The sequence below is a fragment of the Palaemon carinicauda genome, chromosome 37, assembly GCF_036898095.1.
Source record: "Palaemon carinicauda isolate YSFRI2023 chromosome 37, ASM3689809v2, whole genome shotgun sequence".
NCBI lineage: Eukaryota > Metazoa > Arthropoda > Malacostraca > Decapoda > Palaemonidae > Palaemon > Palaemon carinicauda.
Window position 1 is genome coordinate 37,318,551 of NC_090761.1, and position 144,179 is coordinate 37,462,729.

The following is a 144,179-nucleotide window of genomic DNA, read 5'->3' on the forward strand; positions in this document are numbered from 1 at the left end:
AAACAAGTTATCCGTACGTGTGACTGCTGGGTTATTTGCTTTTATGTTTCACGCTCTAACATAAAAAAAACCTATCATTTGCATTGTTAAAAATTCTTGGAACTGTTACTTCAAACCATTCCTTGATTATTATTATGCTTTAGTAGCTCCTCCCATTTAGACTTATCTTATAATTTATTTTAAAGTTTAGATGGATCTAATTTAATTTTGAGATTAGCTTATTTCTGTAATATTACTTTTATCACTTCTATTCCATAACTTTTAGTTGGCCTAACTAATGTTTGGAGAGTTCATGATGTCGAAGTTGGTTTCCATGTTGAAAGGCCTTCAAAATAGGCTGAAATCTGACTTCGTTTTAACTTGGAATATCTCTATCCCTGTACTTTAGTACAAGCATTGATCCCATAGCTACCTTTATTTAAGTAATTACTAAAGAGAATCTCGACAAAGTCGTCTACCTGACTCAAGAAATTGACAAGTTCTGCATGAATATTTGTCTTTAGTGTTTTTCATTGATAATTGTATAGTTTAAAACCTTCATCAGTAAGTAATATAACATTAAGATGGAGCGAGTTTCATATTTTGAGAAGTTTTGATATGCATTGCCGTAAGCCAGCGAGAATTAGTTGTTTTAAACCATCAAAGCAATTTTAAAATTCAGTAGACATGGTATCTGAAGGAGATCTGTTGAATTACTGATATTACCAGATAGAAATTGCTATCAAGCCCCTCCTCTCTCTCTCTCTCTCTCTCTCTCTCTCTCTCTCTCTCTCTCTCTCTCTCTCTCTCTCTCTCTCTCTCTCTCTCTCTCTCTCTCGTATACAATTCAGGTTTTCACTAAGCACCCGTTCTGTTGAAGAAAAAATTGATGTAAAATATTTTAATTTCAATAAAGTTAAGACGTCATTTTTATCAATCATTCTCCACTTTTTTCTTCTTATTAGTTACTTTTAATAGGAACGATGAAATTTTTAAAAGAAAAATCATTTGTGGAACATTACTGCAGTCACACGAAAGATCCTTGTTCAAAGTAGCTGAAAATTTGTCCTTTAACTTGATGTTCTTTGAGTTGTTAGTTTTGGATAGTAAGCCTTAAAATTACTACACTGTTTTGCGCAAAAATAACCGATTTTAAGCAATGTAATGACCTTATGTGATCTGCCTCACATCACTAGTTGCCTATTGTAGGTCAAGTGACTTGATGGAAAGACTTTAGAACATAAGGAAGATTAAACATTTATAAATTAATGGTAGAGTTATAAGATAAGATGATGTGTAAATAAAAAATTATCAGATTAATTATGGAGTTATGAGGATAGTTGTTGGATTTAAGGTCTAGGAAAAAATAATGTATTAGTTCTAAAGTCTTAAAGAACATATTGATTGAAAGGTAGAAGGAAAGCGTACAAGTTATAAAACTAAAAAACTATTAAAAAGGGGGTTAAGGGATGTTGAATGAATAGATAAGAGAAATGTCATGGCGTTAATGAAGTATGAAGAAAGGTAAAGTACAGAAATTTATTAGTCTAAATTAAAATAGTTAAGATATAGATATATTGAATGTTAGTATTTTTTAGGGTAATTAAGTTTGTTTAAATGGGACTCCATATGAATTATCAGAGACCAAATGAAGATGTTTATCAGGACAAGATTTTAAGAGGAAAAGTTCAGGGCAAGTTTTAAGGAATGTGTATTTATAAAAGACTTGATGATTAATTTGTTCTTGCATAACGAAAGTTATAGTGCTTGAAGTAGGTAAAGATTTTAAAGAGACTAATGGGGATAGTTTATAGAGTTATTCTAGAAAGGCAGTCTATAGAATGCATACCTCTTGGTAGTCTTTGTGAAAGTTTTAGAGAAATTATTTCTGTGATCAAATAGCTTAGATTTAAATTGAGGAAATTCTTATGAAATTACTTGAATTCCATCTTATTGAAGAGGGCAGCTTTCAAAGTGTTTCCTAAGGTGGTCAATGATCATAAAGTTTAATAACTGAAATAAATTTTCAAAGTAAATAGAAAAGTTGAATCTTTTCTTTAAACGTAGGAAGTCAGGGGATGAGTTTTTGTTTCTTGCTGGTTTGAAGTATTAGGTAACTTCTAAAAACATCGGTGCTTGAAACACTAGTGATTAACCTAGAATTCGTCCTGAAAACGCTCTTGTTTAAAACACGTCCATTTCTCTTGTGGTGGCAACCAAATCATGTAGACATTGCTTAAAATCAACATGATGAAAATTGAGAAATGTTTTAATTTGCACTTTCAGTTGTCATTCTAAGATGATTTAGATTCGAGAAAAGATCATTCAGGCAAAAGTGGTCGTTATATGGCTTTTGTAGTCTATATATAGCAAATTTCCTAATCAATTTTGAATAATATTCCAACTTGTGTAAATTGCTGACGGTAATGTGTTTTTTATATTGCAATTGTACTGTCGGCTTATGCATTGCTTCTGATTTCTGTTTACATATTGCTACTGTATTTTCTATCCATATATTACAATAATATCTAATATTTATCCATTATTACTTTATCTGTTATTTATACATTACTCTGTATCTACTATTTATACATTACTACAATATCTTCTATTTTATACATTATTACTGTACCTTCTATTTTATACATTATTACTCTACTTCTATATCATACATTATTACTGTATCATCTTTCTTATACATTACTCCTGAATCTATTCATTCATTGCTACTGTATCTTCTATTTGTATGTTACTACTGTATATTCCATTCATACATTACTACTGTATCTTTGATTATAAATTGCTACTGTATCTTGTAATTTTGATATGAAAATACAGCTGTTTTAACAATGAAAACACAAAAAACACATTAGGCATGTAAAGTGCAAGACATGTAATCGTAAAGTAAAATACATTATAGAAGAAAGACGTCTTAAGGCATTCAAGGCTGCTAAGCCATGGATGTTTTTTTATGTCTTCTATAACGTACTCTACTTTACCATTACAAATCTCTTGCACTTTACATGACTAATGTCTTTTTGTGTTTTCATTGTTAAAACAGCTTTATTTTCATATCAAAATTACAAGATACAGTAGCAATTTATAAACAAAGATACAGTAGTAATGTATGAATGGAATATACAGTAGTAATATACAAATAGAAGATACAGTAGCAATGTATGAATAGATTCAGGAGCAATGTATAAGAAAGAAGATACAGTAATAATGTATAAAATAGAAGTAGAGCAATAATGTATAAAATAGAAGGTACAGTAATAATGTATAAAATAGAAGATACAGGTTGTATAAAATAGAAGACATAGTAATGTGTAGGAAAGCAGTCAAACTTTGACTGATTTTGTAAACTATATGATTTATAGAACAAAAGTTGTGAATAAAAGAAATAAAAACTTTAACAAAATTTATTCAATTTCATTACAACCATATCAAATACAAAAATATATTGAACAAAATTAAAGAAAAAATGAAAATATCAGTAACATGGAGTATTCTCCCTATGCTAACGTTCATATGGCTGAGTGTTCTCCCCAGTCGCCCCCCTCCCCCTTCTGGTACCAGTAAATGCCTGCATTCTCTCTCCTCTGAAGGCCAGAGAGCTCATGAAGTATAAAACCTTGCTTTCGACTATGATAAACCACAAGTGTTCATTATTCAAGACTGGTTTATTTCCTTCCCATGTTCAGAGCTCGTTCACTCTTTCACTGGTTATATGAGAGAAATGTCTCTTGGTATGGGAGTATTATCAAAAGATGGACTATGTACTATGGTAATTCATGTTGAGTCCAATTCTTAAAGTAAATTCCTTCCTGACAAATCTAGTCTTATGATAATAATTCACCATAGCCTCAAATTCAGTTACCTTTAAATTAGATATCCAAGTTACTTAAACTCTGTGTTTAAGCATAGTCGACTAATAGGACACTATTAGTTTGTGTTAATTTTCAAGTTTATAAAATAATGAATTAAGAAAAATAAATTTCCATCAAATCTTTTATTGTAGAAGATTGGTTGCCATACACAATACAGGTTTCAATACACTCAATAGCAATATTAAGTATAAACATGAATACACTACAAAGCCAATGACAAACTATATCAAATTCTTTAACCCCGTTTTCTAACAACAAACTCAACTAATGACAGAATACCATAGAAAACGGAAATTTCAGATCTCATAACATGGGATACTGAGTTAACTAATTTCTTTGATTTTTTCTGAACATTGGAATGAGTTTGAAGTTCAACATTTGAGATTACAAGTGTCATGATTGTGTAAATTAGTTAGTTTTCAATAAAAAAAAAATAGAAGGAAATAGAAAGCCCACCAAGGCCCGCCCCTTCCCACCTGGTAACAAAAGACTAATTAGGCATTTAGTTTTTGAACGAACAAAGTCACCAGGCCCTTGAATGCTTTCCATTTCCTTCTCTTTTGAAATGTTTTATTGAAAATCTTACAGACATTAATGCAATGATTGTGAATTAAATATGCCAGGAATAGTATGATTTTTCCAAGATAATGTTATAGTATTGTAGTTAATTCTTGGTTAGATTTTAATGAAAATGGCAAGTCATAAATGAAAATTTCTAAATTTTAATTTTTTTGCATTTTGAATTATAAACAAATCAAGGGGATTTATTTTTACATTTATAGTTTCGTTTAGAAACAATCATCAAGTGAAAACATGGGTGGAGGGAGTGGAGACCTCATCAGACTTATAGTGCAATTCCACCACGATCGATTACTCCAGAAACCTTTTGCTCTCTCAAAAGCAGACAGGAACCACAACTTCCCAAAGACATCTCTCATCCGTCCCATTTCATGTGCATGATTGAGTCGGGTAAAGGAGAAGACACGTGCAAACCACTGCCCTGACTATCCTTACTACTCCTCCTAGCAGATAGGCAGATCGGACCGAAGTACACATTAACCTTGCACGTGGACCACAAAAGTCAGATCAGTTCCATGTGTAATACATTCTCAAATAAGACCCCCTTTAAAAGCTATGTAAAGAGAACCTTATTCAAGATTTTCTTAAATGCTAAATAACCCTTAACCTAACAGTGGGCCTACCTTCAAAGCTGAAAACCCTTAAACTAACAGTAGGCCTACATACAAAGCTAAACCATCCTTAAACTAACAGTAGGCCTATCTACAGAGCTGAAACCCCTTTAAACTAACAGTAGGCCTACCTACAAAACTGAATAACCCTTAAAAAAAACAGTAGGCCTACTTACAAAGCGGAAAAACCATTAAACTAACAGTAGCCCTAACTACAAAGCTGAACAACCCTTAAACTCACAGTAGGCCTACCTACAAAGCTGAACAGCCCTTAAACTAACAGTAGGCCTACCTATAAAGCTGAACAACCCTTAAACTAACAATAGGGCTACCTGCAAAGATGGACAACCCTTAAACTAACAATAGGGCTACCTACAAAGCCCAACACCCCTTAAACAGTAAGGCTACCTACTAAACAGTCTACAGAGATTTTACCTTAATTAAACTAACAGTAAGGTTACCTACCAATCAGAGATTTTACCTTAAACTAACAGTAAGGCTACCTACCAAACAGATTTTACCTTAAACTAACAGTAAGGCTACCTACCAAACAGAGATTTTACCTTAAACTAACAGTAAGGCTACCTACCAAACAGAGATTTTACCCAAGTATCACATTGCCTAGTACTTATTCCTATCATACAGGCACACCAAGTAATCGAATAGAAGGCCTACTTGATGAAAATTAGTCTATATTATGAAACACACGCACACACACACACACACCACCCGCTGCCCAGCACTGAATAAATTCTATTTATATTACCTGTTCATAAATATCTCTTACTAAAACAAAATATTGACAAGCTTAAGGATATTTTGAATTATTCGGAATTCTCTCTTTCTTATATGGATACTTTTAAGTCAGTCTACCTTTAGCAGAATATCTTTGGCATTATAAACTTCGGTTTTACGATCTTAACAGTTAGTAGATTTTTAATGATTTGGAAAATTAGTTACCTTAAACCATATGTAAAATAAATGTAATTCTGATTTGAGTTTAATTATCAGAAATTCATCATAAAATTAATGTCAAGGTTAAAACTTAGGAAACTGATTTATATTAGGCCATTATGTGGTTTGGAAAGGTTATTAGCAATGTAAAAACATCCATGAGTATGATAATATTACTCTGTTAAATTCTTCGTAATGTTAAGATTAGTGGACAATCTCCAGTTATCCTAGATATGGCCCAACTGGTTGGCTTCTAACCAAAATATCTGCATTTGGACTATCTCGAGTACTGAAGATCACTGAAATTTGATTTTAAAAGAATGAATCACAAGAGTTGCAAAGTGTCTATATCTCTTTCATCAAAAATTAATTAGTTATTAAAGGAAATTCATGAAAAAAAATCAGAATTATAAAGTATCTTATACGTTAGGAATCATTTGTAAATTTCATAGATTTTGGTATAAATGAAAAGTGCAAGGCTAAAACTTGTCTAGATATTGTTGAATTTCTTTTCCACTTGCCTAGTTGGGTGAAATAACTAAAACCGTATATTTTTGGAGCAATTAATTCACATAAATGAATCGTGCAAAAAACCTTAAGCTTGTCCTTCATATTAGAAACAGAATATTTTTATATCTGCATACCAACACTCACCACCTTGCCTATCGCCTCATCTTAATGTGGCTAATTGAAAAGTTAGTATAAAAGATTCATAAAATAACGTAATATAATCTTGACAATCTATAGATAAAAACAATTAGGATATACCAATCTGGTAAAGTGAGCAACCGATTATTTAGTGCTAAACTAGATTCCTTTGGCAGTACCGACTCTCCGTAGAATGTACTTTCGGGATATCATTGGTATGAATTGATTTGCTATCGAAAAACTGTTTAAATTTAATCTTGAAAGAATTATTACAAAGACATGTGAAATTACTTTAAATTGATGAACCAGTGGATTTGCTTTTTTCATATATGCTTGCAATTGTTCATTACGAAAATCTTTGATAATCTTCAAGTATGAAATAAATTTAGGCACCAGTATTATTTAAATTCTCAAAACCCCTCTATTTGAAACCCCCCTTTGGCCAATTATGCAAGGAAAGCAACTAATATTGTCCATCATGAAATCTAAATGTTTCGCTCAGGTAATCTTTACACAGGTCTATTAAAATCAGCAACCAATTAGACTAATTTTCACTAAAGACAAAACTAATATGAAGCTATAATTCCTTTCCATAGACTGGATCCTACTCATAACACCGACACCAGACATCATCCAAACCACTCGTTCATTGCTTATTACAAATTTACTGATGTACAAGGAATGTATTGTCCTGCATCAATTTATTCTTAGATTCAATACCAAGGTTTAATTTTAAGCGGTAGAGTACAACGTAAAAACTTGAGTAGCAACATAAGTGGCAGAGCAGTAACATAAGTGGTAGAGTAGCAACATAAGTGGTAGAGCAGTAACGTAAGTGGTAGAGTAGCAACATAAGTGGTAGAGTAGCAACATAAGTGGTAGAACAGTAACATAAGTGGTAGAGCAGTAACATAAGTAATGCACTCTCAGAGCTTACTGTCGTGAACCAATCATCAAAATTACATTTAAAAACTTTAGCGTATTTACTTAATGACAAACCGACCTTTTTTTCTTGTCCCATCGAGTTACTTAAAAATTACGGTAATATCTACATTAAAATCAATGCAAGCGGAGACATTTTTAAAGTGAACTGTACTCTATTAGGAGACCATTATAATTTCACTTAAATAATCTTCACTACAATTTGGTTAATGATAACTCTGCCGATTATTAACTCAATCTAGATCAACCAATTGGAATCCAAAGCTTTTCAACCAAATCAGTAAAGTTTTTCTGTACTTCACATCAATATGAAAATATTGAAATGCTCAACATAACTCGAAAAGTTGCAAGTTTCAATTAAAAATTTAGTGGCCAATTTGTATGTAATTTAAACGCTGGGTTCATGAAATATCAAGACATTATCATCTCTAAAAACTTATTTTTCAGGATTTTTCTTCTAGTACTTACATAAATTCTGGATAAGTGCTTTAAAGATTAATGGACTAACTTCAAGTTTTAGATAGCATCAAGTTACTACACATTTACTGAATATAGACGTAAGTTAACTAAAGTTTTAAATAGTTTTAATCAACAGTTTGTGACGTTAATCTTAAATATAATAGCATTCAAACGTAAGGGACTTTAGCATAAGCAGATCGGACTTTATAAAGCTTTCAGTTAATTTAACAGTTTTTGGCTTTAGTTGTCTAGAAAAAATAGCGTAGAACTTATGATCTTGTTACACGTGGACAAGCTAAATTGTAAATTCAAATCTCAAGTGTCAGTAAAAGTAAAAGAAATTTGCGAGTTATATAGTTTACTACAATATAACACCAATGCTCAGACTTGATATGTTTTACAAGCTTCAGAGGCTCATAAGATTACTGTATGTCTAAATTTTCTGAATTATAAAGGTTCCTTGCATAAAAAGACGAATATAACTTCATAGCAGGCAGTTTTTGTAAATTACTACTCAAGATACATTCCTGTACACCAGTATAACAGCATGTATACAAAATCTAACCTCAAAAAGTCAAACTTTAGTTTGAATCCTTTTCCTAATCATGCATAAATTTTAGAAATACATAAACCGAGAGCAGATTTAACTAAATTAAATTGAAGACATATAATTTAACCCTGTATAAACATCCCTTAAGCTAGATTACCTGATCCTTAATTGCACAAAAAAAAAAAAATCATTAATGCCTTAATTCCCCTAATCAACATTGGCAGTAACTCCCCACTAACAACAAACTATACCAACAACAATATATTCAAGAATGTATTACACATTTTTTTCTAAAATGACTACAGCAGTTCTCTATCCCTCCTTTATGTCATGAACAGAAACAGTAGAAATCAGATATCTTAGGGCATTTATAATCCCAGCTGGACCCCTTTTCAGAAAGCTCGGGTATCTTAGTGTAATGGAAAGCAATGGATTGCAAGTCTGACACTGTCACCACTTTTTAAGAAAATCATACAAAAGTTTAAATTTAGGTTAGAATTCATCTTTCCAACCTTTTTGATTTTCATTGACAGATGAAATTGAATAAAAAAAATACAATGCAGTTACTAATTTCACATTAACATTGAAAATTCACATATTCTTGGACAAATTTTGTATCACTCTCTTGACAAATTTTTTCACAACTCAATTTACACAATACATGACAAATTTGATTTAGTTTGATACTGAAATTATAGTGTATACATAACAGAAACCTGTTCAATTTGACATTACAATCTCCTACAATTCAATATTAAAGATTATTCAAGATTAAAGATTTTTCAAAATAAATTTTAAGCAATTTTGAAAATATTTAAAAGCATGAAACAAAAATTTTTTTTTGAAAATCATTTGAGGCTTTTAAGATCCTTTAACAAGACTGAATTATCATCATGACTAGAATTGACAATACAGAATCTACACTGACATGATTTCAGGGAAATCAAATTGGACTGAACATGTTCACCATAGCACACAGTCTAGCATTTTGACAATACAACATAACCAAGTTAACAATTTACTTCTCTCATTGAATCAGCAAAAGAATGAACGAGTTCCGTACATGGGAAGCTCATAAACAGCCCAAATGAACAGTGGTTCTAGTCAAAAGCAAGATATATACTTCGTGGTCCCTTTGGCCTTTCAGTGGTGAGGAATATGGCAAATACTGATACCAGAAGAGGGAGGGGGGCAAGATGGGGAGGGAGGCTCAGTCATATGAACGTTCCCTTCAATTCTTTTTAAAAATCTTTCCAAATTGGGAGGGGGAATGATCAAGGAGTGGGAATGGGAGTTCTGAAATTTTAGTTATGTATCACAGGGAACAATAATCTGATTCGAACCCGTTTGCAAGATTTTCGAAAATACTCCCCTGTGTCTTTCAAAAAAAATCAAAGTTAATTTCAAGGTATGTTCATGTAGCTTAAGAGAAGATGAGGAATAATACTAATACTAACCAAAGTCCTACTATTTCATACACTCACATACTAGTTCTCCCATTTCCTAGCCCTACTAGCCATTTCACACCAAAGCCTTCCTAACCATTTACACCAATGCCTGCCTAGCCATTTCACACCAAAGACTTCCTAGCCATTTCACACCACAGCCCGCCTAGTCATTTCACAACAAAGCTCTCCTAGCCATTTCACACCAAAGCTCTCCTAGCCATTTCACACAAGTGTCTTTCTAGTCACTTCACACCAAAGACCTTCTTGCCATTTCGCACCAAAGCCCTTCAAGCCATTTCACACCAAAGACCTCCTAGCCACTCCGCACCAAAGCCCTCCTAGCCATTTCACACCAAAGTCCCCTAGCCATTTCACACCAAAACCCTGCTAGCCATTTCACACCAAAACCCTGCTAGCCATTTCACACCAAAACCCTCCCAGTCATTTCACACTAAACCCCTCCTAGCCATTTTACACCAAAGCCCTCCAAGCCATTTCACACCAAAGCTCTCCTAGCCATTTCACACCAAAGCCCTCCTAGTCATTTCACACCAAAGTCCCCCCAGCCATTTCACACCAAAGACCTCCTAGCCATTTCACACCAAATTTCTCCTAACCATCTCGTCAGCCAATGATCACCTAAAATCATTCACTATTTTTTTTATTATCCAGCAATGTTCAAGTCCAACTTTAATTCTTAGTATTTAAATCTATACCAATCAACAGATCAGCCTTTAAACCTTTAAAAGCACAAAATTTTAAAACCATCTTTCCTAACCTTAAATTTAAGCTTCTCTAACAATATCTAATCAAAATCTGAAAAACATGTACAGTAACCTTTCTATATACCTATATTCTATAACTTTACTTTCATTCACAGTATACTCCTAGAAACCTCTCTATACACTAACTTCTTATTAAAGGGAGAGAGAGAGAGAGAGAGAGAGAGAGAGAGAGAGAGAGAGAGAGAGACTTGGGATTTTTAACTTGGGAACGGAGACTGGACTTTCCATCAAATACTAAATCTTACAAAATTAAGAATAAAAAGTGGGATAAGTTTGTATACAAATTACAGACGTTAAAATATATTCTTTAGATTTTGAAATATAGGACCATTAGTGTATTTAAACTTTAGATTGCTTCAAATACATTTGTTAGTTATTATTATTATTATTATTATTATTACTATCCAAGCTACAACCCTAATTGGAAAAGCAAGATGCTATAAGCCCAGGGGCTCCAATAGGGAAAAATAGCCCAGTGAGGAAAGGAAATAAGGAAATAAATAACTGAAGAGAACAAATTAACATTAAATCATTCTAAAAAAAAGTAACAACGTCATAACAGATATGTCATATATAAACTATTAACAACGTCAAAAACAAATATGTCATATATAAACTATAAAAAGACTCATGTCCGCCTGGTCAACAAAAAAGCATTTGCTCCAACTTTGAACTTTTGAAGTTCTACTGATTCAACAACCCGATTAGGAAGATCATTCCACAACTTGGTAACAGCTGGAATAAAACTTCTAGAGTACTGCGTAGTATTGAGTCTTATGATGGAAAAGGCCTGGCTATTAGAATTAACTGCCAGCCTTTATAAAATTTAAAATACAATGTGGAGGATCAACTACCCAAGTATATTACCGAAACTTGTAAGGGTTTTGTGTTAAGGAACCTTAAGCTTATAGGAAAGAAAGAAAAATTGAAAGGCTGAACATGAACATACCTTGACATAACATTTTTAGCATCTCAATTCAAATGCCACCTAGAAAAATAAACTATGTATACTTAAACTAAAACCTCATTTCCATCAACTGAAAGTTTTGGCACCAGATAATCCGTAATCTTATATAACCTATTCATTCCTAATACAATAATGCTACAGTTTGAAATTTTCCCAACTAATTTAAGAATTATATTACAAACTATAAACTGTTTTAATATTCATAAAGTTTTTCAAAATCTTATTAGAAATACTTAATTCTTGTTAAGTTGAAATTGACCAATTAAAAAAAAATAGGAAAACTTTGCTAATAGAATCTCATGATCTGAGTGTCCACTGGATTAAATAAATAAATCCTAAAGATATCATGGGGCAAATTTAAAGGATACAGCCCATTCTCTACCTGTAATGGCCCACCTCTACTCTACCTGGAACAGCTCACCTCTGCTCTACCTGAAGAATCCCAGCCTCTGCATAAAACAGCCCACCTCTGCTCTACCTGAAGCAGCCCAGCCTTTACCTGGAACAGCCCACCTCTACTCTACCTGAAACAACCCAGCATCTACCTGAAACAGCCCACCTCTACTCTACCTGAAACAGTCCAGCCTCTACCTAAAATAGCCCACCTCTACTCTACCTGAAACAGCTCAGCCTCTACCTAAAACAGCCCACCTCTACTCTACCAGAAATAGCTCAGCCTCTACCTGAAATAGCTCAACCTCTACATGAAACATACTAGCCCCTACCTGAAATAGCCCAGCATCTACTTGAAACAGCCCAGCATCTACTTGAAACAGCCCACCTCCACTATACCTGAAATAGCCCAGCCTCTACCTGAAATAACTCTTTCTTGAAATACCCCACCCTCTACCTGAAATAACTCTTTCTTGAAATGGCACAGCCTCTACATGGAACAGCCTAGCCCCTACCTGAAACAGCCCAGCATCTACCTGAAACAGCCAACTTCTCCCTGAAACAATCCACCCTCTACTGAAAGAACTCCTACTTGAAAGATCCCAGCCTCAACCTGAAAGAACTCCTCCCTGAAATAACGCCTACCTGAAATAACGCCTACCTGAAAGAACTCCTACCTGAAATAACGCCTACCTGAAATAACGCCTACCTGAAATAATGCCTACCTGAAAGAACTCCTACCTGAAAGAACTCCTACCTGAAATAACGCCTACTTGAAATATCTCAACCTCTACCTGAAATAGCCTGCCCTCTACCTAAAAGAACTCCTATCTGAAATGACTCATACCTAACATATCTTCTATCAGGACTACCAGAAATCTAATAACGAGGATTTCCACAATAATATTATTCACAGATGTTACCAGGTTGATGAGAATGAGTTATAATTTAGCTCTTAAGAAACTTCAGGGTAGCTTAAACAAGATTTCAATCTTAGTTATTGACACGGATTTAGATAGGCCTAAATTGATTTATAACTAAATTTTAGTCATGAACTATTCATTAAAGTAATTTCTAACGGAATTTTAAAGTATATAAACTAAATTCATGAAACTAAAAATCAAACAACTTAGGTAAATTAGAAATGTAGCAATATAACTTAGCACACCGTCCAAGACTTAAAACTTGAATTTGATGCCCCTTAACCAAAGGGGTGATGCACATTAAGGACTATCCTGGATTAGTCCTGTGGGATCTGGACTCTCCTAGTAAAGTCCTTCAGTGGGAGCAGAGCTAGTGGAACTTCTAGAACACCATGTTGGGCCATTGCATTTTGGGTGTAGGAAGTTGTCCCTATTTAAAAGTTTTTAACAATGAGTATTTAAAGGGTTTTAAGCATCCAAGGAGAAGGTCACATCAACCTGAAAGTAAAAAAGAAAGTGAATGGGAATTCTCAAAAAATTACTAATTAAGATTTATGAAGAACAAATTTAATACGGTTTTCAGTAATTTTTGAAGCAATAATATATGTTTGATATAGATCAGTTCAACCAAAAACAAATTAGTATATCTTAAGACCACAAAAGTAGCATACTTTAAGCCCGCAAAAGTAGGATATTTTAATCCCCCAAAAGTAGGATATTTTAAGCAAAACAAAGTAAGATATTTTAAGCACCCCAAAGTAAGATCTTTTAAGCACCCCAAAGTAAGATCTTTTAAGCACCCCAAAGTAAGATATTTAAGCCCAAAAAGTAAGATATTTAAGCCCAAAAAGTAAGATATTTAAGCCCAAAAAATAAGATATTTAAGCCCCAAAAGTAAGATATTTAAGCCCCAAAAGTAAGTTAACCCACAAAAAGTAATATAATCTAAGTCCCCAAAACGTAAGTTATTTGAGACCCCTAAAACAAGATATTTTAAGCACAAAAGTAGAATATTTCGAGCCCAAAAAGTAGGATATTGTATTCCTCATAAGTAAAATATGTTAAGCCCCCAAAATTAAGATATTTTAAGATCCAGAACGATTGGGATAATTTAAGCCACCAAAATTATGATTTTAAAGACCAGCAAATTATTTTGGCGAAGAAATTAGAATATTTCAGGACAAAAAATTTAGGATATCTCAAGAACTAATAAAAGGATGTACTCAAGCTCATATGTCAAGTTTTCAACAGTGAATTCACACAAATATGAGTAGAAAGGCCTTTGCTAAACAAAAATTAAACTAGGTTAAATGAATATCTACAATACACCACACGTACTGACATAACTACCCACCTACAACAACAATTTAACCTATTAAATTATTTACAGCTTCACACACACTAACCTGTGAACTTTTGTGAAAAAAAAAGGTTGATTCAAGTTTTTGTAATATAAAAGGTTATAAGTGTGTAACTTATAGAACTTAAGTCTAAAGCTTACTCGAGTTTAAAACATTTTAATGAATAGCATGAATTTAATCTGAGCTTTCCAACTTACGGGATTTACTAAAAAGAAAAAATAATTCAGAAAAAAAGTATGATTCTTTGATCAAATACAGTTTGAGCGAGTCCTATCACTTAAATTTTAATCTGAAGACTTTACTTCCTGAAAAGAATTCTCACAAAATGGAAAACCAATATCTACAGATAATAAATCTTCAATATCAGATGTCGGGCTGACATAAGTTTTTATAGTTTAGGAAATATCTGCTTTTATGTTACTGTTTTTTAAATATTTCATTTTAATTGTTCATCATTTCTCAGATCGTTTATTTATTTTCTTATATCCTTTCCTCACTGGGCTACTTTTCCCTGTTGGAGCCCTTGGTCTTAAAGCACCTTGCTTTTTCAACTAGGGTTGTAGCTTACTTAATAATAATAATAATAATAATAATAATAATAATAATAATAATAATAATAATAATAATAATAATAATAATAATAATAATAATATTTAGGCTACTCAGCCCAGTCTAAAATCCCTAGTCTGTACTCTTGTCACAAAATCTAACAAAGGTTCTAAAGAGCACACAACTTTCAAAATAATTTTCCCATACCAAAAAAAAAAAAAAAAAAAAAAAAAACACAAATCTAGAAGGAATTGAAAAGTTAATTACAACAGATTTTTTGCTTTGGCCTATTGTACATAACAAATTTTTCCTAACATAATTTTGCCTAAAGAGTAAACATGAGTTTTGTTGTCCAAAAAAATTAGATAACTATTATTTCATGGCTAAATGGAGATCTAGAATTTAACAATACTTCCATTTAAATTTTTCTGTTTACAAAAATTAACTGATTTAATCAAAGCTTACCAACTACAGAGAATTAGTAAGAAAAAAAATATACATTAAGTAAAAAAGAAAAAAATATATTTTGATCAAGCACAACTCAAGTGAATCCTGTGAGGCCTATTACTCCAGTTTCAAATTAAGAAAAAAACCTCACCGAATGGAAAACCAATTTCTAAAAACACAAAGATCTTAAATATCTGCTATTTACGCAGCATAACTCAATATATTTCTGTACGTGATTGAAGAACTTCATATCAGCACTAAATGCCCCAAATCTAACCTGTCTTCTAAAAAGCACAGAACCTTAAATCGAAGATTTCATTATTCAAGCAAAGTTTACACCATCAGTACAGCTTTGAGAATGTCATACTTAACTTAGTTCGTACAGAAGACAGAGGATTCAAGCTCTTCTTGAAATTTTTCAACTTGTTGCATGACAGCCTTTGAGTCCTCTTTCAGTCCTCAATGTCATATATATCGTAACAAAGCAAACTGGAACACAAATCTGAAAAGAATTGATAAGGTAATTTTAGCAACATTTTCACTTTTGCCTACTCCTGCTCTTGATAACATTTTCTTGAAAATAGTTTAAGATTCCTTCCAAGCTTATTACTAGTTAACTTTCTAATGACAACAGCTGAGTTTACTGCCAGGCATAAAAACTATTTAGTTACAAGATATCCATGATAGCACGAACAAATACAAGAGGTTTATTTGTTGAACAAATCAAAATTCATTGGTTACATAGTCAATTTGTAAAAAAAAAAAAAAAAAAATATACTATTGGCCGCAAATGCAGGGAGCTAGTACATTGAGGAACATACTTTCTGAAGCTTTTTTTACATAAAAATTTCAGTAGAATTTCACAAATCAAAAAGATTGTTGTATTACAGTTCCATAGTAATGTTGAATGTGACCATGGATGTGGTTAACCTCTAGAAAGGCTTCCATTTGTTTTCAGAGCATTGCAAACTACAACTATTAAACTATTCCAGAAAAAAAAAATCCTATGAGTTTTATAGATAGTGGTAACATTTTAGTATCCAGACCCTTTTCCAATCCCTCCTCAGCTCCACTCCATCACCCCCTCCTTGAGCAGAGATAGGTTGTTAAAACTTATAACTACTCCTGTATTCTCCAACTAAAGCTCTTTCACTTCCAAGACATTTGCTTGGCTGTGTTGGAGGCAAACTGGGCGTTAAAGAGCTCTGCATTTTGTGAGATGAATTGACATTGACAGCTATGCTCTGTGTGCTGAGCGGCTGCCTAGGGGGCTATAACTGATGCCTAAGAGACCAATCAACCAATAGATTTTTAAATAATGAAAAGTCTGCACATTAATGTTTTAGGAGGCTTCAAATGTGTTTGCCGAGAAAGATTCATTGGACATGAAACTATGTGTGTGTATATATATATATATATATATATATATATATATATATATATATATATATATATATATATATATATATATATATATATATATATACATAACTAATGTAGACAAATGAATTGAATTCATGTTTTATATACTGAAATTGTGGAGGCATCAGAGAATGAAATAGTTAAGGTAACTGTTCGCGAAAGTCTGGTAGAAGTTTTAAGTGAGGCACTAACAGATAGTGATCATTGAGTGAATGTGTGACTTTGCAATGCTTCTATGGAAATAGCGAAGCCTCACTACAGATAAAAAATAAAAAATTCAAAGTTTAAAACCGTAAAAAATATTAAAAAGTTACTATGGTTACATAAATAGTAAGTCTGGTAATACCTCTCCTTCGTGGTCATAATAATATAGACCTAGATTTCTGATGGTGAAGATTGTCTTCTGGGCACATGCCCTTTTTTTATTATCTATTCTGATATGCTTCTTTCGACAGCTGAAAATGAACAGCGTCACTCCGTGAACATCATTTACCAATACCTGCTCTTCGTATATATGAGAGAGACGGCCAAATTTTACTGTGTTAGATGGGGCCTGATAAGCAGGCAACAAACTAGAATGTACAACGCACCTGAACAGGATAACCCACACAGGGGTGGAGTGAAATAAATCCGATCTCTCTCTCTCTCTCTCTCTCTCTCTCTCTCTCTCTCTCTCTCTCTCTCTCTCTCTCTCTCTCTCTCTCTCTCTCTCTCTCTCTCTCTTGTCAAAATCCCAAAATTTCCCCATTAGCTTAAAAGCCATTTAATAGTCCAAACATTTTGTTGATTCAAAATGCTTTGCGTATATTTTCCAATAGTTCTTCTCCGGGAATTTCCCCTCCAATCTCGTCTTCTTCTGAATATATTATTACACCATTTCATTAACAACTTGACGACCAAAATAAGTGTTACGACCTCAAAAGCAGTACTGAGTAATATGATTTACGTATGTTTGTATGGATCTATTTATAGGGTGATCCAAAAGTAAGTGGTCAGTAAATAATTAAACTTATTTTGAGATTACAAATACATTTACAAGCACAATTATTTAATTGACATTTAAATTTTATTGTGAATGATAATACAAAAGCCCTTAAATTTTATTTTAAGCCAAAATACACTTGTAATAATATAACCGATACATAAACCTATTCCACATGCTGTCCATCTACTTTTGGACCACCCTGTATATATATATATATATATATATATATATATATATATATATATATATATATATATATATATATATATATTAATCCCTAATACCACGCAGAATAACTATTGGTAGCTTACTTGAGACTATATGTACTCATTTCCCGACCAATTTAAGACCTCACCATATTCAAGTTATGCCAGCAAGTTATACATGAAGCCTACAGTTTAATCATTGCCGCCACGTCTGGAAGTAAGAGTCATTTGGAAGTATACTGTGGGTGGCGGCTAACAATATAGCTTCCATCCCTCTCCTTTCTCTTACAATAACGTATAACTCCTTGTCCCCCTCCTTTCCACAAAGGAGAGGGGCTGCTGAAATATTGGCAAGTAAAAAATTGAGGAATGATCTTCCTATTCGTGTAGTTAAATCGTTAGAACTTCAAAAACCTCAAATTTGCAGCAAATGTTTTTATGTTAAACAGACTGACATTAGTCTTTTTATAGTTTATATATGACATGTCTGATTTGATGTTGTTACAGTGTTTTTTTTTTTTTTTTTAATATTCTATTTTAATTGTTCATTAGTTCTCAAATCGTTTTTCCTTATTTCCTTTCCTCGCTGGGCTTATAGCATCTTGCTTTTCCAACTAGGGTTGTAGCTTAGCTAGTAATAATAATAATAATAATAATAATAATAATAATAATAATAATAATAATAATACTAAAGTGTGTGTAACCATTCAAATAGGCCCCTAACCAACCAACACCGGTACTTCCCCCCACCCACCAATCCAAACAAATATGGACCAAGAAAATGCCGAAAATTTAAATCAATTATATCAATTACTTTATCATAAGTCTAATAAATCCTTACGCTTGTAATGCAATGAAAACCATTTAATCTTGTAGAGAACAATTAAAATCTCTTCATTTTGTAATTATGCAGGATTAGTTAGTTAATAATTTATGACCAAATCTTAATTATGATTATGAACAAAATGATTTGCTCCCTTTGTAATAACTGTTTATATAAGTTGCAAAATAACATTCCAAGTATAAACACTGCAAGAAAAAACTTAATTCCAATTAAGATAAAATATTCCATGGAATAATTGTTAAGCACCATTTTTATATATGAAAAGTTTTAATATACATGCTCTTCATAATGCTTGAATCAAAGTTTCATGAATCAATCAAGATACGTTACAAATATAAGAGGGCTAAACACTTGGGCTGAGATAATCTATAAATTATTGTTCGATAGATGTGGTTAAACTTGAACAAAATACAGTATCAACCCTGCCATTGCAAAAATGGATTAAAACGTTGCTATGCACAAGGCACTAGAAGAGTTGGAATACCCAAGCCTACATGGCTGAGGGCTACGAACCGTGAATTAGGAGATGATGAATGGAAAACTATTGAATTAAAAGCTCAAGATAGAGACGACTGGCGAAATCTAATCGAGGCCCTTTGCGTCAATAGGCTTAGGAGGACATGATGAGGATGATGCAAAGTGTATACCAGAATTCTACACCTTTACTTAGCAATGTACACCAGTTAGTACACCTAAGATAGATAGTATTAACAATTAATGGAATAGTGGCCCTTTTAAAGACCACCATATATTTTCATCACGGGATGTATACCCAGTCAGGCACAAACAAGAAGTGATGTCATTTTGAGCAAGAACAACTTTTCCTTGTTTGACTGGGAGTGAGTGAGTGAGTATTCCTCAGGAATACTCACTCACTCCCAGTAACACTGGAACAAGTGCGAATGTATTAGTGGACAGCAGCTGTCCACTAATACATTCGCACTTGTTTCAGTGTTACAACGTCACTATTACATCACAATAGTTAAATGGGGAAATTGTTCGTTGAAAATCAATGAAACTTCACTTTTAATAATAAAGAAATTACTATTTTCTGAGATATTTTTACGAACAAGATGCGTAATAATGTCGATAACGCGAGATTTTATATTCGGATCAGAATTTCACGGATAGACACACCTGGGTTGCTTGGAGGAGGTCCCCAAACTATCCCTCTAAATATGTACCCCTACAACCAGCACAGTCCAATAACACCTTGCATTAACCAACAAATATTCGAGGGTCATTTTATAGAATGACTATTTCCCAGTCTCTAAAAAGATTAATTTTCAATGTCATATCCAAGTGGGGATAATAATAATAATAATAATAATAATAATAATAATAATAATAATAATAATAATAATAATAATCATACCTGTAGGTCAAGTGAAGATGAGGTCGCCTACATTTATGTATTTTGTAAGAACTTTGATAAGCGTAAAATAAATGTCAGTTTAGGTAGGGGAGAAACTCAAAGACCTCACCAAGGCGACAGATATGCAAAGCTTCTTTATTAGTGAAAATCTCTGATTGAAATGATTAAGTAAAGACTTTTCACTGCTACCATTAAGGATCCGAGTTTGAATTTCCCAGCAAAATCTGTGTTTTCAAAATTTGGGTCTTGTAGCTGTGGTTACAATATTGAAACGTTTCAAGACACACACTCTCTCTCTCTCTCTCTCTCTCTCTCTCTCTCTCTCTCTCTCTCTCTCTCTCTCTCTCTCTCTCTCTCTCTCTCTCTCTCTCTCTCTCTCTCTCTCTCAAAGGCTCATTGGAATAATAGATCGCTATCATGATTGTCTTCGATCATCACCCGAGTTTCCTATATAAAATACACCAATCCCTATATCAGTTTCCCACCAGTGCCGATAAAACGAGTTACGTTGTCAGTGCAACTGAAAAAAACAATACCCTATTGTGATATAATTTTAGATATTTATTAACAACGCCAAATTAGTCATCACAGTGGGGTTCATGCCCTATCCCCCAAGCCCCCCCCCCCCCCAATACCCAGATGCATTGCATAACACTGAATTCAACACGAAATTTGTTCTAACCTTAATTAAACAAAATAATGGCTCTCGAGAAGACGACTTTCTTGTTTTCCCAGTGTTTCGATGATGTGGATGTAATAATTAATAAGGAATACTCTTTGTGACCCAAGACTGTATACGACAGAGAGATCTTGTAGGTCATGCAGGGCACAGGTCTCCCAGTCAGTTATTGATACAGCGTGGATAGAATACCAAAGCTGAATCGTTTCCCTGTTTTAAGACGAAAACATTAAAATTTTTCGGTTAGGCCAAACTAACTGATTTTGAGACTATTCTCATTTCCCTGCCAGACGAAGATTTTTAAGCACTACTATACACATGTCCATATCTTCTATGGTTCGGGAAAACCCACCATAGTTGCCAGATGAGACGTATGTCCAAGATTGCCATTGCCAACTATGTCACTGAGAAACAAAGGCATGATTAAAAACATCTACCTTTGAAGGTGCTGTTTTGGTATGCGATCTCAAAGTCGTGCTTTTGCTTTGGTATGCGATCTCACTTAATAGTAGCAATCTTTACTTCACTTCACGGTGAAGCAAGAACCACTATATTTTCTGATATATATATATATATATATATATATATATATATATATATATATATATATATATATGTGAGTGTATATATATATATATATATATATATATATATATATATATATATATATATATATGTGAGTGTATATATATATATATATATATATATATATATATATATATATATATATATACCGAGAATAATTATCTAAGAAATAATCAATCATTGATGTTGAGAGTGCGCAGCTCAACATTACAGCTTGCCAGTACTTACGGAGCTTGATTTTTTAATTTTTTTTTTATCGAGTGAAGCGAGCCCACGGCGAAGAACCATTAGATTTTCTATTTTTTTTTTACCCTTTAATAATAGAGATCGCATACCAAAGCGAAAGAATAAGTTCTGAGATCACACCGCAATTGAGATCGCATACTAAAAACAGCACTCTTTTAAATTCTGTTCCTAAACACTTCCACATAAAGATCACATACATTCCAAGCTGTGTAATTCCCTCAACGAAAACACTGGTCCTTTGATGCGTACTTAGAAAACTTCAACTGGTTGAATAGGTTATAACTGTAGTAGGTACTTATAAAGAGATATAGTCACACCTTTGACTAGTTGATTAGTCTACAAAGCATAAAGGCAGTATTGACGCTCTCCACAAGGAAAAATGCTTATAATAATTTAGTAATTGAAAATGAACTCCAACAAAACGAAATAATCTATTACCTTTAAAATGAATGAAGACTAAATGTTTATTTACCACTAGATAAAGCTTCATAATCTCATTAAAAACCGATTTCTTAACTCACTCACTCCAGAAAAACAGTTTTGTCCAACTGGTCGAAAAACAAACCAGGAATACCCTAACTACCAAATTATGGGAAGTGTTACGTCATAACTAACGAGATAATTATTACGCCCGTCCATTGGTGAAATATGAAGCAAAAACAAATATATTGATGGAAGTTTAATACAAAATAAATCTAATATTTTGTTTTACAAAAAGAACCTGTTTTTACTTGTTTTTTATTTTTTTTCAACCTTTACCTTTCACTGAATTTCACAAACATGTCTTCGTGGGTTTAAGTTAGTCCATGTTTCAGTACCTGTGCTGAAATAAGACCAACTCCATCCAATTCTATAAAATATTTGAAGATTTTTATTCTTGGATCCAGTTGGATTGTATGCTTGTTATCTCAAAGGAGAGAGAGAGAGAGAGAGAGAGAGAGAGAGAGAGAGAGAGAGAGAGAGAGAGAGAGAGAGAGAGAGAGAGAGAGAGCGCATCTAGTAGCTATGGGCGTACTTATCAAAACCCTATATGTACAGATATGTATATAGATTACTTCTATGTAGAAATGGGATTATATAAACAACAATGTGAGGAGTCTTCTGGTTAATCTGATCGAAGTGGTTCCCTAGTTTACGTTCGAGAATAGTAAAAAAAAAATGTTGCAATTATTAAAAAAAAATGTTTTAGTAGTTTTGCCCATCTTGCTGCATTAATTGGATGTTAGTGTTGAGTTTCAATGAGCTCAAAATATTGCAAAGTTGCCAACAATATTGCAAAAACATCGAAATCAAACAACCCTGAATTATTGGCAGTAGCCTACTTTGGTGAGGAGATTCACCATTGAACTAGGAATTTCCTAACAGGATATTCGTTATATAACTTAAATAAAATTAAATAAATTATGGAATGCTTCTATTCACAGAGAGAGAGAGAGAGAGAGAGAGAGAGAGAGAGAGAGAGAGAGAGAGAGAGAGAGAGAGAGAGAGAGAGACTTTTGGGCGTGGCTGATACTGCCATTAGCTGTCAAACTGGGCTGTAGACCTCGAGGAAAATGAATTTTGAACCAATTAATTTATTTAACTGAAAGATTCGGCGCTCTAAACGAATTCTGAAATTTCTAAGACTGCCGTTAATTGAGACCATAGGAAGATATCTAGAACATAATTGTTTTATATTTATCAGGGATTGTGTTTCCTTTCTCTCAAATGAATGATATCTGACAAGGGGTCGTGCAAGATGAGTTAGTTCTAAGGGTTAAATTTTAACAATAAGTGAAATGATCAATGAATTTGTTTATTATATACGCTGTGTATGTAAAGCTGTTCACCAATTGTATTTATAAGACAAAGACTGATTTGTGTTGTGTATGTATTCATACACAATAGCCCAATAACTATCCTACACCTCACCCAAAATTCACAAATCCTCCTTACACTTTCGCAGGACAAAACATATGCTCAATTAAACTTTTTTTTATACTATGTAGCATCACCACAACAGCTTAAAAGAGGAAAACGAAATTATCAATTTACCTTCACTTCTATAGGAAATGTGTCATCAAAACCTATTAGCCACTTTTTTTTGTTTTTGTTTTCTTCAAATAGAACATTGATAAGGCTTTACCAAGATAAGGCCCTTTAAATTCCTTTCTGGTGTCAATAGAGAATTTAGAACTGTGGCCAAGCACTGGTCCTAGTAATTACTCAATTTATTTTATTAACTGCGACTAAAACCGATTATAGTATTCCTATTTGGAACTCTAACCACACTAATGACGAACATAGCCACTTATAAGACCTCACACAATAACCTTTCACAAATTAGGACATTTACAAGACCTAAAAACGGTTTTGGTAAATGTCAGTATGAAATTGCTTTCGCCAGTCTAAAACGGTAATTTGAAATCTCTTACACTTAAATTGACATCAGCGAGAAAATAAGTAAACAAACCCAATAAGTGACCCCTTACCTTTTTCCTTAATTTTTCACAACACTCCGTCTCTGACCGTGTCTATGGCGGACTGAATCTTCTTCCACTTCTTTAAAAAACATCCCTAGACAAACACTAAAATATCCCTAGATAAGAGGTATTTTCCCCTAGTTTTTAATATTTTGCATTCTTTATGATAATAATACAAAGTATATACTATTGTCTCTTCTATAATAATAATATGATACATATTTACTTTTAGTCATTGGGTTTATGAAACCACAAACCTTGATATAAATTTTACAAACAAGAGCTAACTTGCGTTTCGATATATGTTATGAAAGATTTATTTTTACAGTTTTAACAGTATTGAGAGTCACACAAGCAATACTTAACAAAATTCAAACATCCCACTTGTGACTAAAAGCTAAAATGTCCCCGTTTGGGGGACAAATTCCCCAAAATTGGTACAAAAAGTCCAAGATTTGCTGCAGCCAATCAGGGGCGCCCACTACTTGTTTTGTTTCCCTGGTTCTCCCCATTAGACAGAAACCTTTCATTTTGATTACGATATATTTAGGCAATTCTTCGATAGACAACTTGGACTTGGAGTATAATAGACCTTCAAAGTGAGAACCCCATTTGATAGATGTATACAAGAGAAGTGTATGAGGTACATAACGCTGCACGAAGTTTCTTCTTCTTTGTCCTATCTGAATAGGGTTTTAGCTAAAAGTCTTTTCAGCAAATATTACGAATTAATGATGATATAAATATCATCCAACATAAATGAAACAGATGTAAGATAATAATTAATCAGGATTTGATAGTCTAAGAAAACCACTGATTATTCAAACATTTCTCATCTAGATCAAAAGCATATTTGCGAAAATATTTAACAAACCTTTTTATCATAATACCTTTCTTCTTCTATTGCACGTGTTTGCTGCATCTTTATCATCTTTGAAATTACAATGTTTCGACCAATCAAAGCATATTTTTCATCTCTTTCCATTAGTGTTTTGAGATAACAGTTTTAAAAACACTTCTGAGATTGGCTTTTTGGAGTAAATTGGCTCTTAAAAGACATTTTATATGACAATGATTCACCATTGAATGGATAAAAACATATAAAGCGTGAACGAACTCAGACTTACATTAGTTTACCAAAATTAGAATAGAAAACGAATGTAAAATTATATTCAAAGAAAACAATTGATGGATTACTATAGTAATTTATTAGACATGCAAAGCTCGCTTCAAATTCTATTCCTATTTTGAGGATATAGAAGAAATTTTAATGAAATAATGATTAGAAGTATATTTTCCTTTATGGTAAATTTACACGAGATATATTCTAACTTCAGGTTTAACAGAGAATGAAAATCACAACATTAACATTGAAAAAAGGAGGAAAGTTCAAGAGATTAAACGTCTACAGATAATTTATCATCATCGTTATTATTATCATTATTATTATTATTATTATCATTGTTGTTGTTATTATTATTATTATTATTATTAAAATCTAAGTTATTAACCCTGGTTAGAAAAGTAAGTCTTTATAAGCTCAAGCAAGGGATCCAACGGGGAAAAATGGTCTAGTGAGGGAAGAAAACAAGGAAATAAACTACAAGAGAAGAATAAACAATTAAAGCAAAACATTCCAAAAACAGTAACATTAAAACAGCTATTTCAAATCTAAACTATAAAAACTTAAAAATAGAGGAAGAAAAATAAGATAGAAGAGAGTGCTCGAGTGTACCCTCAAGCGAGAGAATTCCAACCTAAGACAGTGGGTGACCATGGTATAGAGGCTATGGCACTACCCAAGAATAGAGAAAATTGGTTTGATTTTGGAGTGTCAGTCTCCTAGAAGAGCTACCTACCATAGCTAAAGAGTCTCTCGTACCCATACCAAGAGGAAAATAACCACTGAACAATTACAGTGCAGTAGTTATATAACTCCTTGAGCAAAGAACAATTGTTCATGATCTCAGTGTTGTAGGAGTAGGAGATTTGTTTGACATTACTGGTGAGAATAAAGATTTATGACAGTAGTAGTATCTACAATATTGACAAATATTGAGGCATGGGGTGTGATAAAGGAAAAAGAAATTGAAGTACAGGATTATGAAAGGAATGTCATTATTATTATTATTTGATTATTATTTTTACTAGCTAAGCTACAACCATAGTGGGAAAAGCAAGATGCTATAAATAGCCCAGCGAGGAAAGGAAATAAGAAGTTTGAACAGGTTTCAACCACATTATTATTATTATTATTATCATTATTAGTTATATTATTATTATTGTTGTTGTTATCATTATTATTGTTGTTATTACTGGCTAAGATACAACCCTAGTTGGAAGTGTAAGATGCTATTGTAATGTTTGGCCTACATCACACTTACTTGAAATCAGCTCACTCACCTGGAATAATAAAATATTGTTATTGAGAATGAATCCTACCCCAGCATCTTCCCCGACTTGTCTTCTGGGTAGATGGAATATAATCAGAAACTTCATATCAAAATTTCTCTCAGGTCTACATCTCTGCACTTGCATCTCGAGTGAGAATATGTAAACAAAAAGCATACACAATACAAAAATAACAAATGAGCATCACTCTATAACAGGTTGGATCCTACTGCAATACAAAAGTAAGAAGAATCGCACCCTAACTTTAGGACAATTAATTAATGATTAAATCCTTCATAACATACGCTACTACACTTACACTTAATGTCTTAACATGTTCTATCAATGTAATACTGTGCAACATTACTCCTAATACTCATAGCACATATAGTATTACAGTACAAAATATATAACAGTCTCCTCCCCCTTAATTTGACATTGTATAATATTACAATTGTTTACTGTTACATTTATGCACTTTTTGGAAACAATAAAAGACTGCTGTTCCTTTTTGCGTTTCCTTTCATTGGACCTACTATACAAAATAAAAGTATTGTACCTAAATTTTTAACCCTCCTTTCATAGACTTCGGTCTTTTCATCTTCTGGAGACAAAGATTTTCTCCACAGTGAGTGGTACTGTGACATTGATTTCCTTTGCTTCTACTTTTTACAAACATATTGCTTGCTCCATAGCTTGGTACCATAGTTACAAATGCTACAATAAGTGTGATTATATCTATGGGGTGTAAAGGGTTAAAACTCTCCTGGCCACAACTGAGAATAATAATTCTTTGCTACACTTCCATCAGGACGACATGGCTCGAGCCCCAAAAAAACGGATTTTTACCTAGGAAAAATCTATTTTTGTGCGAGATAGCCATGTTGTCCTGATGGGCTACCCATTACTTTCCATCCCCTCACAATTCTCAGTGTGGGACCTTGTGTCAAACGATGGCTGTTCCTGGAATGGTTCAACAGGGAAAGTGTTAGTTGTAGCACATTGAGATTGGGAGTTGTAACGGCTCACTTGCCTAAGTCCTCTCCTCTACTTTTATCCTCCGAGACAAGGTTAACTCTATTCAGGGAAGGATAGCCATGGCTTGTTATTAACACGTCCCTGATTTATACACGATATCTCTCAGGATATTCGCTCTAGAGGTCAGAACTCTGTTGATACCTCCAAGGTAAAATTTCTCTGGCATATCACTCCCAGAAATATCCCAGTAGAAGCTGCCAATGAGGAACTTCCATCTAGACGACATGGCTCGAGCCCAAAAATTAATACGTTGTCTGGAGTGTTTGATAAATAGAACGTCGTCAAATTATATCAATAGCGAGTAAAGACGTCAGTAAGGTAGTCGTCCGATTAAATTTGGAACAGCGGACGAAAAATTGTAAGCCAGCTCTCTCGCGCGTGCCGGGAGACACAGCAGCGTATATATCGTATAGTTGACACTCATGAGGAGCGTGTACGCGTAGTGTACGTAGCGAGGCAAGACGTGCGTGAACTCGCGCTCTTTCTAACCCTATGATCTGTGCATGACGTTTGAATGGATAAGTTACCCCAAGAATGAAAACCGCAAAGGTAATGTGTCGAGTTTCTTAAAAAGGGTAAAAAAAGGTGTGATTGTCTATTACCAAGCGTGTTATTTTTGGATTTGGTAATGGATGTTGAGCTACCAGAAGCTGTGGATTCAACGTTACCTTGTAATCTCCACATAACCTAACCTGACCCTGAACACCCATCACATTCTCTATACTGTACCTTTATCATTCCTTCCAACTATAGCATTGAAGTCACCGATTAAAATTTTCATCTCTCTCTCTGGGATCTCATCTATTACACTACAGTTCTTCATGGTATTCATCTTCCTTTCTTTAGGGGAATTCATTTGTTGGTGCATAGCAAACTAAAATACTCATATTGCACTTCTTTGATTTAAACTTTGCAAGCAACAATATCACAAATTTTTAAGTAATTTGTATTTTTCCTAACATACTTACCTAGAACTACCTTCTTAGGAGTTACTGGTAACTCTACCCTAACCGACCAGCTTTTTGTGTAGTTTACCCTATTCCCATTTTCTAAGGGGCTAACCTCAGGCGGAGTGATACGCGCCATGAGGCGACCCGGGGTCGGAAAGCGTGCAAGCTCATGTTGTCTCCTCAGTAAGTTTCGTCGGCAAAGGTACTCCTCGGCCCTGCAGGTCCCTCAGGGAAGGTTGGGTGGGCCATAACCCGAAGGTAGTTCTAGGTAAGTATGTTAGGAAAAATAAAAATTACTTAAAAATTTGTGATTTGTTCCAACGCAGGGTACTTACCTAGAACTACCTTCTTAGGAGACTTAAACTTTAGGAGGAGGGAGAGTCCTGCAGGGACAAGAGGCCGAAGGCTGGAGGCACGCGAGGGAGGCACCTAGATAGGAGGCTAGGTTCTTACGATCACACGAAAAACTGAACGAGAAATAGGGGAAACTATCCAAAAAACTAACTTAGTGTCTAAAATGGCTTACCTTCGTCCAAACCAGTTCCGAGATGCATTCCTGTAGAGGACGTTTCTTCTAGTGGCTAAGGTCTTCTGAGTACTTCCACGCAGGGAATACCGGCCAGGGGAAGGATGAATAGGTGGGGGTAAAGGTAAGGAAGGAACAAGTGTCTCTTGGCTTTAACACCCCCGATTACCCTGGGGCCATGACCTTAGATCTCTTGAAGGGCCGAAATGACTGGACCAATGGAGAAACCGTCCAAGGATTTCCTTGAGCAATCCTTGAGGTAGTGTTCCGTGAAGGTGGATTGTTTGGACCAAGTACCCGCCTTCAGGATTTTGCCCACAGCCATGTTCTTTTCAAAGGCTAGAGAGGTACTAAGACCCCTAATATCATGAGGTCTTGGTTTACCTGAGAGAGGGGTTCCGGAGGCCTCGTAGGCTCTCTTTATCACTTGGCGAAGCCAGAAGGAGATTGAATTCTTAGAAACTGGTTTCTTTATCCGGCCAGCCGAGACGAATAAATTCTTGATCTCTGGGCGGAATTTGGCTGTCCTCTCCAGGTACTTTCTTACTGCTCTTACAGGGCATAAGAGTAAGTCCTTTGGGTTGTCTGACCGAGGGATGGCTGGTACTGAAAAGCCCTCGAACCGAGGATCCCAACAAGCCGGGTTCTGTGTTTTGGCCACAAAACTAGGGACGAATTTAAAGGAAGCCTCTCGCCATCCTTTCGAGTGTGAGACCTCGTAAGAGAGCCCGTGCAACTCACTAACTCTCTTTGCTGAGGCCAGGGCTAAGAGGAAGACTGTTTTGAGGGCGAGTTCCCTGTCTAAGGAGTCCTTGAGCGGTTCGAAGGGCGGCTCTGACAGGGCTTTGAGGACTCTAGCAAGGTCCCACTGCAGTACCCTCACTTCCTGGGGGGGACATGACAGCTCAAAACTTCGGATGAGCATCGAGATATGTCGGGAGGCTCCCAAGTCAATACCCTTAAGGAGGAAGACCTGTCCCAATGCTGCACGCACTCCTTTAATGGCCGGAATAGACGAGCCCACATCGTCCCTAAGGTATACCAGAAAGTCTGCCATGTCATGAATGGACGCCCTTAAAGGTCTGATATCTCTGGAAGCACACCATTTCGCGAAGACCGCCCATTTCGCTTGGTAGACTGCCGTCGAGGAACGCCTTAGGTAGCCTGACATCCTTGTCGCGGTCCTTGGTGAGTACCCATCCTTCTTCAGGAGCTTCTCGATAACCTCCACGCGTGAAGGCGGAGGGATCGAGGGTTTTCGTGCCACCTGCGAAAGTGAGGTTGACGGAGGAGATCTGGCCTGTCTGGGAGCGGCTAAGGAGGAAGGAGAGCTAATTCTTTTAGGTCTGCGAACCACTCTCTCTCCGGCCACCAAGGCGCTACCAAAGTCATCGTCATGTTGGTCGCCGACCTCACTCTGTTTAGTACTTGTCTGATCAACCCGAAGGGAGGGAAGGCGTAAAAATCGAGGTTGTCCCAAGGATGTTGGAAGGCGTCCTCGAACGCTGCTGACGGCTCTGGGACTGGAGAACAGAACACGGGAAGCTGGGCGTTCAGACGTGTGGCGAACATGTCTATCACTGGGGAGCCCCACTTCAGGATGACTGTCCGAGCTACCCCCGGCTGTAGGGTCCATTCTGAGCCTATCACTTGACCCACCCTTCTGAGGCTGTCTGCCAGCACGTTTCTCTTTCCTGGGATGAATCTTGCTGTCATTTCGATCCCTTCCTTTGCCGCCCATTCCAACAGTTCCGTTGCTAGGGCGCATAGCTCTTTTGATTTTAAGCCCCCTTGCTTCTTTACGTAGGCCACTACCGTGGCGTTGTCGCACATCAACGCCACGGTGTTTCCTCGGAGGAGATAAACGAATTCCCGACACGCTCTCAACACGGCCACCATCTCCAGAATGTTTATGTGTCGTGCCGCCTCCTTGCTGGACCATTTTCCTTTTGTCGATTTTCCCAGCAGGTGCGCTCCCCACCCTTCCTTCAATGCGTCCGTGAACAACAGCATCTCCGGAGGGTCGGGTGCGAAGGGCATTCCTTTCCCTGTATTCGACCTGTCGTTCCACCATTGCAGGACGTCCTTTGTTTCCGGGAAGACTGGCACTACTGTGTGGGGTTCCCTTCCCTGGGTCCACGCCTCCTTCAGGTTCCATTGAACCGCCCGGAGTTTGAGCCTCCCCTGCGGTACTAATTTCTCCAACGATACCAGGTGCCCTATCAGTTTCTGCCAATCCTTGGCCCTCCTGGGCTGGTCCGTCAGGAAGGGTTGCAGAATTCGTTCCAGATTCTCTAACCTCTCCACTGAGGGGAAGGCTCTCACTAACCGGGTGTCTAGGACCATCCCCAAGTAGGTCATCCTGGTGTTGGGATTTAACTGGGATTTCTCCAAATTGACCGTGATCCCCAATTCCTTGCAGAGCCCGAGCAACTTCACGCCTTTCTCCCTCAGTTCTTCCTTTGAGGCTGAAAGAAGCAACCAATCGTCCAGGTATCTGATCAGTCGGATGCCCTGCTCGTGCGCCCATACCGAGACCGTCGTGAATACCCTCGTGAACACCTGAGGAGCCGTCGACAGACCGAAGCAAGGGTTTTGAACTGAAGGACTTGGGACTCCCACTTTATCCTGAGGAACTTCCTGCTGGAGGGGTGCACGGGGATTTGAAAGTAAGCTTCCTTGAGGTCGAGGGACATTAGGAAATCTCCCTCCCTCAAGGCCGCCAGCACTGTCTTCGGCGTGTCCATCGTGAAGTCCGTCTTTGAGACAAACTTTTGAGGGCTGAGAGGTCTATGACCGGCCTCCACCCTCCTGTTGCTTTCTCCACAAGGAAGAGCCTGCTGTAGAACCCCGGGCCGGGGTTCTCCACTGATTCCAATGCTCCCTTGGAAATCATGGATGACACCTGTTCTCGCAGCGCCGCCCGTTTCAAGGGGTCTTTGGGAATTAACCACTCGGCCCTCTGAGCTGGGATGAGTGGGGGAGGTTCCGTCAGGAAGGGAAGCCTGTAGCCTTCCTTCAGGACCATCACTGTCCAGGGATCCGCACCGAAATCCCGCCATGCTTGCCAAGAGTGTCTGAGGCATCCCCCTACTTGAGGCTCCTGCAGGAGTAGGGGGCCTCGTCTCCTACCTCCTTCTGGAGGAGCAGCCGGACCGACCTCTCCTTGAGTTACTGTAGGAAGGTCTAAAGGATGACTGAGGTGCCGTGTTACCCCTACGGGGGGGCTGCGAGGCTTGGAACCAAGGTGCCGAAGGAGAGTCTCTTCGAGGTTGCGTAGGTGGTGCCTGGGAGGAGTGAGGGACGTCCACTGATGGTCTCCTATGCACTGGCCGCCTCATGGGGGGAGGCCTATGTTCTACGTCCTTCATCCTCCTTACCCTCTCCATGGTGTCTTCCACCATCTTGAGGGGAAAGATGGATTCATCCCATACTAAGGAATTCCTTAACTTCCTTGCCTCCCTGTCCGGCAACCTCCTTATAATCTTGCTGAGGACTGTCTCTCTCTCTTTCGCAGAACCCAGTTTGTGGCCATCGAGAGAAATTGGGAAGACAAAAACTTGAGGGCCTTGCCCCCTGAACTAATTAGATCTTTCAACAAGGACTGATTTTCAGGAAGGGAGAGATCGTGTGATGCTTGAAACCCTACCAAGGTGCAGGCCCACCAGTCTAACCAGGAGGATACGTATACCAGGTCTTGAGCCATGTCCTCCATCATGGAGGTCTCCGTCGGGGAAAAGCAAACAGGGGCCGTGGACGCCCTGTCCTCTGCGGCTCCTTGGTTCAAAGAGGTCACTGCTGCTTCCACTGCGCGGGGCCCTCCACGACGACCCTCTGGCACGTAAAACCTCTTCTGAGTCTTCAGTCCCGGCATCAACTTCGAGGAACTGTAAGTTTACTTGTGAACGAAGGTTCTGGAGTGGGAGGTGAGACCTTCCGGACTCACCAGTGGTAGCTTATACACCCCCCCCTGGAACCCCCCCAAGCGGTGGCGCGAGCCCCAAACCACGCCCCCTTGGGCGGAGTTACCAGGGACGAGCGGGTTGACTCGGCAATGGAAGTCACATTTTTGAAGTTGTAATAGAACAAAAAATAACACAGAAGTGGTTGAGCTTACCTTGGTAGTGCAAGTTATGAAGGAATTACTGTGAAGGTGCAAATTGTTGGACATAAAGGTCTTTTTACTAGTAAATTCAATCTTCTTGTGCTCTCTTGGTTGATATGAATATTGAAAGATTCCAGTTAGTTTGTTTTCTGTGGAATAATAGTGATTGTATGTGTGTGTTCTTGTATGTAGCCTACTCTGTTGAATTATGAAGTTGTTAAAATATTCCCTCCTAAGTACTGTACATGGTCTCCTCGGGTCACGGGGGAAGGGTTGGAGGGTGACCCAGACTTTGAGTCCGGAAGGTCTCACCTCCCACTTCAGAACCTTCGTTCACAAGTAAACTTACAGTTCTGGAGAGGGAGGTCTCAACCTTCCGGACTCACCAGTGGTAGCTAGGCAGATGCTTCAGGGGGCTTGAAGATGAAGTCCAGCGACCACAGCATCGAAAGCTCCCTGTAAGCCGAGGAGAGCATAGTAAGAGCTGAAGACAGAGTCGCTTCTCCAATTCATTCTGGACATGATTTCTTGTATAGATACTCCATTGTATAGCAGTCTTGATGAAGCTTGACCCCTTATAGAGTGAAAATTCGTTGACTGTTTAGTTGCATTTGGGTCGGCTCTGAAAATGCACTCCCTAAAAAGTTGTCTCATTTTTTGTAGAGACATTATCTTGAAGTGTTCATCTAGCCATATGTGGTCTTTCCTGTCTATGTTTCTTTCCATACAGACTTTGTTTGTGTATTCCAAATAGAAGTTCAATTGTCTGACTGGACATATTTTTGGTCTGTTAGGAAGCTTCCTAAAGCTGATCTCTATTGGCGTGTAGTTGTTCTTTTGGTTTTTGGCCATGAAGGAAGGGTGGTTCCGTAAGACAATGTGTTCTGGGGTGAAGGTGCTCCTGGAAATGCTGAGATTGTTAAATTGATTAGCTCTTAAAGGGCAAGCTAAGGCTACTAGGAACAAGGTTTTCTGTGTCAGTAGTAAGGTAGAGTTATCTCTCGTGGTGTTGAGAAACGAAATTACTTTGTCTAGATCCCAGCCAGGGAACTGGTGAGAATTTCTAGGTTTCCTTCTATTAACTCCCGATATCATTGCTTTGACATATTTGTCCTCTGCAAGACAGTAACCTGGGAAATAGCCTGACAAGATAGGACCTAAAGCTGCTCTGTAGCTCTTCAGGGTGTTGTAAGACAGACCCTTGTCTATAAGGTGATTGAAAAATAAAATAATTGCTAACAGGGGGAATTTGTTGTCTCTTCCATACTCCTTGTGAATGAAACTTTTAAAAATGTTGTATAGGTTTTCATACTTGTGCAAGGAGCTGTCCCTCAAGCTGACAGCAATTTTGGAGCAAACCTCAGGAGGAAAGACGTTAGGGAGCTGATCCTTTAAATTTTGAAGGCGATCAAAGTTGATTGGAGCTTTGCTGAGGGTGAGATACAATCCTTGAGAACTATCTGGTAGTCTTCGATCTTCACAATATATCGTTTGTGCTGCTTCGCGACTGACTTCACTAATGGAATCCATGGTTCCGTCCCCTGCGATATGGTGCAGAAAAGCATATTATTATTGCATTCTTTATTGATTTTAAAAGCTACTTTGTGTAGTAAGAATCCTGGTGGAAAGGCATAGAGAGGTGTTGATCCCTTCCAGCTAATCGTAAGTGCATTATTGCTGATGGCTTTTTGGTTTGGAAGAGATGAACAAAACTTTTTGCACTTAGTATTGAAGCCATTTGAGAACAGATCTATTTCCGGGGTGAAATTGAAGTCAGAGCAGATTAAGGAGAATAGACTGTCACTGAGTGAAGTTTCTGTGTGAATGGAACCCAGGTCCCTGGAAAGTGAGTCTGCGATGGTGTTACTTACTCCCCTGATCCATCTGGAATTTATCTGTATGTTGTGATCCTTCATGGTACTAAGTATTTTCCTGACTAGTTCATGGGCTAACTTGTTTCTGATACTACCCTGTTTCCTTAGCCAACAATTAGTAACCTTTGAATCAACATGTATTAAGACTACCTTGTTGTATAACCTTGTGATGAAGTGTTCCAAAGAATAGAAGCAAGCTAATAACTCTCTTACATTGATGTGAAGGGAGGATTCTTCATTTGTCCAAGTTCCATTTATTGAGAGCATATTACCTGCTATTACTAATGCACCTCCCCAACCCTGGTTGGAAGCGTCAGTGAAAAGTTCTGCATCTATCTGTGGTTTTGGAATGTTAATCTCTCTGTACATTTGTCTCTGTTCCCATGGCTTTAGGTATTTTTTGAAGGTGTGGGGGATGATTTTGTACCCTGAATTAAAATAACTGTGGTATCTGTGGAGATATTTAAGATGGAATCTTCCCAAGCTTGTATAGGATGCACTAAAATTTAAAGCTCCGATTAACATTTGATAGGAATGCAGGTCGGATTTAACAGAGTTGGAGAAAGCTTTGGCCAATTCGACACACTTCTCCATGTTTTTCCCACTGGGATTCATAGTTTTCTTAATCATATTGTAATGCACTCCTAAAAATTCAATTCTTTGAGTCGGTTCAATTGTAGATTTTTTAAGTGAGATATTCCATCCTAAGTCTGACAAGATCTTAATGACTAGCTGAATGTGATTTTTACATTTTACATAATCTTTTGCTAATATAAGAATGTCATCAAGATAATTGAATATTAAGATGTTATATGAAGTTCTAATATACTTGATCACTGTGTACATTATCTTTGAAAAAAATATAAGGTGCTGTCTTTAGTCCAAAGGGTATCACAGTCCATTTGAACTTCCTTTTACCTAGTTTGAAGGTTAGAAATTTCTGGCTACTTGCATGTAATGGAATGTGCCAATAAGCATCTTTTAAATCTAGTTTGCAGGCCCAAGAGTTTAGATGTAGATAGGGAAATATAGTATTGGCCTTGAGCATGGTAAAAGAAGGTTTTTTAATCATGGTGTTGAGCACCTTCATGTCAAAGATTAGTCGTACTGTTCCATCTGGTTTGAATTTATAAAATATGTGGTTGGAGTAGTAAAAGGAAGTTCTGGGGATCTGCTCTATGACACCTAGTTTTAGCAGTCTGTCACATTCACTTTCCAATATTTTACGCTTGTTAATTGAATAAAATCTATCTTTACCTGTTCTTTTTAATGACCTCTGGGCTTTAAGTTTATTATTAAACGGAATTCTCACCCCTTCATTGATAATTTTACAAGCAAAAGAGGCATTAGGAAGCTTTCTCCAACTATCAATATTCATCAATAATGACTTACCTATCCTATTCTCTGGGGGGCTCTGGGAGGAGTTATTCATTGGTTTTGAGGCCAAAGGCAAGGTCTCTTTACTTCTATCTTGATTTATAGCATTTGGCCCAATGTCATGATGGTCTGGTGCGGAGCAAAGCTCGTTATTATCTGGTGCTGAGCAAAGCTCATTAACCACTGGTGCTGAGCAAAGCTCGTTATTAACTGGTGCAGAGCAAAGCTCATTAACTGGTGCTGAGCAAAGCTCATTATTAACTGGTGCAGAGTAAACATCGTTATCAACTGGTGCATAGAATACTGGTGCTGAAAAAATCTCTTTGAACTGGTGCGGAGCATGGCTCAATTTCTAGGGTCTTTCTTTTCTCTGGCTCCTGAACTATTAGCTTGTCCATTTTGTGACCTCCCCCCCCTGTACCCACCTCGCCTATTACCTCTTCTAAGCGGCTGAGACTTGAATCTAAAGTTAGGGTTACCTTTGAGGAAACTGAACCTTCTTCCCTGAAATCTGCCCCCGAAGTTGAATTTCCTACCCCTGAAGTTTGCTGCCCCTCCTCTGAGGAGGGGACCCTTGTGAAAGCAGGCAGCAATGGCTGATTTTTGGTCTTCAGTTAAATTCCAAACTTCTTTAATGTCTGCTTTGATTATAAGATCTCTTATTTCTTCCTTGAGGTATCTAGGAAGTGCTCTGCTTCTGAAATTTCTTATCAAATTTTGTATGAGGTCTATGCTCCTCCTTAGGGGACCAATAATAATTTTGGACAAAAAATCAATGTCATTTACTTTGGAGGGGTATACAATGTGTGCCAGTGCTGCATGCCCTTGAAAGGCAGAAATACTCATTTTAATATTTTCAATGTCATAAAAAAATTTTCTCTTATAACTGTCATCAAATACCTTACCTTCAGGCCAGAAATTCAACTTTGGAGTATTAATTAATTTAAAAAAGTCTGAGAACTCCTTATTTTGACTACTAACAAAGAATTTATCCCGGTTATCACTATGGCCTTCACTGAAAGTTAATGCTACTAGTGTATTATTCAACTGAATTTTCGCTTCTCTATGAAAAGATGGTTCAGCTTTGAAATTGGTGGAAATATATGAAGGAATGGGTTTATTGAAGGTAAGAAGGTTGAAATCTTCGTAATCACTTTCATCTCCATTATTATAAAAGGAAAAGAGGTCTAAATTTGCACTTTCAGGTAATTCAGGTGATCGTCTTGAGCGCTTAGTAGGAGGGGGAGCCTCATTCTTCTTAGCAGGTGAACCACTTCTGCCGAGATGAATGTTTAATATCAGTGATTTATTTACCATAGATTAATTGAAATTTTGTTCAACAGGTATAGTAAATATGGACAGCAGCGGACCTAGAAGGCTGAAGTCAGGCAATGGGGTTCACGACTCAAATAGCCCTCTTAGGTTAATTCAGTGCCATATTTAAGTGAATAAGTTTAAATCTGTTATTATTAATAAACTAGACCTGCCTCATATGTAACCCTTATCAGATAGCCCCCCAGGGCCTAGGCTAGTGTCGATAGGTTTAAAGCGAGAAATGTAAGCTCGAACTTACCTGTGGTCTAGCCTACTGCCTATTAAGCTGCGTGCTTTTGATGTGTCAGGCAAGCAATTTGTTTTGTGTGCTTAATTATAATTTTGTAATATGTAAAAATTGGAGTATTTGGTTTGTTTATACCAATTAATCGTGTAGTAATCATGCACATGCTTTGCTTAAGCTACTTACGCTATGTTCGGAAGTGCCTGCTCTAAGCATTCAAATCATAACAACCTTACGTATGGGGGCCGCCATTTGCATTTGTGACGTCATTAGTCTAAATCAGCTGCTTTCCATATGACGTTTTCGTTGTAAAAAGAATTTAAAACCTTACCTTTTCTGGATAATTTGCATGAGAGTTTGATTCTGTTGTAGTAACATATTTACGATATCAGAATTAGAAGGCATATCACTATCTGCAGTCAATTGTGTTCGTTTTTCGTTACTGATTACGTTCTCCTCTCCGCTGGAGTCTTCGCTAAGCCGATGCACCTCCACGGAGGTAAGAATTTGCCTAGACATAATTAAGCCGTGGGCTGAGATATTACTCTGGTTGCTGAGTGCAGAATAATGAAAATCAGCAAATAATGTTGGGAGCAGCGGGAGGGAAAAAGAGGAGAACGTTCTGTGCCGAAGTCAACTTCAGAAATGTGACTTCCATTGCCGAGTCAACCCGCTCGTCCCTGGTAACTCCGCCCAAGGGGGCGTGGTTTGGGGCTCGCGCCGCCGCTTGGGGGGGTTCCAGGGGGGGGTGTATAAGCTACCACTGGTGAGTCCGGAAGGTTGAGACCTCCCTCTCCAGAACTCTGACTTCTAGGGGCATCAGCTAGACCTGCCAGATACCTATCTATGTGCTCCATCCCCAGCTTGACGTCAGGAGCTAGAGGGAGAGCTAAGGAAGGTTTCTGCTGTACTGGACTTTCCACCAACCTAGTCAGTCCGGAGAGCCAGGCCTGTTCCGCCGAGAGCTTGGGCTTGTCAAGACGGTGGTGGAGTCTTATCAGGGCCAGTACTTTTCGGTAAGAGGAGATGTCGTCAGACGAGCACTCCCCCCCCTTCCACCAGGGCCTCCGTCACCAGTTCCTCCGCACGGGTACCCTCCGTGGCGGTGGTAGGGGCATCGCTGGACGGGTCTGCCCGTGGCACGGGCTGCTCTGCGTGGGCAAGGGTATCCGTCATGGGATTACCTTGGCCTGCGGGAGACTCCGTGGCTGAGAGACTCAGGCGGACCGACGGGTGCCCTTGGTGCTTAAGGAAGTCCCCCAAGGTGCCTGTGGTCGACGCCATGCCTTCCGTCCGACGCAGTGTGTCCTTCCGTTGGGAAGAAGAAGCGGAGGCCTTCACTGGATTAGATTCGTCACGGGGGGCTTGGTTGGACCACCCCTGATGTAAATCTGGTCTGAAGGAGGAGGACGATGGGTGAGACAGAGGCGACGAGGCTCTAGGGAGCCACCCAGAAGCGGCCGCGGCTGTGGTAACCTTAAACAGCTCGCTCCGGGGTACCGTGATGCTCACCCACTCCTTCGACTTACTTCTTTTCGCCTTCTTCTTGGAGGACTTGGACTCCTTCTTTCTTTGTCTGGAACGGGAGCGGGACTTCTTCTTCTTCCGGGACTTCTCTCGCTTCCTCTTCGTAGATTTGCCGTTATCGTCCTCCGACGAAGAAGAGTCTGATGACGCGGATGACGATGAGGAGGAGAAGGAATCCACCGAACTGCCTGATACGTCCACCACCACAGGGTGGACTCCACGTCGCTTCTCTGGTGTCGGGGGTTGAAGAAACACGGGCGGGAGCGTAGATGGGGGTGCTGGGGGAGACCGAGTAAACCTCCTGTGGCCGAACCATTGCTCGAAGTCTTCATCCCTACTCAAGGGCGACCTGAAGGGAGTCCTTGGCACCTCCCACGCGGAGAAGTCTGAATTAGACGAGCTTCCTTTCTCGGCGTCTCCCCCGGCAGCTGAAGCACCTGAAACATACATCCACGACGCTGGGGAAGTATCAACACCTGACTTCCCCCACATAGGATCTTCAGTGGAGACGGGACCTGTAGGCACCAGGACCTCGTCTCCCATGCATACTCCCGCACTTCCCTCAGGCCCCACACATGCCTGCACAACACCAGAATCCCCGCCCACAGGTATATCAGACTCTTGGGGAAGGGCAATGGGCCTCTTCCCCGCAAAGGACTTACCTCGTCCCCTACTCTGGGTAGGGGAAGCAGGAAGGGAGCCCCGATCTGACGAGGCGCCTGGGGAAACCAAAGTAGAAGACACGTTGGCCTTCTTGGGAAACTTCTTAGCCGCTTTCTTCTTTTTGGTGCGGAAGAGCACCCACTTGATCTCACTCTAGGACTCGCACTCCGGACACGTGGAGGTAGGAGAACACACTTTGCCCCTACACATCGAACACAATGAGTGGGGATCCACTTCGGGCTTAGAAAGGAAAGCCCCACAAGATTTCCCGGCCACAGGCCCAGGGCAACGACGAGGCTGCTCCATAACACAACACTAAGTCACCAAGAGACACAGGGATAAAAGGAAAGGGTAAGGAAATGAACACGTGGGTAGCGCGTGGTAGACACAAAGGGTCGGGGGACACAAAGGGTCGTACAGGGTAAGAGAGAGCGCGGCGAGATGATAATCACGTCGCGACCAGAAACTTACTGAGGAGATGACCTGAGCTTGCACGCTTTCCGACCCCGGGTCGCCTCAGGGCGCATATCACTCCGCCTGAGGTTAGCCCCTTAGAAAACAGGAATAGGGTAAACTACACAAAAAGCTGGTCAGTTAGGGTAGAGTTGCCAATAACTCCTAAGAAGATAGTTCTAGGTAAGTATCCTGTGTTGGAACAACTACTATTTACAGCTCTCCCTTCTGCTAATGCCTTTTTGCTCTTGGTGCCATCATCATTCCTACCCATTCTCTTCCAACGCCATCTGTTTTTCCTGATTAGATATATATATTGCCTTAGTCTAATATTTCTTTACAAAATTTGGAAATTAATGGAAGTAAATATTCTTAAAGGATTATATTCACATATTTAATCATAATCACACATTTAAAATATTTTTTCGTAAAAGCCAAGAAGTGCATCTACATTTGCATCCTCTCTTAAAATATTAGCAACAAATTTACCTTTGTGGTAGTATCTCCACTAGAGATTAAAAAATTTAAATGCGAGGAAAGCACTGTATGCCTGAACCTTTCGGTTGTTATAAAAACTTGTAAGTCAGGGGCTAATTGTTTTGTTAGCTATGCCAAAAGAAAAAACAGCAACCTATTGAAAGTTTTCTTAATCATGTTATGCAACGACTCCCAGGGAATATTCATCTTATGTAAAGCATCTCGACTATTGTACATATTTACACTTTAACCAAGTACTTTACTAATTATCATTTTTTTATAACCTTGTTTTATTTAGTATTTAGTAATTGTAATCTTTTATAACTTGAGAACATTTGCTCAATTTGCCTTAGTGTTATTGTTAATTAAATTATCTTTCCTTTTGTAAATAATTCACTTTACAGTCTATACAGTCAAATTCTCCATTTTAAAAATCATTAAATTTACTGTAACTTGACTTCAATTGCTTTGTACCACGTGAAAATTAAATTTATCATCTTAAGTTTAAAATATTTTACTGAACTATTTTGTACAGCTTTTTGAAAATTGCATTGATTGTTGCATGTGTTATTTTACAGAAAATATAAGTAAAGTGCATTGATATAATGTATTAGGATTTTTATACAGTATATGGAAGAAAAGCTACAAAACTGCCAATCAGATGAGATAAAAATTAGAAATGCTAAAATTAACCTATGGGAAATATACAGTAAAGTATATATATATCTATACAATATATATTAAATTTTTCAAGTCCTTAAGATAGGGTAATCCACTACTTTACTTATAAATTCTCAAAATTAAATATTAGGCAGATATTATTTTCAAGTACAGCTTCCTTTTACTATGATTTTCTTTTGGGGTCACTTTTAAACCAATGATACTATAACATTCAAGTGACAGGCATAATGTTTTCTGACAATTATAAGACTTAATAATAGGTGAACCTATTCATTAATTTTAAAATCACAAGCTATTTGGAAGTAATTATGCCAATGGGAAAACATACCAAATCCTTATTTAATTGATAGAATATATAAAATTTTAGATAGCAGTACAGTTTTTGTTTAATTACACCCAAAACAGATTCCAGCCGTAACACTTTATAAAGCTTCCCACAGATTCAAGCCAGAAATAGCCCTGATTTTAGGTGATGGCTTTGAATGTACTGTACAGTAATGACACTTCTGTCTTGAAAGTACTGTAATGTATCTTTTATGTAATTCAAAGTATCTTATAACTTTTAGTTTTTCTTTCTGAATTTATGATACAATTATTTTTTAAGGGTGTATTTAAGCTATTACTGTACTGTACAGTTCATATTTTATGTTTATTTACATTAGTGGACAAAATAAAATAAATCTGGAATCCAGTAACTCAAGATACGCTTTTTAAAGCTAATTTATATTACAGAAGACCCATCTTGGCCCGGGCAAGATGCTCACGAGCAATGATAAGACGCTGAACTTGTGCTGTTCCTTCATAAATTTGGTAAATCTTAGCATCACGCATCAGTTTCTCCACTGGATACTCAGTATTGAATCCATTACCACCAAACACCTGTAACAAAAAAGAATTAGAGTTCATAATTTTTAAAATCCATATAAAATCTCTCCGTCAATAAGAATTAGAGTTCATAAATTTAAAATCCATATAAAATCTCTCCTTCAATTGATAAAATATTTGTAACCTGAAAATAAAAATACTTTTCGTTACATTGAGATGTGTACATCTTATTCCTTCACAATTTATATTACACATTGGTGGGCTACAAGCATTGGTTATGCTGGGAAACATTGAGGTTATTAACCCCCTTACAACAATAATGTTGCCATTAGCAAAACTAACTTGAGTCAAAAGGTGGGTACGCTATGTAAATTATAGTTGGCTATGCTATGTAAAATATAGTTGTTCCTATGTTAATAGAAACCATAGAATAGCCATCAAAAATTTAACATGGTAGTTATAATCAATGGCAGGTAAGCGCCACCCGCCCATCAGTCTGTTGAACACTCACTTATGACTTAAGCCACAAACAGTACATGTGCAGTACCCTCGTTGCTGCTCAATCTTGGCTATCTCAATCTTTTTATTTATCTTTGCAGTTTAACTGGAGAAGTTGATAAGCAGTTGTGTCCAGGGAAATCTTGTAAGTGTAACAAGGTTGTTTAAACCAGCCATAATCTGAGTTTGTTCCTGCACAAATATGAACCCTCGTCCTTTACTATAGGAGATAGATAACAGTGGAGCTTATTATACGAGATGGATAACAGTGAAGCTTGAAAAGGCAATTTCTGATGGTAGCAGGAAGGCAACCACTCCCTTGATTACTCACTGACAACTCGCTTGGATATCGGCCATCAGTGAAGAGATATGTTCTTTCTGGCTGGAGTTTTGCCATTTTTAATTTGGTTTCCTTTTCCAGCATTTTTGTGGATTGTGGATTGAAGGGCTTTTCGTGAATGTTCAGCATCTTCTTAGTTTGTGTTTATTCCCCAGGGTTCCTGCAAAGCTTCGTACGCATCCAAGGGCTTCCTGGAAAATATGTAAGAGTTTGTAGCCAGTTTTGTTCCTGCCTGGCATACATGGGGGGGGGGGGAAACTGGGACTTGGTTTTTCCCTGGTTGTCCTCTTTGAGGAAGCACTCTTCAGTGCCCTTAGATTCATCCTTGAGGTAGTTTCAACCACTTCCTCTCACCTGACGCTTACCTTAACAATTCTCAAGGCAGGGAGGCCTTCCTGTTTCCCTTTTGAAACGGGAGAGTACGGGAAATGGGAGAGTTTTCTCTCTGAGGAGAGTCTTTACTTCAGCATGAGTGGAACCCCTTAGGAACTTTGAGATGGATGTTCCCATGGGACCACACACCCCTCCCAGGAGCATCTCCTTCCTGTCTTCAGGTTTACCAGTTCTCCCCTCGCCTGTCCATAGATCTTCTGAGGAGAATTGTCTCCCCTGCAGAAGATCTTCCCCTTGCAAGGTGCTGTGGGTATCTTCTTCCACTTTGAATACATTCACTCTTCGGAGGTGGATCTTAGACACCTCTGGTGTCTCTCTTTAGTTTGTCTTGGAACTTCTAGATCTTCCTTCAACTGGTGACCTCAGAGTAGCTGCATTTTCACCAGTCTACCTGGTGAGTCTTTGCAGGGAGAGTCTTCCCTTTGGCACCTTCCTGGAAGAAGCACCCCTTGGTTCCTGTTTCCCTGGATCCTTATGGAACTTTTAAAACCCTCCTCCTGCCCCCCCGAAAACTTCAAATCATTCATATGCTCTGTCTCTCTCTGTAATAAATGAAATCTTTGTTTCTTTGCCAAGTATCTACTGAGGCTTTATAATCAAGCACCACACTGCTAAAAGCTATAAAATATTGTGCATCGGCAACACGAATGAAACTCTGGTTAACGTTATGCAATTCAACACACAGTACACGTAAATAAAATATGAGAGAAGCATTTCAAATAAAACTATTGGAATTAATATGCTAATTAGAAAATGATAGATCAAGTAATAATTATTTCTTTTAGTAAATATGAAATATCCTTCAGTAGCATGCCTTAATAATAAGGGAGTTATTTGATCAGAAAATTGAGGTTGACGACAGACTGGGCAGGGTTGATCAGCTGATTTGAATGTAAACAATGCATAAGATTAAAACTCGCTATGTTTTTAATTATAAATACGATACTAAAATGTGGATATTACATGAATTATTATTGGATACAGTTGAGTGAAACACCAGGGATAGAGAAGGACGAAACAATATGACAAAGAGACGAGACAGGGGGAGGCGGTAGCCAAATTCCTTCTACTTGCACATTCCAAATCTATGCTAATTCAAATAAATTAGCAAAATCAATGAATTTGGGAAATGCGAGAAGGAATGAAAACAAGGAATGGGAATACATGGAATGAGGGATAAGAAAGGGGTTTAGAATGATTAATACGGTGAAAATGACAAATGAATGCTAGAAAAAGAGAAGATGAATGGAATTGCGAAAAATTGAGAATCAAAAGAGTTGGAAAGATACATTGTAGATGTGTGTGGGCGAGCAAAGTAAATGTAAGAAATGGATTTGGGTAGGAATTTGGAAAAGGATTAAGGATATAATAATAATAAGTGAAGGACAATAATAATGTGAATGCATGATAGATTATATCAGTGAGGTAATTATGTGAAAGTGAATGGTCATATCCGTGGGATAACATCTTGAAATTGAATATAGGTTGACGATGGACTAAACAGATTTGATCAGCTGATTTGAATGTAAACAATGCTTGAGATTATTATTTACTATATTTTTAATTATAAACACGATATCAAAATATGAAGATTACATGCATTGCTATTGAATACAGTTAAGTGAAACACCAGTTTAATCCAAATCCAGTTTATTTAAAAATATAGCTGTATTTTTTTACCACATTAAATGGATATACACTGTACAGAGAGAGCTAGGACCAGCTGGGTGTAGAGATAGGTAGTGGCGCACAGCGCTCCCAGTGTAAAGGAGCACGGGCTATTTGAAATCGTCGCCCAGCTTGAATTTTATCGTAATTTTTATCAGAATTTTTATTTAATAAGTATTGCATTGTTCTCGGCCATCCCAATGCTGTTGCCAACTATTAGAAATAAAATTCTTCATGTTGGCTAAACACTCATCACAAAGAATATTTTTTTTTCTCCTTGGCTGCGAAAAACCGAAACCGCGAAGCAAGAAACCACAATTAACGAGGTCCGACTGTATTTGAATTGCACTAGAACCACAAGTCCTTGACAACAGCACCTTTTACTGAGTACAGGGAGAACCAAGAAGAGGATCTCCAGGAATATGATCTCACTCTGGTTAAGGGAAGTGATTTCTTGAACACAGAAAAGGATCATAAGTTAGAGCTCACAGAAATGAGAATTATAAGCACTTCTCTGTTATTCAAGAGGAATTTCTCTATACTCCAGGTTCTCCAAGCTAAGGTGAAGAAGCGTCAAACGACCTTCTCCACCCGCTACCTGCAGGATGTGACCCTCAGATTCCTAAGTGTTGTTACCCTAGGACCTGTTGTAGCTGCTCAGCAGGTGGTATAAGCTACCTTGGCACTTCTCAAGAGACTGGTACTGCCATTCGAGAGCTGAGGATACGGGCAAGACTGGGATGAAAGTGAAGAATACCTTTTCCTTTCAATCTTCCCTTTTCTTGGAGTACAGCATCAGAAGACCTCTCCAGCTTCACTCATTCTCTCCGACATGTAAGCCCAGACTGCTCGTAGTTATTCCGTGCTAAAGTACTGGAGTCTTTTTTCGCACACTCCTTAAGCGGGGGAGAGTGTGACGTAACCATGCAAACCCAATATCCAAGGAATTCAATACAGTATATCTAAAGGTTTCATTCAATAATTTAAAAGCTTGAGTCAATTGCTGGACACCAGCAAGAGAAATGTATTCTAAACACGACCAAATAAAAGACATGAGATTTCTCAAAAATTATTTTACAAAATGAAGAATGACACTTTGTATCTCTAATAAATACAGAAAATTGTCCATGAAAAGATCTGGGTGAGGAGGAACCAATGTTCTAGACCTACTAACTAGCATGCTATGAGCTTTATTAGAGTTCAAACTACAACCCCTATAATTTGCACCACATAGTATTATCAGAATAAAATTAATGCTAGATGGAGAAAGCTGGCCAGAAACATCGACCCCACATAGACGTGGGAAAAGATGCAGACAAAGAAGAAGAATAAGTATTATAGCTAGATATCTGCTAAACTGATTCAGCAACCCCAGATCTATTTCCAAGAAATTGGATTTATGCAAAGTGAAGTAGCAGTAGAAACATTGCATATGCAACAAGCTAGTTTTAAAAGACAAACCTTATACTGTATATACATTACAGGAAAAGTAAATGGCCAAGAAAATTACCATGAAGAACCCCAGAAATTATATTTACAGTATGTAGTCAGTATGGTGGTCAACAACAACCCATTAGTTAAAAATTCATAATAACAGTAAAGAATACCCCATCAACTACCATCTACAGTATTAATAACAGTAACTGTACTTCATTAACCACCATCTACTAAAGTATGAAAATAAGGGTTTTAAGCAGGTCTAAAAGGGAAACTAATCATATAAACTTCATGACCAGAATCAATGGATTTCTGTACAACACCAGAAATTGTAAGAAGAGCATCACCAACATCAAGATGTTTTGTCAACACATGTTAGTGCTTGCTTGTTGATACACTGGCCCTAGGACAAGGAAGACAATATTTCTGGAGGAACGTAGAGAGTAGAGGTCCCCTTTTTTTTGTTTTTGTTTCATTTGTTGATGTCGGCTACTCCCCTAAATTGGGGAAGTGCCTTGGTATATGTATGTATGTATATTCACTGTACCTCCATTCCTGCCTTGCAGTCCAAACTCTCTTAACTTTCCCTTCATAGAGCAACTGAGGGGTTTCTCAACATGTTGCAAATGGTTGAAGGGCCTTACCAGTCCAAGCATCAGGCTATATAAATTTATAGATCTCATGCAAAAATAACGATAAAAAAGAAAGGGAAAAGGCAATGTCTTGATAAACCACAAGGTATCCTTGGCCCTTCTATTAAGCCTGTTCAACACACTTTGGAAAAAAAAAAAAAAAATTAATGCCAACCAATAAAAAGTGTGCTTAAATGTATTCTCCATCAAGTCAGTGGCAGGTCACAGTGCAGGGGGTGTGGCACTATCGAAGACTAGGCCTATATATCAAAGCCTATATATAAAATGCAAGTACTGTACCTGTATATCATAATGAACAAATGGCAATTACTTAAAATTCCTAAAAGTCAAATCTGCCCTACCTGCACAGCATTAGTAGCTGCCCGATTTGCAGCATCACCGGCAAATCCCTTGGCAATGGAAGCATAATAGGTGTTACGTCGTCCCTGGTCTACTTCCCAAGCAGATTTCATCCACGCTAATCGGCCCAACTCTGTCTCCATTGCCATTTCTGCTAAGATAAAGGACACAGCCTGTGTGGAAGAAAAGTAATTAATTATCAAGTATTGTACTGCAACACTATATTAAAAAAGCTAAGATTGTCAGTACAACGCATGAAAAGATTAACTAAGCCAAAAAGGTTCTTGAATCGAAGCACAGTGGCTAAATAAATAATCAATCTCATTGCAGTGACATGGATTATAAAATTAATAAGCATCATTATATGTATTTGGCACTTCATAACAAAAACAAATATAAGAGATATACTGTAGAACTTTAAAAGAAAACACCACAAAAACATATTTCAAGCTTCCCAATTAAGCTGTCAGGAACATGTCCATGTGAATACTTGAATGATGTGAGAGAAGCACAAAAGTGCATTTAATACTGTGTTGAATTAAAAGATGGCATCACAAGAGATGTTCCTCCTTCTTTCCTACTGTTATCCCTAAATTAATCTCTTAGCTACTGCTCTGTTGCACTGCAACTCACACCAGCATACTGCCTGAGAACCCCCTTTGATCGCCAGTACTGTATATCAACATTCACTTGAGCCAGTAATAATGATATGATAATATTAGTATAAATAATATAGTAATAATATAAGTTACTATTATTACTGTCACTATAATCCTCATCTGAGCTATCTAGCAGATACTCAGATCCTAATTCAGAAGCACTATCATCATCCATGTACAAAACAAAATATGTGAAATAAGACAAAAAAATGAGAAAATCATTTAAAAATTTTAATTCACAATGTTTACTATAATCCTTCATAAATAACTGCCTGAAGAATACAGGTTAAATATTCAAGAAAGCCCTCCCCATGCCTAATATAAAGATGATGTCACAGCATCCCTCAGATATTTTTTGACAGAAATGAATAGTGGGTGGAGCTTCAGCAACTCTCAGGTAAACAATACCTTGCCTTAAACCCCTTCCAATGTATAAAAACTGCTTTGCTTGGTTAGGAACAAAAAATTATGTAGACGTATACGTTGCTTCTCTTTCTTACTGTATGGTAAAACACATAAACCTATACGTAACAGTGCTGAAGAGGCTAAGGTTGGTTGCCTGATGCGCCCTCTCCAATGCCTTCTATCAAAAGCCTCCTCTTCTCTCCATATCCTACACCTTATCTAGCCCTATAATTCTTGGCCTGCCTCTTGATCTTCTCCCTTAACAGGTTCCTCCCAAGCCCACTCACTACCTCCCCACCATCCCTCTGCAGTATGTGCCCACACCATCTCAGTCATGACACACTAATCATCTCTGTAATCTTTATGACCCTGCCACTCATCTTATTTCATCCTTTTCAAATCTTTCAAGAAGTGATATTCCCATAATCCACCTCAGTATTCTCATCTCAGTTCTCTCAAGCTTTGCTTCATCTTTTCATCTTAAAGACATACTAATAACTGCAAAACACAAATGGAGAGGATATTTCAATGCTCAAAATATATAAGGATCGTCAATTTTTGTTGAAGGAGCAGACTTTAGAATAGTTTGACCAGTTGTTACCATAGAGAGCAATGGAAATAAAAATGATAGCAATAGTATGGATGTAGTGGTAAATTATGGCTCAATATTCCATTAGTAAGCATAGAAGTTTATTATTATTTGTTTAACCAAACTAATTTAAAAGATGTAATTAAAAAAAATTAAAATTCAAGACATGAGTATTTTGGGAAGACCACATTGATAAATAAAGTTACAGAGAGGTATTGTCCAGAAGATGAAAAATAGACCAAGGTTTCAAATTCTCAGATTGTTTAGGCATGCAAGAGGAGCTACTAGTAGGAAAACCTTAAAACATGGAAGTAGTAAAAGAAAATTAAGGAGAAAGGTCACAGATGAAAACCCAGAACCAATTGGAATTCAATCTGAAATTGCAAAGTCAAAAAAAGCAGAAAAGATATTCTATGTCTAAGCTCGCAAAGGAAAAACAATCTTAATAATAAAATCAATTATTTCTATACAGTAAGCCATATATGAAGCAAATGCAATTATAAACCAGGCTGATGACAGATCATGAAAAAGGGACCAGGACCACAAATTGGAAAGAATCTCTTACAATACCGCCACTGATTCAATTATATAATTATAAAGGAAAGACACTAACATGAAGAAAGGATGAGTGTCATTCCCATAACAACATCAGTATCTGTAACAAATTTCAAAGTTGCTCTTGCCTAACTCATGTGGAAAAAAAAAAACATTGGAACAAGAGTGGAATCAATATTTCTTTACAAATAATAGTTACTACTGTACCTGGTGGTTAACAATTTGAGTACCAAACGTTTTTCTCTCCAGAGCATATTTGGTGGCTTCATCTAAAGCCCTCTGAGATAGACCTACAGCACCAGCAGCAACAGGTGGACGGGTACGATCAAAAGCCCCCATGGCAATTTTGAAACCAGCTCCTTCACCTGAAAATAGATAGAAATTATCTGTAATATTTTCTATTGAATATACTGTCAAACTGAATACTCAATTCAATATAAATACTATACATCCCTTGATGCTTACTCCATTACTATAATAAATAGCAAAGGGCTCAACCCTAACTCTTGTGGGTACCAACATTAATCACAAACTATTCTGATTCTCATGCCAATGCCTTAATTATAGATATAGTTTTATGGTGAAGTAACATCATTACTTTGAGTCTTTCTGAAATCCCCCTTCTTTTATAATCACTTGTGTGAGCACTCTGTCAAATACCTTTTCATGATCTATTAATGTGGTACACTTTCTTCTTTACAAGTTAATATTCTTTTAACTACCTCATTATAAACACTGCTTCTTTTGTGGATCTCTCTGGTATGAAGACAAGCTGTTAAATAAAACGTTTTTACTATTTTTATCAGCCTTTCTTTTAGCACCTTTTAAACAACTTTCATAGCATAACAAGTTTTCCTTTTTATAATTTCCACACTGCAAAAAATACCCTTTACACGTGTACACTATATCATAAGAGTACACATTTTTCCCATTCTTCTATCCCAACTCTTCCTTCATCTTGTTTTATATACAAATATATCAAGTCACTTGTTATTCCAGGTCGTCCTGAGGCTGTCCCATTTTTCCTCTTCCAGAGGGTCTTTCAGCTGTTATGTGCTCTGTTGGTCCTTCTATGCCTATATCATTCAGTTCATGTTCAAACTCTTCATTTAAGAGTTTTAAAAAATAATGTTCATTAATACCTCAGGATACAAAATTAATTCGTTCAGGAGTGGCTTTTGTAACATGTTTTTTTCCTATAATGAGTCACGTTTTACATATGATCCGCCTAATTTGTTCCAAGCCCCACAAAAATATCACATCAAATTTCATAATAAAGGTTAAACTAGAATGAAATAGAGCCAAATACATTTGAATCATTCAACATACCTAACCTAACCGTTAATACTTGAGAAAACGAACTGTGACCCTTTTTGGGGTGTTTCTTTTCTACAAAATCTGCCAATTTATGATACGAAGACACCATTTCCATAATTTCTGCTGTTGTTGTAGTCATATCTCTGTCCTCCTCCTCCTCATCGCCAGAGAACTGATCCTGAATGACTTTCAGTTGCATTATCTCAACTTCCTCAGGTCGTCTGTTGGAAGCTCCTTTTGGTGCTCTACGAGAAGCTCATTAATGTCATCCTCATTGACAACCAGATTCATGGACCTCCCAAGTGAAATGATTTCCTCAGCCTTAGGCTGTGGAGCAGGTTCAGAATTGTCAATGGTTTCGGCTTTGCCTTCAGCTAGGCCTACGTCGAATCCCTCGAAGTCTTGTGTGGAGATGGGATCAGGCGACAGCTACTTCCACAGAGTTCAAGGTGCACCTCAAAACCTCCTGCCAAGCTTGATTGATGAGTCTGAGGCACATCCCAATATCAAAATGCTCCTTCCAAAAGTCACAAAGGGTGGGAGATGTTTTGTATAGAGCTTCTTGAAATTTTTAAATGCTTGCTGGTCCATGGGCTAAAGAAAAGGGAAGGTGTTAGGTGGAAGGTAGAGAACCTTGATAAAGGAATATTCTAAGAGGATATCATCCTCGAGGTCAGGAGGGTGAGCGCAGGCCTTGTTCAACATCAGCAGACATTTCAGAGGGAAGTGGTTCTCTTCCAGACAATTTTCAATAGTCGGACCAAAACAGAGGTTTACACACTCAGGCTTTTGCATTAGCCCTCCACATCACCGGAAGCTTCTCCTTAAGGGGCCAGGCCGGTATGCCAATATATGAGGGTATAGGATGAAAAACACAAAATAATGCAAAAATTCACTGAGCTTCAAACCTCAGAGAGTACGAGTCTGACCTCTGTCATTCACTCAATCTTACGTCTGTTTTTCTCAAAAGAATTTCATCATGCCAAAGAGGAAAAGACAATTTTAACATCTCGCTAACATAAGGAAGAAGAAAATTTACTCTAATAAGAGTTCAGAAGTGGGTAATATCGGCGATATTAGCGGAGTTATTGAAGGAGAGAGATGATGAAGAAGCGACCGTCTCACCTAAAGAAGCAAGGTATTGAGCAAAGGGATCTTCATTTATGATTAAATTATGATAAATAACATTGTTTTGGTTTATTAATATCCAAAAAGGAAAATAAAATTAATAATAATCATGATTTATTAATATTGTCTTTGTAAAAACACAAAGAAAAACTTTGAATGCCCGTATCTCAAAAGTATACTTATTGACCTTCAATTCTTATCTTCTCCCTTAGTTTTAAAGATATAGCACTAAAATTTGGTATGTGACTTAGAAAGACATTATAAAGCAATAAAATAGAGCCCTTTCATCCAATATTTGTTTTATATTCTTTTTCTTAATTTTTCCCCTGATTTATAGGGTTTATTTTTTTACCATAATGAAAAAATTCACATCTCGCTAAAAAAATTGACTTTTAGAAAAAAAAAAAAACTTTTATTGGAGGTATTAGAGGTCTACATCAGGTCTCTATAGGGTAATAATCCCAGGTCTAATATTAAGTATCATGGGAGGAGATAGAATTTGAAAATCACTCATTTTCAGGATAAATCGCCCTGGTGTAACAAAACCGAAGGTCAGAGGCAAAAATCCTATACAGATTGGAGATGTCCTAAGTCACCTTAATAAGTGGTATGAATGTCAAAGTCCTGTCCTTAAAAAACGGCATTAGCCAGCCGGCCCCTTAAGTACCTTGTGGGACTTGAAGGCTTGAGGACTCTCCAAATGACACACCAGTAACGGCTAGACTTTACAACCTCAACTGGCATTGGCACAGAGTGAAAGGGTAAGCACGTCTTTCATAGTCTTATGCTTGGGCAGCTTCTTCTCTTCTGTCGTGATATCGGTCCGATGAGGCATTTTTTCCAAAAAAGATCAGTTTTGTCAATGTTGAACACTTACTGAGGAATGTAACCTTCTTGGAGAGTCAACTCGTCAAATTTCTTAACAAAGGCTTCGGTTGCTTTCATGTCCAAGCTGGGCAGCCTCTCCATACCACACCACAGAATGAACGCCAGTCTGTCTCCTGAATTTTTCAAACCGCATGAAGCCTTGACCTCTAAGGCTGCCTAATGCGATGTCCCTTCTTCATCGTTTTCAGTCTGAGCATGTACGAGATCACCGAAAATGGCGCTGGGCAGGTGGCAGATTACCATTTCGGTGATCGTGTCGCCAGCAATTTCCTTAGCCTTAATCTAGAGAAGTCTCTCTATCGCATCATGGACATGGCTCCTCTTACTTGAGAAGACAGTCATGCCCTACAAATCATTGCTGCTTTGATAGCTTCCTTCTGCTTAAGGATGGCGCCTCTCGTCGACGGATTTCGGCCATACTCCTTAGAAACAACACTCAACCCCATGCCACCCTCACACTTCTAACTCATCTCCTGCTTTGTCTCCATAGAAAGCATCCTCGTCTTTCCTTGAACATCAGCAACAATCTTGGGATCCATAGCTATAGAATTACGGGTTGAAAAAAGCAACACGAAAACTATAAGTACAAAATCGAAATCACCCATACGAATTCAACCTGAACGATAGTGAATGCCGAAAGGAAATAGTTGAAGGATGACGGCAGATTTATGACGGAAAAGATGCTGACCAATAGGAGAGCAGTATCTTGTTAGAATGGTAAAATATCGTCTATATAGCTGTCATGTTAACTATCATTTATACCTGTATAGTGTTGCCACCTGGCAATTATTTTTGTAAATAGTCTAAAGTATCTTTGGTTATCTTACAATCTTATAAGTATCAGTGTAAGCATAAATTTTGAACAATCAACATCTTGGAGTCTTTTCCCCACAAACACTTCGTACCAAGATTTACCTGATGACCATGGCCTCAAGAGGTTATGGGCCCAGAGTGAGCTTAATGTTTAACGGCAACGAGACGAAGAATGAACTTTGGGAGGTAAAATTTGCGGGATCTATGAGATTCCAAAAACTGTACAATGTTATCGTGCAGATGAGACCACTAAATCTGACGAGGAAGATAAAAGTGATGCATTTGCAGAACTTGTCCAATGTCTGAACGACCGCAGCATCTCATTAGTTATGAAAGATGCAAACAACGATGGAAGAAAAGCCTTGTTAATTCTCGGTGAACATTACCTTGGTAAGGGCAAACCGAGATTGATCATCTTATATGCAGAACTAAGCCTTGTTAATTCTCAGTGAACATTACCTTGGTAAGGGCAAACCGAGAGTGATCATATTATATGCAGAACTTATATAATTGAACTTGAATTCTAGTGAAGCAGTGACCGACTATATCATAAGGGGTGAAACTGATTCCAACTCGCAGAAGTCCACCGGTGAAACAATCAGTGACATTTTACTTGTTGCTATGTTACTTTAGGGGCCTTCACGATTCTTTCAAGACATTCGCTACAATTATCACACAGAAGGAAAAACAGATGAATTTTTCTGAATTTAAGGTAGGAACTTTGAAGAGATTGAACAATGCAAATCCACACGAACAGATGACTGCATCATGAATGTGAAGCTGAAACCTAACTGGGAAACAGGCCGTGGGTGACGGAAGTTTCAAATGCCTCTTGAAACCAGGCCACGGGGCAGCAGACTGCATAAAGAAAAATTGTCGGCATGACAAAAAAAGAGATGGTGTGAAAACTGCCGCAATGGGCACACATCACAAAAGGATGCCGCAGAAAGGACTACGCAAAATCGATGACTTCTGGTGTCAACGTTAAATATTCTTTTCATATAAGTTAATGTTGATCAAGTAAGTGGTTGTAGTGAAGTCAATGAAGGTGCAATGTTAGTAGATTGTGGTCCGACTACACATATTGTTCAAGATAAATCTAAATTTGCAAGATTTGATGATTCATTTAAGCCAGAGAATAATTTTATTGAGCATGCTGATGGCAGCAGAACAAATGGCATTGTGTCAGGCAAAGGTGAAGTTGAGATATTATTACATGATGTGAATGGTCAAAGTCATAAAATGACATTTAGACAATGCATCATATGTACCCACATACAAGCAAGCTATATTCTCTGTGCAAGCAGGTACTGAAAAAGGATTTTCTGTTAATTTTACTCCAAATAATGCTGAATTAAGGGCTCCTGATGCTACGACATTTGACATACAGAAAAGAGGTACATTGTATTTTGTGAACAGTAATTCTTCCACAAAATCAAGGAACCATACAGCAGAAGAGTGGCACAAAATACTTGGTCATTGCAATGTGAACAATGTTCTAAAATTAGAAAATGTTGTTAATGGCATTAAGTTAACAAAGAAAAACTATTTTCATTGTGAAACATGTGTCGCAGGCAAAATGTGTCAAACTGGAAGTAGAGAACCTGATAGTCGAACTAAAATGCCACTTCAATTTGTTCATTGTAATCTAGCTGGACCAATTCAACCAGCAACTAAATATGGATTCCTGTACCCAGTATCTTTTGTTGATGATTATTCTGGTGTAAATATGGTGTACTTTGTCAAAGAGAAAGTGATACTGTGAAAGCTACGCAAATATTTCTTGCAGACTCTGTGCTTAACAGACAATGGAGCAGAATTTACTTGTGAAAGCTTTAAAACTCTAATGGTAAACAACAAAATAAAACACGAGATGTCTGCACCGTATCCACCTCACCAAAGCAGTACAGAAGAGAGAGGATGGCAAACTCTTCTTGAAATAGAAAGATGTCTGCTGTTGGAATGAAACTTGGGAAAACAGTTGTGGACTTATGCAGTTATGGCATCAGCCTACACTGGCAACCTCTGCTATAATCCAAGAACTGATAAATCACCGATTGAATGTTTCTCAGGGCAGAAACCTGATTCATGTAACATGCATAGATTTGGAACTTTGAGCTACATATACGTTCAAAATAAAACAAAGTTAAGATGACAACAATGAGAAAAGTATTTTTGTTGGGTATGATAGGTGTAGCCCTGCATATCTTGTGTACTTCCCAAACAATGATGTTATCAAAAGAAAACGATGTGTAAAGTTCACTGAATCATATGATGTTGAAATCTAATTGGATAGCTATGGTGATGTAAATGTATCCAGGGAACAAGATCAACTTGTCGTTCCTGAGGAACCAGAGACCGTACGTAAAGATGATGGGCATGATGTGGGTGCTACTGTTGACCAAGCTATTGGTAACACTAGATATGTAAGAAGGCAATGTAACAACCAAAATATCTTGATTATGTCACAGATGACACTGCCATGTATAACATTGATTATTGTTGTAGAATGTTAGACGCTCCTCAAACTTGTCATGGGGCTATGTCTTCCACTGAGTCATGTAAATGGCAAAAGGCCATGGAAGAGGAATTCTGTGCAGTACAAGACAATAATACATTTGAACTTACTCTGCTACCAAAAGATAGAAGTATGGTAGGAGAGTGCTGGGTGCTGGGTGTATGTTGTTAAAATTGGTCCAAAAGGGGAAGAGTGTTACAAAGATTGGTATGTAGCTAAGGGTTATTCCCAAGTTCAACATATTGATTATACAGAAACTTTCTCACCCAGTGCTCGTTTTACATCAGTTCGAATGCTAATGAATGTAGCTGTTCAGAAAAATATGTTGATCCATCAAATGGACGTCGACAGCATACTGTACCCCAATCCTCCCATTGAGTTTGAGATATATATGGAGCAACCACAAGGTTTTGAAAAACAAGATGAAAATGGGCAAAACTTAGTTCTGAAATTGAACAAATCTTTGTATGGTTTAGAGCAAAGTGGTAGGACCTGGATTAACATGTTACATGAACATTTTGTGAAAGAAAATTATGTTCAATCATTGGCCAATTAAGTACAAAAATAATGATGAAACCTCAGAAGTTATTGTCATTGTATGGTTGAAGATAATGTCATTGCTGCAAGTGGTAAAGAATTGATGAATGGTGTCAAAAATTTAGTGTTGTAAATTCAAAATGAAAGACTTGGGATCTTCGCAACAGTTTCTGGGCATTGAGTTTAAATATGAGCCAGGTTGCATAGAAATAAATGAAAAATTGTACTTGAAGAAAATTTTAGAGTGTTTCAATGACATTGACTGAATGTAAACCAAAAGCCACATCATGCAAAATTAGTTCAACAAAGGTTCAAGCAGATGAATAGGGCAAGATTGAAAATCCAAATGTATGCATAGAGATTGTTGGTTCTTTAACTTATATCATGACTGGAACCAGACCAGATTTGTGTTATATTGTTACCAAACTCTCTCAAACATAAAGCTGATCCAAGAAAGATACAGTACATTTAAAAATTGACTAACACACTTTAAGGATACTGAATACTACGGGTTGAAATTCTTAAAATCAGATACTGTACTCCACTACAGGTGAAAATTTACAATCAGATTCCCCCTAACATGACGATGGGCGTAGTATAGGTGGTTACTGTACAAAATCATGAGATGAAAACTCATTGCTATCATGGAAGAGCAAGAAACAGTCCACTGTAGCTTTATCAAGTTGTGAAGCTGAATATGTTGCATTAGCATTTGCAGTCCAGGAAGCAAAGTTCTTGAAACAGTTATTAGCAGACATGGGATGTCCACAAATGTGTGTAGTGGAGTGCTAAACTAATGTTAATATATAAGCATGCTGAATAATAATAAATATACTGCATTGACTTCATTTTAAGGTGGTGTGTTAGAATAGTAAACTATTGTCTCTATAGTTCTTATGTTAACTATCGTTTATATAGTGCAGCAAACTGGTGATTATTTCTGTAAATGGTTTGAGGTATCTTTGGATATCTTACTGGCTTGTATGTATCAGTGTAAGAATAAATTTTGGACAATCAACATCTTGGAGTCTTTTCCCCAAAAACACTTTAAATCCAGATTTACCTGATCACGATGGCCTTAACAGATCTTATAGCGGTATCTACCATCAGGGTAGGTTTTCTCTAAAACCCTTCCCAAATGTTCTTTCCACATACAGAACTTCTGCAACCCTATTTTTTATAAAATGCATTACTTAACACTGCATGGTGTATACAAAAATACTCTAAAAGGAAATAAATCAAATTTACTAAATAAAGATACGAATTTGACAGTGAAATGCAAGCAGAGAGAGAGAGAAATTCCAAAAGTTCCACATGGGAGACACCAATAACACAAACTGTAGGTCTAAATAAATCTAGTGTTTCCTCTTATATATACACCACAAAATAGATTTGCTTTTTCCATCAAGTACATGCAGTTCAGCACTTACCCTCCCATCTTTTCAATTTTTCTTAATATGCTTGTATGCTTTCTTTTTCAATGGTGTATTACATTTATCGTATAACCCCAATAGCTGTGTTACTCGTCATCTTTGCTTTTGTATCATTAATTAAAATGCTGTCATTACTTTAATAAGAAAAGTCTAAAATAACCACAACTACTCTCTATTTAAAACAAATTAACCTTAGATATTCCATATACTGTATAAAGATTTTGTAGCCTAACAAAGCTATCAAATAAATGAATGAATCAGTAGTTCATACCAATCAGGACGTTTTCTTTAGGCACAACAACATCCTCCAGAGTAAAGCCACATGTGTTCGAGCATCGTTGTCCCATGTTGATTTCTTTTCGTCCTCTTGTCAAACCAGGAGAATCTCCATCAACAATAAATCCAGTGAAGGCTTTTGAAGCAGGACACTTAGGATCAGAACTAAAAAAAAAAAATTACTTGAGGATTGCTCTCCCCAATAATCAAATATTTGTAAGTGGGAACAGAGGGATAGTAGAAAGCTAAAACATTAGTGCAACTACTGTATGGGCTGAAGGATATTACGAAGACCTTCACGTAATGCCTACAGTGCACTGCTTGACGCAAGTACAAATTTCAAAGGAAATACTGTACATGCTTAGGGGCATTAAGAGTATGTAATAGCAACTAGTGTTCTCTAAGGGAATTTTCAGCAATAGCCAAAGATAGATTTTGGCTAACAGATAACTCCTTAAATAAATTTCTCTGACTAATTAAACATTTCCCAGAATGAATAAGGACTATACAAACATATTCATGTTGACAAAAAAACATTTTAGCATATACACTGTCCACCTAAATATATTTCCATCTAAATAGCTTTGATACTTTCAATTTCTTGCATTTCTTATTTAAACTATCTTATATCAACACTTATCATATTTCTAAGTAAAAGAATGAAAAAATTTTCTATATTATACAAATATAAAGGTTGAAGAACTGATAATTACATCGTTCAAATTATTTAAGACAAAATAAAAACTACTTTAGTGGAATAAGATTTATCCCAAAAGTCATACCATTGCAATAAATTTAGACATAAAACTTGTTTTTCACACAAATCAATAATGCTCAATACACAACCAATCTTCATCCTAAGTACTATTCTCAGGAGGCAATATTTACTTTCATGTGCATGTGAGAACAAATCATGCTTTAGAGGATATGCTTGACATTCAAGAAACATATCCAAACAGTTGATTAAAACAAAGGGTCCGATTTAAAGTCATAGCTGTAGAGATGTCAGCCCTAAGCATAATTTGCAATAAAAGGTTTACTACTGCAGGTCCCAGTTCAATAACTAAAGCTGTAGTGGACAATCGTATACCAATCCAGAGTTCTCATCTAAATCTGACAAATGTGTTACCAAAGAGAGCACGACTCCATGAAGGACTCAACACCCACTTACCTTAATTTACAGTAGATCAACTGTGTTACAGGGAGCATGTTTATAGGATCCAAATAGACAGAATGAGTAAAAGTATACGGTATGGTATTTGAATGTCACAAACTACCTGGAAGTCACAAAGAGAAATATTTTTGCATTGGGTCGAAAGATACATCATTAACCTTGGTTTTGGATGGAAACAAGATGAAAGAGTAGAGTTGTTAAACTGTGCATCAGTGCCAGTCAAAAGCACTCACTATCTTCCCAAACTTGTGATATGTAAACGGAAGCAATAGGGATGACTCTCAGAAAGGTAGACAATGCTTGCCACTTCAGTTGACTGCTAGTCCTTTGGAGGATCTCATAATGGCCAGAAAAAAAGTCATCTGTTGAATCCCATATCTATGAGGAACCCATTTAAAGCGAAGACATGATCCCAGACAGATCCAGCAGCATAGCAGCTAAAGGACCTAGGATTTATAAGTTAGCTGGGTTATACTGATTCAATAAAATTCAAAGGAGGAAAATGCATCCATAAAACAAAAATGTTAGGTCATGCTTCCTGGTGAGAATTGCAATTGCAGAAGCATCTTGGTAGAAGCCCTGGGCAATGTAATATAATCAAGAAGCAACTGACTGAGCTAGAGAAACCTGAAAAATAAAAAATTTGGGAATAATTTGTATTTTTCCCAGCTATAAAAACCTAGAACTCTTTACTTAGGAGTATTATTTCGGCAAAATTGAAACTAGTCGTTAAAGCTTTTGCGAGGTGTAACTACCCTTTGCTAGTTAGCGGGACGGGGTAGGCTAGCCACCTCCCTCACACCAGCACTAGCGACTGACCACCACTTTGAAATTATGGCAAGACTTCTTAGGGGTAGATGATGACGGGACCAGTACATGTAGAGAGCTCTAGGTTTGTACAGCTGAGAAAAATACATATTCCCAAATTTGCTATTTGTTCCAGCGCAGCATTCAAACCTCTCGCTCTTTACTTAAGAGACTCACCTTCAGGTGGGTGGAGGTCCTAAAACCAACTGGCTGGAAGACTGCCCTGGGGTGGCTCTCTCTGCTTCACACGAGCTGTTTAGAAGGCACCCTGACACCTCGTTATCCCTACGAAAATGGCCTGGGCAATCGGTACTAGCGTCGAATTTAGCAATGTGATTTATTTCACAAGGTAAGCGTAAATTGGAGCTAAACCCCTTACTTAACCTAGACATTGCCCAACTCCCCCGGACATGGAGGACGGGGACATAAATATAATAAAATGTAATATAACCAAGAAGCAACTGACTGAGCTAGAAATGCCTGAATAATAAAAAATTTAGGAATAATTTGTATGTTTCCCAGCTATACAAACCTAGAACACTTTACTTCGGGAAAGATGAAACAAGCCATTAAAGCTTTTGCGAGGAGTAACTACCCTCCGCTAGTTAGCAGGGTAGACTAGCTACCTCGCTCACACCAGCACTCGCTATTGACCGTCACTTTACAATTATGGCAGGACCAGTATATGTAAAGAGCTTCAGGTTTGTATAGCTGGAAAAATACAAAGCACCACATCAAATCTTATAACAAAGCTTCAGTATAACCACAATGAAATACTGTACAACCAAATACATTTGAACCATTCAATATACCTAAACTAACTGTTAATACCTATAAATTAAGTAGTTATTACAACATAATGTAAAAATAAATGGAAAATAATACAATACATACAATAAAATACTGTATATATAAAAATATACAGTACCTTATGTACTGTACTATTAGTTAACCGCACTATAGACTACAGCTACATTTTCTGTTGTGTGAACCCATTTTCTTCAACTTTTTTAATGGGTGACTTTTATTCTGGGCCTGGCTGGCCAATCTCTTTTCTTAACATGAAACATTTTTTGCAAAGTGAGTCATAAAAATATTCGCATTACGTTTCACAGCTTGAAAATTTCGTAAGCATGTTCTTGCTTGAAGAAAGATATGACTGCACTGTGATAGAAACCAAGTAAATTCTATAATAGGCAGTACTTAGTGGGTTAATTATCTGAGCCTAAGCAATGGCAGTGCGTTGTTAGGCTAGGAGTTATCCGACCCTAGGGCAACACGCTCTCGCGATTTATTCTTTATCACGCCTGTCTCTGTAACCTAGCCCTCGTGAAAAATGAGGGCTGGCAATCCTTAAGAATTAAAGCCTACGAGACTCATCAACGGAAGCTGGCGACCGCCAGCAGCCGTGCGGCAGCTAACGAGACTCATTTTATACCCTCAGAGTATGGAGGGAAGGCAGTTTCTCCTGTAGGCGGGAATGGCGACCAACCACTAATGTCTCTGTCGGCGATTCTCCCCACAAATAGGAAGACTGCTGGATAGTGGCTGAGGAGGGTAATTCTCCGTCAAAAGGGAAAATTGCCCAACACTTGGTGGAGGATAACTTTCCTCGGAAGGGGAAGTTGTCAAGCACCTGGAGGTGAACCCCCGGCCTTAAGAGTTAAGGCCTACAAGACTCGTTGATGGAAGCCAGCGACCACAAGCGGTCCCGCGGCAGCTAATGAAACTGAGATTTTAGTAATATTGATGTATCAGTGTTATATTCTTCTAAATTTGAGATTTAAATGCAATAGTGAGGAGTGAAACTCAGGCATCTCTTGTTCATGCCCTTATCAAACATGGGGTCATTATAAACTGTCAGACGTTGAATACTACGGACCACGTTTTGTAACCTCAGAGTACGGAGGAAAGATGGTCGGAGAGTGCTCCTGGACTCCTCAGCTCACGTGTTGTCATCAAAGTTGCGCTACTCGTCAGAACTCCCGGAGGAGTTTGGCGAGCAATGCTATGTGATCCCGCAACAGATATTAGACGAGTCATACTAGAAGGACTAGTCGTACTGGATTCACTAGTCATGCTGGAAGGACTAGTCAACCTGGATGGACGAGACATGTAGACTGGACGAGTCAAGCTGGTCGGACGAGTAGAGGTCAAAGATCGCCGAGTACATAGAACTCACTGGAAAGGTATCACAGCTTCACCCATCCTACGTGATACCTAGTCATTTCAATCCGACGAACCATGCTCCAAGGTGTTAGAGAAGGGCATAGACGAATCCAAAATCCTTCTTGTCATCCCACACAGAGGAGACCAGTCAGGGGAAGACTAAACCTACAAAGGGGAAAGGTGTCCCTTGAGAGGAGCAGAAACAAGTTTCAGGCTTTGCTCTCCCCCTGCCGGCTGCAATAATTGAGAAGCAAGACCGAAGGTTAAGCTTTGAGTCAGCCGCAAGCGGCCTTCTCGAAGAAGACAGTGACAAAGAATTCCTTAGCAGGGAGATCCGAAAGCCATAAGGAAGGCAGGAGTTGCCATAAGTGGCAACCAGATAGACTCCTCTGGTGTTAGACGCCACTGCTTCTAAAGGAAAGCGACGATGTCCATACCTGGGGTTGTCCACGGGTCGGGGGCTCTATCGTTGCATTAGCTTTAGGGTAGCCATCACTCTTACTAGACCGTTCTCCGGAGGAGAACGAGTGAGCAGAATAAAAAAGGAGGGATCACCGACGGTGAAGAAAGAAACCTTCTAGGAAAACCCCAAAGGAAAAGAATACTTTAGACCTCCTCTTTGTCACCTACTAATCTCCCCAGACACTTGATACCAAGAGAGTTCTACACACAGAGAGACTGCATGCAGGATGACTCCCGAACAAGAAAAGTCATAAGGCCAGTCTGGTAATGGGGGAGAGAGGACAGGACGTCCTCACTCTGAACCAAAAGCAAAAGTGGCAATAGAACACAGGTGCGAGTGTGAGCAGGGAAGCCGGTATTACCCCCTTAACCCACCTAATTAGTAGTGGGGTAGTTATACTTCGCTACAAGTCTTATATATAGTCTTCCAGCTTCGCCGAAAGTATATTGCCCAATAAAGAGCAAAAGAGTTTGTATTAGTGACAGAACAATTAAGTAGAAAAACAATTCTAATGTAAAATGCTCAGTATGACTGGTATTGAAAAAAGGAATGTAAACTGAAGTCTTTTGAACCTCAAAGGTTCTACCCTACAAAGTAATTTTACTTTTAAATGTTAATAATAGAGAACTAGTAATGTACTAGATCCAAATTATACTTTGATCCACTAGAGATGAAGCAGTTTTTTCTTGTATATAGCATTTCCAAAACTAACAGTATTAAATCCTTTAAATTACACAAGAAACTTGGAACTATTAAAATTTCCTACTATTTTACAAGGGTTCTGGTACCAATTTTTCTATAGTCTTTTGTTTCGCTCCCCTAATCTTGATCCATGTCTCAAGTATAATAAAGGGATTTTGACGTAGGAAAAATCTATTTCTGGGCGAAGGACCTGTGCCGCCCAGTGAATAAGCTCCATTTAGCACTTATTCTTAGGTAATTTACTGCTAAATATACCAGAGAAAAAATGTAAAGGAGTGCTAGGTTAACTAGCTCGCTCACCTATTGGTGTCGGTATAAAATTGGGCGTATATTCCAGAGGTCCCGCACTATTTAGATTAATCCACGACAGAGAACCCCAATAGAGGAGAGCCGTTCAACCTCACTCGGTACTACTACAATGCATCCGCTCAGAACCCAACTCCTTAGCACCCAAAGTTTGGGGACTCCAAGGGAGAGGAGCTGGGAGGGTTCACTGGGCGGCACAGGTCCTTCGCCCAGAAATAGATTTTTCCTACGTCAAAATCCCTTTTCTGGGCTCGAACCTGTGCCGCCCAGTGAATCTATACAAGAGAAAAATGTCACCAAACTTGCAAAATAAAGGAAAAAACATAAGCGTAAGAGAAATACAGGATGCTTTAATCAGAGATGAGTACCAAAAAACAATTATAAGGGTATCTTAAATATGAACATAAATCCAATAAGGTAGGTATAATAATGCCGTGAGTGATAATATATACAGATACTCAGGAGCATAAAATTTACAAATATAATAACAGTATTCAGGTGCGAGACCAACGAATACAATAGGGTATAAATGAGGCAGGTAAGAGGGAGAGATAAAGAGTCAAGGCATTAACCTGTGAGTTACTCGGGAGTAACTACGCTCCCTGCGGCTACTGTAGAAAATTTTAGGGCTTCCAAATGTTTAAGGTAGTGTTTCTTGAACACTGACGGTGATTTCCACCCTGTATACCTGGAAAGGTCTGTAAAATTCATGTGGTGAAAGAAGTTCACCGAGGTGGCAACCGCCCTGATATCATGTGCAAGAGGAAAAGAGTCAGGGTTAGCTTGTTTAATAAAATACAAAATTTGTTGCCTGATCCCTTTAATAGTAATGGTACCGCCTTGTTCTCTAACGAATAGAGGCCCCGAGGAGTTAGAGGAGGTCCGGGATAGATAAGACCTAAGAGTAGTGACAGGGCACAGCGACGGATCTTGCGTGAGGGGAACAATTTTCCAGGAGGTCCATCTGTTTTGAGGGTCTTCATTCTTAGCCAAAAAGAATTTGTTAGGAGAAAGAAGGACCTCTCCTGAAGGCAGAAAGTCAATATGACCCGGGTCTCTCGACAAGGCTGCCAATTCAGAAATTCTTGCCCCGGAAGCCAAGCTCACTAGGAAAAGTGTTTTCCTGAGAAGGGGCATGTAATCACAAGAACTGTTAATGGTATCAGAAGCCAATTTGAGTACGTCATTAAGGAACCAGGTCACCGGGGTAGGACGAGTAACCGGTTTCAGTCTGGCACAAGCTTTCGGAATTGAAGCTAACAAAGAGTCGGTTAAGTCTATGTTAAAACCCACTAGGAAGATCTTTTTCAGAGCCGATTTAATAGTGGTGATAGTATTGGCTGCCAGACCTGATTCTAATAAAGATCTAAAGAAAGTGACTGTAAGGTTCAAGTTCATACAGTTCACGTCTGAGTCTATTAAAAATTTTGCCAACTTTTTAACTGCAGAGTCATACTGACGGATGGTGGAATCCCGTTTATCCGATTCTAGGAACAAGGTGTTTTGAGGATCAATATTGGCACCATGCATAGCCGCAAACTTCATAAAGTCCATAAAGTTAGGGCGCTCTGAATGTTTGAGAAAGCGTTCACAACGCGTGTTTGTACTATCTGAGACAGAACCGGATTGGGTATCGGGTGAGGGTATAGTCTCAACTCCCGCAGGAGAGGATACCAGTTGCTCTTGGGCCAGTTGGGTGCGACCAAGGCTACTTGTCCCTTGAAGGATCTCAGTTTGTCTAGAACTTTCAGCAAAAGATTCACCGGGGGAAAGAGATAAATCTTTTCCCAGTTGTCCCAATTCTGTGACATGGCGTCTGTGGCGTAAGCCTGAGGGTCTAGATTGGGAGCCACATATACTCTCAATTTGTGGTTGGATTCCGTGGCGAAGAGGTCCACTTGGAGACCGGGAACCTGAGAGAGAATCCACCGAAATGACTTTAGATCGAGTGACCATTCCGATTCTAGAGGGGAGGTCCGGGACAGGGCGTCTGCCACTACATTCCGGACTCCCGCCAGGTGGACAGCTGAAAGATGCCAACGGTTCGAGGCTGCTAGGGAGAATATGGCTACTAGAACATGGTTCAGAGGCCCTGACTTTGACCCGCCTCTGTTGAGGCAGCGGACCACCACTTCGCTGTCGAGGACCAGACGAAGGTGTTGTTTCTTGGGAAGAGCGAGACGTTTCAGGGTTAGAAGAACTGCCATGGCCTCTAGCACATTGATGTGAAAATGGCGGAACAAGGGAGTCCAAAGACCTTGAACTTTCTTGAGCTGAGAATAGCCGCCCCAACCTGATAAGGATGCGTCTGTGTGAATGATTAATTCCGGAGGCGGAAATCGAAGGGGAACTGACTTTGACAGACTGTTTGCTCTTGTCCAAGGAAGAAGTCTTTCCCGTAGAATGGGAGGAAGGCGGACTTTCCTGTCCCGGAGCTTCCGGTTCGCCCTCGAACGCCAGACACGATTGATATCTTTCAATTTTGCCTTCAGAAGAAGATCCGTCACTGAGGCAAACTGAAGGGACCCCAGAATCTTCTCTTGGAGTCGTCTGGAACTTACTTTGTCTTTGAGAAAGCGTTTGGTGTTCCTTGCAATCTCTAACCTCTTGGGTCTGGGAAGACACAGAGTATGAGATATAAGATCCCATTGCAGGCCAAGCCATTGGAACTTCGATTTTGGAAGAAGACGGGACTTCTTGAAGTTGATCTGGAAGCCTAGAGATTGAAGATAATGGATGACTTTGTGAGTGGCTTTTAGGCAATTTTGGGAGGTGTCTGACCAAATGAGCCAGTCGTCCAGATAGGCTACTACTTGAATCCCTTGATTCCTGAGTTCCTGAACAGCGACTTCTGCTAGCTTTGTGAAGATCCTTGGGGCAATGTTGAGCCCGAAAGGCATCACCTTGAAGGAGTAACTTTTGTCCCCTAAGCGAAAGCCTAGGTACGGACGGAAGTGTCTCGCTATCGGGACGTGATAGTAGGCGTCTGTAAGATCGATAGAGGTGGTGACGGCCCCACGGGGAAGTAAGGTCCGCACCTGCGAGACGGTAAGCATTCGAAACTTGTCGCATTGAATGGACAAGTTGAGAAGGGATAGATCTAGAATCACTCTTCTCTTGTCTGAATCCTTCTTCGGGACACTGAACAGCCGACCTTGAAACTTCAGATGTTTCGTTTCTTGTATGGCGTTCTTTTGTAAAAGATCCTGGACAAATTCGACCAGGTCCGGAGTGGAATGTTGACGAAATTTGTTCGGAGGAGGAGGTCCTTGAATCCAACTCCACCCTAGTCCCTTGGAGATGATACTGAACGCCCAGGGACTGAACCTCCATTTGTTGCGGAAGGCATAGAGCCTCCCCCCTACCTGCTGCACCTCAGTATTGGTTTGAGGAGTTGCCTCCACGTCCGCCTCGGAAGTTCTTTCCTCTGCGAAAGGCTCTTCCCCTGCCTTTGTTCTGGTTAGAGCCACGGTGGTAGCCTCTACCTCTACCATAACTCTGGGAAGAGCTATGAGCCTCGTAGGACTGGTTAAAGGCAGGGGAAGTGGCGGAGGCACCAGAAAGCTGGCTCTTAGGTAGCAGAACGGTGACATAGTCATCCGAAGGAGCCCGAGAGGTGGAAGGCTGTGCAGGGACAACAGAAGATGGAGGAAGAGGCAGCCGGAAGTTGGATGAAGCACTCTGTTGTTGCCTGAACTGGGTGGAGGTATATGGTCTAAGCTTCTTCCTACCCCGGGCTTGATAATTTGCGGGGTCATACAGTAGGGTCCCGAATTACACGTGTTCTAATTACGCGATTCCTCAATTACGCGATCGATAGTTTTTAAAAATTAATTTTCCTGTATTTGCGAGGAGCATTCTAAATCCGCGAGTCAAGCACCGCGAAGCGTAGGAAATCTATTGTTTTCTCAATTGTATTGGGGGGGGGGGGGGATGGTTCCCCGATGTCTGAGAAGGGGGGGGGGGAGAATGTGAGAGAAAGATTTCTGTTCAAACATTTTAAGACTAGTTTTGGATGAAAAATGTTAAGGTTTGCCCATCTGTTGTGTGAACTTGTCGCTAGGCCTAGCCTAACTGTCCAACACCTATATGTATAATATTCCATATTTGTACTAATTAATTTTTATACTTACGTTGTGATTATGGTGAAAAATCCTTATTCATTAAACTTTAAATTAAAAACCATCAAAATAAAGACTATTTTATATCATGCTACTGCCAAACATGTCACTACAACCAAACCCATTACTTTGTTTAGTACGTTCCATCGCCGATCATAACGAACTCGCTAACCAATTTTAACATATGTCTATAGGTTAACTTTTGCGGCAAAAGATATCTTACCAGGTACTATGTAATAATAATGTTATAATTAATGTTTTATTTATCCTTAGAAAATCAAAATATATGAAATATGAGCAATTTTGTTTCGTGTTGTTTTTTTTTCCTAAAAAAACGCCTTCTTAAAAGGAAAACGTTTTTTTTTTACGTTTCATCGTCGATCATAAACGCATTTACTCCTGAAAGTGATATTGAAGAGCTTTTACTAAAGATGTTATTATAAATAAAGATTATAAATAGGTGGTAAAATATCTATAATTAAAGTGTAGAAGCATCAAGAAATGTTGGGGTTCACCCTTTACATAAGAATGTACTGTACATTGGATTAGACAGAACGTAGAAAAAATCAATTTAGGAAAAATCGGTATTCGATATCCTCTTCATCAGCATCGTCATTCGTCAATCGGGCTTTTTATTTTTTTTATTCTCAGTCGCTAACTAGTTATCGAACTGCCAAGATCTGCACACATTCCGATAATTCACATTTGAAGGTTTTCTGGGAGAGGATGGATAGAGAAAATACCGAACTATATAAAATGTTTTTATAACCTGTTAAGCGTCACCCACGTGATAAACCGTTCACCACGATCTACTCGGTACCGCCTTCAACTGTATATTCCGTTCATGACTTTAATTGCATTTTACAAGCCGTCAGTCTCGTGATGTTACTTTACTCGTATAGTAAGTATAGGGTCACCACTTGGCAACACTCTCAGCATATGGGGACTGTGAATAGAAACTTATATGATGTCTGGCAACTATTTTTCTGAAGGTAGCTTGATGTTACAAAACTCTGGTTTGAACTGGTTTCCTATCAGTGCGCTCGGGCATTCATGCATAAGTGGTTATTTGTTGTTGCTTTTGTAATGAAAGGTCTAAAGAGGAAGGTTATTTCTTTAGATGAAATAAATGATATTCTGGTTGAGGAATTTGATAATGATAACCTGTTTGATAATGAGAGCACTAGTTCTGAATCCTCCAGTGATGAGTATATTGAAGAAACAAAGTTTTCTTTCGATGCCGAAAGCGAAAATGACTTCTCATTACCGAATGACTGGACAACGAAATTTCACAAAACTATAAAGGGAAAGGAAACGCCGAGAGAGAGAAAGAGAGAGAGAGAGAGAGAGAGAGAGAGAGAGAGAGAGAGAGAGAGAGAGAGAGAGAGAGAGAGAGAGAGAGAATAAAGTGGATAAATAATGTACAAATGTATGACGAACATATTTGAAAACTATACAGGAAACGATATGAAGAGAGAGAGAGAGAGAGAGAGAGAGAGAGAGAGAGAGAGAGAGAGAGAGAGAGAGAGAGAGAGAGAGAGAGAGAGAGACCTATCCCTTTCCTTTGGTTGCTTATCCAGGCGTAAGATTTACGATTGAAGATAAAAAGAACCCATTAGAATATTCAGTATTATGTAGCCATTTGAAATTAAATAATAGTAGTATTAATTGTTTTTTTTACTCAACCATTTAATTAATATCCCTACTTTTAACTATAATTACGAATTATAAGCATAAAGAAATTATATTAACTTTGAAAAATTATCATTAGTGAAATGACCGCTCAGGGCAAAAAAAAGCGTGATTATCGTACAGCAGCCTAGTGCACACTTGCGCCTAGTGGCCGTGTTTACGTGTGGGAGTGTCATCATGGGTATACAGTACTATACTGTAATTTTTAACTATTGCTAGATACTGTATCAAACCTTGAAAACCCTTTTTTGTTTTTTGTATCTATAGGAAATAATTCTACATCATTCGGAAAATACTGAAAACAGTAAGCTATGCATAGTACAGTAGTAAATACTACAGTCATAGAAAATTATCAAAACTTTAACAACTTTTTATTGTTTTATTTATCCATAAAAGAAATTTTGTACAGTATTTTATAAAAAAAATCTATAAGAAGGATTTCTTACAGTATTGTTAAGATAAAAGCTACAGTATATATATATATATATATATATATATATATATATATATATATATATATATATATATATATATATATATATATATATATATGTTTTATATATATATAATATATACATACATACATACACACATACATACACACACACAGTGTATATACAGTATATATATATAGCTAGAAAGCTAGAAATGGAGTGAAAAAAAAAATTGACGGGTAGGTTGCTGTTTGCCGCCATGATGTGTTTCGAAATGTACGAATTTCCAATTACACGAGGCCTTTCATCGACCAAATTCTCGCATAATTCGGGACCCTACTGTACTTGCGTTTAGGGGTCAAACCCCAACGGGCTTTAAGGCTCTGATTAACCCTAATGGCCTCCGCCAAGACTTCCTCTACGAGATCCTCGGGGAAGAGATTTGAACCCCAACAGGAGGACCGGATGAGTTTATTAGGTTCATGCCTAATCGTCGCCTCAGCTAGAACATGCTTGCGACATCTGCGTTTAGCAGTAGCGAAGTCATACAAGTCATAATATAAAGACTGTAACGTAGCCTTGTTGAGAGACTTAAAAATACTCTCCGTATCGTAAGTCAAGGCTATCGACTCCGTGGATGTGGCCAGGTTTAGAGTACGGCCCACACGTAGGCGGGAATCATATTCCTGTTTAATGAGGGATTCCGGGAGACGGGGAAGCTTCTCACTAAACAAGACTGAGGCACAGTCTGCTGCAAGCTTGCCGGAGGTAAAGGTGGTATGGACATTGTCCCAACACTCAATACCTGAGGGAAGAAGGAGGGAGATTGGATCCACCTCTCGGATGGGAGGCAAGGGCTTCTCCTCCAGAGCATATTGAAAGGCAAGCTCTGCCACCTTATTGACGCATGGAGTCAAGGTGTTCTTGTCCATTAAGAACATCGTAAAGGAGCTTTTATAAGGCGTCAGCATGGTGTTAGTGCAGCCGATGTCATTCAAAAATCTGGCCCAAACAGATTGGGCTTGCTCCTTCGGGAAGATGACCGTCTCTTTGGGGACCTTGTCTAATCGGACTAAAGCTTCCTCGGTAAGTCTGGCATAACCATGAAATGGAAATGCCAGACCCGGAGGAAAGAATTCAAAGTCCTCTAGAGGACGAGTGCCAAGGCCCTCCAGAGTCAACATTCCGTCTGAGAACGGGGAATGAAGAGCCATCCGCCAGGGGTTGTTCTTGGCAAACGGCGGGAGCTTAGAGGCATCCGGTATGAGAGAGCTTTGGACTCTCTCCGGAGCTCCTTGCTCTAAAGCCCCAATTCTCTGACCGAAGTTAGAGAACATCGTGTCCATCCTCGACTGCATCTCCGAAACCAACTTTGCCTGCATCTCCGACACGATGCGAAGCATAGCTGATTCGGAAAGGCCCGGGCTAGCAGCAGGAGGGGCGGAAGGAACTTCCGGGTCGTGAGACTTAGAGGAGGAACCAGAGGTCTTTGAAGACGGGTTCGTACCATGTTTAGAGCCATGAGAAGTCTTGTGAGGCTTGCGAGCTTTGGGTAAGGTCCTTGAAGTAGACTTATCCTTAGGGGGAACCGGGTATGAACGTTGAGACGAATCACGGTCCCCAGAAAATCCAAGAAAAGAAGAGCGATCAGAAGAAGAAGAAAGAGCGGGGCTGAGGATAGGAATCTCAGCGCCGGACACACCTGCCTCACTTACCACCCTACCTGTATCCGGCTCGTCTAGCAACATTGGTTCGACGTCCAGGTTCATGGAGGCAACATTGTCCTCCAGACCTCCGGGGGCGTCCGATGGATCTTGCTCTGGGTCGATGAGACCCGTTATAGTGGCATCAATGTGGGCAATGATGGGAGCTGCCACATGCCTAGCCACAGCAGCTGAAGACTTGGCGTTGGGGTAAACCATGGTGCAGTAGTCCTCAGATAGGACGTACGGCCGCTTAGACTTCACATTCCGGGCAAACCCACCAACCCACACCTTCAGTGTGGCCCGAGCCGCAGACTTTTGCTCCGGGGATGCCTGAAATAATAGTGGGAATTATAAAAGGGAGACTCCCAATGGTCCTTCAAGACCATAGATATCTTACTAATAGTAAATAAAATAAGAAGGCAATATAGCCAACGGGACTCACCGAGTCAGATCCAAGGGTAGTGATGAGGTCGAAGCAAATCACACAGTTATCCGGGTGCCATACCACAACGTCTTCCAGTTGAACCCCACAAGGGGCGTGAGATCGGCAGACGGAGTGGCCACAAGGCTGGTGCAGAACAGCTGCACAGGCCGGCGTCAGACAATGCACCATCTATAAAAAGAATAGTATATGAGAAACTGTAATTCTCTTAAGTAGGGGCGGGTCTGGAGGACCCGGGCCTAACATAGGTCTAACACAAGATTAGAGCTTAACTGCACTATTCTTTAAGTAGGGGCGGGTCCGGAGGACCCGGGCCTAACATAGGTCTAACACAAGAATAGAGCTTAACTGTACTATTCTTTTAAGTAGGGGCGGGTCCGGAGGACCCGGGCCTAACATAGGTCTAACACAAGATTAGAGCTTAACTGTACTATTCTTTAAGTAGGGGCGGGTCCGGAGGACCCGGGCCTAACATAGGTCTAACACAAGATTAGAGCTTAACTGTACTTATTATTATTTTTTTTTTTTTTTTTTTATAAGTAGGGGCGGGTCCGGAGGACCCGGGCCTAACATAGGTCTAACGCAAGGTTAGAGCTTAACTGTAATATTCTTACATAGGGGCGGGACCGGAGGTCCCGGGCCTAAACATAAGTCTAACTTGAAACTTAAGTATAGCCATCCATTCCGGTCAAGCCGGGAGCATAAAAAAGGATGCAATAACAAGGAATTAAGACACATGGTGTCTGATTTCCCGGGGCGGAGTAGACCCCGGGCCGGGAAATAAAGGTATATTCAATACCAATTCCTTTAGGGACTCCGGGGTAGTGATCTGTCATATATAATCATCATAGGAAATGTTATAAAATAATAGGGGGGCGGAACTGTAACTAAGAACTGCCAATCGAACCCGGAGGGTTTCGTATAACATAAGCCAGAATGAAAAGTGAATATAAAATAGGGTGCACCGGGATCCAACTCTGTTGACCGGTGGCCAACCAGACTAGACAGAGACGAAACCGCCGGGCCACCCGGAGGACAAAGTCCATAAACACTTAACTACCCCCTCTAAAAGGAGGGAAGGCAACGGTCCCTTAGTGGAGGGGGGAGAAGCCTAGCCTCCCACCTAGCTAGAGGGGGAGCGTGGGGGAGGATCACGTGATACGAGGCAGCAGGGCTACCAACTGACGATCCCCAACCAGACAGATCAAACGGAGTAATGGCACAAATATTCATTATAATAATAATAATAGCGTTAAATATATGAATAAACACATAGAAAATTTTTGGGCAAGGCATGCAACATAAATAATTAAATCACAAAAGACACACCTGATGGCTAAAAATAACATTGCCGCCTTAGCACGAAGGTCGGCAGCCATAGCGATACGTAAATGATATCGGCCCAAAAATTGAACCACGAGGATTCTAAACGCTAAATAATGAATATTCACAATAACAAATAATATTTGATAATAAAAATAATACACATAGTAACACCGCAAGTGAAAATTAAAAGCTCTCAAAAACAGGAGTACCAACTGTAGTGAAATCAAGCAAGATCGGTATGAACGAAGAGAATAAACTCCTATAATATAAATATTAAACGATCTAGGTTGCTCAAAACACAGTAAAACCCAGCTTGGTACTTAACTTAGACGGTGTCTCCTGGAAAACCGACGAAGAAGCCATAATTCAATGGAAAATAACCAAAAATCGAGAGCACAATAAAAAATGCGGGTTACTTCACTCGTCGTGCTAAAAGGAGTTGGGTTCTGAGCGGATGCATTGTAGTAGTACCGAGTGAGGTTGAACGGCTCTCCTCTATTGGGGTTCTCTGTCGTGGATTAATCTAAATAGTGCGGGACCTCTGGAATATACGCCCAATTTTATACCGACACCAATAGGTGAGCGAGCTAGTTAACCTAGCACTCCTTTACATTTTTTCTCTGGTATATTTAGCAGTAAATTACCTAAGAATAAGTGCTAAATGGAGCTTATTCACTGGGCGGCACAGGTTCGAGCCCAGAAAACTTGGTTTTAAAAAAGCATCTGGGACCTAAAATGAATATACTTCAATCTACCATGAAAGATTGAACTAATTAAGTTTTGCTCTACAGGCATGGAAATATTGTACCAGCAAACATAAAGTTCCTTGAAACTTACTTAGTTCTTGCAAGAAGGAAATACCAGTTAGCCACTCCACCATTAGTAATCCACATTTTCGAGCCATTGATAACGTATGCATCTCCTTTCTTTTCAGCCCGAGTGCTAATACCAGCAACGTCAGAGCCAGCACCAGGCTCTGTTACACCATAGGCCTGAAAAAATACTTAAAAATGAATTATCCTCCACAATTACATATGGCCACAATTATACCTTCAAATATGAGAAATTTGGAAATAATTTGAATTTTTCCTAACTATATGGTCAGCCCCACTCTTCGTGAGGGTTAGGTTACACAGACAGGTGCGAAAAGCGCGATTTTGCATATATTTGGTACCCTAGGGAGGGATGACTCCTAATCTAACCTAACAACTCACTGCCCATTGCCTACACTCGGATAATTAACACACTAAGTACTGACTAATATTGTTTTTACTTGGTTTCTATCACATTACGATTATATCCATAGTTAATTGAGTTTTAATGAAACATTTATGTATGTTTGTTTTGAATTTTGGGTGTATTTTAACAATCAAGTATTACTGAATTAATTTTGTTTTACTTTTAGTTGTTATAATCAGATCAACTGATGTCTAGCTGCCGCTCTCAAAATCAGCCGCACAAACGAATAACAGTATTGTTTACACTATTCCCTAACTTATTCAAAATATTTACATTGTTAACATTACATAAGCATCAATGTGTTATAAGCCATCAAAATTTTCAATGTGTTATAGCTATCAAAATAGGCACACACACTCGCACATGCACACACTCACTCACTCTCACACTCTCACTCTGTTTCATAACAAATGATACTTTTGTTTCTTTACTAAGTCTCAATTGAATACTCACTGATGTAGCAGCAATAAATAATCTTATAAGTTTTATAATCAAGCACCACAGAGTTAAAAACTATAAACTATCATGCATCGGCAACATGAATAAAACTCGGATTAACTTTATTTGATTCAACTCCACAGTAAATAAAATATGAGAGAAGTATTTCAAATAAAACTATTGAAATTAGTATGCTAATTTGAAAAGGATAAATCAAGTAATAATTGCTTTTTATAGAAAATATGAAATATCCTTCGGGAGCATGCCTTAATCAGCTGATTTGGGAAGCATAAATATAAAAATTGGGAAAGATTATAATTCGCTATGATTTTACTTACAAATCCGATACTAAAATGTGAACATTAATTGCATTATTATTGGATACAGGTAGATGAAACACCAGTTCAATTAAAATCTAGTTAATTTCAAATATAGCTGTAATTTTTTACCACGGTAAATGGATATACAGTGTACAGCGACAGCTGGGATGAGATGGGTGGATAGAGAAGCAAGTGGCACGAAGCAAGCCCAGTGTAAAGGAGAGTGGGCTATTTGAAATCATCGCGCTGAGATTTTTTATCGCAAATATTTGAATTTTTATTTAATAGATATTACTATTCTCTATGTCGCACATTAGTGATATTGCGAAGTATAAACTCGGGTGTAGTGCGGGGCTGACTGTACAAACCTGGAGCTCTTTAGAATGGAGATATATTTTGGCGATGACTGTAACTAGCCGTTAAGCTTTTTGCGAAGTGTAACTACACTCCGCTAGTTAGCAGAGGGGTGGGGGAACCAGTGTATATCAACCGGCTCACAACAGTCCCTTTGCAATTGTGGCAGGACTTCCTTAGGGAGGTGACAGCGGGACCGGTATGTGTAAAGAGCTCTAGGTTTGTATAATTAAAAAAAATAAATATTATTTCCAAATTTGTCATTTATATGAACCATTATGCTCTTTACAGCAAAGATTCACTCTTAGGTGGGTGGAAGTCCAAAAACTAACAGGCTGGTGACTGACCCAGGGTGTTACTCTGTGCTTCGTGTGAGCTGTTTAGAGGCACCCTTCCACTTCGATAACTTAAAGTTAACGGCCTGGGGAATTCATGCTAAAGTATAAACACTTAGCAATGTGACTTGACCAGGTAAGTGTAAACTTGGAGCCAAACTTCACGCTAAACCTAAACATTGCCCGACTCCACCTCACTTGGAGATCAGGGACAGAAATATATACAAATATACCATGTTACACAAGGGACAATGGTACTCACCTGCAGTTAGAGGAGGTCAGGTTACACAGTTCCTCAGATGCTGAAAACCAAAGAGAGGGGAGAATTTGAAATAGGAAGAGGCCAATCACTCATACATTCATTCTAGTCTCAAAACAGTTGATCCATTGGTTGATGATGTTGTGTGTCAGGAACTCTAACGTCTGGTCACTGGCCAGTGGAGAAATCCTCATTCTTCACAAGATAGTCCACTGATCGAAACCAGTAAACAAGCTATGAAACGGATTGCAAAGCGTCCTTTATCACCCGTTCCATGTTGGTAGCGTCTGCTGCAGCTTGTCCAGGGATGTATTCTGGGTTAGTGCCAGAATTACACAATCTATGGGTAATGGAGAAGGATCGCCATCACTGTCTCATAATACCGTACTTCCTTTGTCTTACATGCGGCGGAGGAAGTAAACGAGACAAGCTCACAGATCTGAGGGACTGTGATGCTCCCACCAACTGGGCGTAATCCCTCCACTTTGATGCCTTGACCCCCATTGACCAGAGCAAAGCTACTCTAGTCTTGGTGGGCCTCAGTGTATCATAGAAGAGGTCTAGGAGAGTGCCCTTTCCCTCTGCTGTAACTTGATCCGGTTCCCTCAAGGAATTAATCTTCCTGATCCAAGAAAGGACTTGTCCCCCAAGGAATTAATCTTTCTAAAGCAAGAAAGGACTTGCAGAAAGACCTGGTCTGCATCTTTCTGTTCCAAGGGGGAGATCTTGGGGCGGCAGATGCAGGTAATAACCCATTGGAAAGTTCTGAACCATCGTCAATATGTTCTTCCTCCTCCGAGCTTAAACCCATAGCATCCTGGGGAGGGTCTCGGTCATCAACTGAAGTCCTTTTCGCAAAAGAAGGCACTCTCGGAGAGAGGCCACTGTGCTCCAGCCTTACAGAGACAGATGCAAGTGGCAACGGACCTTCGCCTTGAACTGGTCGCACAGAACTTGATTGCCAATTCTTCAGGATGGTCTTAGTGTCCTACCTTTCACACAGGTAATGTTAAAGTCTGCAAGACTTAGGCCCTTGACCTTTGGAGAGAGTGGGAGGAGGTGGAGGAGCTTCTGCTACTGCAGCGAATGGCTCTGGCTAGTCTATCTCTAAAGGCGACAGCCTATAGTTGTCCAGGAACGAGACCTCCACTCCCCTTGAAGGAACTTGAAACCTCCAGGGGGATGGTAGGAGTGTCCAGAGGTGGAAATACAAGAGGAATGTTAGTCGGTCCTGCCTGCACCAGGTCTAAGAACCATGGCGCGTCCTTCGAGAACAGCAGCGTTCCTGAACAGGCGCCACGAGGGTGTTTTCTTGGGTTTGCTGGAGTGCCAAAGAGAGGTAGAGCACGAGAGATGACGCCTCATGCTCTTCATCTCTGTGTGACTTCCGTGTCAACAGAGGATGCTGACAAAGCTCCCTTACCCTGTAAGTGTAAGGGAACTTGCTGTTCGGCATGGAAAGCAGACCGATGGAGCAGTGAGTGCTGGTGAGAAGAAGGCTGATAAGGCGTGCTAGCGCGCACACCTACATCAAAGCACACAGATAAGGTGTTGTTTATCTGGGCTTACTTTGCCAGTTGTGTATAGTGAGTTGTAGTGAGCAGCGCATGTAGTAGAGGTAGCAAGCGTCCCCATCAATCAGAAGAGCTTGCCCACCCCCCACCCCGTTGCTAGGTGGTTGGGTGTGCACCAGCACGCATGACTCGTCTGCCAGACTGATGTTGGCGCACTCTCCTATTTGCGTTTTCCGCCGGAAGGGAAATGCACGCAACCTTCCGTTCCCATAAAGGAAAGGAAGAACGGGCAACTGCTGAATGGTTGCACACAGGCAATGAGGCAGATTCTACCTCACGAGAGATAGAAACTTTAGGCTCAAGGTCCTGAGAGCTTGGCCGCACAAAGCGACAAGCAATATACTATTTCCTATGGACATGACAGCAAGGACTGATTGATTGATTTGAAGTTTTCTGGCATCTTGACATCGCAGGTCATTGACGCTGATATCGTTCATCATAAATAAAGAATAAAAGAATATTTAATTAAAACCATAAAAGCACATATACCTACATACATATACCATGGCACTTCCCCCAATTTTGGGGGGTAGCCGACATCAACAAAGAAACAAAAACAAAAAGGGGACCTCTACTCTCTACGTTCCTCCCAGCCTAACAAGGGACTCAACCGAGTTCAGCTGGTACTGCTAGGGTGTCACAGCCCACCCTCCCATTATAAAAATTAAACAACTTTCAGAAGATTTGCTTCTGAAATAAATCTTGGCAAGGATGTACCTGCCATCCTCACCTTGAGCCTCAAACAGATATTTATTTCTTTCCATCCTATAAGTAAGGCATTCAGTCAACAAATGCCTCACTGGCAAGGGTATCAAACAGTCATCGCAATATGGTTGGTGTTGGCTAGTTATCAGAAACTCATGTGTCATCCTAGTGTGACTAATGCAGAGACGACAAAGAGTAGGCTCCCACTTGTGGGGCATCACGTTATACCTCCAAGAGGATATAAAATTGGTAATTTTTCTCATCTTATTTTCAATTAAACAATCCCAATGCGATTGACAATTATTATACATAAAATTCTTAATTGTAGGTAAAAAATCATTAAAGGGAATGCGATACCTTCTTGGAAGCAACACAGCTGCAGCATTCTTTGCCAATGAATCTGTCTCCTCATTTCCAGACACACCTGCGTGTGCCGGAACCAAGCAAAATCGAACTGTTATACCTTTCAGGCCAATAATTAAAAGCCACTCTAAAATCTTTAAAATGTTATTTTTATAATAAAATAAATTTTTGAATATACTTACCCGGTGATTATATAAGCTGCAGCTCTGCTGCTCGACAGAAAACTCTACGTTCAAAATCCGCCAGCGATCGCCATGCAGGTAGGGGGTGTACATCAACAGCGCCATCTGTCGGGCAGGTACTCAGTACTCAATGTAAACACAGAACTCAATTTTCTCCTCGGTCCACTGGGTCTCTATTGGGGAGGAAGGGAGGGTCCTTTAATATATAATCACCGGGTAAGTATATTCAAAAATTTATTTTATTATAAAAATAACATTTTTCAATATTAAACTTAGCCGGTGATTATATAAGCTGAATCACACCCAGGGGGGTGGGTAGAGACCAGCAATAATTGTTTACATTATTATGAGCTAAGGATTTTTTTATTTCATTTTAGCAGTTATTCAAAATAACAAACATAAAATAAATAAGTACCTGGTAAGGAAGTCGACTTGAACAATTACTCTGCCTTTTTAAGTACGTCTTCCTTACGGAGCCTCGCGATCCTCTTAGGATGCTGAGCGACCCCTAGGAGCTGAAGTATCAAGGGTTGCAACCCATACTACAGGACCTCATCAAAACCTCTAATCTAGGCGCTTCTCAAGAAAAGAATTTGACCACCCGCCAAATCAACCAGGATGCGAAAGGCTTCTTAGCCTTCCGGACAACCCAAAAAACAACAATAAAAAACATTTCAAGAGAAAGATTAAAAAGGTTATGGAATTAGGGGAATGTAGTGGTTGAGCCCTCACCCACTACTGCACTCGCTGCTACGAATGGTCCCAGGGTGTAGCAGTTCTCGTAAAGAGACTGGACATCTTTAAGATAAAAAGACGCGAACACTGATTTGCTTCTCCAATAGGTTGCGTCCATTATACTCTGCAGAGATCTATTTTGTTTAAAGGCCACTGAAGTTGCGACAGCTCTAACTTCATGTGTCCTTACCCTCAGCAAAGCTTGGTCTTCGTCACTCAGATGGGAATGAGCTTCTCGTATCAACAGTCTGATATAATAAGATAAGGCATTCTTTGACATGGGCAAAGAAGGTTTCTTAATAGAACACCATAAAGCTTCTGACTGTCCTCGTAAAGGTTGAGTTCGTTTTGAATAGAACTTAAGAGCTCTAACAGGGCATAAGACTCTTTCTAGTTCATTTCCAACCATATTTGAAAGGCTTGGAATATCGAACGATTTCGGCCAAGGACGAAAAGGTAACTCGTTTTTGGCTAGAAAACCAAGCTGTAAAGAACATGTAGCCGTTTCAGATGAAAATCCGATGTTCCTGCTGAAGGCGTGAATCTCACTGACTCTTTTAGCTGTGGCCAAGCAAACCAGGAAAAGAGTCTTTAAAGTGAGATCTTTAAAGGAGGCTGATTGTAGCGGCTCGAACCTTTCTGACATAAGGAATCTTAGTACCACGTCTAAATTCCAACCAGGTGTAGCCAAACGACGCTCCTTCGTGGTCTCAAAAGACTTAAGGAGGTCCTGTAGATCTTTGTTGTTGGAAAGATCTAAGCCTCTGTGACGGAAGACTGATGCCAACATGCTTCTGTAACCTTTGATCGTGGGAGCTGAAAGAGATCTTTCTTTCCTCAGATATAATAGGAAGTCAGCTATTTGGGTTACAGAGGTACTGGTCGAGGATACTGATACTGACTTGCACCAGTTTCGGAAGACTTCCCACTTCGACTGGTAGACTCTAAGAGTGGATGTCCTCCTTGCTCTAGCAATCGCCCTGGCTGCCTCCTTCGAAAAGCCTCTAGCTCTAGAGAGTCTTTCGATAGTCTGAAGGCAGTCAGACGAAGAGCGTGGAGGCCTTGGTGTACCTTCTTTACGTGTGGCTGACGTAGAAGGTCCACCCTTAGAGGAAGAGTTCTGGGAACGTCCACCAGCCATTGAAGTACCTCGGTGAACCATTCTCTCGCGGGCCAGAGGGGAGCAACTAACGTCAACCTTGTCCCTTCGTGAGAGGCGAACTTCTGCAGTACCTTGTTGACAATCTTCAACGGGGGGAATGCATAAAGGTCTAGATGTGACCAATCCAGTAGAAAGGCATCTATATGAACTGCTGCTGGGTCCGGGATTGGTGAGCAATATATTGGGAGCCTCTTGGTCATCGAGGTTGCGAAGAGATATATGGTAGGCTGGCCCCATGTGGCCCACAGTCTCTTGCACACATCCTTGTGTAGGGTCCATTCTGTTGGAATGATTTGTCCCTTCCGACTGAGGCAGTCCGCCATGACATTCAAGTGGCCTTGGATGAACCTCGTTACTAGTGAAAGGTTTAGATCTTTTGACCAGGTGAGGAGGTCCCTTGCGATCTCGTACAACGTCAAAGAATGGGTCCCTCCTTGCTTGGAGATGTACGCCAAAGCCGTGGTGTTGTCCGAGTTCACCTCCACCACTTTGCCTTGAAGGAGGGACTTGAAGCTTTTCAAGGCCAGATGAACTGCCAGTAGCTCCTTGCAGTTGATATGTAACGTTCTTTGATGCGAGTTCCAAGTTCCCGAGCATTCCCGACCGTCTAAAGTCGCACCCCAGCCCGTGTCCGATGCGTCCGAGAAGAGAACGTGGTTGGGGGTCTGAACCGCCAGTGGCAGACCCTCTCTGAGGCTGATACTGTCCTTCCACCAAGTCAGGGACGACTTCATCTTCTCGGAAATGGGGATCGAGACCGCTTCTAGCGTCTTGTCCTTTTTCCAGTAAACAGCTAGGTGAAATTGAAGGGGACGGAGGTGTAGTCTCCCTAACGAAACGAACTGTTCCAGGGATGATAGCGTCCCTATCAGACTCATCCACTGTCTGACTGAACATCGTTCCCTCTTCAGCATGTTCTGGATGCATACCTGGGCTTGACTTGTTCTGGGGGCCGACGGAAAAGCCCGAAAAGCTTGACTGTGAATCTCCATCCCTAAATACACAATAGTTTGGGATGGGACCAGTTGAGACTTTTCTATATTGACCAGGAGACCCAATTCCTTGATCAGATCTAGAGTCCACTTTAGATTCTCCAGACAGCGACGACTGGAAGAAGCTCTTAGAAGCCAGTCGTCCAAATAGAGGGAGGCTCTGATGTCCGCTAAATGAAGGAATTTGGCTATATTCCTCATCAGCCTCGTAAACACAAGAGGAGCTGTGCTTAGGCCAAAGCACAGGGCTTGAAATTGGTGGACAACCTTTTCGTAAACGAACCTCAGAAAAGGTTGGGAGTCTGGGTGGATGGGGACGTGAAAGTATGCGTCCCTTAGGTCTAAAGAGACCATCCAGTCTTCCTTTCTGACCGCTGCTAGAACAGACTTTGTGGTCTCCATGGCGAACGTCTGCTTTGTGACAAAGACATTCAGCGCACTGACGTCTAGCACCGGCCTCCACCCTCCTGTCTTCTTTACCACTAAGAAGAGACGGTTGTAGAAGCCCGGGGATTGATGGTCCCGGACTTTGACTACCGCTCCCTTTTCTAGTAAGAGAGACACCTCCTGCTTCAAAGCTCGTCTCTTGTGTTCCTCTCTGTACCTGGGAGAGAGATCGATGGGACACGTTGCTAGAGGGGGTTTGCGGAAAAACGGGATCTTGTACCCTTCTCTGAGCAGCTTCACAGATTGTGCATCTGCGCCTCTTGCCTCCCAGGTCTGCCAGAAGTTCTTGAGTCTGGCTCCCACTGCTGTCTGAAGAAGGAGGCAGTCAGACTCTGCCTTTAAAGGACTTGGTACCTTTCTTCTTCCCACGTCTCCCTTCGGCACGAGCACCTCCTCTGCTGGAGGCTCTGCCACGAAAGGGCGGAATGAATCTGGACGCTGGAGTGTCCATCCTGGGTCTTGACACGGAAGGCAAAGGGGTGGCTTTGCGGGCAGAAGACGCAACCAGGTCATGGGTGTCCTTCTGAATCAAAGAGGCAGCAATCTCCTTAATTAAGTCCTCCGGAAAAAGGGACTTTGAGAGAGGAGCAAAAAGGAGTTCAGATCTCTGACATGGTGTTACTCCAGCTGACAGGAACGTGCAAAGGTTCTCCCGTTTCTTGAGGACCCCGGATACGAACGAAGCCGCAAGTTCACTAGACCCGTCTCGTATGGCCTTGTCCATGCAGGACATTATGAGCAAGGAAGATTCCTTGTCAGACGGGGAGATCTTCCTGCTCAAAGCTCCCAGACACCAGTCCAAAAAGTTAAAGACCTCAAAGGCTCTAAACACTCCTTTCAACAGATGGTCTAAGTCCGTAGGAGACCAGCATATCTTAGAGCGTCTCATGGCTAGCCTGCGGGGAGAGTCTACCAGGCTTGAGAAGTCGCCCTGGGCAGAGGCAGGAACTCCCAAGCCGAGAACTTCTCCCGTGGCATACCAGACGCTCGATCTGGAGGAGAGTTTCGCAGGGGGAAACGAAAACGCTGTCTTCCCTAGGTCCTTTTTGGACTGCATCCAGTCTCCTAAAACCCGTAAAGCTCTCTTGGACGAGCGGGCGAGGACGAGTTTCGTAAAGGCAGGCGCGGATGACTGCGTACCTGAAGCAAACTCTGATGGAGGGGAGCGTGGGGCCGCAGACACAAACTGGTCCGGATACATCTCTTTGAACAGAGCAAGAACTTTCCTAAAGTCCAAAGAGGGTTGCGTGGTCTTGGGTTCGTCAAGGTCCGTATGTGGGTCATCAATGTGGGCCGCGTCGTCATCATCAGAGAGTCCATCATCTGAGAACTGAGGAGGAAGCGGCAAAGGAGTAGGAATCGGCTGGTCAGCTGAGTCCGGCAGCACGGGTGCACGCGTGACTGAACCGGACGCAACGTCATGGAACTGTTGCCCAGTCTGTGAACTGGCAACAACCATAGCAGCGCGGGGACGCATAGCGTCTACTCCAGACTGTGTAGTCTGATGTGGGCGAGCAGAGGTAACCACAATGGGTTGCGGAGGTTGACGCACAGCGTCAAAACAAAACAACTTAGACTGTTGTTGTACCTCGCGAACGTCAACGGAAGGTTCCGTGCGTCGCTGAACGTCAACATGCGGCTGGCAGCGCATGGGTGGCGGGACTCTCTTAGCTAGAGTGCGGTCGAAGGTTGCCTCAGCGTCCCCAGGACGCACAACCGTGGGTGGTTGTAGGCAAGAGGTTGGTGCAACGTCAACCTTCTCCGCACGAAAGTCCTGCATCAATGACGTTAACTGAACCTGCATGGTCTGCAGCAAAGACCACTTAGGGTCTATAGGAGCAGGTGCGGCAACAGACGGTGTGACTGCCTGATGCGGTACCGCTTTGCCTCTCTTAGGAGGTGAGCAGTCGTCGGAAGACTGCAGCGAGTCCGAACTGACCCAGTGGCTAGAACTGGGCCGTTGGACTTGAGCGGAAGGGACCGACTTGCGCTTAAGAGGCCGCGAGACCTTGGTCCATGGTTTCTTACGAGAAACCTCTTCCGCAGACGAGGAATAAATGGGCTCACTCGTCTTAGTGTGGGTGGGGCGATCTTGGTTAGATACGCCCGAAACTACGGAGGGAACGTCTGTTCGCTGATTAAAGCCTCTCGAACCCTTTGGTCGTACGACATTGCTTCTCCCCTGGGCTTGGGAGCTTGCAAGAGGTCCCGGACTGGGAGGACGACAGGCACGAACAGACGAACCCTCAAGCGCAACACTATCCACAACACTATCACTCACTTTATCACCCACTGCACTCTTACACTTCAGCTCCTTGACGTCTGCCATGAGCTGGTTGCGGTCACTAGCCAAGGACTCGACTCTCTCACCCAGAGCTTGGATGGCACGCATCATATCTGCCATCGAAGGTTGTTGAGTGCTAGAAGGGGGATCAGGAGCAACCACTACAGGGGAAGGAATAGGTTGTGGGGCATGAGGAGAGGAAAATTCAACGGAGCGAGACGAACTTCTCCTGACTCTATCTCTCTCTAGCCTACGTGTATATTTAAGGAATTCGATGAAATCGAATTCCGAAAGCCCAACGCATTCCTCACATCGATCTTCCAATTGGCAGACTTTATCCCGACAATTGGAACAAACGGTGTGAGGATCGATAGAGGCCTTCGGAAGACGCCTTGAACAGTCCCTAGCATTACACTTCCTGAATTTAGGGACTTGAGAAGGGTCAGCCATTTTGAATTAGTCAAGTGGGGAATTCAAAAACTATCCAAAGTCATCAACAAATAATCCGTATCAACAAAAGAATGCAAGGATGTATTGAAGATAAAGCCTGCAAAGCGAAAGCTCAAAACCAGAAATGTGTACTTCACCAAAAAGATGTGAAAACCAATCCAGTTAGCAACAGCGAATAAGTAGGTCTTGCCGGTAGCACGACAGAGAGAAAATTGAGTTCTGTGTTTACATTGAGTACTGAGTACCTGCCCGACAGATGGCGCTGTTGATGTACACCCCCTACCTGCATGGCGATCGCTGGCGGATTTTGAACGTAGAGTTTTCTGTCGAGCAGCAGAGCTGCAGCTTATATAATCACCGGCTAAGTTTAATATTGAAAAACTAAATTTATTAGGATTAAAAACTTCTAAAGCTTGTAGGACACTTCTTGCATCACTAAAAATGGTAAAATTGCCCTCCTCTTTTAACGCTATTTTCTCAATAACGGTTAGTTTACTATATAGTTCGGCAATAAATATGGAAGATACTAGAGGAAGTGCACCTCTACAATCAAAAGATCTACTATATACTACAAATCCAAAGCCAGCATCAGATTTGGAGCCATCACTATATATAAAAATTGATTCCCTATGTCCTTCGACACGTTCCATAAAAAGAGACCTGGCTTCAAGTTCAGCCATGTTCTTTTTTATACCATTAAAATATTTACAAAAAGATATCTCTGGTAAATTCTATGGAGGGGTTGGCGATATCCTAAATGGAAGAACTATTTCTTGCTATATAAACTGTTTATTAATTGTTTTACCCAAAAACCATAAGGTTGAGGATATTATAAATGTAACTCAAAATATCTGCAATGCCTTACAAAGTTTGCAGTCGGACAGGCTAACGAATTAGGAAATCTTTACAACCTAAACCAATACCGAACAATAGAAGACTTTTAGTAAAGATCTAAAGGAGCAGGAATTGCACGCAGTCACTTAACTCCATCGTCGTCAAGCTCAGAAAACCTACGCTTTGAAGAGCTAGAGCGGCACATGGCATGGACAAGTCCAATTCCCTTCGGTGGAATATGCAAGAGGGGGGGGAACCACTCGGCGAAGGCCGTCCCTCCCGTGGGCAGGAAGGACGATCAACACCTGTGACCACTGTCGGTATCAGGCTGCTGAACAGCAGTAAGTGGAGGGCAACTCTCCCTAGAAAGGTGACCTGCCCAACACCTGGAGGTGGAACTCCAAACAATACACTCTGTTTCCCCTCTGGGTGAGCAAAGCCAGACAGAAAATCAACATTGTGAACTGTCCTTGGGAGGTAGCCAAAACTAGTCCATGGGTTCACCCCCCCAGAAGGATCCCCCAACAAGTAACCCCAAGCCCAGGAGTGCTTGTCATCAACTGCTCATGTTCGCCCACCAAAACAGAATGATTGTTGGGCACAGCAGGTGCTGAGGTCGAAACGGTCGGTTACGTGAGAAACTCTTTCAGTGCAAGAACTTTGGAGTATCAAGGAGTTAAGATGGAAATCAACTCCTGGGGAGGTTATACACTCCCACTGCGTACCTAACATCAAGACCTCAAATAGCCTTTCCTTGCACGGAGAACCCGAGAGCGCCAAGGAAAACCACAGCTGCTGTGCATTAGTGGAGACAATCCCCAACAACAGCGGTCGGCGCTGCTTCACTAGGGGAAGCAACAGAGGCCCCCAGAGTGCAAGGCTGTTCATAAGTAAAATGGGCACCACTCATACTCACCGACTCTGCTCCCACCACGCAGAGTTAGTGTGGAGAGGTTGAGCCGATGGAGTTCAATGGCAAGGTTTCTTCCCTATTGATGATGACCCCGAAGAGGAAAACTCCCTCTTTGCATTCTTCTACTGCCACCTTCCAAACCTCAGCCATTGGGAGAGTGACCCCTCCCTACACTCGCTACAAGACGCCTGTGTTCAAGGGTGACCTATACACGTAGGACAGAAACCATGAAGATCGGTCTTCAAAGCCGACATGAGAGTGTCGCAATGGCCCCCTTCGGTGCCAAGACAAACCTGAATGGTTTAGATCCCCACAGGCAGACACATTTTAAAATGATATTTTCATTATAAAATAAATTTTTGAACATACTTACCCGGTGGATATATTATATAGCTTAAGTCCCTGACGTCATGGCAGAAATTCAAAACTCGCGGCAATCGCAGATTGAGTAGCCAGGTGTACCACCAGTGAGCCCTCACGTGACGGTACTTAGAACCATTCCATGTCTCCTCAGATTTTCCATGCCCATAGGTCTCTAGAGGGGAGGAGGGAGGGAGTTAAATTATATATATCCACCGGGTAAGTATGTTCAAAAATTTATTTAATAATGAAAATATAATTTTTAAACATCTGACTTACCCGGTGGATATATATAGCTGATTGACACCCTTGGTGGAGGGTCAGAGACAGCCAACATTGACCACCTGCTAAAATCAATGATTGTGGAAGACTGTCGACCAAACTCCAAGCAACCATAAAAATACAAAAGTTCCAAGAGAAGAAAACGTTATTAGGATTATGGGAACATAGTGGTGGATCCTTCCCCCACTACTGCACTCGCTGCTACGAATGGTCCCAGAGTGAAGCAGTCCTCAAAAAGTCTGGACACGTTTCAAAAAATGTGAAGCGAACACAGATTTACTCCTCTAAAAGGTTGTGTCCTTAATGCTTTGCAAAGATCTATTCTGCTTGAAGGCCACCTAAGTTGTTACAGTTTGAACTTCAAATGTCTTGGCCTTTATAAAAACTTGCAGTCTGCCTTACTGCAAAGTGCATGAGCCTCTTAATTAAGAGCCTGGTGAAGAATGAAAGAGCATTCTTTGACACCTGTAACGAGGACTTCTAGACCGAGCACCAAAGAGCTTCTGACTAGCCTCGCAACTCTTTCGTTCAGTTCAGATATAACTTCAGGGCTCTTACTGAGCACAGGACTCTCTCTAACTCCTCGCCAGCCACATCCGAAAGGTTCAGAATCTCAAAAGCCTTGGGTCAAGGTTGAGAAGGGCGTTCGTTCTTGGCGAGAAAGCCTAACTGCAATGAGCAGATAGCTTTGTGATCTTGAAAAGACCAATCATTTAAGCTAAAAGCATGAATCCCACTGACTCTGTGAGCTGTCGCCAGACTGACCAAAAATAGAGTCTTCATCGTGAGGTCCGTAAATGAAGCTGAATGCAAGGACTCAAACCTGTCACTCATAATGAACTTCAGGACAAAATTCAGATGCCAAACTGGTGAATCCTGAAGCTGTTGCTTTGATGTTTCAAACAATTTGAGAAGTTTCTGTAGGTCTTAAACATTAGAAAGGTCCAAGTCTTTGTGCCATGAATATGGTTGCTAACATACTCTTGTATCCTATGATGCTAGAGGAAAACAAAATTGCATTTCCTTTGAAGATGTAACAAGAAGCCAGCAATCTGAGTTACAGAAGTACTGGGCAAGGAAAGAGAGTTGACTCTGCACCCCTCTCTAACCAACTTCGTACCTAGATTGTTAAACCTTGATGGAAGAAGTACTCCTTGCTCCTGCAATAGCTCTAGTTGCTTCCTTCGAAAAAACCTCTAGTTCTTGTGAGTTTTTCGATAATCTGAAGACACTTAGATGAAGAGCTTGGAGATTTAGATGGTACCTTCCAAGTGGGGCTGTTAGAGTAAATCCACTCTCAATGAAAGACTTCTTCGAGTGTCTACCATCCATTGCAGTACCTCTGTGAACCAATCTCTGAGGGCCACAAGAGGGCCACTAGAGTCAATCCGTTCCTTTTGTGTGACACAAACTTTTGCATCACTTTGTAATGAATTGAACATTGGAAATGTGTACAAGTCCGTGTCACGAGCTGTTTGACGCTCGGGGTCGCATTCTGCTTGAAGGTTGACATCGCGTCCCGATAGATGCTCGACGTCACGTCTTGCTGGACGCTCAACGTCACGTCCTGCAGGACGTTATGTTCCGCTGGACGCTCGACGTCACGTCCTGCAGGACGTTATGTTCCGCTGGAAGCTTGACGTCCCTTTAGGTGGACGTTCGACGTCATGTCTGTCTGCTTGACTCCTTGGGTTAAAATGGCTAAAATACAACATTTAACTAGAGTTGTAAAGACGTTCGTCATCAAGAACATCTCGACTAGAAGCCTCACTACGCTTGGAGTTCAGGTGTGAAGTTACCTGACACTCAGGGTCCAGGCCTGCTACTCTCTTGTTGTTCGCAGGCTGATAAACTAGCATGAGCGAAGAGAGCTTCTGTTGCATATCTAGCAGCATAATAAAAATAGGGTCAACCTGTTTTGGTACAGGAGACGTCACGGCTACCACAAGCTCTCTTTCTACACCGTTTAAAAAACACGCAGAGCGTCCAGAAGACGATAACCAGTTTAACGGTGGAGAAGGAGCACGAACCGATGTCATGCTAGGCTCAGACAACTGTCCTGCAACTGGGTGAGTTGGACGTTATTTGACAGTTGCCGACATCCTTAAAGGATGTTTGGTAGGAGAGTTTTCTTCAGTAGAAAGAAAAAATGCTCAGGACTGCTCCAAAGACTACAACCAGAAGCTTGCGGTGTCCGGATAGGACGCTGATTGACCGTGTCCACCTTCCTCTTCAGAGGTCTGGAAGGTTGACACCAAACTCGTCTGGGCGCTGCGCCATCCAAAGATGACGAAAAAACTTTTACCTCACCTTTCCTATGATGAAGGTGAGTGTCCTGGGAAGCGTCATTAGGTATGCTCGAGGAGGCGTCTGCTCGGGAGCTAAAGCCTCTCGTTTCCTTTGTCATTCAACATTCCTTCTCCCAGGGGATAGGGACCTTGGAAGAAGTTATAAGGTCGACATTCCTTGGAAGAGGTCTATGGATTAGAAGAACGACAGGTCCTAACAGACGTATCCTCTATTTGAGGGGTGGTGCTTAGACCGAAACAAAAGGCCCAAAACTGGACAACTTCCTCCTATACACTACACGAACCTTCAGGTATTGCTTGAAGTTCGGATGGATGAGGACATGGAAGTAAGCATCCTGGAGGTCTAAAGAGACCATCCAGTGGACCTTTCCTACTGCTGTAAGGACTGATTTCGATGTCTCCATGGAGAACTTTGTCTTCTGAACGAAGGCGTTGAGAGCAGTCACATTCAGGACCGGACAATAGCCTCCCTCTCCAAAAAGAGAGACATTTGATGTTGCATAGCCTGTCTCTTAGGCTCCTCTCTCTATTTGGCAGAAAGGTCTATCGGAGTAACTAATAAAGGAGGTTTCACAAGGAAAAAGATTTCGCATCCATCCTTCAGTAATAGCACGGACCAAAAGTCTGCTCCTCTCCTCTCCCAGGCTCGCTAGAAGTAGTTAAGTCTGGCTCCTACTGTTGTCTGTGTGGTTTAGAGAAAAAGTATGCAGAAACTTTCTTGCTGATTAGACACCAAAACCTGTGTCTTTGACCAACTCTTGAGGGAGAAGAGGAAGATAAAAGGGGTGGTGCAAAGTTATCCTGCTTCATTGCCTGCATTCCTTAAGAGACTTAGCGATCCACCCAGGGAGCTGTAAAAGTCTCTGTGGGGCTGCCAACAGGTCCTCGACCTTAACATGGCTAGACTTCCACCTTGGCTATCCTGGCATACCTGATAAAGAAGCTGGCTTCATAGGTTTTTGTGCCTCATTGCATCCAGTCTCCCATCATCCTCAAGCTCTATTATATGATCGAGAATTTTTCTATGTACAACGACTTCTCTCACAAAGCCGGTTGTACTGCAGCATTTGTTGCTCAGGGTTTTGACGGAGGACCAGACTCAAGACCCCAAAGACCTACGTCCACAAGCACACAGCAATAAAGGTACACTGCCTTCTCTCACAAAAGCACTAATGCACTTCCTGCTGCTCTAGCTGAAAGTGCTGCTGCACCAACATCTGCAGTTAGGCTTTTTATGCTGCATTGAGGGCGTGCTATTGCACTGCCCTACCAGCACCATCTTAGTAAACAGAGACTCCTTCGACGCCTTCCTTAGCGAAAACTCTGAAGGCGGGACGAGGAGCAGCAGGCACAAAATAAATTGGAAACTCTTCAGAAAAAACTCTCATGAGTTTTTAAAGTCAACTGAAGGGAGAAGGATCTTAGGAACTTCTCCTAAGAGAATTCCACTAAGAGATAAATAGGGGAAAAGAGATCGCCAATCCCTTCCTCCAACAAGTCTCTAACCGAGGTAGAGATGTCTTGTTTCCTAGGAGTCAACTCCTTAAGGTCCTGAATTCTGGCCTCAATGCTTTTAGAGGTTTAATTCTCGCCCTCAAACAGACTCCAAGAGTTAGTTCAAGTGGGCCTTGGTCTGAGAAAATCATATCTTTCCAGTTAATATTTATTTCTGTATCTTTTAATATAGCGCCTGGCGTAACAATGTTCCAACGCTAGACACTCACGGTCATTACGACCGGAACTACGACGTTCGCGATCTTGACACTCGACGTCAAGTCCAACTGCTGGACTCTTGACGCCATGCAACTGTTTGACGCTCGGTGTCACCTCTAACTGCTAGACACTCGACGTCAAGTCCAACTGCTGTAAGCTTGACGCCATGGAACTGCACGACACTCGGCGTCACGTCTAACTGCCTAACATTCGACGTCAAGTCCAACTGTTGGAAGCTAAACGCCATGCTACTACTTGACGTTCAGCATCACGTGACTCTCAGAACAATGCCGTTCACAATTCAGACGCTCGCGATTAAACACACTCGCGATTTATCAAGTCACAGCCAAAACCAAACAACGTTCGACATCACGTTTTGCAACCGCTTGACGTTCAGCGTCACGTGACTCTCGGAACAATGCCGTTCACGATTCAGACACTCGGGATCTAGACGCTCGCGATTAAACACTCTCGCGCTTCAGACGATCGGAAATATGCCGTTCGCGTCTAGAATGGTCGATCATTGAAAAAGAGAGACAAAGAAGTTGCACTAAGTTACAAACATCGTGTCAAACTCTTACAGCAGCGTTAGTAGCTATCTGGCCCAAGCTCTACGTTCGGCGTTAGATAACACTTTTACCTCGCCTTACCTGCGGCGAGAACGAGTGTTCTGGGAAGCGTCAACAGGAACGCTCGAGGGGACTTCTGCTCGGGTCTTACAAGACGCTCGACGCCAAGGTAACGCCTCTCGTTTCATTTCACCAATCGACATTCCTTCTCCCAGGGGTTGGGGAGCTTGGAAGAGGTCTAAGGCTAGGATAACGACAGGTCCGAGCAGAAGCACCCTCCACTGTATTGCATAAATTCACTGCACTAATTTAGCACTAAAAACTTGCACTTTTAAACTCTTTCACATAAGACCAAAAGTAGACACGCCCATTGTGAGAGATCTTACTATTCTGTCAAGGGCTTGAATGAGAAAGCAATAGGTATTCTCCGAATCCTATATAAAATGTAGCAAAATATTTCATATGAAATATTAAATGAACAGATATAGGAATAAAGTATATATATATATATGTACACAACCCTTATTACTTAAGGGTTTCCAATAAAAGATGATTAGCCACATTTTTCAATTGGAACATCTATATAAATCATACGAAAAATATTAGTATTCCCAAAAACGAACAAGTAAACAACGATACAAAGAATCGTGAGACTATATCGATTATCATGAATACTACGTGGTGTAAATTTAACTGTATGGTAATTTTCTTTAATCTCTGCAAAAAGATTATCTAAAGAAAAAATACTAAAAGGACAAATATTTTTGTAAAATAACATATTCCTTTTTATCTTATAAAACTTAAATACTTTGTAAGATAGTATTCACTTATCATTCTTTGTAGAAAAAGAAAGAAATTGCAAGTCATACTATAGCTTACGTCATATGACTGTAACGTCATAGAGTAGGCGGGGTGTTTACCTATCGCCATCATGTTTTTCGTTAGTTTACAGTAGGTTGAAAAAACTTCTAATCCTACCTTTTAAGCTATAAACATAGCGATCAAATACCAAACAAAACCAAAATAAGCGAATGCCAATAATCAATTTAGGAGTACTGTACATCACCAAGATAACTGCCAAAATTCAGGTTAATAACGAGTGAATATCCGACGATGTTGCCTGCGTGAGCGGCAGGAAAAATCTGAGGAGACATGGAATGGTTTTAAGTACCGTCGCGTGAGGGCTCACTGGTGGTACACCTGGCTACTCAATCTGCGATTGCCGCGAGTTTTGAATTTTTGCCGTGACGTCAGGGACTTAAGCTATATACTGTATATATCCACTGGGTAAGTCAGATGTTTAAAAAAGAAAAATTAATGGAAAGTTTTCAGGTTTTAGGCTGGATGCTCTTCAATCGTTTACACTTAAGAGGTTTTTAACGGGAGAGCAAAACAACGTCTTTAATCTAATGAGCCGAAATAAAAAGTGACATTTAGTTACTAGTGCAGGTGTGAGTGGGTTGGTTGGTCTACTCCCACTACCCATTCCATTAACTAAAAGTTTAATGTCAAGTTTCAGCTATCGCTGAACTATCTCTCCACTGTAAAGAGTGTAATGGTTTGTATATAATTCTTAGATATAAAACTGAATTTGATATATTTATAAAAGAAAGAATTACAATGAGGCCAGTCAAGATTAAATCTTTCTTACAATGTCAAATAATATTTGAAACAACTAAACATGCACTAATTACAGGATAGGAAATACTTACACACATTAAAGGCTCTTCAGTCATTCTTCCCAAATATTTACTTTTCTGTGCCTTGTTTCCTGCAATAATGACTGGCATTTGCTGAAATAGTAACAGTTATTAAGTTCATTGTTCCCATAAACAATATACAAAAATTATTCCAATATCATTACAAAAGACTAACAAGAAAAAATTGTTGAAGATCTTGTCATGAAAATAAACCTTCTTTGTGAGCTTTTTTTTTATTCCCTCTTTTCTTTTTCTGCAATTTCCCTATATATAGTAGTTCTTCTTTTGTAGAATTCTAATACCTGTTATAAGTGAGAGAGAGAGAGAGAGAGAGAGAGAGAGAGAGAGAGAGGAGAGAGAGAGAGAGAGAGAATTATTACTTGCATTAGCTAGGTTTGGGCTGGATTACAAGAATTTAAATTTAGTTTGCATTACAGCAGAAGGGACTCCTGTGATTGCAGTTGAAAAGAATGGTCTGGTAGGATTGCTAAAGGGTAGAATTTAGTCTCAAAATATTAACTCATTTCCACTTATTGTCCTTAACTGTATTATACACCAAAAAGCTTTGTGCACAAATACAATAAACTTTCCACATGTAACAATTGTTCTTGTGAAAGCAGTCAACTTCATCAAGTCAAAAGGTCGGATTCATCACCAGTTTAAAGTTACTGGCAGATATTGAAGCACAATACAGTGATGTTAAATATTTTTGTGAAGTCAGGTGGCTAAGTAAGGCAGGAATGCTGAAATAAGCATACAAACTTTTGAATGAAATTGTGCTCTTCTTGGACATGAAAGGTAACTCTATCCCTGAAATGAATGATGATGAATAGAAGTATGACAGAATTTTTGGTAGATATATCAGGCCATCTCCGTACCCTAAATGTTATGCTTCAAGAAAAAGATCAACTCAGTAAGACCTGGTCTCCCCGATCAAAGGGTTTCAGACCGAATTACAGCTGTGGGAATCACATATCAGAAATCAAAACACAGTCCACTTCCAAACATTAAACAACCATGTAATAAGCAATGAGCAGTGTCTGAAATAAGGTGACAGATTGGCAGCTCTACAAGATGAATTTTCAATAAAATTCTATGACCTTAGAAAACACTTGCTAGCTATTGAACTGTTTGCATCCCCATTTCATGTGATTGTGAAAACTATTCCTGAGATATACAAATGGAAATAATTGAACTGCAATTTAATAATGAACTAAGAAATAAGTATGGTGGTAGTTCCATATACTGTATCAGTTCTATAAACGATATTTATCAAACACAAAATATCCCAAATTATCTGGTCAAACAGGAAAGGTGATGGCAGTGTTTGGTAGCATGTATGTATGTGAACAGCTCTCTTCAGATATGAACCTAATTAAGAATAAATTTTGGTCCTCAATAAGTGATGGACACTTAGCAAGCACCTTAGGTGTTTCCACATCAGCCATTCAGCCTGATATTGACCAGTTGGTCCAACAAATGCAAAATCCGCCATCCCACTTGATTAGGTTTTCCTTTAGTGGCATAAAAGTTAGGATATTCCATCAATTAATGTACACAGTTATTTTTACATGTGTATTACAAACCAATTTTATAATAATTACACAAAGAAAAATATGACAAATTCGTAAATAATATGTATTTTTCCTAACGGATCAAACCTTAGTTACTTATTTATTTAGAGGTATTACTTTTGGTGAAGCTGAAATGACAAGCCATTAAAATTTAGCAAGTTTTAACCACCCATACCGGTAGTTAGCGGGGGTAGGGGGGAGTAGCTTGCTACCACTCCCACTCACACACCGGTGATTTAGCTCACTTTACTTGGAGGTAGGGCTTCCAGGGGGATAGGGCTGGCGGGCACATTTGTATAAATAGCCAAAGTTTGTATCGTTAGGAAAAATACAAATTGCCTACGAATTTGTCATTTGTTCCGTAACTGGAATACAAACCTACGCTATTTATTTAAGGGTGATTCACACATTAGGAAGGGTGGATATCCCTGCTAATCTGGCTTCTGGCTTTACCCAGGGGTTCCTTATATGAGTATGTTAGTACTGTACTCAAAATAAGGAGTCGCTGCGCCTCGCTAAAACCTTGCTACGCAAGGTCCGTGGCCTACGCAAGCTGTGTTGAGATATTCAGAAGTGTGACCATCCAGGTAAAGTTATTTCGTATCTTTTAGTAAAAAAAAACTGTCCTAACCAAGACTTTCCCAATACCACCTCTCCAAGATATGGGGACACAACAGTATTAGCTTAATACTAAGTACAAAAGGGAGCATGGTTTACCTGCAGTAGTTTGAGGTCAGCTTAAGCAGAAAACCCAGAATGCTGCTTTCCCCAAGAGAAGGGAGGATTAAGAAAAGAATAAGAGTCAGTCAAAGCTTTTCATTCACACAGACTTCAGCTGGGTAACAGTACCCTCAACCTTCTGCTACTTGTCCAATATAGAGCTTGAAGTATTATACCAGCTGTTGTGCAGCCACCACAAGGCCGATAGAAAACGTATCGAGCCTCCTGTGGGTCACGTCTTGCAGGTAGTGGGCTGTGAAAGTAGTTTGTTGTATCAACACCCCACCCTGAAGAACCTGTGTCACTGAGTAGTTCCTCTTGAATGCCAGGGACGTAGTAAAAAAAAACTGTCCTAACCAAGACTTTCCCAATACCACCTCTTCAAGATATGGGGACACAACAGTATTAGCTTAATACTAAGTACAAAAGGGAGCATGGTTTACCTGCAGTAGTTTGAGGTCAGCTTAAGCAGAAAACCCAGAATGCTGCTTTCCCCAAGAGAAGGGAGGATTAAGAAAAGAATAAGAGTCAGTCAAAGCTTTTCATTCACACAGACTTCAGCTGGGTAACAGTACCCTCAACCTTCTGCTACTTGTCCAATATAGAGCTTGAAGTATTATACCAGCTGTTGTGCAGCCACCACAAGGCCGATAGAAAACGTATCGAGCCTCCTGTGGGTCACGTCTTGCAGGTAGTGGGCTGTGAAAGTAGTTTGTTGTATCAACACCCCACCCTGAAGAACCTGTGTCACTGAGTAGTTCCTCTTGAATGCCAGGGACGTAGCTACGCCCCTGACATCATGAGCTCTGGGGTAACGTGAAGGAGGAGAGTCTGGATTCAGCGCATAATCTATGACCTTGCAAATCCATGCTGAGATTGTGTTCTTGGTGACCCTCCTCTTGGTCCTTCCTGTGCTAACAAAGATTACAGGCACATGAGGATGGGCTGTGGCTGTTCTCTTAAGGTACAGCCTCAAACTCCTTATAAGGCAGAGTAAGAGATGATCAGGGTCATCTGTTACAAATGAAGACTCGAAATCCGGAAGGAGTCGAATCCAGGATCCGCTACTCCCGGGTTCTGAGTCTTAGCAATAAACTCAGGGACGAAGCTGAACATTACCTCTCCCCTCCTCTTGAATGGGCGATGTCGTATGAGAGACCATGAAGTTCACTGATTCGGTTGGCCAAAGCTAGCAAGAACACAGTCTTCCAAGTTAGGCGGCGATCTGTTGCCTGGCGTAATGATTCATAGGGATGTCTCTTAAGAGACCTGAGAACTCGAGCCACGTTCCATGGGGGAGGTCTCACTTCAAACTGAGGACAGTTAAGTTCATAACTCTGTATGAGTAAGGAAAGTTCTAGTGATGAAGAAATGTCCATTTGGTTCAGTCTAAAAGCGAGGCTTAAAGTTGAGCAATAGCCTTTTACTGGCAAGACTGGGTGGGGCATTTCAGTGGCATTGAGAGGAGAGATACCCCTTCCACGAAACCAACGGCAGACGTCCTTCCACTTTGCCTGGTAGACTGCTGCTGATGACTTTTGCAGATATCTATATATCCTGCTTGCAACTTGTTGCGAAAATGCTCTGAGAGAGGAGATGCTGGATAGTCTCCAGGCGTGAAGTCGTGGCAAAGCTACGGCTTTGTGGAATATGTTGGCAAGTGGCTGTTTGAGTAGATCGTGTCATGGAGGGAGTTCTCTTGGAGACTCCGTCAGGAGTTGCAGAAGATCCGGAAACCATTCCGCGTGATGCCATAGCGAAGGTATGAGGCTCATTGAGAGGTTGACCGATGTTCTGGCTTTGTTGAGTACCCTTCACATCAGACAGAACGGGGGAAAGGCGTAAACGTCGATGTTGTCCCACCGTTGTTGGAATGCATCTTGCCAGAGAGCCTTGGGGTCTGGGACCGGGGAGCAGTATAACGGGAGCCTGAAGTTCAGGGCCGTTGCGAAGAGATCCACTGTCAGAGAACTCCACTAAGTCAGGACTTTGTTGGCTACTGGATGATCCAAAGACCACTTGGTACTCGCTATCTGAGATGCTCTGCTCAGCTTGTCAGCGAGCACATTCCTCTTGCGCGGAATGAAGCGTGCCGATAGTGGTATCGAGTGAATCTCGGCCCATCTCAGTATCTAATGATAAATAGGATAAGGGCTGCAAAAAAGTACCTCCTTGTCTGTCGATGTAAGCCACTACTGTGGTGTCGCTCATCACCACCACTGAGTGGCCTGCCAGGAACTGTTGGAACTGTTGAAGAGCCAGAAAGACAGCCTTCATCTCTAGGAGATTTATGTGGAGGTATTCTTCTGACTCTGACCAGAGGCCTGAGGTCGTGTGGTGCAGCACGTGGGGCCCCCATTCTTTTTTGGAAGCGTCTGAGAACAGTTTCAAATCTGAGGGGAGGATGAGAAGATCCCTCCCTTTCGTAGGTTCTCGTCTGCCACCCACCATACTAGGTCCGTCTGCTTAGCTGATCCCAAAAGGGAGTCCCCTACCACAGGGGAAGGAGAAAGCCAAGGGAGAAGAGGGGTCGGAACTCCTCCTTCTGACGGACCCCAAAAGGGGAAATTCTAGCAGGATCCTCCAGAGAGGGAGCCTGCTCTGAAATAAAGCTAATCACAAGCTTTCTCTCGCGAACGAGAGGAATGTTCTCCCAAAGGAGGACATCGCCTAAGACTAGCTTCCTCCCATCCCTATGGGAAAAAGCGTAGACGTACGACACGTTGGTCACTGAACAATTTCTCTCGCAAACGAGAGAGAACTCCTCCCGAAGAAGGACCTTGCCTTGGCCTTCGCTTTCCCCCAGCTCAAGGGGGAGAAGTACAGTCTTCGGCAAAGAGATAGCAGCTGCTGATCTTCGTCGAGCAGCCCGTAATTCTCCCCCAAGGAGGGAATATTGCTAAATGGCTGATGAAGGGAAGCTCTCCCTCGAAAGGGAGAGCAGCCTAACACCTGGGGAGGTTGATTCTCTCTCAGGAGGGAAAGTTCTCCAACCCCTGGAAGCGAACCTCCTGTCAGTGCTCTCTGCTTCCCTTCAACAAGCCTTGTTCAAGTTGAAGGTCGGCATCGAGTGCCACCACATAACCAGCGAGCAGCTCACGAGCAGCTACAGGTAGCGCAGAGCTGTGACTAGAGCGGCTGAATCCACAAGAACAAACCGAACTGCTTTCTACGTTGGCTGCTTTAGCTGAACAAAGGACAGCCTTGCTGTCTGAGAAAAAAAAAAAAAAGTCATGATGAATTACAATTCATAAAGCCACTGCAAAAGGACTACTCTGGGGAAAACTCAACCCTCGGTTAGAAGGGAATTGCCCGAGAGTGATCGGACCAGTAATACCAAGCAATCCCTCCACCCGCCAAGGAAGGCCGTTGCCCATCGCCGGCAAGGAGAGCACAGTCGAGAGCTGAAAAAAGGTAAATTACAAGCAGTTATTAAATTTAACTTGAGGACCAAAGAGAGCACCCACTAGCCCGTGAACGAGAAAGGTGTACCCCTGCCGAGTATCTGCCTGCCATCCACGTAACCGGGAGATCGGTATAGTAAGGTAGTAGTATCAACACAATGACGACTCCCTTGCAGCGGAAACCTCTGTAATACGCTATCACACAAACAGCCACTGTAATAAAGTTACACACATATATATATATATATATATATATATATATATATATATATATATATATATATATATATATATATATATATATAAACATACGAGATGTTTTCATCTAAATAAAATAAATAAGAAAAACAGAATCAACTGTTTAAAAAAAAAAGAATGGCAAATCATTGCGGGAGAGAGTGACAGCATGACTGTTTTCTGCCGAGCCAGAAAGAAAAGTGGTTGCTTTGCCTAAGTGTGTGAGTGATCCCACCCCCGCTAAGTAGCGGTTGGGGTAGTTATCCCTCACTAAAATTATCATGGCAAGTCTTTCAGTTTCGTCGAACGTAATACCCCTATAAATAGCGAAGGGTTTGTGTTTGTGCAGGAACAATGTAATTTTAGGTCTAAACTTAGTTTTCTAATACTCGCCTGCACAATCAACATTTGCCGATAGATCTTTTTGCGCAACAAGATCTATTGGCAAATGTTGATTGTGCAGTTGAGCATTAGACAAAACAAGCCTACCAAACACAGCCGAGGTGAATGAAGATAGGAAGCCATATTAATTACAAAGTAAATGACTAAATAGTAGGTGTAGATAGAGTACAAAGGTCTAGGTAAATAATGAAGATAGGAAGCCATATTAATTACAAAATGACTAAATAGTAGGTGTAGAAAGAGTACAAAGGTCTAGGTAAAGACCATTATATAATGGCTACATTGCTAACCACCTACCAGGGCTTTCTCAATTAAGATATGATGTTCTCCATAGTAGGTGTAGACAGAGTACAAAGGTCTAGGCAAAGATCATTAGATAATGGCTACATTGCTACCCACCTACTAGGTCTTTCTTAACCCTTTTACCCCAAAAGGACGTACTGGTACGTTTCACAAAATTCATCCCTTTACCCACATGGACGTACTCGTACGTCCTTGCAAAAAAACTATTTACATTTTTTGCACATTTTCATCACTTTTTGAGAAACTTCAGGCATTTTCCAAAAGAATGAGACCAATCTGACCTCTCTATGACAAAAATTAAGGCTTTTAGAGCAATTTAAAAAATATATATAGCAAAATGTGCTTGAAAAAAAAAAACCCTGGGGGTTAAGGGTTGGAAAGTTCCAAATAGCCTGGGGGTAAAAGGGTTAATTAAGATATGATTTTCTCTATTTCACTGGGCTGATTGATGTTAAATTACATTTCTCCTTTACAACAGAACTATTTTCTCCCATACTAACTCACCATATTAAAGTATTATTCTTATTAAAAAATAACAACAGAAACAAAAATCCAATGAAACAAAGCTTTGTAAAAACTAAAATGAAAAAAATCAGCGAGTTGAGAGCATAACATACTTACTCCTAGGTTATTGGCTTCCATAGCAGTCTGCATTCCAGTGCAACCATAAGCTATTTCTTCAGTAATCAGGCAGCCTTCAAAAGTGCCTAATCCTAAACCACCGCAATCAGCAGGAATGTGTGGATTCATCAAGCCCAACTCCCAGCCCTGTCAAGACAGTAAAAAAAGTCCTTTATTATCACTTACAACAACTGGCCTCAAATGAAAGAAAACTTTCAAGTTTATTATAGTCTACAAGTCGTCTTAATTTACATATACATTCTCAAGATATCTAAAGAATGCCAGTGTGGTACTGAAGTGAAAAAATGTCTACATACATTTAGAAACCTTAATAATCTAATACACTTGATACAATCAATGTGAAACTTGAAATAATACCAGGTGGAAGCAAGTGAAATTCTCCCAAACTGGGTCACTCATCCTAGTCAAAATTCATTACCTTCATTAGTACTTTAACACCAAACAATTCCTCATTTTGGTTGGCCAAATTGTCAAAACTGAAGAAAGTTACAGGATGATGTAAAATTGGAATTTGTATAAACATATCTAGGATAACTCACCTGCTTGATAATCTCCCAAGGATACTCCATAGTTCTGTCATGTTCAGCAGCCTTTGGAACAATCAATTCCCTGCAAAATTTGCGAGCCAGGAGTTGAATTTCTTTCTGTTCAGGAGTCAAATCTGAAATAAAAAAGACCATAGGTAAATCTTTTTCTAATGGATGTACAGTGAATTAATAAAAAGCCATACAAGAATTACTATAAAAACTAAAGTTTTGATAAAAATCACTACATCTCAAAGTTTTTAATAGAATATGAATAAAATAAAAAAAGAAGCTAAATTTAACAATCTGTATTCTAATGAAGAACATTTTAAAATGGTGAGACTATAGGATAAAATTCAAAGCCAGAGATGGGGAGACCATATCAAGAATAAGGAAGTAGCAGTGAGACAAGGTTTTCAGGAACTGGGAAATACTGTAGAGCGAGATAGTTTGAATATGTGATGACTAAGGCCAAGGAAATGAAGGAATGAGGGCAAGGAAGAAGACCTAGATCTCAAAAAAAGGATACAATGACACAGAAATGCTAATGGTGATGATACCATATCACTTCAATACTTCTCACTATAAAAACTGTCATCTTGAAGACAACTATATTTTCTTACTTAACATGACAAATTGGAGATCATTTGTATTTTTCCCTAACTAATAGAAAACTGTAGTTATTTATATGGATTATCTTGCAGCAAAGCTGGAAGGTAGCCATTAGACTAAAAGTGCAAGGTGGCAACCCTACCTAAGCACTTCAGTGGGTAGGCAGGGGGGTGGCTGGAGGGTACCCAGCAGCCTATATATACTCTCACAGCTATGAGCTATGTCACTTTTTTATTGCAGGCAGGACAAGTGATGGTGAGACAATTTATATAAATAACTAAACGTTTGTAATAGTTAGGGAAAGATACAAATTATCTCTGAATCTGTCATTTGTTCCTATATTAACAAACCTTCCATTATTTATGTGGATGACTCACTCGTAGGAGGGTGGAAGTCCTATTTCTGGAATGGACATTGACCCGGGTTTACCTAGTACAGTATATGACTGTGGTCTAGGGACAACCTTGACACCTTGCTAACAATACAAAGTGAGTATGATAGCGAACTGAGCAATTCAATTGTCGTGAGGTATCATTTGACCTTCTACGGAAGTATATTCTAAGTTTATAAATTGGATATAAGCAAAGAAGTTTCCCATTGCCTACCTCGCGGGAAGCAATACTATACTAAGCTACACAGGGGAAGTGATTCTTACCTGCAGAGGTTGAAGCCAGCTTGCAGAGGGACCCATGGCACTGTACCCCAAGGGAGGGAAAGATGAAGAAAGGGAAATGCCCAACATACTCTCATTCAACCCAGACTTAACTCGGGTAACCAATGCCCTCGACCATCCGCTACTCGTCCAACAAGGAGTGCAATGTACTCTTAAACCACTTGTTGAGCAGCCACCACAGGACCGATAGTAAATGTATTGAGCCTCCTGTTGGTCACGTCTTTTAAATAGTGAGCTGTGAACGTAGTTTGAAGTTTCCCGAGCCCGCTTGTAATACCTGCAACACAGAAAAGATACACTTGAATACCAGGGACGTACTGATGCCCCTAACATCACGGGCTCTAGGTCTTTGAACCATAGGAGGATCAGGGTTTAGAGCTCTTTCGATGATTTGGCATATCCAAGATAAAACAGTATCTTTTGTGATCATACTCTTAATCCTACCAGAACTAACAAAAAGAGATGTTAGTCTGGGCTGTGTTGCTGCAGTGCATTTGAGATATTTCAAATTTCTCACTGGGTATAGGCCCTACTAACAGTTGATCTCGATCATTGGTTACAGAACGTAGACTCATAATCTGGAAGGGCCTGAATCTAGGGTCCAGTACCCCCGGATTTTGAGTCTGCGATAAACTCAGGGACCAAGCTGAGTGTCACTTCCCACCATCCCCTTGAATGGGCGATGTCACATGAGAGGCCATGAAGTTCACTGACTCTCTTTCCCGAAGCTAAAGCGAGCAGGAACGCCGTCTTCAAAGTGAGATTTAGATCAGTTGGATGCCGTAATGGTTCGTAAGGAGGTCCTTTTAGGGTTCTCAAAATGTGAACCACGTTCCAAGGAGGAGGCCTGATCTCTGACTGAGGGCAAGTTATCTTACAACTCCATATGAGTAAAGAAAGTTCCAATGAAGAGGAAATATCCACTCCTTTCAGCTTAAAGGCGAGGCTCAAGGCTGAGAGATAACCTTTCCCCGCCAAAACTGAAAGGCGTTTTTCCTCTTGAGGGTATACAAGAAACTCCGCTATTACAGTGATAGTGGCATCGAGTGGAGAGATATTCCTTCCACAACACCAACCACAAAAGATTGTCCACTTAGCCCAGTACACTGAGGCTGAGGACTTTCGCAAGTGTCTGGACATTCTCTCAGCAACTTATTGTGAAAAGCCTCTCTGAGAGAGAAGACGCTGAATAGTCTCCAGGTGTAAATTCGAAGAGACTGGATAGTCTTACGAAAGATGTTTACGTGTGGTTGTCTGAGTAGATCTGGTCATGGGGGAGTTCTCTTGGTAGATCTACTAGCAGTTGCAGGAGGTCCGGGCACCACTGTGAAATGTTACAGTGGAGCTACAAGGGTCATCATTAGATTTTTAGAGGTCTGGTCTTGTTGAGCAGTCATCTCATCAGACAGAATGGGGGAAAGGCGTACATATCGATGTTGTCCCACCGTTGTTGAAATGCATCCTGCCATAGAGCCTGAGGATCAGGGACTGGAGAACAGTACACCGGAAGCTTGCTGTTCAGAGATGTTGCAAACAGGTATACTCTTGGGGAACCCCACAAAGTCAGGACTTTGTTGGCTATCAGAGGATTCAAAGACCATTCGGAGCTCGCTATCTGAGTTGTTCTGATCAGATTGTCCGTGACCACATTCCTCTTGCCTGGAATGAAGCAAGCCGATAGGGACACCAAATTTTCTTCTACCCATCTGAGGATCTCTACTGCCAGAAGACATAGAGGCTGTGAAAAGGTACCGCCTTGTTTGTTCATGCAAGCCACTACTGTGGTTTTGTCGCTCATCAACACCACATAGTGACCTGCCAGCAACTAATGGAACTGATGAAGAGCTAGGAATGCTGCTCTCATCTCTAAGAGATTTATGGGCTGGTACCTTTCGGACTCTGACCTAAGGCTGGAAATTGTGTAATGCCCTCAGTGGCCACCCCCTCCCCATCCTTCTTTTGATGCGTCTGTATACAGCATCAAGTCCGGAAGGGGGACGAGAAGATCTTGACCTCTGCAAAGTTTCTTGTCTACTACCCACCATAGTAGATCCGATATCTGTTTCCGAGTGATTGAAACTCATGTGTCCAGTGGATCTGAGTGCTGGTTTCACACGGACTTTAGCTGCCATTGCAGGGATCTTATCCTGAGGTGGCCGTTTGGAACTAGACGGAGAAGACAGGTTAGGTGACCTAGAACACGTTATCACTGGTGAGCCTGTAGATCTTCCCGTCTAAGGAAGGGTGAAGTCACCTTCCCTTAGCCTGTGTACTCTTTCGTCTGATGGGAAGACATTCTGTTGGACAGTCTATGATCATACCGAGGAATACCAGTCTCTGAGAAGGAAGCAATGATGACTTTTAGAAATTTATCAAGATCTCCAGATCATGACCTAACTCAAGAAGCTTGTCTCGGTGATGAAGAAGGGTTACCTCCGAGTCTGCTAGAACCAGCCGATCATCGAGATATTTGAGGAGACAAATGCCGTTCTTGTGAGCCCGAGAAGACTAGGGCAAACACCCTGGTAAAGATCTGAGGTGCTGTCCGAAATAGAGAACCTTGAACTGGTATGTTCTGTCCTCATGTATGAATTTGAGATTCAGTGTGTACATGAAGTGCCTTGGTCGAACTGCCAGGATAACCATGTCTGCCGTCTCTATCCTGAATGGAGTCTGTTGAACAAACTTGTTCAGGGGAGAGAGATTGATGACTGGTCTCCAGCCTCCAGATGCCTTTTTCACCAGAAAATTTGACTGTAAAAGCCTGGTGACCCGTCCTCGACCTCTTGGAGAGCGCCCTTCTGCAGTATGGTCTGGACTTCAGCCTGGAGGGCCAGCTTCTTTGCGGCTCCCTTTGCATAGAAGCTTAATGGGACTGGACTCCAAGTCAGAGGAGGGAGACATTGAATGAAAAGGACGCGATACTCAATGGCGATCACTTTGATCGTCCAGGGATCTGGCCCATGATGCTGCCACCTCTGCAAGAGGCACTGCAAGCATCCCCACACAGGTGGTTGGTGATGAGGATTGCCATTCCTAGCGGGAGTGACCACCTCGGCCATTTCCTCTAGCTCCTTATCCCATATAGGACTTGACCCTTTTCTGGTCTTTGGACTGAAAAGGACGTTTGGATAGTTTAGAAGACCCGGAGGGCTTCAAAGTCAAGGGGGTGGAGGTAGTCTGCTGACTACGAGAAGACTGGGATGGTCTTCCGTAGGACCTGGATGTCATGGCCCTATGGAGGAGAGAATCGTTCGACAATTTCCTCTATCTTTCAGCAGACCTCTCAATCTCCTCAGGAACAAAGAGAGAGGAACCTTCAAGCATGGAATTCCTCAACTGTGACACTTCCACTTTCGGCACCTGCTTGTGGAACTTTCCTATGATGGTGTCCCTCCTCTTGAGGATGGCGTTCACTCACAAGTTGACGACGTGGAGGAACAGAAACTCTAAGAGTTCAGGTACCCAACAATAGGAAGGATTCAAAGGACTTCCTTGTGGACTCCTTTGAAAGATCGAGGGAGCGCACAATGTAGCCCAGAGACCCCAACCATATGTCGAGCCATGAAGCACACTGCATGGCGTACTTTGCACCTTGCTCTATGTTGAGGAGCTCAACTGCCAAAAGGGAAGCTCTCAAGGGTTTGGGTTGGAAGACCCTTCATCAGAGACTCCAACGAGGGGGTCGAGGGACCACGGTGGAATGTCGTTCCTTCTCGATCTCGTAATACTTCCTTTGTACCACAAAAGGAAGTGGTAAAGATTGCAAGGAGGAACCTGCCCTCAAGGAACTACAAAATCCAGCTATCTGAGAAATAGCTTTCCTTCTGGCGGGCTGTGAAGCCCTTAGACCAGGGCAAACCTGCACTGATCTTACGGGGCCTCTGAGTTCTATAGATCTTATTAAGAACCCTCTCCCTCTCTTTCTAGGTGGTGGTAGCAGGAGTAGACAGCTTGTTAATGACCCTTATGCAAGAGAAGACCTGCCAGAAGGTATGCTACGACTCTCTTCTATCTTGCTACGAGTGATAGTTCGAACTGGCTGCCCTCGGGAGATATTCATCGTCCGTGTCGATGTCCTCATCTACCTCCAGGCTCGCATCCAGAACTTGGGGTAGATCAGGGTCGTCAACAGGGTTGTGAAAGGGACCTGCCACAGTAGACCTGCTGTCTGCCTCCGCCAAACGGGCTTCTCTTTCAGTGGTGTTCTTAGGTTTGGTTTGGGTGTCCCTGGACTCTTCGCACAGGAAAATGTTCCTCCAAGATGTTGGTTGGAGGAACTTGCGGAGGTTTCGAGGCGCCAGCTGTATAAGCCTTAGCTACAGAAGCTGAAGACTCTTGGGTTTTGGTATCCTTGGACTCCCTTCGCACAGGAATGTGTTCCTCCAAGAAGTTGATTGGAAGAACTTGCAAAGTTTTCAAGGCGCCAGTTGTATAAGCCTTAGCTACAGAAGCCGAAGACTCTTCCTCTGCTGGAGGTAAGGATACTGGATGCTAGTCTGAAGGCACCACCTGATTTTCTTGAGGGTTGAAAGGGTGTCCAGTGATCTTCCTGGGAGAGCCAATGTCCCTGCTCATCCAAGGGTGGATGATATCAGCGTGTGGTAGAGTGACACCTTTCATCTTCCTCTTTTGTCACTTCAGCAAGATCTCCTTACCCTTGAATAAAGGGTACCTCGGCACTTGATCGAGATGGGCAGGATCATCGGGCCTTGTCTGACGAAGATCTCCTTCTTGGGTCACAGCTCCTATGCGAAGAACTCGAGTCGGACTTTAAGGGAATCTATGGAGTAGCCCTGACTGGAACAGTCGAGGGCTGTGGCGGTGGAGGAACCACACCCAAGGACTTCTGTAAAGTTAACAAAAAGGCACTAACCCAGGGAAGGAGTTCAGTGACCTTCGAGGAGTCTAGGGTTTCCTTAGAGAATCCAAGAGGAGAACGTCGTTTAGGAGGAACCGTAAGGGGAGCCTGGGACATCATAGGAGATAGCCTCTGGGGCAACAAGAGATGCTCTTTCCACAAGCAAAGAGGGCGATCAGGACTAATAGGTAGGTTGGTGTACTTGGTTCTAGGACAATTGCCAGGAGGACAATTGCCATTCGGATAATTGCCACGGAGGACAGTTGCCAGCCGGACAATTGCCATTCGGATAATTGCCAGTTTCAGTGCCATGCGGATAATTGCCAGTGGGAAAATTACCAGCCGGACAATTTCCATGCTTAACAAATATTTTCGGTCCTTGGTGATTTCCTTGTTTAGAAATTTTTGTAAATATTTCTTTCTGTATTATTTACTTCCAAACTTCATAAATTTTTGTAAATATTTCTACTTCCAAACTTCAGTAGTGAACATTTTTATTTGTATACTTCAGCCCTTTTAAATGATTTCTACCATCAAAAGTGAGCGTGGCAAAGATATTCTCTGACCGGTTAATAAAAACGAATCTTAACCATTTCATTTAACAAGCAATTCTTGGATTCAAACACATCCCTGGCACTGGCAGACCTGTGAGATGTTGTAACTCGAAAATTATTGGGAATTTCGAATATGGTCATTCAGTAATTTTCATTCAGTGATGTAGCCTATCAGGAATACATAACCTGATTTTCCATTTTTATTAAACTTATTAGCCTTTACTATTATGTTTTTCATTATTATTTTGTGCTCGTGCTTTTGTTTCTCGTTAATCATACTTTTGATTTTTCAGAGGATGGCAAGTAAAAGCACACGGAAACGAACCTACAGTGAAGCATTTTTACAATATGGCTTTGTGAATATGCCTGATTGTTCTGGAGATCGCCCACAATGTGTGTTATGCTGTAAAGTTCTCATCAATGTAAGTCTGAAACCAGGAAAGCTGAAGGAACATCTGATGAAGTGTCATCCTGGAAGTACCTCCCAGAGTATCACATTTTTTCAACAAAAGGCAATAAATCTGCAGGCTGTGAAGTTTGGAAAAACTGGAATTGCATCACAACAACTGGCAGCTGCTGTGGAAGCTTCATATGAAGTGGCATATCGCATAGCAAAGACACAAAAGCCACATACAATTGCTGAAGAGTTGATTTTACCATGCTCAATCATAATGGTGGAAAAATTATGTGGCTTGGACCAAGCCAAAAAACTCAGTGCTATTTCACTCTCCAATAATACAATTCGCAGGAGGATAGACGATCTCGCTGCAGACATTCTTGAACAACTTATTTCAGAGGTATTATCCAGTTCCTATCCCAAATTTTCAATGCAGTTTGATGAAAGCACAGATATTGCATCTTGCGCCACTTTGATTGGGTTCATTAGATATGTTCATGAGGGTAGTATCAAGGATGAAATGTTACTATGTGAAGATTTGCCAACAACTACAAAAGGTGCAGATATTTTCAACACTGTGGATGGGTTCCTGAGAAAGGCAGGTTTAGATTGGAGCAAGGTTTCCCAGGTATCAGTTGATGGAGCCCCAAGCATGATGGACCATTGCAAAGGTTCCAGGGCTTGTTGAAGGAAAAGAACCAAGATATCGAGGTTGTGCACTGTGTCATTCATCGTTATGCCTTGGCTTCACACGGCCTGCCCGAGTCCATCAAGATTGTTTTGGATGACGTTACCAAGATTGTAAACTTCGTCAAATCAAAAGGTTTGAACAGTCGCATATTCAAAGAGATGTGTGAAGAAATGGGAGCTCATTATGAAAATCTACTGTACCATACTGAAGTTCGTTGGCTCTCACGTGGAAAAGTCCTTGTTTGTGTTGCTGAGCTCCGTGAATTACTTCATATTTTTTTGGATGAGAAAGGATCATCTCTTGCGAATTTGTTTAACGATGAATTATGGGTCGCACATTTGCGCTATCTATCTGATATCTTTGGAGAGGTGAATGCAGGGAATTTAAAACTTCACGGAAGACAGACCACATCTTTGGATCTTCAGGAAAACATATCTTCCTTTTGTGGGAAATTGCAACTATAGATCAGACGTGTTGGAAAGGGAATTGTTGCATAATTTCCCACATTAGATGCCTTCCTTGATAAAGTGAATTCTGAAGATATCCTCAACAACATGAAGACAGACATTAGAGATCACCTGACCGGTCTCTTGGAAAGCTTGCATAAGTACTTCCCAGATTTGAATAATACCAACAATGAATGGGTAAGAAATCCTTTTAATGTGAGTGAAGATATTATTCCTGATGAGGACTATCCAGCAAAATGATATTTTAATTATTAAATAAATTTTTGAATATACTTACCCGGTGAATATATAATAGCTGCAACTCTGTTGCTCGACAGACAAAAAACAGTAAAAACTCGCCAGCGATCGCTATACAGGTTGCGGGTGTGCCCACCAGCGCCAACTGTCGGCCAGATACCAAACTCGATGTAAACAAAGACTCAATTTCTTCTCATCCCACTGCGTCTCTATTGGGGAGGAAGGGAGGGTCGTTTAATTTATATATTCACCGGGTAAGTATATTCAAAAATTTATTTTATAATTAAAATATCATTTTTAAATATTTAACTTAGCCGGTGAATATATAATAGCTGATTCACACCCAAGGAGGTGGGTAGAGACCAGTTAAATATGTTTACATCGTACAAGCTAAGAGTTTTTATTTCATTTTGGAAGTTATCAATATAACAAAAACAAAATAAATAGGTACCTGGTAAGGAAGTCGACTTAGACGATTACTCTGCCTTGTAAGTACGTCTTCCTTACGGAGCCTCGCGATCCTCTTAGGATGCTGACAGACCCCTAGGAGCTGAAGTAACAAGGGCTGCAACCCATACAACAGGACCTCATCAAACCCCTAATCTGGGCGCTCTCAAGAAATGACTTTGACCACCCGCCAAATCAACCAGGATGCGAAAGGCTTCTTAGCCTTCCGGACAACCCATAAAAACATTTCAAGAGACAGATTAAAAGGATATGGAATTAGGGAATTGTAGTGGTTGAGCCCTCACCCACTACTGCACTCGCTGCTACGAATGGTCCCAGTGTGTAGCAGTTCTCGTAAAGAGACTGGACATCTTTCAAGTAAAATGACGCGAACACTGACTTGCTTCTCCAATAGGTTGCGTCCATTATACTTTGCAGAGATCTATTTTGCTTAAAGGCCACGGAAGTTGCTACAGCTCTAACTTCGTGCGTCTTAACCTTAAGCAAAGATCGGTCTTCCTCACTCAGATGTGAATGAGCTTCTCGTATTAACAATCTGATAAAGTATGACAAAGCATTCTTTGACATAGGCAAGGATGGTTTCTTAACCGAACACCATAAAGCTTCAGATTGGCCTCGTAAAGGTTTAGTACGATCTAAATAGAACTTAAGAGCTCTAACAGGGCATAAGACTCTTTCTAGTTCATTGCCTACGATCTCCGATAAGCTGGGAATATCGAAAGATTTAGGCCAAGGCCGAGAAGGTAGCTCATTTTTGGCTAGAAAACCAAGTTGCAGCGAACAAGTAGCTTTTTCCGACGAAAATCCGATGTTCTTGCTAAAGGCATGAATCTCACTGACTCTTTTAGCCGAGGCTAAGCATACCAGGAAAAGAGTCTTAAGAGTGAGATCTTTCAGGGAGGCTGACTGTAAAGGCTCAAACCTGTCTGACATGAGGAATCTTAGTACCACGTCTAAATTCCACCCAGGAGTAGCCAAACGACGCTCCTTAGTGGTCTCAAAAGACTTAAGGAGGTCTTGCAGATCTTTATTGTTGGAAAGATCTAAGCCTCTATGCCGGAAGACCGATGCCAACATGCTTCTGTAGCCCTTGATAGTGGGAGCTGAAAGGGATCGTCCTTTCTCAGGTATAAGAGAAAATCAGCTATTTGGGCTACAGAGGTACTGGTCGAGGATACAGAAACTGACTTGCACCAGTCTCGGAAGACTTCCCACTTCGATTGGTAGACTAATGGTAGACGCTCTCCTTGATCTAGCAATCGCACTGGCTGCCTCCTTCAAAAAGCCTCTAGCTCTCGAGAGTCTTTCGATAGTCTGAAGGCAGTCAGACGAAGAGCGTGGAGGCTTTGGTGTACCTTCTTTACGTGTGGCTGACGTAGAAGGTCTACTCTTAGAGGAAGACTTCTGGGAACGTCTACTAACCATCGAAGTACCTCGGTGAACCATTCTCTCGCGGGCCAGAGGGGAGCAACTAACGTCAACCTTGTCCCTTCGTGAGAGGCGAACTTCTGCAGTACCTTGTTGACAATCTTGAACGGTGGGAATGCGTAGAGATCCAGATGTGACCAATCTAGGAGGAAGGCATCTATATGTATTGCTGCTGGGTCCGGAACTGGAGAGCAATAGATTGGAAGCCTCTTGGTCAGCGAGGTTGCAAAGAGATCTATGGTTGGTTGACCCCAAGTGGCCCAAAGTCTCTTGCACACATCCTTGTGGAGGGTCCATTCGGTTGGAATTACTTGCCCTTTCCGACTGAGACAATCTGCTATGACGTTCAAGTCGCCCTGGATGAACCTCGTTACTAGGGAGATGTCTCGACCTTTTGACCAGATGAGCAGGTCCCTTGCGATCTCGTACAACGTCAGTGAGTGGGTACCTCCTTGTTTGGAGATGTACGCCAAGGCCGTGGTGTTGTCCGAGTTTACTTCCACCACTTTGCCTCGAAGGAGATACTCGAAGCTTTTCAAGGCCAGATGAACTGCCAACAGCTCCTTGCAGTTGATATGCATGCTCCTCTGACTCGAGTTCCACAGACCTGAGCATTCCCGACCGTCCAGCGTCGCGCCCCAGCCCAAGTCCGATGCGTCCGAGAAGAGAACGTGGTTGGGTATCTGAACAGCCAGGGGAAGACCCTCTCTTAGGTTGATATTGTCCTTCCACCAAGTCAGACAAGACTTTATCTTTCCGGAAATCGGGATCGAGACCGCCTCTAGCGTCTTGTCCTTTTTCCAGTGAAAAGCCAGATGGAATTGAAGAGGATGGAGGTGTAGTCTTCCTAGTGATACAAATTGCTCCAGGGATGACAGTGTCCCTACCAGACTCATCCACAGCCTGACTGAGCAGCGTTCTTTCTTCAGCATCTTCTGGATGGAGAGCAGGGCTTGATCTATTCTGGGGGCTGACGGAAAAGCCCGAAAAGCTTGACTGTGAATCTCCATCCCTAAATACAGAATAGTTTGGGATGGGACCAGCTGCGACTTTTCCAAATTGACTAGGAGTCCCAATTCTTTGGTCAGATCTAGAGTCCACTTGAGATCCTTCAGACAGCGACGACTGGAAGAGGCTCTGAGAAGCCAGTCGTCCAAATAAAGGGAGGCTCGGATGTCCGATAAGTGGAGGAATTTGGCCACATTCCTCATCAGCCTCGTAAATACGAGAGGAGCTGTGCTTAGGCCAAAGCACAGGGCCCGAAACTGGTAAACCACATCTTCGAAGACGAATCTCAGAAAAGGTTGGGAGTCTGAGTGAATGGGGATGTGGAAGTAGGCGTCCCTTAGGTCTAGTGAGACCATCCAGTCTTCCTTTCTGACCGCTGCTAAGACTGACTTTGTGGTCTCCATGGAAAACTTCGTCTTTGTGACAAAGACATTCAGAGCACTGACGTCTAGCACCGGTCTCCAACCTCCTGTCTTCTTTGATACTAGGAAGAGACGGTTGTAAAACCCCGGTGATTGAAGGTCCGAGACTTTGACCACCGCTCCCTTCTCTAGCAAAAGACACACTTCCAGTTTCAGGGCTTGTCTCTTTTCTTCCTCTCTGTACCTGGGAGAGAGATCGATGGGGGACGTCGCTAGAAGGGGTTTGCGTACAAAAGGGATTTTGTACCCCTCTCTGAGTAACTTCACAGATTGTTGATCTGCGCCTCTCTTCTCCCAGGCTTGCCAGAAGTTCTTGAGTCTGGCTCCTACTGCTGTCTGAAGTTGCGGGCAGTCAGACTCTGCCCTTAGAGGACTTGGATCCTTTCCTCTTCCCTCGCTTCCCTTCGGCACGAGCACCTCCTCTGCTGGAGGCTCTGCCACGAAAGGGCGGAATAAAGCGAGACGCTGGAGTGTCTATCCTCGGTCTAGCAGACAATGTAGGCAAAGGGGGAGCTTTGCGAGCCGAGGACGCAACTAGATCGTGGGTGTCCTCCTGAACTAAAGATAAGGCAATTTCCTTTACCAAGACTTCAGGAAACAGGCACTTGGAAAGGGGAGCAAAGAGTAGCTCAGATCTTTGGCATGGCGTCACTCCAGCAGACAGGAAAGAACATAGAGACTCTCGCTTCTTCAGGACTCCGGACGTGAATGAGGCGGCTAGCTCGTTGGACCCATCACGGACGGCCTTGTCCATGCAGGACATAATGAGCAAGGAAACATCCTTATCTGTAGAAGAGATTTTCCTGCTCAGGGCTCCTAAGCACCAGTCTAGGAAGTTAAAGACTTCGAAAGCCCTAAATATACCTTTAAGAAGGTGGTCCAGGTCCGATGGTGACCAACAAATCTTCGAGCGTCTCATGGCAAGGCGGCGGGGAGAGTCTACAAGACTTGAGAAGTCGCCCTGGGCAGAGGCAGGAACTCCCAAGCCGAGAACTTCTCCCGTGGCATACTAGACGCTCGATCTAGACGAGAGTTTAGATGGGGGAAAGGCAAATGCTGTCTTTCCTAAACTCTTCTTAGTCTCTAACCAATCTCCCAACAGCCGTAAAGCTCTCTTGGATGAGCGAGAGAGAACGAGTTTAGTAAAGGCAGGTGCGGTAGCAGGCACACCTAATACAAACTCTGACGGCGGCGAACGAGGAGCCACAGAAACAAAGTGGTCAGGGAACAACTCCTTAAATACGGCCATGACTTTTCTAAAGTCCAATGATGGTTGAGTTGCCTTAGGCTCGTCAAGTTCTGAAGGTTGATCCTCTTGTGGTTCAGCAACGTCCTCATCTGATAGTTCCTCATCCGAAAACTGATGAGGAAACGGCAAAGGAGTGGGCAACGTTTGGCTCGCTGAGTCCGGTCGCACTGGTGCATGCGTGACGGAGCCGGACGCAGCGTCATGGAACTGCTGCACAGTCTATGAACTGTCAACAACCATGGGTGCGCGAGGACGCACAGCGTCCACCCGAGACTGTTTAGACCGTCTGGGTTGTGCAGTCAACACCATACCGGGTTGCGGAGGTTGACGCACCGCGTCAAAACAAGTCACCTCTGATGGTTGCTGAACGTCCTGAACGTCAACAACCACCTCCGTGCGTCGCCTAACGGCAACGTGCGGCTGGCAACCCACACTGGGTCGCATCGGTGGAGGTACAACCCCAACTGGTAGACGCGAGAAAGTTACCTCAGCGTCAACAGGACGCACAACAGACCGCTTGGATGGTTGTTGGCCAGAAGGTTCAGCAGCAACCTTCTCCGCATTGAAGTCCTCCATCAAGGACGCAAGCTTGGACTGCATGTCCTGCAGCAACACCCATTTAGGGTCTACGGCAGCAGGTGCGGCAACAGACGGGGTGAGCGACTGAGGCGGCACCGCTTTGCCTCTCTTAGGCGGCGAGCAGTCATCAGATGACGGCAACGAGTCCGAACTGACCCAGTGGCTACAACCGGGACGTTGGACTTGTCCTGAAGGGACCGACTTACGCTTCAAAGGCCGTGAGACCTTGGTCCAAGGTTTCTTACGAGAAACACCTTCGGACGACGAGGTAAAAACGGGCTCTCTCGTCTTACGTTGGTAGGGGCGATCTTGGGGAGATACGCCTGATACCATAGAGGGAACGTCTGTTCGCTGATCAAGGCCTCTCGAACCCATGAGTCGTACGACATTGCTTCTCCCCTGGGCTTGGGAGCTTGCAAGAGGTCCCGGACTAGGAGGACGACAGGCACGAACAGACGAACCCTCAAGCGCAACACTGTTCACAACACTTTGAGAAACACTAGGCACTTTAACACTTTCCGCGGCACTTTGGCACTTTAGTTCCTTTACGTCCGCCATGAGTTGATTGCGGTCACTTGCAAGGGCCTCAACTCTCTCCCCCAAGGCATGGATAGCACGCATCATGTCTGCCATCGATGGTTCCTGAGTGCTAGGAGGGGGGTTAGGAACAACCACTACAGGGGAAGGATTAGGTTCAGGGGCATGTGGAGAGGAAAAATCTACCGACCTAGAAGAGCTTCTCCTTACCCTATCTCTCTCTAGTCTGCGTGTATACTTCTCAAATTCGATAAAATCGAATTCCGAAAGGCCCACGCATTCCTCACACCGATCTTCCAATTGACAGGTTTTACCCCGACAATTGGAACAAACAGTGTGAGGGTCGAGAGAAGCCTTTGGAAGACGCCTATGACAGTCCCTAGCATTACATTTTCTGAACTTGGGAACTTGTGAAAGGTCAGCCATTTTGAATTGGTCAAGGGAAAATTCCAAAAAACGATCTAAGTCATCAACAATTAATCCGATCCAAAAAAGAGTTCAAGGATTTATTTGAAGAAAAACAACTGTACTGCGAAAGCTCAAACCAAATTACAGTAAAGTACTTCACCAAATATGATGGGAAAAACTCCAGGTTTCAACAGCGAGTAAAGTACGTCTTGTCGACACGTCGACAGAGAAGAAATTGAGTCTTTGTTTACATCGAGTTTGGTATCTGGCCGACAGTTGGCGCTGGTGGGCACACCCGCAACCTGTATAGCGATCGCTGGCGAGATTTTACTGTTTTTTGTCTGTCGAGCAACAGAGTTGCAGCTATTATATATTCACCGGCTAAGTTAAATATTTAAAAATAAGAATTTATCACACTCAGGACAAATAATGCATGGAAACTAATGTTTGAGGCCAAAGCTGGTCTAGAAACCTTTTGGATCTCTCGTTTGCAGGATATACCAACATTAGCCTCTCGAGCAGTACAAATTCTCATAGGATTTTCTACCACTTATCTCTGCGAGCAAGCTTCTTCTACTGTCCTTGGAATGAAGACCAAGAAACGTAACAGACTCAACGTGTCATCTGATGCCCATGTAGCCCTTTCTGTAACCAAGCCCAGAATAGAGAAAATTGCACTGGCAAAACAAGCTCAACCCTCACACTGAAAAACCAGAGCAAACATGAAGTGATTACTAAATAATATATATTAATATTGTTATATGGAATATTCTGCACTGATGATGGTTCATTTTGATATCCATTAAAATGGAAAAGTTTGCATTTGTTTTGGATCCTTAACTATACGCAGCCAATAGCGGGCTACATGATCCATACAGTTCATCAGGTGGCTGCAAAAAAACATCCGATGTTACCGGGTATATGTTCAAGGGGTAATTGATTAGTTGGAAATAAAATTTTGGGGTAATCATTTAAAAAAGGTTGGGAAACACTGCTCTACAGTATATGTACCATAAAAATGGATCTAATAGCGATAAGTCCATAATCTACTGGGAATGTGCAAAGAGAAAACAAAACTCGTGTAAAGCTAGAGTGCACACAAAATCAAAATCAGAAAACTACAAGTTGATAAAAACTACCGACGAACATAATCATGAAGCATCTAAAAGTACTGTTGATGCTAAGAGTGCTGTTGCAAAGTTAAAAGATGATGTTGCATCGAATAATTCCACCACAAGATCATTAGTTGCAAGCTGCTTTTCGACATTGGATACTTGCTCACGGGTTGAAGTGTAAAACGTCCAGCATCTTAGTAGAAATGTTCATCGATGGAGGCAACAAACTATAAGTGCTCCAGCAATCCCTAGGGAAAGGATCGGTTTTTGCATTCTAACAAATTTTCAACATCTTTCATCTGGAGAAAAGTTTTTGCAGTAGGATTCAGGAGTTGAAGACCATAATCGTATTCTGATATTTGCTACTGAAGTTGGGTTGGATCATTTTAGGAGGTATAGAAACTGGGCAGTTGATGGAACCTTCAAGGTTTTACCGGGAACCTTTTATCAACTTTTCACCATCCATGTCCAAGTAGATAACTGTAGTTTTCCTCGAATATTTGGCCTTCTTCCAAACAAGACTCGGGAAACATATGAAATGTTTTACAACAAAAACCATGACATCCTTCAGCAAACTCCTACAACTATAATGAGTGATTTTGAAAAGGGGCCTTTTAACGGAATTAAAGGTATTTTTCCTGACGTTATTGTGAGTGGATGTTTCTTCCATTTCTGCCAAGCGAATTACAGGAAAAACGTTCAGTTGGGGTTTAAGGTTCGATACCATAATGATAACGAATTTTGTCTCAAGATACGATGTTTCTCTTCTCTTGCCTTTTTACCAACAGATGACGTTCCAACAGGTTTTGAGGAACTTTCCGAGGACGAAGATATCCCTGAAGAATTTCTCCCTTATTTTGAAGTTACTTACATAGGAGTGATGAGAGGAAGAGGCGGAAACCGTAGAAGAACCAGTCCATTATTTCCAATTTCGATTTGGAACATGCACGTAAGAACTCAAATGTGTATGCCACGAACGAACAACAGTCTCAAAGTATTCCACAGTCCATTATCAAATAATGCTGAACAACACCCTCATATTTGGAAACTTATTACTCGTCTCATGAAAGAGGAAGTTTTGTCGCAAACAAAAGTGATTCAAATGGAAAGAGGAGATGAGAGACCTACAAACACAAAATATAAAAAGATCAACAAGCGTTTAGAGCAGATAGTCAGCCGCTATAATCCTGACAATAAAATCACCTTTCTTTGATCTATTGGTTATAATGTACATGTTTTCTAAAGTATGATAAAAGTGTTAAAGATGTGCTTTGTAAATAAATGTTTCTTAAACTATTTTCGATAAATTTGATTTACCTTTTTTTCCTCCATTTAATCTGTTCTTAACAGAGTTTAAGCAAAGGCTATCCAACTTATCAATTATAAAAAGAAAGCAATGACCAATAAAAAACAGATAGAAAACAATTCAATAATATATCAATGGCAATTGTCCGGCTGGCAATTTTCCGGTTGGCAATCGTCCATACTGGCAATTGTCCGAGTGGCAATTGTCCGTTCACGGGTGTACTTATCAGGAGGCTCCTTAAACCCTTCTGGGACGGATATTGGCCTGCTGCTAAAGGTGGTAGAAGCTAGAGGCAGAGGTGTTAGAACCACACTTGCTCGCGATTCTAATGCCTCTACTTGTGAATCACCTGTGGAAATCGCCGATTTACGCATGAAATCGTGAGATTCACACACAAAATTGCCAGTTTCGCGCCAAAATAAGCAAGGTTACATTAGCAGAATTGCTCTTCTCACAAGCACTAGGAGCCGTACTGGAAAATGGAAGCCTTGAGGATTCCTGTTGCTCTAGAGGATCGCCTATGCCAGACATGGTAGGCTGTGAAGGCCTCTGAATAAGGGCAACCGGAAACGTTGGGAAGTGCGTTACAGAGGAACGCGTTGAAGAGCGTCGCATAGGCAAACGCTTGGCGAACTCTTCGCTAAAGCACCTGAGGCAGCGAAGGGCACCGGAGGTAGCTTGGTTGGACGCCTGTCTGTAGTGTTCCATTACTAGATCATGTAATTTTTGGGGGCTATTACCTTGAGTCTAAGAGCCCCGACCGGAGATGCTGGCCAGTCAATCTGGGTGTGTGTGTTTAGGTTCGGTCCAAGGTTGTTGAGGTGAGGAACGAGTTGAGGAGCGATGTGAGGATGGAATGCTGGTGCACTTACCTCTCCCTCTTGGAGAGGAACGTCAAGATCATGGTTGTGAACATGCGGTTCGCGATCGAGAACATTCCGTTCGTGATCGTGAATGGCGTGAACGTCTCGAGTGCCTAGCTCACGAATGTGAGCATTGGCCTCGCGATCATCAACGTCGTCCTTGTGATTGTGAACGGGGCCCTCGCGAGCGTGAACGTTGCCCTCGTGAACGGGAGCTTCACCCTCGCGAACTTAAACATTGTCCTCGGGATCTAGATCAGCGTGATATGGAACGCAAGCGTTCAGACCTAGACCTAGACTGTCTTGCTCGTGATCGTGATGATCATGATCGCGAGAAGCTCATGAAGAGGAACACCTCTGACGAGAGCGTTAAGACCGTTGGTCTCATGAGTGTGAAGCTCTAGAGCAAGAACACCTTTTAGAAGAAGAGGGTTGAGATCGCGATGACCTGCGATCTCTGTTGATGATTTAATGATTGTCGCGAACGACAATCGGAAGACGAGTGCCCCGAAGGACGAGGAGATGGAGAGTCTCATCCTTGCACGCTGCTAGCAGGATTGCTGGTCTCGTGAAGATCATCATCCACAGCCAGAGGATTCCTGTGGGACAAAACAGAAGGCGGAGTTTTAGGAAAGGACGAGGTTCCAGGATGGCGAGTGGAACCGTCGTCAGCAGGAGGTCGTTGGAAGGGCGAACGAGAGCGATCGCTACGTCCACACGTGGAAGGTTCACGAGAGGGCAACAGGTGGACTTCGCAGTCCTCCAAAGTGTAAGATGTTGAAGGCTCTGGAGTTGGATCCTTCCTAGCACCGCACTGAAGGAGAAGTAAAGTTTCCTTCGTAGGGGGAGCAAAAACCTCCAAGGACAGCCACACCTGCAGCACATCTGCAAGAGAGAATGGTTCCCTGTCGGCTGGCGGTGAAAGTGCTCCTCAAGGGGAAGCAACTACCCCCCAAGACCCCGAGGTTCCCAAGGAGCTATTCAGTCAGCAATCCTGCTCGATCGCACCTCAGAGGAAAGCGAGCGAGAAGGAGTTTTAAAAAGAGGTTTGGGGGTGCGTGAAGAACGCGCTTTCTTCGCTCCTGAGGGAGAGAGATCGCGCTTCACCTTACTCTTCCTGCACCGTCCAAACTTATCCCATTGGGAGGCAGTCCACCTCTGACACTCATCACAGGGCGAACCCTGCTCGCAGCGATGCCCTCTACACGTTGGACACAGAGAGTGTGAGTTGGTATCCAACGAAGACATGAAGGTACCACATGCGGCATCCTTGCGCCCAGGACAGGTCTGCAAGAGGGCGTCAGAAGAAGCACAAGTACACCTGAGAAGAAAAAGCAAATAATATAAAGTCAAATGAGAGCCTTTGAAGAGGAGAGAGGAGACGTCCGCTGTCTAGAAGCCAAAAGAAAAGTGATGTGGCCAAGAGATAATCCAGATAAATAACGGAAGGTTTGTTAGTATGGAAACAGTTTAGTTTATTAAATTATTATACTGTATCCCCTTAGGAATAATTAGAGCAGATTTACACCCCTCATCTACTATGATCATTTACAAACTATTTTCATAAACATGACAAATTCGTAGATAATTTGTATTTTTCCTAACTATACAAACCTTAGCTATTTAATAGGGGTATTACTTTCGGCGTAGCTGAAATGACGAGCCATTAAAATCTAACGAGGGCTTACTACCCACACCGCTAGTTAGCGGGGGTAGGGGAGGGTAGCTTGCTTACCCCCCCCCCCCCCTCACACACACCTGTGCTTGAGCTCACTTTGCTTGGAGGTAAGACTTCAAGGGGGATAGGGCTGGCGGGAAAGTTTGATTAAATAGCTAAGGTTTGTATAGTTAAGAAAAATACAAATTATCTACGAATTTGTCATTTGTTCCGTAACTTGAATACAAACCACGCTATTTAATAGGGGTGACTCACCCATTAGGAAGGGTGGGCGTCCCTGCCAGTCTGGCTTTTTGGCTTTGCCCGGGGGCTCATTATTTGAGTGTATAAGCACCCAAGAAATAAGGAGTTCCTGCACCTCGCTAGAACCTTGCTACACAAGGACTGCGGCCTACGCAAGCTGTGTGTGAAGGTATGAAGAAGTGTGACTCGTCCTAGGAAGTTGTTCTGAAGTTCTTTAGATGGAAACTTGTAGCCTAGGACTTTCCCAATACCACCTCGTCAGGGTATGGGGACGTAACAGTATTAGTCTTAATACTAGGAACACAAGGAAGCATGGTTTACCTGCAGTGGTTTGAGATCAGCTATGCAGAGAACCCAGGATGCTGCTTTCCCTACGAGAGGGTAGGATGAAGAAAAGAATAAGAGCCAGTCAAATCTTTTCATTCACGCAGAATAAAACCGGGTAACAGTGCCCCCAACCTTCTGCTACTTGTCCAATAAGGAGCTTGAGGTATACAACCAGATGTTGTGCAGCCACCACTGGACCGATAGAGATCGTATCGAGTTCCTGTGGGTCACGTCTTGCAGGAGAAAGGTTGTGAAAGCCACCTGGAGCATTCACATCCTTTTTTGTAAAACCTGCATCACAGAGTAATCTGCTAAGAAGGACCAGGGGCATAGTTATGCCCCTGACACTGTGAGTCGTCATGTCGAGATGATGTTTCGGTGATCCTCCTCTAGTCTCTCTCGGTGCTGACAAGAGGAGGGACCCGGGCAGGCTGTTGCCGTTTTCTTTAGGTAAAGTCTCATACCTTACCCTCGGTACAGTAACGGATGATCTGGATCGTCCGTTACCTAGTCGAGACTTGTGTAGGATCCGTCACCTCTGGAGACTGTGTTTGGTGACATATTCAGGGACGAAACTGAACATTGTCTTTCGCCCTTCTCAAAAATGGGCGATGTCGAAAGATAAACCATGCAGTTCCTTAACTCGTATGGTTGCTGTCCGAGTGTGTAGGAACATTGTGTTCTTAAATCAGGAGGAAATTTGTTGCCTGGTGAAGTGGAACACAAGGATGTCCCTTTAGGGATCGGAGATTGAACCATGTTCTGAGAGGAAGGTCTCAATTCTGACTAGGGAAAGGCAAGTTGTAAGTCCGTATGAGTTAGGAAAAGTTGATCGATGAAAGGGTGTCCCTTTCTTTCAGTATGAAGGTGAAGGATCAAGGTTGAGTGATCATCTTTACCTGTCGAAACTGAATAGGGGATCTTTTCCTCTTGCATATACTCGAGGATTCCGCTATTGCTGGAATCGAGGTATCGAGTGAAGAGACACTTTCCCATGACGCCAACCACACAAGACGTGATACTACCTGGTAGACTGATGCTGAGGAACTCCTCAGGTATCTAGACAACCTTTACGCAAAGAGGTATTGGGTAGTCTTCAGGCGTATACTCATAGCAAAGCTATAGCTTGTGGTAGGTGTCGAAGTGGGTTGTCTGTTATGTGGAGAGGGTTCTCTTGGAGGCTCTATCAGGAGTTGCAAAAGGTTTGGAGACCTTTCTGCATAATGCCATAGCAGAGCTAGGATTGTCCTAGAGAGGCTGACCGATGTTCTAGCCTTGTTGAGTGCCCTTCTCCAGATAAAACAGGGACGAGATGTAAACGTCATTGTTGTACCCACCCTTGTTGCCAGAGAGCCTTGGGGTCTAGGGCTGGTGAGCAATGGTAGCCTAAGGTTCAGGAGCATAGTGAACAGACCCCCTAGTTGGAGGACCTCGTAAAGTCGGGACTTTGTTGGCTACATGGGGATCCAAAGTCCATTCGGTATACCTATCTGAGATGCTGTTCACAGATTGTCGGTGAGCACGTTCTTCCAGTCTGGAATGAAGCGGGCTGAAAGTGGTACCGAACGGACTTTGGCCCATCTTAGTATTTCTACTATTAGATGGGAAGAGGCTACAAGCCAGTTCCTACTTGCTTGTCGATGTGAGTCTCTATGTAGTGTGTGGTGTGTCGTCCACCACATCACTGAGTGGTCTGTTAGGAACCGATGAGGCTGTTGAAGGACCAGAAAGTTGGCCTTCATCTCTCAAAAGATTTAAGTGAAGGTACCTTCGGGCTCTGTCCAGACGGCTGAGGTCGTGTGGTGCAGCACTATGGTCCCTCCTTTCTTCTTTTTCCGACTCAAGTCTCCTGGAATGGAAGTCGTTCCCGTTCGAGAAGGTTTATGTGGAGATTGGTGTTTAGAATCATTCCCAGATACACCAGTCTCGTGGGAGGGAAGTAGGGAAGATTTCCGTAGGTTTACCCTGATTACTGAATCTTGGTAAAAAGACTTTTAGAAGTTCCAGTGTTAATGCAAGGTTGCTACTGAGTCTGCTAAGGTCAGTCAGTCGTCCCGAGAGAGCGGAGATAGAAGCCGATCCTGTGAGACCAGGATGCGTGTAGTGGAAAGACCGAAGCACAGTGCCTTGAACTGGTGTTTCTTGTTTGTCTAGACTGAATCTTCCAACCTTCCTAGATGGGTGGTTTGAACCTGGGAGTAAGTGTCCTTTAGATCCAGTGTGCAAATGAAGACCTGAGGTCTTAGCCCTTGATCGAACTCCAACATGGTGTGGACATTGACCCAAAGGGACAGCTCCTTGGTGATCATTTTGCATGGAAGATTGTCGACGCTGGAGTCTTGACTCGTGTCGTAAAGGATCAGGAGCGATACCCAGTGTAAGAATTCTTCTCTGAGAGAGAATTTCTTTAAAAGGAAGGCCACGCTTAGCCTTACCACGCACCCTGATGGGATTGATGCTATTCGTTAGAATAGAATCAATCTGGAGAATGTTAATCAATGGTTAACCATTGGGTATCGTGGTTACTGTGCAGTTGGAGAGTGCTCGCAAGTAGTTCCCTGTTGGCAAGCCGTTGATGAGGGTTGTCGAACGTTTACCAATCACTTTAGTGTGATGGCAAACGGCCAGTAGCGAGAAGTATGTTGTATATCTTCTGATCTAGGAACTACAGGAAGCGGTTGACTAGTAAGTTCGAGTCCCGAACTGCTGGCAAATAACCGATGACCGATAAATCGGTGGTCTGTGAGCCGATGGTGAGTTTGAGATCAGCAAGCTGAAGATGGGCTGGTAAGAGATCAGCGAGCTGAGTTCGATGATCGAAGAAAGATGAGCTGCCCATCGGTGATCTAGTGATCAGCAAGCTGATGACTGGTTATTGACTAGCAATTGGTGATTGGAAATGCTAGCAATTGGAAATTGTTAGTCATTGGAGGGACTAGAGGTCAAAGATCAGCATTGAGCTAGCAAATTGGTGATCTGGTGATCGGCGACCTAGCGATCAGTAAACTGTGAACTAGCCATCAGCAAACAGTGATCTACAGATCAGTCTGTTGATGCTTTCCTGTTTGCTGCCAGTGGTCTGTCAAGGAAAAAAAGAAACTTCAGAAGAGATAGGGACCAAAGATTCCCCGATTCGATTCCCTTGCAGGATGGAATCTTCGGGATCTTGGATCCTTCTGTGGAGCCTTATTCCTCTTTTCCCGGTGGCAATGTTTATGTGCTTGCGGGGAGGAATGGGGCAACGGTGACCTGTCCAAAAAGTTTTATTCCTTTTTACTGATAATTGCGCGAGTGTTTAGGCGAGTCTGGAGGGATGGCACACAGGATGATGCTGGTGCTTAATATCTGCCTGGAGAGCAGGCAAGAGCTGGTGCATTGGATCTGCGAGCCTAGACTCTTTGGCAAGAGCTGGCGCATGGATACGGGACCGTAACTGCGCAGGAGGGCGCAGGAAAGTGAGGAAGAGCGCTGGCACGCAGTAAGCCCCTGTGTAGTTTTGTGCATTCTCCCTAGAATGCACCGAAGCGTGAGACTGGTTGCGCAAGAGTGGGAGCATTGGCTCGTGCGTGAGAGTACTACGTGGAGACTGATGGCGCGTGCGTGCAGAAGACCATCGGCGTCCGCACGTAGAAGACCGTCGGCGCTCGCGGAAGGCTGTGTGCACACACTCAAGATTAATTGGAGCGCGCACGCGCGAAGGCCGTCGGTGCGCGTGCGCGGTAGACTGATGGAGCACGTGCAGGACACCATCGGCGCCATGCGCGCAGAAGAAAGTTGGCACGCACACGCGCAATACTGTCGGTGCGCGCGCGGGAGACCCTAGGCGCTCGCGCGGGGAAGATAGTCGGCACCTGCGCGCGGAACTGTTGCCACGCACGCGTGCAAGACTATTGACGCGCGTGCAAGACTATTGGCGCGCGTGCAAGACTATTGGCGTGCCCTCAAGAGCATTGGCGCTTGCGCGCTTGGAAAATCATCGGCGCGCGCGCGGGAGACTAGCAGTGCCTGCGCGCAAGAGCATCGACACTATCGCAAATGGAAAATCATTGGCGCGCGCGCGGGAGACCATCGGCGCCCGTGCATGGAAGATCGTCGGCGCGCGGGAGACCATCGGCGCCCGCGCATGGAAGATCGTCGGCGCGCACGCGTACAAGACTGTTGGCACGCGCGCGCGGAAGACTATTATTGGCACTCGAGCGCATGCAAAACTATTGGCGCGCGCGAAAGATCGTCGGCGCTCGCGCGCGTAAGAATGTCGGCGCGCGCACGAAGGTAGCGGTGCGCGCGCGGGAGACCATCGGTACCCGCGCGCGGAAGATCGTCGGCGCTCGCGCGCGTAAGAATGTCGGCAAGCGCGCGCGCGGGAGACCACCAGTACCCGTGCGCGGAAGATCGCCGGCGCGCGCACGAAGGTAGCGGTGCACGCGCGGGAGACCATCGGTACCCGCGCGCGGAACATCGTCGGCGGTCGCGCGCGTAAGAATGTCGGCGAGCACGCGCGGGAGACCACTGGTACCCGCGCGCGGAAGATCGTCGGCACTCGCGCGCATAAGAATGTCGTCAGCGCTCGTGCGGGAGACCATCAGTACCCGCGCGCAGAAGAGTAGCGGCGCGCGCGTGGGAGACCATCGGTACCCGTGCGCGGAAGATCGTCGGCGCTCGCGTGCATAAGAATGTCGGCGAGCTCGCGCGCGGGAGAATATCGGTACCCGTGCACGGAAGATCGTCGGCGCTCGCATGCATAAGAATGTCGGCGAGCGCGCGTGCGTTGATCTACCACTACGGGGGAAGGAATAGGATCAATGACATTAGGTAAGGACAAATCAACAGAACGAGATGAACTGCGCCTAACCCTGTCCCTCTCTAACCTTTTAATGTAACGTTCATAAGTTACCCACTCGCTATCGGTTAACGAAATGCATTCATCACACCGATCCCCAAAAGAACAAGACTTTCCCCTACATTTAATACAAATACTATGAGGGTCAACAGAAGCCTTAGGAAGTCGAGTACTGTACGACAACCTTTAACACACTTTTGAATTACAGGGGAGGGGTCGGCCATATTGAATTGGTAAGAGAGAGACCGAAAACATAAACAAAGGTTAAACTATCTAAAATAACCCCAAACAAAAAGATTTCAAGAGCAAATGAAAAGGAAATCAATTAAGTGAAAGCCCAAACTCAATAAACGGAGTACATCACCAAATAACCGTCCAAAACAGAGTAAGTTAACGAGAGAATTTCCAATATGTAGTTCCAGTCAACAATGGCGGCAGAGAAGATCTGGCATATCTGCGATAGCCGCGAGATTTTGAATTTTCTGCCAGGCGTCTAGTGACTTTAGCCATTCTTATATAACCAGCGGGTAAGTTTTATATTTAAAATTGTGTGCTACTAGTGATGTCATTTCTGGGTCGACCTGTGGCGGCCGGTGAAAAGAGTCCTTCTTATATATCTTTTCTGATAAAACCTTCCAATTATACCAGAGAAAGATAAAAGCATGGAATGCTGAGGTTACTACCCTCGCGCGAGCACCTTTTGGGTGTCGTGTATAAAGCAAAGGCGCGTGAAAACCACTATTCACAGGTTGTCTTCCATTTAGTTAATTCCTTCGTCAAAGGGATGGGCCGATACAAAGGCCCTAGCCAACCACCAGCGCCACACCACCACGCCACGACGCGAGCGCCACCTGAACTACATCCTTCTTTTTGGACAGATAGAATAGTGTGTAATTTGTGGTGCTCTCGATCGTTTTTAACATTCATGGATTTATTTCGTCATGTCCGAAGCTCCATCTTCACACATTCCAATATTAAGTACCATAGTTTGTTTTGACAGCTTTTTATAGTACCGGGCTTTTGTTTTATATCCAGTATAGTTTGTTTTATTATTCCCGAATGGCCCTTCATGGCGGCCATTGTTTGTTCACTTGTTTGGGAATTCATCTTTGTCTGCCCGTTTAGTACTCTGTCACTTAGGTTCTTGGTTAAGTCCTGGCCTTATGCCTTTAGAACCGTTATTATTTTTGTGTTTTTATGCTCATGGTACTTTTTGCTAGCAAGTCCAGCCTACGAACGAGATAGCGGTCTAGCTTTGTTATTGTTTAGTGGAGGGGCGTTTGTCACTCGGCTGTGCTATTTATTTTAAGTTTTAGCAGATGCTATTCTTCGTTCGTAGTCTTATCTTGATGTACATTTTTATTTTATACGTTTATAATAGTGTTGTGTGATTTTTATCCTGATAATATGTCCAAGAGAGCGAGAGCTTGGGGTCCCCGTTTTCTGTTCGTAGTCACGAGTTACCCCTTTCTCTCGTTTTCTTTCTTAGCTCCGGTGGGTGAACGGATTTCCCGTTTTCCGTTTTGTGCGTTCAACGGGTTCTCCCTCCCTCACCTCTCCCCCTCTGGGTGTATGATAACTTACGAGTTATTTATTTTTGGTTACTTTTCAATTGTTAGCGTTATTTTAGGTCCGTGTTTCGTCCTCTCCCCGTTACGGTCGGGAGTAGTTATGAACGTTTTCCACTCCGCCTTGAGTTCTACTCCGGCATGAGGGATTCTCAATGACTTTCGTTCTATTGTTATATTTATATATTGTTTACTGCATGGGACGGGCTTCATATTGTTTAGATACGACCCTCCGGTGGCCCTTACTGCGGTCTCAGGCCACGGCCATATCCACAATAGCCATTGTTATTACAATTGTGTTTTTATTCACAATAATTATTCAGGACCTTTCTTCTCACTCCGGCCTCACCGGGGATCGTAAATACGCTTTGCTATGATCTAAGCCTTAGCCTTTAGCTGCGGCTTGGCTTTTATATCTTTCATAATTGAATTATTAGCCACAATTGAATTATTCAGGGCATCTCATTATCCTCCGGCGTCCCCGGAGGTCGCCCATACACGTCACACTTATTTGCCCTGCCTTTGGCTAAGGCGGCATTATTCAGGACATCTCATTACGCTCCGGCTTCACCGGAGATCGCCCATACACTTAACACTTATATTTGCCTTGCCTTTAGCTAAGGCTGGTGTTTATATTTATTTTAAGGGCATGTCACTGCTTCCCCGACCCTCGGAGGTCGGCAGATTGCTTTAAGTTATTTATCCTTATGTCATTAACAGACATTAGGTAAATTACAAATATACAAACAGTTGGATATTATAGTGCCAACAATGGTATGGGGCGAATAGCGATTTAAGCGTTTAGCGATTTAGTCTGTTAGTTTGTACTCGCCTCAGGAAGGCTCGATTTAGACTATACAGTGAACCCTCGCTACTTCGCGGTTCGACCATCGCAGATTCACCACTTCGCGGATTTTTTCCATAACCCATATATATACAGTAATATATTTATACATATGTATGCATGTATTTATGTATATATGTAGGTATGTATATGTGTATACATATAAATATATATATATATACACACACATATATATATATATATATATATATATATATATATATATATATATATATATATATATATATATATATATATCTAAAGTAGGAAGATGTGATGTAGTTCTAAGGGAAAAGTATGGGAAATATGTCTGGGTAATAAGCAAAGCTCTACCTCCAGTTTGTTTCTACATTATGATCAGAGATAAATGTAAACAAAACATTGGTTGCCATTTTTTATCGGGCTTTTTAGCATGTTTAGGAAATGCATGATATAAAATCACCTTTAATATTTGTGCCTGTTTTAGTTTAGGGTACTGTAGTACATGCATTAAGTGTTCTGTACATTAAAGGGTAGTTTGTTAACAGTACTACGTACAAGGGAAGGTTTTAAAAGTCTGAATATACATGTTGAATAAATAGGTAAATATGGTGTCACTACTTCGCGGATTTTCACCTATCGCGGCCGCGACTGGAACCTATCTACCGCGATAAACGAGGGTTCACTGTATCCTTGTTTATTGGTTACGTTGTCGTTATTCTTCGTTCTTGGTTATTACAATGACTAAAAAAAAAAAAAAAAAAAAAAAAGCAATTTTATACTTTTCTTATATTATTGTGTGATGTTAGTTTTTTATTATGTAACCTTGAGAGTGAGAGCATAGGGTGCTCGTTTATTAGCTCGAGTAAGAGAGGTGAATTTCCCGTTCTCCGTTTTTAAACGATCATGAGTTATTCAGGCCTCCTCTTATTATCAGAGTTGATGATAGTACGTTTAATGTTATACACGTTTTATTGATGTGGTTACTGTTAATATAGCTAACACTATTAGTAGGAACGTTAGTGTATGAGTCATTGGGGTCGTTTTATACCGACACCCTTATCTCCGCCTTGAGTTATGCTTAGCTCCGCCTTGAGTTATACTCCGCTATAATGGATACTCATTGGGTGAGAACTAGTCAGATATTTGGAGTGCAACGGTGAAATCCGGCACTCAGACTCCGGCTGAGGCCTTTTGCACACGAACCTTTGTCATGTTTGATCTCAATTACACCTTTACGGCCCCTTTTTTCATCGAATCTCCGGCTTCGCCGGAGATAACACAAACATTCATTGAGGTTAATGTTATCGTACCGGTGACGGTCACGATCTCACGGTGACGGGCCTTTGCTACCGGATCTCCGGTACAAACAGAGATCAAGCAGATGTCCAGAACCGGAGTTAACAATGTGATACCGATGAGGATTTCACAGTTTCATTATTACGGTCCCTTTTTCATCGAATCTCCGGCTTCACTGGAGATAGCAGAGACATTCAGTATTGGGGAATGTTATAGTACCGCTGAGGATCACGTTTTCACGATGACGGACCTTTGTCACTGGTTCTCCGGTACAAACAGAGATCAATCAGACGATCAGAATCAGGGTATGAACCCTTTTTCATGAATAATCACAATATCGTCATTACGATACTTTTCATCGAATCTCCGGCTTAACCGGATATCGTACAGGCGATCAGCATTGAGGTTAATATTAGATTTCCTCTGGGGTTCACGTTGTCACTATGACGGACCTTTGATTGTACCGGGGATGGTTACCGGAGCTCCGGTACAGACGGAGATCACTCAGACCACGGGTGGCCAATCTTTTGTTTTACCTGTAAAGGAAAGGATTTAACATGAATACAAAAAAAAAAAAAAAATATATGAACGTAACTATGCCTATATTTATGCATATATTTAATTCTAACTATGTATAAATATGGATAAATATCCATACAACATCGTGTTCAAATAGAATTAAATTAATTATGCCTATATTTATGCATATTCAATCCTAACTATGTCTAAATATGGATAAATATCCATACAACTTAGTGTTCAAGTAGAAATAAATTAATTATGCCTATATTCATGCATAGTCAATTCTAACTATGTCTAAATATGGATAAATATCCATACAACATAGTGTTCATATAGAAATAAATTTCCACCCAGTGGCGAATGCGCCAACAGTGTCACATTTCATGAATACAAGTGTCGCACTATACCCCAAAAGATACTACATTAAATGACTTTTCTTTAAAATTGCTTTTTAAGAGTTATACAGCTGATCCCAGCCTGTGAATAGGATCGCTAACCAAAGTTCAAGGAACATCCAGACTTATGTCCCCTTTCTGTTACAGAAGGTTCGCCTGCATGGTTCCCATCAGGATGATGATGAATCTCTCTGGCCTGCAAGAGAGGCTCTCCGCCCTTGGGTATCAAGGTTGGGAAGGAATGCTCCATCTAGAGGTCCCTATCTCCTCGGAGTGTCCTCTCTAAGGTTGGACGACGACCCCATGGATGGGCAGGTAGGTGGGGATGAGTTTTGAGCCTTCAGCTTTGCAATTACCTACGTCACCGACCTAGGACCCTTAAAGGATCCTGATGTTCATGTTACCCTGCATAAACCGTGACTGCTAAAAGCAACACATTCTAGGGAAAACCAAGGGGCTATGACGCAGCTCTAAGGTATGGTGGTGAGTCAGAGCCGTTCAGGAACTCGGATATAGGTGGTACCATAAATCTGGATGGCATAGACGTCCTCCCTCTGGGGGACCTAGATTTTACTCCCAGGTACTAGAATTCCCATTCAACGGATTCGTTCGATTGAAAGAGATTGCCTTGGTTAGGTTAGACAAGGTACCGAAGGTAACGGTATTATTACCTAAAGGGCAGGCCCGATCTGTCTGGACCAGGATGTTGTCAGCCTGGGGGGTACGATAATTCCAAGCTCTGCCCTTCCAGTTCGACCTACACGTTTGTTGGTCTAATCGGGTCAGTTGTGGGAAGTACGTTCTGTCTGAGACCTCTATCAGACAGGAATCGATAGTCGGTTACCCACTCGTCATCACAGCCTTCCTCTGGTTCAACGCCTTTGCATCTGAATCCCCATCATCAGGTGGTCTACCTCACTGATTCCCCAGGTACACAGCCCAACCCCGTTGGGATGTTTTGCCTGCATACAGCCCTAGATCCGAACTCTCAGGCTCCTTTCATGGACACCAGAGAGGAAGCTACAGGAGTAGAAGACAGTCCCGCCATCAAGGCGGACCTAGGAAAAAGGGGGCTCGGAGAAGGGAAGGACCTAGATTCACTCCCTCACAACGCGGTGGTCCCGGTAGGGGGAAGACTTTACCACTTTCGAGACCATTGGACCTTCGGTCTGTGGGATCATAGCATAATCTCTAACGGTTTGAGATGAAAATGGCCTCAAGGTCCTCCTCCTCCGCCAGTGACCTTCTCCCAGAAATCCACTCCCATCCTGAAAGAGTACACCACAGGGTTACTAAAGAAAAAGCAATCAAACGGGATCGATCACTGAAGTTCCAAAGCCGCCTGTTCACATTTCCGAAGAAAGGCTTGTCGGCATTGAGAGTGGACCTGGACTAGTCAAGCTAAACTCTTTCATTCTCTGCGGCAAGTTCCGGATGTTGACTATCTCTCAGGTACGGACCTTACTTCCCCGTGGGGCCGTCACCACCTCTGTCGATCTTACCGACGGCTATTAGCTTGCGCCTATAGCTCGAAACTTCTCTTCTTATCTGGGTTTCCGCCTAAGCAGGAAAGCCTTTGTGTTCAAGACATGCCCTTCGGCCTCAACATTGATCCCAGGATATTCACGAAACTGGGAGAGGCAGTGTTAGAACAACTCAGGAACCAAGAGATACAGATCATTGCTTATCTGGCCAGTTGGCTCATTTGGGCCCGGCCGGCCATAGAAGGCAACAGAGCTACGAAGGAATTACTTCGATTGCTCGACAACCTGTGATTTCGGGTCAGTCTCCAAAAGTCTCGCCTGCGACCATCAGGCCACTTAGAATGGTTAGCCATTCAGTGGGACCTTTCGAAGCACACGTTGTCTCTCCCTTCCAAAAGTAAGAGGAATAGGTTCCAAGATCAAGAATTTTCTCAAACACAAACAGGTGTCCAAAGAGCCTAGAAAGTATCCTCGGCCTTTTCCAGTTCACTTCAGTAACAGATCTCCTAATAAAAGCCAAACTCAAAGACATCAATCGATTTTGGAGAAAGAGAGCTACAGTACCTATAAGAAGACAAGGTCTCGAAGATCCCCTCTGTCTGGAAAATGAGACTACGCCCATGGTCCGAACCGAAGAACCTCTCCAAAGCGGTTCCTCTACAATTCCCACCTCCACAAGTGACATTCCATTCAGTCGTGTCTCTAAGTGGATGGGGGGATTACTCCGAACATCAGATGTTTCAGGTTCTTGGTCACTCGCCATGAAACAGTCCCATATCAATGTTCTCGAAGCCATGGCAGTGTTCTTGACCCTGAAGAGAGACTCTCCTCCGAGGTCGACCCACATCAGAGTAGTGTCAGACAGCACAGACGCGGTACACTACGTCAACAGGGGAGGATCCAAGTCACCCAAACTGAATCAGATCCTGGTCACTTTCTTCGCCTGGGCAACAGAAAAGAACTGGTTCCTGTCAGCACCTCACCTAGCGGGAGGCCAGGATGTGAGAGCGGACTCACTATCCAGGACGAGTCCCCTGGAGTCAGAATTTCATTCCGGTGGATACTCAGGCTCGTTCCAGGCATCCAGGTGATCTATTCGCAACTCAGATCAATCACAAACTTCCTTGTTATGTGACCCCAACCCTGGACCCTCGGGCTTATGCCATGGACGCATTACCCCGGGATTGGAACCATTAGAAGAAGATTTCCCTATCTCCCCCAGTGAATCTTCTAAAAACTTTTACACCAACTACGCTCCTTCCGGGGCGCAGTGGCTTTAGTACCACCTCACTGCCCAAGAACAGTTGGTTTCCTCGCCTCCTCGAGTGGGAACTCCGTCCCATCCGGATCCCGTTCCTCAAACTGACCCGAGTATTCCAAACTCACTGTGTCAGATTACTCAAGGATGGCCAAAACTCTAACTTTGTAGACTACAGGAAGTTGGCAGCTCGTAGAGACGCGAACATTGAACCGGAAAACGATTTCTTCATCGAATCAGACAAAAGGGACTCGTCAATTCGCCAATATGATTCGGCCGTTAACCCCCAAAATAGGTGGTCCCCTTGGAAGGTTATTCCTCTTCTCCAAGATACTTCTCTATGTCCGGTCACCACTCTCAGGGCCTTTTTAGCCAGGACTGCTACCCGATCGTCTGGCCCCTTGTTTATCAGAGAACAAGGAGGTACCATTTACATACGTGGTATTAGGCAATAGATCCTATACTTCATTAAACAAGCCAATCCGGGATCATTTCCCCATGCTCATGATATCCAGTCCGTAGCTACCTCCATCAATTATTTCCAGAAGATGGACTTTGATGACCTTATAAAGTTCACGGGTTGGGAATCTCCTATGGTCTTCAAACGCCACTATCTAAAGAACTTACAGGCTCTTAAATACCCAACAGTTGCAGCTGGGAGCCTTATCTCTCCCCAGTGATCTTTTGTTCTTCCTTTCATCCATCTCTTTTCTTCTCCCTCCTACCCGCCACTCGCACCACGACGCCGCTTCCTTGGTGGTTCGTTAGCCCTACGTTTATTACATATTAGGCTATTATGATTGTAACTATTATTGATTACCGTTGTTATAGGGTTGGGATATTCTTAGCCATGTCAGTTTTGTTGCATGTTTCCTCTGATACTCGGAGGCTTCCCTGTTATCATGTTTGTTTAACCTTACTCCCACTATGCCCTGTGGCTAGTTTATGTGTTATGCCTACTTACCTTAATTATTTATGATTTTCTTTACATGGTGTTGTTTCTCTCCCCTCATTAAATCAGTTGTTATTGTTGGGCTTGGAAGGCATTCTCTGGTACATTTTCACCGGCCGCCACAGGTCGACCCAGAAAAGGGATTTTGACGAAGGAAAAATCCATTTCTGGGGAGAGACCTGTGGCGCCCGGTGAAACCCTTCCCCTTTATTTTACACGATCCCACCCTTTCCTTTCCAAGCCGTCATGGCCATTACAGAAGGATGTTGTTCAGGTGGCGCTCGCGTCGTGGCGTGGTGGTGTGGCGCTGGTGGTTGGCTAGGGCCTTTATATCGGCCCATCCCTTTGACAAAGGAATTAACTAAATGGAAGACAACCTGTGAATAGTGGTTTTCACGCGCCTTTGCTTTATACACGACACCCAAAAGGTGCTCGCGCGAGGGTAGTAACCTCAGCATTCCATGCTTTTATCTTTCTCTGGTATAATTGGAAGGTTTTATCAGAAAAGATATATAAGAAGGACTCTTTTCACCGGGCGCCACAGGTCTCTCCCCAGAAATAGATTTTTCCTTCGTCAAAATCCCTTTATCATGTCATCACCTCATAGAAAGGAATTATCATGACAGTTGGAGACAATACCACAAACGCATCAATCGACCAACCGCCATGTTTGTATTTATCATTGAGAGACAAACAACGCCGTTATTGTTCAAGTGTAATTACAAGACCAAAACAGGTTTAAGCAACAGTAATCTAGTTTTTCTTCTTTTCATTCCATTGATATTATAATAAAATTATACATTTTTTTTAAATGCATTGGCAGTTGAGTACAGTAATTGTGTTTATTATTCAAATGTTTGGGTTTTTAACGATTCGATTAGTAATGTTCCACCGTCTGATTGGGACATGCCAGGTAATTAATGGTATAGCAGTCACTTGAAAGGGTACATGGTGGCAAGGGGGGGGATTTTTATTATTTATTTTATCTTATTCTGAGGTCAGGAAGTTGGCACTTCTGAATTACAAGTAATAGCATTTTACTTTTAAAGGAATCAATCAGAAAAAGCAAGCTGGAAGATACTACTTGAAAATAACAAATTTGGAAATAATTTGTACTTTTCCTAACATACAAACCTGGAGCTATTTATAATAGGGTATCACTTTCGGCGCAGCTGAAAGACGAGCCATGATAATTTCAGTGAGGGATAACTACCCCATCCGCTAGTTAGCGGGTGGGGGGTGGGGTAGACTGGCTACCCCGCTCACTCACACCTTTCGGCTGAGTAACCACTTTGCTTTATGGCAGGACTTCTCGGGGGACAGGGTGGCGGGCCATTTTGTATAAATAGCTCCAGGTTTGTATGTTAGGAAAAATACAAATTATTTCCAAATTTGTTATTTGTTCCAACACAGATACAAACCTTCGCTATTTATAATAGGGTGACTTACTCTTAGGAGGGAGGAAGTCCTCACCAACTGGCCTTGGTCATGACCCGGGGTCCTCTCTATTTCGATCTGTGATCGAAAGTAGAAGGGACCCTACCCTCGCTAAAATCAAGTGCCGATATGAGTTAATGCACTGATAGCGTCCTGCAGAAGCTTGTGTGTGAGTGGAACTAACAGTGTGGCTTGTCTTTAACATAGGAACTCGAGTACAGAACCTAATGTTCTTAAAGACTTACCCAATACTTTCCCTCTAAAAGGTATTGGGGATGTAACAAAGTATTCTTCTATACTTAGGAGGCACAAGGGAAATGGGTCTTACCTGCAGCAAGGTGAGGTCAGCTATGCTGAGGCTTGCGGAGCTGTTTTCCCCAGAGGAGAGAAGGTGAAAGGAAGAAAGGGGGCCTGGCATTCTTACTCATTCACCCCCGACTAATCCGGGTAGCCTCAGCCCTCAACCCTCTGCTACTTGTCCATCAAGGAGCCTGAGGTGTTTAGACCATTTGTTGTGTGACCACCACAGGACCAATGGAAAAGGTCTCCATGTTCTTGTGGGTTACGTTTTTGTGGGTTACGTTTTTGCAGGTAGTGGGTCGTGAAGGTCAATTGACTCTTCCACGTGCCCACTTAAATTATCTGCACCACAGAGTAGTTTCTTGAATGCCAGGGACGTAGCAGCGCCAGTGACGTTACGAGCTCTGGGTCTAGGATGGAGGAGAGTCTAGATTAAGAGTAACCTCAATTGCCTTCCGATCCCAGAGGGGAAGGAAAACATTGAGGTCCTTCTCTTGACCTTCTCTGTGCTGGTCAACAGTGTCGACACACGGGGGCGAGCTGGTATCGTTCTTTTAAGGTAACCCTACGGACTCCTCACTGGGTAAAACCCCAGGTGATGGGTTTCCGGTTACCAAACGAAGACTCTTTATTCGAAATGGGCTGCACCTAAGGTACAGCACACTCGGATTTGAGTCTTGGCAATCCACTCAGCGACGCCGCTGAGGATTATTTCTCCCCGTCTCCTAGGGTAGGAGACATCAGAGGTTGGATCATACAACACATTAACTCTCTTGGTCAAAAGCCCAAGTGAGTAGAAAGGGCGTCTTCCGTGTAAGGAAACGATCTGCTGCTGGGCCTAAGGTTCGTAGAGAAGGGTCTTCAGAGACTGAAGGGCCCGAACCGCGTTCCCAGGGGGAGGTTGAGATCCGACGGGGACAAGTTTTCTCAAACTTGCATAAGTAAGTAAAGGCACCGATGGAAGAGAATCCCCTTCCACGACATGTCACAAAGGACCGAACACTTCGCTTGGAAGACCGACGGTGAAAAGTGTCTGAGGTGCCTAGACATCTTTTCCGTAATCTGTTGCGAAAGGCCTCTCTGAGAGGGGTGGTGTAGGATCGTCCCAGGCGAGAAGTCGAAGCAAAGCTACAGCTTAGGAAAGCGTTAGCATGTGGCTGCTTGGAAGATCGTGCCGTGGCGGAAGATTGTGCCATGGAGGAAGATCCCTCGGAACTCCGTCAAGAGCTGTAGAAGGTCCGGGAACCATTCTGTGGGTTGCCATAGCAAAGCTATTGGAGCTCCGTCAGGGGCTGCAGAAGGTCTGGGAATCATTCTGTGGGATGCCATAGCGAAGATATTGGAGTCATTGATAAGATCCTGCTTATCCTGACTTGGCTGAGGACTTTTTCACCACTCCGAATGGGGGGAAAAACAAGGCAAACCTCTAGGCCGCCCCACCGATCTTGGAATACATCTTGTTTGAGGTCCTGGGAAACGGTAAGATCAGGGCCGCTGCGAGCATAACCACAGTCGGGGACTCCACAAAGTTAAGACTTTGTTGGGTACAAGATGATTCCAAGACACTAGGAGCCCACTATCTGGGTGGTTTTTGCAAGCACATTCCTATACCAGGAATGACGCGAGCAGATGGGGGCAACTATTTGTCCTCTGTCCATCTAAGGCTTCGTACTGCTAGATGGTTCTCTAAGAGAGGTGAATGCTAGTACCTTTCTGAATCGGACCAACCGACGAGGATGGAATGGTATGGCATATGACCCCCTTCTCTCTTTTGATGCATTATAGAGAGCATCAGGTCCAGAGGGAAGACAAGAAGACAAGCCTCTTTGCGGAAGCTCTCGTCTGCCACCCATCATCCGCGGATTGTCCAGCGGTGAGGGGGGGGGAGTGCATAGCAATAAACACACCTCGAGATGATGTTGAGACGTGTAACCAATTGCACGTTCTTCCAACTGCCACTAATCCAGTGTGGTTGGCCGAATAAGACCGATACCAAACGGTAAACCAGTTAATCAGTACAGCTTATGATATAATAGCGAATCTCCATAGAGATCGCTTTCCGGACAAGAGACTGTACGGTAATCACCGAACACATCCAACCAAACCCAAGAGGGGATTGAGACGTATCTTCAATCTATTGTTGGGTGGGTAAAGAGCGTAAGTGTACTACTGAGTAGTAACACCGAACTGTGCGCATGATAAGTATACATGCGTAGTTCGACTTTACAGTCACGTCCGGAACTCAGTTGGAGAACGTAACGGAGGTTTCTCCTCCTTAGGACAGAAACATTCGTACTTCTCTGTCTCTGATCGGTAAACTAGCATTTATATTAAACGTTCCCTATTAGGGAAGAGAAATACTTCTGAGAAGTTTCCAGCCAAAGCCTTTGTAGGAGACTAAGACTTCCGATCGGGAGAAAGGAAAAAATACCTATAAGGAGACAGAACGTAAATGCCGTATGTCTGGCTACAGAAAAGTAGCCAAGTAATGTACTGAATAACCTGGTTTCAGTAAGGGATATAAATATACAACTTAATAGATTGGAGTTCTAATTGGAAGATGTATATAGCCCTTATTAGCAGAAAGATCACTTGCACGCATACATGTACTTGTCCATTTGCGCTAGTGCATGCGTATTCTCTGCCTCCAAGAAATGTTTGCAACGAAACCGGTTGTGGGAATAATGTATGTGCGACGAATCGCAACATTATTGCCGAAAGAAATTTTAATCATTGACTAACTGTAATATTTTCTTAAATGAGAGCGAACATGATCTCAAACAAAAATACTGTATACTGTACAGTTATAGAGGCGATCATATCCCCTTTGGTTTACCCCTTCTCTTTATATGAGGGGCTAACCAGTGTTCATTACACAGAAACGGATGTCTGTTTACGTGTGAGCGGGGTTTGAAACGTTCGTAACGTCATGAAAATATGCCCACGCTGTTGCTATCGTTCTTTAACGTCAGCTAACAATGTTCCTTCGGGACTAATTGTTCGAAACAATAACCCCGTAAGGAAAGAATAGAAAGTCTCGGAAGACTATCGTGTAAAAGGCAAGTCGTTATACTCAGGGTACAATGACGGGGGAGGTTGCCTCCATCAAACGTTAGAACCGAGTTTAAGACCATAACCTCGCGGTTTTGTCTTGGTTAGAGTGCATGCTCCGGGAAGGCTTACGGCCTTCATGAAGTTTTAACACCTATTGAAGTTTTGTAAAAATTTCTCAGGAACGAGTCTCCCGAAAAAGGGTGAAGTCTCGTATGTGGGGGTTTGCTTCAAGAATGCCAGACATAATTGCTATCGACCGCTTACCTAAAGAGGTTGCCATCGAACGCTTTCTCGATAGTGAGAAAACTACCGTCTAATTCAGGCAAGGCCTGCCAGGGGAAATGAACTGCAACATAAAGCATTTTCATTCCCCGCGCATTTCCATCTGCTAACCCAACCACTCGAAGTGGGAAGGTGGAGGAAAGATGACGGTGGTTAGTTCAAAAACGAAAGGATCGGTGCTGGCGAAACCAGGCTAGCTGATATAGTAATCAGCTGGGAGTGTAGAGTGACGTATCAAGTCACACCTTTTGAAGACCCCTCCCATCGACCATAGAGTTTTCAGAAAACTCTGAATCGTGGAAACAGAGAGATTCGGATGAGAACCTAGCGGTTAAGAATCTATTTGTGAATTCCTTTCTCACGACCTTAAGGGATGTTGTGCCGAGAATCCGCAGGAACTCTGTTGCTGATTCCTGATGGAATTCCAGGAATCGTGTTATGTGACCAGGACCCAAAGGAACTGTGTAATAGTTACCTGTAGAGATTCGTAAACCCTTAGGCAGCAGGAATCCCTCTGTCATCAGAGTAAAACTCTTAATGACGATGGGCGCGCGCGAACAATTCACGTTATGAGAGTTCAAAAACTCTGTCATGAGAGTAAACCTCTTGTGCACTCGTGAACACTTCGCGCAACGAGAGTCCGAAAACTCTGTCATATAACTATGGCTATGGTCACGAGGACCCAAAGGTTCAGCTAGAAATGCGTTGTGAGACCCAGAGGGGTCATAAGAGTTGTTCGTGCACTTCAACCGATTGCGTGCGCGCATTCCAATCCAATCGTGTGCGCGTGCCAATATGGTCGTGCGCTCCTATCCGATCGTGTGCGCCAAAATGGTCGTGCATGCGCGCCAATTTGGTCGTGCGCTCTTGCACCAAACTGTTGGTAGGCGGAAGGGAGCTCGTGCGCGCACCTTTCTCGCGCTTGTGGAGCGCATGAGGTTGCTTGCGTGCAGTGTGTTGTTCACGCACATGGCGGGCCACAGGATGTTTGAGCGCAGGGCGAGCAACAGGATGTTCGAGCGCATGGCGAGCAACAGGATGTTCACTCATATGGCGCGCCATGATCGCCATTTTGCTTGCACTCACCAAGACGGTCGTGCGCGCCAAGTCGGTCATGCACGCCGATTCGATCGTGCGCGCCAATTTGGCCGTGCGCTCGAGAGCTCTCAGGTTGGTGAGAGAACTCACTGCTACGCTCACCCGAAGGTTCACGATAACTTGTGTTGTGTGAGCGCGAACGATCAACACAGCGAGAGTTTGGAAACTCTCTGTCATATAAAGAATGACTCAGGTCACGAGAACCCGAAAGATCAGCGTGAACTGTGTTGCGCGAACCCGAAGGGTGCTTATGTAATATTAACTGTGTTGATGGTTTGAATAAATTAAGAAATGGTGTAAACAATTCTTTGTTAACGTATTCGTACGCGCATATTCGTGAGAGCGGAAGCTACACATCAGCTGATGTGATCACAGCCAACAGTAAAACAAAAAGAAGTCAGCAATACTCGATTTTTAAAACACACCCGAAATTTAAAAACATGAGTACTTGTTTTATTATAACGCAATTGACTATTTAAAGAGTAAAAATTTTCTGGAATAGGATGGTGTTTCCTAAAAAATAGTGGTTTGCTGACGAAATCGGATACCGTATTTTAAGCTATGATTGAAATGGATGTATACACGGTATAATTTTTTCGTTTTGTATTAATTGACACTTTAAGAAAACCGATTTTGGTTTCTTCATCTATTTATAAGTATTGTATAACACGAGAGAGAGAGAGAGAGAGAGAGAGAGAGAGAGAGAGGGAATCAGCTGTTGTAATGGAATGCCGTGTTTTTGTTTCGCGAACCTCCTGAAGCGAGCGAGGAATTTATCGCCACAACTAACATTATCCATGTTAATTTCATTCTTAGACTCAACTTGCCATATGTGAACTAAGGTTTTATTTTTTACGGAGAGAGAGAGAGAGAGAGAGAGAGAGAGAGAGAGGGGGGGGATTTCTGGTATCAAATCTCTAGAGAGAGAGAGAGAGAGAGAGAGAGAGAGAGAGAGAGATTTTTATTTTACCGTCTACTCTACAAAACCAATCTTTGCAAATCAAATGTATACTGTTTAAAATATGACAAAATATTGCCGACTCGTTACCGAAGTTTAGGCTATTCACTGCCGATAAACGAACCCAGTCTACTCGTGAAAACCTTGAACGCCCGAAGGGAAAAATAAAGCTTTTATATATACTGTACTAAACAAAAATAATGCTTTAATATACCATCATTAACACTACCATTAAAATTATCGAAAGGTTGGAGAAAGATAAAGATTGCTGAGAACGTAACCACAATTCTGTTTACATTTTGTCAGCTGGACTCGCACAGTTAACAGTTGATTTCATTGTTGACGTGGAATTTTATCCGTAAATAGGCTTTTTATTATGAAATTATGTTAATAAGATGTAATGTTAATATTGTTTTGTAACATTTATTATAAATCACCGTACAGTAGGGTCCCGAATTAAGCGTGTTCGAATTACACGATTCCCCTTTTCCGCGATCGCTATTTTTCAAAAATAAATTTTCTGTATCTGCGAGGCTGTTCAAAGTTCGCGAGTCAAGCACTACAAAATGTATCAAATCTATTGTCTTTTTAAGTATATTGGTAGCCCTAAATACGGTGATTTATAATAAATGTTACAAAACAATATTAACATTACATTTCATTAACATAATTTCATAATGAATAGCCTATTTAAGGATAAAATTCCACATCAACAATGAAATCAACTGTTAACTGTGCGAGTCCAGCTGACAAAATGTAAACAGAAATGTGGTTACGTTCTCGGCAATCTTTATCTTTCTCCAACCTTACGATAATTGTAATGGTAGTGTTAATGATGGTATATTAAAGCATTATTTTTGTTTAGTACAGTATATTTAAAAGCCTTATTTTTCCCTCTGGGCGTTCAAGGTTTTCACGAGTAGACTGGGTTCGTTTATC

The 144,179-nt window shown here is 41.5% G+C and overlaps 3 protein-coding genes across 3 annotated transcripts; 1 reads left to right on the plus strand and 2 right to left on the minus strand.

Moving 5' to 3' along the window:
• Positions 1-33,571: 33,571 nt before the first annotated feature.
• On the minus strand, positions 33,572-37,512 carry LOC137629072 (uncharacterized). Its single transcript, XM_068360341.1, has 2 exons — positions 36,566-37,512; positions 33,572-34,840 (listed from the first exon to the last, which is right to left on the minus strand). The coding sequence occupies exons 1-2, from the start codon at positions 36,603-36,605 to the stop codon at positions 33,708-33,710; spliced, it is 1,173 nt and encodes a 390-aa protein (XP_068216442.1). The 5' UTR covers positions 36,606-37,512; the 3' UTR covers positions 33,572-33,707.
• Positions 37,513-41,726: 4,214 nt separating this feature from the next.
• Positions 41,727-104,707, minus strand: Mcad (Medium-chain acyl-CoA dehydrogenase). The gene is made up of 10 exons (XM_068360541.1): positions 104,670-104,707; positions 104,204-104,409; positions 102,863-103,017; positions 102,303-102,449; positions 95,054-95,134; positions 75,360-75,514; positions 59,176-59,345; positions 50,478-50,635; positions 48,065-48,235; positions 41,727-42,788 (listed from the first exon to the last, which is right to left on the minus strand). The coding sequence occupies exons 1-10, from the start codon at positions 104,705-104,707 to the stop codon at positions 42,636-42,638; spliced, it is 1,434 nt and encodes a 477-aa protein (XP_068216642.1). The 3' UTR covers positions 41,727-42,635.
• Positions 104,708-110,793: 6,086 nt separating this feature from the next.
• LOC137629282 (protein FAM200A-like) lies at positions 110,794-111,099 on the plus strand. Its single transcript, XM_068360542.1, has one exon. The coding sequence runs from the start codon at positions 110,794-110,796 to the stop codon at positions 111,097-111,099; it is 306 nt and encodes a 101-aa protein (XP_068216643.1).
• Positions 111,100-144,179: the final 33,080 nt, after the last annotated feature.

Coding starts and splice junctions, on each gene's coding strand:
- LOC137629072 (XM_068360341.1), bottom strand. CDS start 36,605: ATGAATAACTCCTCCCAGAGCCCCCCAGAGAATAGGATAG. Junction 34,841..36,565: donor CCCCCCAGAGAATAGGATAG/GTAAGTCATTAT, acceptor ACCATATCGCAG/GGGACGGAACCATGGATTCC.
- LOC137629282 (XM_068360542.1), top strand. CDS start 110,794: ATGTGTGAAGAAATGGGAGCTCATTATGAAAATCTACTGTACCATACT.
- Mcad (XM_068360541.1), bottom strand. CDS start 104,707: ATGAGTCTACGTTCTGTAACCAATGATCGAGATCAACT. Junction 103,018..104,203: donor TAAGTCTGGGTTGAATGAGA/GTATGTTGGGCA, acceptor TACATCCATTAG/AAAAAGATTTACCTATGGTC. Junction 95,135..102,302: donor TGGAAGCCAATAACCTAGGA/GTAAGTATGTTA, acceptor TTACTATTTCAG/CAAATGCCAGTCATTATTGC.